Source organism: Eretmochelys imbricata, chromosome 8 (assembly GCF_965152235.1).
Source record: "Eretmochelys imbricata isolate rEreImb1 chromosome 8, rEreImb1.hap1, whole genome shotgun sequence".
Lineage (NCBI taxonomy): Eukaryota > Metazoa > Chordata > Testudines > Cheloniidae > Eretmochelys > Eretmochelys imbricata.
Window position 1 is genome coordinate 23,633,396 of NC_135579.1, and position 144,179 is coordinate 23,777,574.

The 144,179-nt window shown below is 42.5% G+C and overlaps 1 protein-coding gene across 1 annotated transcript; it reads right to left on the reverse strand.

Moving 5' to 3' along the window:
• Window positions 1-13,709: 13,709 nt before the first annotated feature.
• Window positions 13,710-97,374, reverse strand: ATP10B (ATPase phospholipid transporting 10B (putative)). Its single transcript, XM_077823975.1, has 22 exons — window positions 97,100-97,374; window positions 95,943-96,137; window positions 77,281-77,485; window positions 72,212-72,297; window positions 68,620-68,726; window positions 55,791-55,922; window positions 51,935-52,062; window positions 50,082-50,334; window positions 46,689-46,924; window positions 37,737-37,925; window positions 35,718-36,339; window positions 35,092-35,198; window positions 33,745-33,871; window positions 32,020-32,204; window positions 24,938-25,253; window positions 23,165-23,241; window positions 22,476-22,601; window positions 20,902-21,102; window positions 18,989-19,069; window positions 18,761-18,865; window positions 18,020-18,207; window positions 13,710-14,211 (listed from the first exon to the last, which is right to left on the reverse strand). Exons 1-22 carry the CDS (start codon window positions 97,372-97,374, stop codon window positions 13,710-13,712), a joined length of 4,443 nt encoding a protein of 1,480 aa, XP_077680101.1.
• Between the last annotated feature and the right edge of the window lie 46,805 nt (window positions 97,375-144,179).

Here is a 144,179-nt window from a genome sequence, read left to right on the forward strand (position 1 = left end):
GGCTTAGAGAGGGGGAGTTCCCTTCTACAATTTTATCCTGATTCACAATCATACCTTCTTAACTGGAACTACCAGGGAATTCTGATGCACATTTAGTGATGTGCAAGTGAGAAGCAGAATAGTATTCACTTTAATAGTTATCTCAACACTTGGAGAAATCCCCTAGAATTAGCTGCTTGTAAATGTAAATATTTAACAACAATGTTTCAATTACTGTCAGGCTAGTGGATGGCATCCATGCCATTCAGATTCTTTTAAGATTTTCAAATCAATACTTATGAGCCACTAAAGACTCAGATTACACCTGTCTATTAGACTAAATTGACTGGTTTATTGTTTTAACAGTCTTTTGAAGAGTGATAAGCACATCCTTAAACAACTGCTCAGAGAAGATTTCTTGATTATAGCCTTTGAGTGAGTTATGAGAGGAGGCTGACAGCTGTCCTCTCTGGTTTGGAAACAATCACATTAGACTGAATGCTAATGGAAAATACTACTCAAAGGATGAGCCTATAATATGAGATAACAAATGATGCCTTGATGACCTTTTCCGTTTTCTGAAGTGGAAAGAAAAGATTGGCATGAGTAATTAGCAGCAGAGGTAAATGCCTATGTTATTACTTGAAGAACAGTTCAGTATTAAAGGTGGTGTTCTTGTGTGGAAGATGTAACAGCATCCTTGTTTGAAACGATTTTCTCAAGTCCCCTCTTGCAGGGATAAACAAACAGAGAAGTGAGAATATTCAAGTTAATTTTCTGGGCCTGTGCTAGTATAGATGTTTCTTTCCTTTTTTTCAGGGAAAACCTGGGAATAGCCCATTTTTCAGGGAGTAAACAGTGAGTGATAACTTAAAGAACAGTCATATAGTATACTCAATTTCTTTCTCTTCCATGACCACTATGATGGCTGATGGCTTTGGCTAACACTTGAGAACTTGAATGGTAAATTATCAGGAAGAATGCTTTCCATTCTGTCGCCCCCAGACACACAAATATGAATTTACCTAAAAGCCTGGATAGGCAAAGAATTCAAGAGTTCCAGGCAAACCCTTTGTCAATTATTGTGGTAGACAAGTAAAGTGCGCCAGCGGCTTTCTTCATTGCCAGAGAAAGGCTGATGTTATGAATGGATGGATGGATGGATAAGTCTGATGCCCTGAAATAAACTACACAGGCCATTCTAACGGAACTGAGCATTTTCTCTGAGCTCAGATTCAGCACAGTAGGTGGCAAAGAGCCTTTTTAACTGTGCACAGTGCTGGGAGCTTTGAAACACTAAACTTCAGAGGAAAAAATGGTGGGTTGAAAGTGAAAAAGATGGGTCCTAGAGAATGTTGTGTGTACTCACACCATGTATACGCATGGCAGAGAGTGACTACTAAACTTCTCTGCTGTTTGTACATCTAGCTTCTAATTCCTTAGAAAGTTCTTTTTGCTGGGTCCCTAGTCCTTGTGTGGGGAGGTCTCATCTAATTTATTTTTCAGTTGTTATCCTGAGCTACTGCTCTTTCTTTGCCTTCTGATTCTTATGCTTGGATGTTTTCCTTCTGCTTCTTTAGTCTGAAGAAGGTATCCAGACATGAAAGGCAGGAGGGGAACGGTGCCAAGCTAATTAACAGCTGCTTGAAGCTATTGTTTACCATGCACAGTAACATATCTCAAATCATTGGTTATTTTTCTCCTGAAAATTTTGATAGATATCCAGAACAAAGTCTTGAAAACCAATAGCCCCCTCCACAATCCCCTTTGGGGTGTCTTATTTCCTCATTAGCATCCGACAGGTCCCATTAGGGGATTTCCCAAGTCCATACATTTTGACCTGCTGGAAAATTTCTAGGACATGTACCACACCAGTAGGCAGAAACCCCTTGGTCAATTAGCAAACACACAATTTTACATTCTTACTGTTTCAAGAAAGACACAGGGTGTCGGGGTGAGGGTGGGGGAAAAGAAAATTAGGAAATTGTTGTTTGGATTAACTTGTTTCAGAAGACCAGTGAAGAATACAAAGCAATAAGGGAATGCTCCTCCCACCCATCTTCCTTCCTCTATCCTAGTGTAATAGATCCTTTAACACTAGTTATTAGGGCTCCAGTTACCTGGATGCAAGGAGCCAAAATAAAGCAAAATGAAATTTTTGGCACTGATCAATGAACTATATTTGAGAGACCAAACCTTGGTTTAGGCAAGGGCCAGAGACAAAAACCAATGCTAAGGTTAGAGGTCTGGTTTGGATCTGATGGCCCAATAACATCAGCTGTTCTTGCACTATTTATGGAATCTTCAGTGGTGGAAATCTCATGAGGTCATGTCTTTTACGGCCAAAAATCTCATGAGAATAGATGTTTTATGAATTTTTGCATGCAAACAAACCAGAAAAATAGACCACCCCCCCTTCTGATTTTGAATGTGCTGTGGAACAAAAACATTAGGAAGTTTTGGCACGAGGGTGTTGATTCCAAACCTGTCTGAAAATCAATTGGTACGTATTCAGGGCTCCAGTTTTGGCTCTCTTCTAAAATATTTGTATCTGTCGGTACATAGGCAATTTTCTGTCTCTCTGCGTGTGTGCATCTATCTATCTATATACACCACACACACTATTTCTACGGAAGGAAGTAGGGCTCAATCCTGCAAAGGTGCTGCTGTGTAACTTCAGGCATGTTGGTAGTCTCATTGAGGTCAATGACACTAGTCATGTGTCTACATGTGCCACATGTGTAGGGCCTTGTCTACACTGGCAGCAGCATGTGGGGTATGTGTAGTTACCATAGTAAAAAGCAGGTTGCATCCACAGTATGGTGCGTAGCTACTCATGGGAATGAAAAGCTCTGGCAGGGTGAGTGGGCAGACAGCAGGACACTACACTGTGTAGAGGCAGCAGGCCCTGCTTGGGTGTGTAGAGAGTTGCGTGGGGTCTGGCACATCTTTACTCTGCTCACCTAAGCAATGCTATTTATACCTTTGCGGAGGGTGTGTGCAGTGTATGTATGCTATATCCCACCATAACTATGGCAATAATCTAAGTGGCTGCAGGCTCAGGACCTGGGTGAGCTAAAAGCAGGTTTGAGATGATTGACTGCTCTACACACTTCCTCCAGTTGGATGGAATGGGGAGCAAACAGTAAAACTGGAATTTTTCTTTTAATTCACATCTCATAAGTGTATGTCACTTGTATGGCATTGATTTATGCCTGTACATTTCTTACTTTGTTTCTGTCTTCCGTATCTATACAGTGAAAGTCAGGCAAACACTACCACATATAAAATTAACTCCTGACATTTCTTCAGCCACTCACATTTGAATTCTGAAACTCCCCTAATATAGTGCACTGCAATCCAGGGAAAATCCTTAAAGCATGCAGTCATGAAATGCACACTGCTTATTACACTCATTTGTAAAAAGGGAAATGTTAATATAAACCAAACCATTCTTAAGTCAAAACATGGACAAACATGAGGAGTGGTTCTCCTGAGATGATCATCTCTCACTGCTAGCAAGAGGAACACTTTTACCAATATTGTGCTGAGTGTGTATGGTGCTTTACAAAGATTTCTGTATATACGGATATTTTCCTATATGTATGGTTGTAACAGTCCCCTGGTGTTATCTGGACCAGTGATCTGGTAGGTCACTCCAATCCTTGACTTCTGGGAGCCAGCCTTACCCTGCTTTACTGTGAGAACCCCCACTCCTGTGCTGTTCACACACAGCCTCTGGCAGGTAAGCTGCTCCCTGCAAACGAATGACACTAGCCAATATCTCCGGTCCCCAACACAACCCTGGGAACCTCTGTCTTGCAGTGTCCAGTTATGCCTGCTGGACGTTGCAAACTTATATGAGTTCACCAGTTTAACAAAGAAATTGATATGTACCAGGCTTGTTATCCCAAGGGGAGTCTCTGACATGCTTCAAACCAAACACACTACTTCAGGTAGAATAAACAAACAGATTTATTACCTATAAAGACAGATTTTAAGTGATAATAAGTCAAAACATAAGTCAGATTTAGTCAAATGAAATAAAAGCAAAATGCATTCTAAGCTGATCTTAACACTTTCAATACCCTTATAAACTTAGATGCTTCTCACCACAGGCTGGCTGGTTGCCTTCAGACAGGCTCTCCCCTTTGATCAGTGCTTCAGTCCTTGGTGGTGATGGTGTTTGTAGACATAGGTGGAAGAGAGAGAAAGAGCGTGGCAAACGTCTCTCCCTTTTATCATGTTCTTTCTTCCCCCTTGGCTTTGCCCCCCCTCCCCCATTCAGAGTCAGGTGAGCATTACCTCATCACAGTCCCAAATTGACCAAAGGAAGGGAGGTGACTCACTTGAGAGTCCAACAGATCCTTTTGTTGCTGCCTAGGCCAGCATTCTTTGTTCCTGTGAGGCTGGGCTGGGTTTGTCCCATACATGCCTTGATGAGGTGTGAACTGCCCCTCTGCTCTTAGGGAGTTTTTGCTTGGGCTTGCTTTAAGCTATGAGGTTACATTTTCAGCCTCATAACTATATACATGAAATTATAACCTATAATATTACTGTAACAACAATTACTATAACATCACTATAACAACAATGCTCTGTGCATCATGAGCCTTCCGAAGACACCCAACATGACAAACTTTGCATTAGATACCACACAATCATATTATAAGGATAACGTGGGGGTGTAGGGTTTCCCCCACAAGATACAGAACGTCACAGTGGTCCAGGAGATGGGCACAGAAACTAGTGTAAATGAGAAGATTACAGTTTGATTAATTTCATAATGTCAGATTCACTAACATATAATGTAGTACACACCAATAATATCACCAGGGATACTACATGTGTTTGTATATGCTCATGAATATTCATACCTAATTTTTAAATACATGATGTTTATTTTTTCATTTGCTTCCACATGCAAGCGATCAATTAAATGCACAGGCATCGGGGAGAGGAAGAATCAGAGTAAAGACTAGAGAGCTAATAAATGACAACCATATAGGGTAAAACCTTACCTCCCTTTAAAATATATTCCCTTCCAAATTTGCAATCGGATCCTAAATATTTCTTTCTTCTCCCAGAAAATAGTATTTGTCTTTATTCTTTGAGAATCTCCAAAGGAAAGTGCTATAAAGACAGGAAGTTTAGCTGGATATCTGGGGCAGCGGGGCAGGGACTGAATTTAAGATTGACCCTAAATTGCAGGTGCAATTTAGGTCATTCTGATGTCTATGTACTTGTTTGTGCCTGCAAAATTGTGGGTTATGAAGGAGGAGGCCTGGTTAAGGCTGGGCTGAGCACCAGGCCCCCATGTTTTTTTTGGACATCCAACATTTTTGAGAGAGAGAGAGAGAGAGAGAGAGATCACCCTTGACCCTCTTCATCTCCTCTCCTCAAAGCTAAGATGCCAAACAAAGTTATTGCCATCTCTTAAGTGCACAGGGATGCACCTTATGGTCCTTCAAATTTAAGCTGGTATGGAACATGGATGATTGCTTAGGAATGACGTCACAGAGAGCACATTACCTGGGTACTCCATGATGTGCATTGGCCTCTGGATGGAGTTTAGGGATTTGAGCTATAAACCTCTAAATGGCCCTGGCTACCGAACAAAGTGCCCCTCACCTCTTGTGATATTGTGCAGGCTTGATCAAGGTGCCACGCACCTTTACTCATCCCCTCCTGCTCTGCATCAGTGGTACAAAGGACAGAACTGAGGATCTACTCTTTTGGCTCTTCAAGAAATTCAAAATTTAGACTCAAGAAAATGAGATTCTTGCCCCTTGGGTGGCTGGACACAGCAAGGGCGTGCCTGCTCAGATGGCAGGGTATGTTCATGCTGGGAAACCTTCCTGGCAAGCTCCTGTAGAATTAACAGATTAGAGGAACAAGGTGGGCTCTAATAGAGTTACACTGAATTTAACTGCTTTTAATTGAGCCCTATTCACTTGACCTCAGCCTTATTGATTTACATGTGTGCTTATTTGTTTTAAATAAAACCAGTACATGTAAAGGAGTTTGCACCTGGTTTCTTTAGAGCTAAGTAGAATTGAATTAGTTCTACTGGAAAGAAAACCAGCACAAAAATATGAAGCACTGGCTACACTACCACTGACCTAGCCACACAGTCACCTATTTATTTAAAGTTTTTTTTAGGAAATGTTCTGGGATAATGCATGCTCTGCACTTTGGTTCTTTTGGATTGGCCCCAGAGTCAACTGATAGCACATTTAGAATGATGCTCTAAATACATTACAGTATGTGCTAATGCACTACAGATGTCTATGGGACTAGATATCAAGCAATTGCCACCCATGTACCTTAAATCTCATGAGCCCAATTCTGCCTTCAGCTACGTTTCAAACTCCCAGTGGGGTTCCACAGATATAACTGAGGGCTGAATCCTGCCCAATGAGAATTGCAAGCACATAAGACAGAAGACATGAAACACAAGAGAGTGAAATCCTGGCCCCAGTGAAGCTAATGTTAAAGCCCCCATCCACACCAGGAGGGCCAAGATTTCTCCCTGAGAGTTTAGTTTGTCATTATGATAATTTATAGATCACTGTCAACTTACATGGAGTTTAAAACATATAGTCAGACATGCTCCTTGGACTCCAACCCATAAAAAAAGCATCCATTATGTATATATTATTGGCTCTCCTGTAGGCTATTCTAAATTAGGTTCAAGTATCCACCATGCACCCTTTTCCATTATCACAGATTTATAGAAGTAATCCTAAAGACATGCATTGTTTTTCTCCTACCCATTAAACCTTAGCTGTTACCGTGCCTTTTTTATGAGAATAAGAATAGAGAAGTGCCTATCTGACCTAGCAGAGAGGAGATCATTAGTAAGCACAGTTTTCATGAAATATAGAGTGAATGCCAGATTGGAGGGGAAGCAAGGCAGCCTAAGCAGCTAGAGTAGTCAGCATGCTCAAGGATTTTATAGACAAAGGGCAAGAGGTAGGTGGGGTTAAGGAAGGATTTTTCAGCACAGGAAAGATAGGAGCATGCTTTCAGGCACAGGGAAACGAGCCATTAGAGGAAAGAAAGATGCCGCCAATTGGGAGGGGATGGTGTCAAAAGGAACAGGCCAAAGGGTTAGGAACACAAGAGGAGAGAGACCTCAGAATAATGTTGGCATGAAGGCCAATGGGCTTGAACTAGGGATGGGAAAGAGGAAGGATGGAGAGGCAAAGGGAGTTCTCAAAGCGTTAATTCTGTTTCTGGGGAGGAAATGGCACAACCCTGTCTGCAGAAAAGAAATTCAGAGATCAGAGCAAGAACAGTGCTTATTAGAGACCAGATTAGGAGCAATCAAGACACTGCATGGGGGAGATTAAATGGTGGTGGTGAACAGGAGGGCTGGAGATGTAGCAGATTCAGACAAGTTGATGTGGAAAATGAAGCTGTATGGGATAAAGGGTGGGGATTGAGGATGGAGGGAGAGCGAGGCAGGCATTACAGGTAGGGAGTAAGGAGGATGGAAAGCAGGGCCGGGGGTAAACTGAAGTTAGTGGCCAGGCAGAATGGATGTTGAAGCAGATGGAGTGGGATGGGAAGGACAAAGAGGGGGCTGAAAGTGGTAGGAGAGGGCGGGGTGAAACCTAGTGTCAATGCCAAGGCTTTCAGATCTGGGAGCGAGAGCGAAAGGAGACCCACCTAGGGAGAGATGATGTAATAATTGAGATCTAGAAGGCCTACATGAATTGTTAGCCTGACTGATGAAAAGTAGGTAAAGGTTTATGAATCATCACAGTGATCAGTAATATAAAACTGTTTCAGGGAAGAGGTGAGGAGACAGAAAGACTGAATATATTTAAACAGTAAACCACTCAAAACTGGTGCGTCGGATATTAGGCCTAATTGGTGGACAAAACAACAAGAGGATATGTTATCCCACCATTGCCTTTTTGGGGCCCTTAAGAAAAAATGATTATGGGAGCGGGGGGAACATCTCTTACCAACATTGCAGCTGTAGCAGAAGAATTGTTGCCATGACAGCAGTCCTTGATACTCCAATGGGGACACCTGACCCTCATCACGACACCAGCGAGGACCCAAACCTGATACTTATGAGATCTTCTCTTGTGCTTTCCTCTCTCTTCCTCCCCAATTTTCTTGCCCTCTCTGCTTTTCACCTGATCCTGAAATAAACTGTACTGCATGGCACCACATGGTGAGATGAGATGGCCCATTCAGGTCTGCCTGGTCTGAGAAGGACCAGTGAAGGAGACGGACTTGACCAGACCAACCAGCTGATGTCCTTTGGCTGGGGAAGTAAGCCAGGGTCCGGAGCCACACTCGTTGTGGCCAATTTGCTGGCTCAAAGCATCTAACCGTGACCGACCAGCCACGCTGCATTCTGAGAACATCAACAAAAACTATATTTCCCTCCTCTTTACAATCCTATTTCTTCTTTGCCTTCTGTGTCCGTTGGTTTTGTCTAAAGCAGGAAAGTGACTATCATTCCTGATTCAGAATTGCTCAGCAGCATTAACCCTTTCTTCCACACCAGGAAGGACTGTTTGACTGAATAAGGGACTGTAACCAATATTCATGGTCTCCAAAAAGGGAGGTTTTGGTTGTTTTGTATAAACGATTTCAGCTTCAATGCTCTTTAATTCATTTTGATTCTTTTTCTTTTATGTGCTTCAATCAATACATTTCTAACCTTAGGCACGAATTTTATAGTGTATTGGCCATTGTAGTCTGTGGATTGAGGTCTCTATTCTAAACCCTGGACCTTGTTTAACACTGTGTAATGTTGGCCAGTAACTGGGTTATGTAAACAGTTTTAGCCCATATATTCCATCTAAATTAATAGAACAGAAAGCAGAAACAGGTGCTGAGTCAGCAGGGAGAGCCAGGTTCAACCAGCACAAAGAGGCTGAGTCAGGTGGGGATCAAGGAGAGTTGTGTATCAAGCTGAGTTTCTTGGTTGATGGAGCAGAAGTCAGGGTGGCAGCAAGGGAATGGAAACATGGAAGGGTGTATAGGAGGGGTTTGAATTAGCTGGCAAGTGTAGAAGGTGGATTCTTCTTTGTAACTCTATGAGATTAAAACACATTAGACGGTGTCCAGTGAAGGGGCCATTGCTGATATCAAGAGAAGCATTTAGGCCTTAATTCTCAGTTAGACCATCCCTGTCCTCAGCCACGTGCCTCCCATATTTGGGGGTGGGTGCAGCCCCAGGCTACCTGTTGGCCTTAGAGCATTGTGCTATGGGCCACACTCCTGCTTTACTGCACCCTGGCACCTCCTTCCCATCCCCCCCAAATGGAGGAGCTTGGCAAGGGCTTCTCTAGCAGCTCTATGCTCGGGGGGAGCTGCCTTATACAGGAACTAGTTCTTGGGGCTTTAAGGCAACACAGAATCAGCTCCAAGTCATTTTCATTTTGAAAGCATAATAAATTCAATCTCTGTTTTCCATGCCTGGCTTGTCTATGTAACTGACGATAATCAGGTGTAGATTATAATAGTTAGACGACAAGTCCTAGTCACATTTGGTTCATGTACTGATAATTGCTGTGAGTTCCAATCACCAGTTAACGTCAAAAATACTTTATTGATCATCAGTGTTATTTGGTCAGGCCTCTATCTTCCATTCTCTGGGATCATTATCTTCAAGAGTCTCTTATCTTATCATTTACATTTTTAGTCATCAGCACCGGGTGCAAGTATCTAATTCACACCGCATCCTGTCTTCAGTCATCGACCCCCCCCGCCCTCCAAAGCAAACAGCTTTGTACTTCTACAGTGCCTTGTACTGCAATCACACAAATGAATTAAACATTACAGATGTAGCACACAAGTTGCAAAATATATGGCAATCTATCCTTTAGGCAAAACATTCTTTGCTGCGGTTTTACACCCATCTTTCTGTATATAATATTACTGTTATACTTGCGCTGAACAAAAGAGCAAATTGTGTCCTCCCCCCACCTCTTCTTCTTTCGAGCTTTTAATCCGAACAATTACAGCCAATATTTAGTAGGCCAAAGGGCACATTTCCAAAACGTTGCACTAAGAGGTACAAGCACAAATTCAGTTAAAGCATAACAGGGTATGTGCACACCTCCATCCCCATGCACTTAAAAGTCCCCTCCTGTAACACGATGGATGGCTTTTCTCTGATCATTGTAAGCAGCTCGGGGGTAGTTTGCATTACTTTGTGGATAGCCTTGTGTAAGTGAGAGAGCTGGTCACTTACATAAGAGAAGTCACCTTCAGTTTGTCTCATAGGTAACAGTGCCTCCTATATGTGGCTTGAAGCATTGTCGTTTGTGCAATACTTTATTATGATAAAGTGTCACAGACCAAAAGAAGATTACGTGGCAATTTTAATTGAGACTCATTCATTTGTAATATTTTGTGGCCCAACTAAATGAAACAATGAAGTTGATACCAGCAGCAGGCAAATGAAAATGCTAGAGACCCACTCTGCTTTTTGACCGTTCACACTAGAACTGATGGAGTGTGTCCTGAAAAGGACTCATTTAAATAAGCCATGGTGCATTTAGATTCATAAAAATATGCAACCTCTGTCAAGCAAACAAAACAGCCCCATGGGAAATAAATCCACTTTGGGCTTTGATTTGGCTCTGAGCCTAAGGCAGGACAGGTAACAGCGTTGCCACCTTTCTCGCCCCAAGTGGAGAGCTGCCAGAGGACTGCTTTACTCTCCAGCTAGTGTCCTGCTAGGCTTCTGAGTCCCTTGCCTGGTCCCTTGCATTTTGTGGGCTACATCGGTTCACTCTGCCTCTACTCCCCAAATGAGTGGGTTGTTTACACTGTTCTGATGCTACAGAGCTTTCTAGTATTGAAGACCACAGTCGATTCCACAGATAGAGGAGTAAATTGAGCCATTTATTGTAATCATCTACCACTTGATGGCACTAGCAGGTAGCTTGTTGACAAGTAGATTAAAAGGCACACTTGCAAACTTCTACTCATTCCTCTAGGAGTAAATATTTCTGATTGTAAATTCTTTGGGCAGGCACAGTCTCTCTCTCACGCTGTATCATAGGTGGCCCTAAGCATCATGGAACCTCTGGATACATTCAGACAGGTGAGCACATGGCAGGAAATCCTCTTTCTTCCTGTTTAACAGAGAACTGTTATTCCCTGCACTGCATCCTCAAACCAGTTCTGGACACATTCCCCCCCAAATGCTCTTGGCTTCTCAGCTGAGAGGGCAGCCTGTATGGCACAGCAATTTCTCAAGTGGTGAGAAGAAAAATCACACATTGATTCTTGTGGCTTGTAGACAGGGGACTCAATTAAGAGACTCCACTGCAGTCCCCAGGTTTGCTTGAACTGGTCTTGGCTCCCCCCTGTATCCTCTCCATACACCCACATAGACCTACAAGGTATCCATTATTTTGCCCTGAACAAGTTGCCAGTGTGACCTGGTGGATAAAGCTCTAGAATAGGACTCAGGAGATCTTGTCTTGGCCACTGGCTGCTGGGTGACCTTGTATCCTCAGTCTCCCCATCTTTAAAATGGGGATAATGATAACAACCTAAAACACGTTGCGATCTGTTGATTAAAAGCACGAAATAAAAGAGCTTGGTATTATTACTTTTCCCCCCATCAGGTAAGGCTCATCATGAATAACACTCTGAGTCATAAATGTAGCAATTTTATTACAGTGGAAATATTCCACATTTTGTCATCATAAAATACATGAGAAAAAACTGGTATGGCACCTCATTTCCCTGAATTCAGAGAAAATGGACTAGATCACATAAAACCACTGCTTGGAGTGGAAAAGAGTTGATATCAAATATAGTCACCAAAGAATTCGTTCCTAGCCACTGAGCAATCTCACATCCCATTAACAAAAAATCTCAACTACATCTAATTCCCTTCATTCACATATCACACACACAAAATCTCTTTCTCAATGGCCTTCTACTTCCATCAGAGCAGACAATACTGTACTGGTTACAGTTATAAATGAGCTACAGTTTTAGTACAAATCTAAGTGCTTGGCATGATATTCAGTCCTGCCTGACTTGTTTTAAAGTAACCACAACTTGAAGATATTAGTTACAGTAGTCCTCAGAATACACTGAAAGCCAAATGAGTATTTGCTAAATGGGTTATTAAAAAGGGATCACACATTGTGATGTGTCATAATAAATTAGCTAAAATAATACATATATAAAAGGCTAAAAATATTTCTAAAATAGAGAGTCAGTGGTTGAGTCACAGGTGCCAGGCAAGATAGATTTAGTGCATGATTGGGTTCAGTTTAAGCCCCACATTGTGAAGATTTTCCTGTGACATCCTGCAACTTGACACAGTGCTAATAAGTCAGTATTTCTATGAGAAACAATAGAGACATCATTCACTGCATTACAACAGCTAGTAATGTTGGAGTCATTTATGATTATTCTTATTTCTTATTACTTTGAGGTATTGAAAAAGATCTAGAGATGTATTTTTTAAAAGTCTTGAAGACACACACCACATTTTACTCACCACTTGCTATTACGACGATAATGTGATTAGCACCCTTTCATATTGTATATCTCACATTCAAAGTAATTTACTTGCCTGACTCTCAGATCTGGTATAGATTTGTATAGTTCACTATTAAAATATTTTCTCTCTCTTCAGCAACTTTCCTCTCAAAACGATCCCAAGAATATCGATAAACACATAGGGATGTTCACATCCATCATTGACTGCATCCAGTTCTGGGGTAGAACATTATGTGTGTCTGACAGAACACAGCAACACTCCATAATAGTATAGGGCAAGAAGGGAGGAACACTATCTCCAAATGAAAAAGCTAGGAGAATTCTAGTTAGGTTGAATATTTACTTGAATTGAAATTTGGCGGGGGTTAATATATTTCTATTTCACTTTTTGGTTTAAATTAGGTAGTTTTCAAAAGTACAAGTCTTACACCTCCCCTGAAGTTCTCCTGCCAGTTTTTTTTGTAATTTTATATGCACATTTTTCTGTTTATTAAAATCTTTTCTTCACTGCCCTCTACTGCTGTGTAGAAGATCAACCCAGACAAAAAGGGTGAAACAGACTATAAAAGGGAAGCAGTGAAACTGACTATCTACACAGTATTGTTACATGCATAAAGCATACAGACTGAAAAATATACCATTTTTTCTAATTTCTTTCTGTTACAGTCATCTTAGGTATCACTTGTAACAGTAGGAGATAACACATTGTCAGACAGAAGTGTGATTTTTAAGTTGCTGGTGCCCCTTGAAAAAGCAGCAGAGCTTGAAAGGAGCTGGAATGGGATTTGCTGCTTTAAGGAAAGACCTAGAAGATGATTCCCTCTCACTGAACTAAGCATGTAGTTACCATTTAATCAACACATCGACTACCATTATTGTGAAGGGAAAATGTTCCTTGGTGAGCAACATCTTTGGTTTTCATCCAAACTGTGCATTTCACAGTGACTAACTGATGCTCATGTCATATTCCCCTAGTTAATCAAAACCAACCAGCTAGTGACTCCCACCTCCCCAGAAAGATACATGAACATGGGCTATGTAAGTATTACAGATTATGTTACACTGTTCCAGCAGGCTTGTAAATCCGTGTGTCTGTCTATCTAGAAAGCTTCACAGTTGAATATAAATAGAAACGTTATCTCCCACTTCTGTACTCCCCCTCCATGTGGGCCGCACAGCAGCAGCACAATATGTCCCGAGTTCAAACACCTGCCACTGCAAATCTTTTACAGTGTCACTGAGCTCACAGACCTCCGATGGCTTCCAGGGGTAAGTTCTTCAGCGTTATCACTTGTCAGCTGGCTAGCGAACAGCCCAGGAGATGGTATTCTAGTGGGCTCAAGTAGATCTTGCCTAGGACAGGGTCTTGCTAAGAAGTTGGCAGCAGTAGTTTCTTCCCCTGCGCACCTCCTGGTGGAAGAATTACCTTCTCCATTTAGCATCCAGTCCCTGAGGTGATTCATTTCAGGAGTCGAGAGTCCCTGGGTATCGTTATTCCCATGGGGTGTAACTGCTGCTTGGCCCAGAAACTGTGACACACGTAAATTACTGTTGGTTCGGTCAACCTCATCGCTGGGTGATACCACAGATGTGGTTGGGATGCCTTGTTTTCTTGACCTCCACCTCTGGATTTCCCGGTCTCGTTGCTCTTTAGGGAGCTTATCCAGCTGCTGAGCTTTCAGAATCGGAGATACTCTGAAGGTTCCTCGCACGGCCAATACAAGATACCTGGTGAAAGGTGAAGAAGGGTACTGCATTAATAATGGGCTTCACTGGTAATTTGCCACAACATGACAAAAATCTAACTCTGATCTTTCAGCTTCCATTGTTATGCAGGTTTCTGGCAGAGAGGTGTAATATTTCTAATGGAGGCACTTAAATACACACAGTCCTCCTATTGTACAGAGTCATTTACACTTATGATGCTATATAAATTATGATAATACAGGTTGTGCAGTCACTGCATAGGGCAAGGAAGGTCAGACACAGATTAGTTTCACTGAGAGAAGCACTATCAGTCAGGACACTGGGGTTATATTCTCCCATATTCAGAAAGGGGATGGGCAGACAGGATCTTAGTTTAACATCTCGTCTGAGGCTTGGAAGTAAAAACAATCCCAGCTTGAGGGTGGCTCAGGAACCAGCAAAACAGTTGGCTCCCTAGAGAGATGGTGCCTGTCTTTACACTACCAGGTCATATTTGAAAACCAAAGCCACACCGTAAGGACAGTTTCTGAGAAGGGTTTGGAACATGATTTGGCCTTTGTCCACATGGCTGGCCAATATATATCCTAAACCAATTCAGAGGGAGTGCTGTTTGAAACTGTGTTAAGAAAGGACCCAGTTCCCTTCTCTCCCATGCAGGAAGGGATCTTAACTCTGAAGTTCCCCTCACACTGAGATCAGGTGGTGTGTGGAGGCAGAAGTGGGCAGGGAAATAGGGAAAGGTGAAGGGCATGGGGGTTTTCACTCTCCCAGTACAAGGAACAGAGGATTCTGTCCCAAGAATTTGTGGACCGTTGGAAAATTGCAGAGGCTAGGGCCAGTCAGGCAGAGACTCCTTGCTTTTATCCTGCCTCTGCTGCACCCACTCTTCTTCCAGCTCCCTGGCAGTGCCTGAAAGTTGAAGAAAGTTGCATGAAGCTGGGAGCTCACAAGAGCGAGATTCATATTCTATTCTGAACAGGAAAGCATAGTAAAATTCTTTTGGTCGTGTGCATGGGGCATCTCTCAAAGAACTATGCAGAGCTACTACAAAACCCCTGCACACAAGCAAGGGCAAATGGGGACGTCCTTCACCAAACAGTAAATGTCTTAGCAATTCCAACCTATAAAATCAATAAGTACAAGAAGTTGTGGACAAGAGGAGGAATTGAGGCTCAAGAATTTTAACCCTACCTCCTAGAGATAGTGAGGAGTCGGAAAGTTGTAAACTCCAGGTGGGAAACAGGGGAGATAAGGAACAATCAGCATGCCAAGAGGAAGAAAGTCACAGCCAAAAGAAAACTTAATTTGAGTGTGAACCTGTACATCACAGGAAGGAGTGTTTTTGTTATAACTCAGATCTAGGGCGGGACTTCAAGCTGGATTTTGTGTGAACAGAAACTCCTAAAGACAATATTCTGGGGTGCCTACAAGAGGGAACAGCAGTGCTCCACCCCTGTTATCAAGACAAAAATCCTTAAGCTCAGTATCCTGCTGAGGCAGCAATGATCTCAATGAATAAATCCCCAAGATAGAGACATGAATTTTTAACCATGTGTTTGATGTAGCTCTTCCTAGAAAGCTCAGGGTCAAAAATGACAACAGTGAATATGGGCTGATAGGAACACAACCATCATACAGGAACAAAACAGACAGTAAAAGATGCTGTACCCTGAAGACATGGGACTGCACTGAACTATGAGGCACTTCATCTTTACCTTATATAGCACAGCATATAAACAGAAGTAAATCTAAAAACACATGGAAATATAGTACTCATTGGACAGGTATTATTTGAGAAAAAAAAGTTATCTAGTCTTAAATGGTCACCTTTCCGATCATTTAGGCCCATATTTTATAAAGCATTTGAAAAGTGGTTTTACAAAATCCATTATTAAAGGAATTGTTTTCATAACTAGTATTTACAGTTCATGACAACCACAAAAGTGAAACTGACTAGAAACAAAAAGTGAAACAAACTAGTCTTATTTCATTGTCCAAGTTGAATGTAGTGCAAAAAATAAATTAGCACCATAATCTGGGAATAGGAGATTTGTTTTTATAAACTATTTTAGTTCTAATAACCTAAGGTGTTAACAACAACACACATAAGGAAGTGAAAGTATATATTTTAGCCTGTCACCTGTTAAAACAATAACATTATCACTGAATATTTTTCAATACATCCATTATTTGGCATATAGTTGTGACCCTGCGAGACACTCCATACCTGCTGGCAGAGGACACACTATACTGTAACTCACAATAGGCCTGACACACTCACTGCCCTCAACACATCATTGCCATGATATTCATTTAACAGGTGTCTTGTAATATGTCATTTGAAAACTACCACCCTGCTGGTCATTAATATTACCGTGAAATGTATGTAACAATGTTGTTTGTGAAATTACGCATGCCCTCTGATATTGTTTTGTAGTCTGTAAACAGACATAGGAGGCAAAACCGTTTTCTCTCATTTTTTCCTTGTCTCACCAGTTTGATCACAGGCAGAGGACAATGCAGGTACATTTACATATAAGGTAAACCAAGCCAACAAGCAGGGGAGAAGACCACTTAATGATCACAACCACAGACGGAGTCTGTACCCCTCAGAAAGCCTTCCTGGCTCTTGAAACAGAGACAATGAACTTTGGGGTAATATATGTGGGGGCAAAGAGATATTTGAGTCATCCATCTCCTGGGAGAACAAAGAAGCCAATTTGCTGTATCTACAAAAAATGAGTCCTCCTACTAAACTAGTTGGAGAACGCTGACAACTTAGTGTGAGTAAGAAACTGTTAGGCAAAGCTATATCTTGCTAGAATTGAATTTTAGACACTAGAAAGCATATTATATTTCTTTTGTTTGTAACCTTTTGAGATTGCTGTCACTCTCTCTTGAAATCACTTAAAATCTATGATTGTTGTTAATATATGCATTCTTAGTTTACTATAAATCATCCCAGTGCCATTTATTAAGGTTGAGTTTATAGCCCCAGGTTGCATGTACTGGCTCTCAGGAGGCAGTGAACTTGGGGTTACCTCTGTAAGTGTCCAGTAAGAGGGACTGGACACTACAGAGGAGACATTTTTGGGGAGAGCTGGAACCAGAAGGGTGGAACCAGGGTGAGACCACTGGGCTGTGAGCATGCTGCTAGTGTCAGGGCTCTGAGCCAAAGATGCACAGCACAGAGGCAATCAGGGTCCCAGGGCAGGTGGTGAGAGAAGCCCTTTTCGGTCTGAGTGAACCCTCAAAGCATCACAATAGTAAACTAAGATTCTGGCTGTACGAAGACGTTTATATATAAAGAAGATATTATTAGTTATCTGCAGTAATGCATTGCTAAATTTTAAGATGTTAATTATTTAAAGATGTAGTATAATATAGGGACATGATAGAAGTAGATATTTTTCAAGATTTTACTGCATTTGGGGACAATTCAAAACTTAAACCTACCCTTTACCAAACAGTGGTACACTGAATATTGCTGTACCCATAATATTGAACACTTTTATAGCAGCTTTTCACTTGTAAAATCGCAAAGCACTTCACAAAAGAGGGTAAGCATGACAATGTCCATTTTATAGATGAGCAAAAGGAGGAACAGAGGTGTAAAGTGACTTGCCAAAGCTTAGATAATTGTATGAGCCAACAGCTGAACTGAGAATAGAAGCCATGTCTCACATTGGACCAAACATGACTCAGAGAGCTAAGGACAATATCGTTTTTATCTGTACAAGGCATCATTATCATCATCATCATCATCTTACCCTAATGCCCTCAAATCCCAACATTGGGAAGGAAAAAAAAAAAAATCAAACGTTCAAACCTTGGTAAAAGTGCTACGACTGGTGTAATGAAGCACACTAAATAAAAGCTAGGATCTGACAGCTGATCCTCCATAATCCAGTAGGGGCTTGTGGGTTCATTACAAACAATGCAGACAGCATTGTAGATAGTTGAGAAGATGAAGTAAAGCAGAACACTTCCAATCATTGTGATCCAATGGAAGCGTGTCTATGAACAGAAGCAGAGAATACATTAATGGCACCAAACACTGATGCTGGATCCCATGACTTTAGTTTTAGTACAGAGGAACACATAAGGATATTAGAAAGAACATACCTGTATAGATCATGTTATTGAGAACTACTGCATAATGCAATATGTATATATTACAGAATAAAACATGCTCTCCTCCACATAACTCATTCAAAGGACAATAACTTGCAAGTAAGAAAGACTATCTCTAAGAGCATGGCATAAAGTCTCCTATTCTGATGCCTAACTGCAGAATTCTGCATTGTTCTGTCCCAAAGACACTGTATGAATAATCAAAGGTATTCCAGGGAGGCAATTACTCTAGGCAAATCATCCATTTTTGTTGGCTCACTGATGATATCTCACTGCATATAAAGAAACTTATTTCCTTTGTGTGATCCAGAGTTAAAAAATGACTCAAAGACAATTCCATGGCTTTCTGTAGGCCCTATCTACACTACCATATAATCATATTTAAATACACAAAAAGTAAAATTGTCATCTGTACCCATCACGTTTACAGACATACCCAAGTTTTCATTTCTAGAGCTTGGTGCAAGAGAATTGTGAAGAGAGAGATGGTATTGATGGGGGTTCCAAATGTGAAGACATCAGTGTCAGAGTCCTTGTACGTCTAGAAAATAGACAAAAATCAGATATGCATTCTTACTAGTCAAGGTTTAAGAAAACTGTGGTGTTTTGGGGTATTTTTTAAACCTCTTTAAAGAAGTAGTGTTTAAATCCTCTATGTACGTACCAAATAAGGGACAAAGAAGCAGATGAGACTCTGGTAGAAGGCATCCAACACGGCAATAATAAAAGTTGACAGCTTGTAGGTCTGTAGGAAGTGAGGGATAACCATTATCACACTGTTTCTCCTAATTTGTACTGCATCCATTTAAGTCATTGTCTTTAAGAACCTGATCCTGCAGTTCTTATTCAGGCAAAACTCCCATAAGGGCTGAAGGACTGGGTCAAATGTTATTCTTTAAAACTCTTTTCCATGGAACAGTAAGTTTAGGGAAATGTAATGTGATTGCACATGTTGACATTTAGGGCTTTATCATGACTTTTAATGCCACAGTTGCAGTAACAGGTAGGGTCACTATGGGAGTGGCAGGTTGATGAGGCCTTCAGAATGCCAGAGCACCAATGACTATGCCCTTTGAAGACATGAAGAAATACATTCCACTGAGACGAGCCCAACAGCTGGAGTTGGAAGAGGGTGAGACCTCTTCAGAGAGTCTGTTGGCAGTCTGACTACCTTCCACACTTTGCACTCCAAGAGCTGGACTGTCAGAACATCAAAGTGAAACCAATCTGAGTCATGGGTGCTCAGCACCTCTGAAAATCACACCCCAGACTAAAAATGTGGCTGCTGCATAAAATGGAGGAGCCCTGACTCCTTCTGTATTCCACTGTTCTGGGACCTGGAAAGGGCAGGTAAAAAATCTGCCCCCCAAAAAGGTTTTGCTTAGAACAGATTAGAAAAGAACAGTTGAGCCCAAGCTAGGCTAAGGCATTTTAAAATGACAGAAAAAAAGTGTGTGCATTTGTAATAAATAAATAGAAGATCAGCCTGGTTCTCTGAACTTGACAGGGAGGTCTGAGAAAAAGCTTAATATAATTGTTTACACATATTCCCGGATTTTTATCAATTTCGAAGTATTCAAAGGAAAAAATGAAAGCATCCAGGCCTGGAGAAACAGGGACACCAAACTCTTACAGTGGCAAAAGTAGTACTTTGTATATTAAAAGGACTATTTCTAAACATAACAGCAGGAGTGCATACACACAGTCTGACAGCCTTTTGTTGATCTAAAGGCTTAAGTTTACGTGTCACTTTCTACTGTCATCTTCACTTTGAAAGCTTTTCCTTTAGAACTCCTGCTTAGGTTACAAATACTCAGACCCCATCACAATTTAATCATGGGCCATGCTGTTTTTACACTCAGCTGTTACCTTTCAACTCCACTCATTTATTTCTCCTTACACCCTCCAATAATGAAAAACAAAAGTCTTTACAAATTCCTCCACTTCATCTTTCTTCAGGTTAGAGACATTACATCCTTCTGATGTTAAGAGTCTTCAGGGTTGCAATGTTTCGGGTTTGATTTACCAATGCAGCTCTCCACTGACTTCAATGGACTTATGTTGTTTACAGTGTTGTAGCTGTGTTGGCCCCAGGATGTTGGAGACATGAGGTGGGTGAAGTAATATCTTTCATTGGACCAACTTCCATCAAAGAAGAGCTTTGTGGAAGCTCCAAAGCTTGTTTCTTTCACCAGCAGACACTGATCCAATAAAAGGTACTACCTCACCCACCTTATGTCTTCAGTGGACTTACACAGGAGTGAAACTGGAGTGATTCAGTGGCCAATCAGGCCCATGAGATTTGTGACCACACCAATCCTCCGGTTTACACCTTCCAACGCAGCCCCATCATTTTCACCAGAACCCAGCCCAGCTTCCACCACCACCTCCACTCCAAGTCCACTCACAGGTACTTGCCATGACCCCAGTTACACAATCCTTTGGCTGGATGTCAGCAGAAGAGAAAGAATAGGTGGATAGTGGATATCAGGGAGGGGGAGCATGAAAAAAGTTGAGAACCACTGTCTTATCAAACAGATAAGATCTCGTACAGTTACGCCAGCAGCCAAGACCCACCTCTGAATTTTGCCCGCTCTTGTATAGTTCTGGCAAACTTAGGAGTGTTTCTGCAGATATATCTTTATCCAGGATTCCAAAAAGGATGGGGGGAATCGAGGTGAAAAAGAGGTTGAAGAAGATCATTTGCCAGTAATCTATCATAGTGGTCCCTGAGAAGCCACAGAAGAACTGGTACCAGAAGAGCAGGCTGACGTAGCTCTGTGAGAAAAGTGAACAGAAAACACCACGATGCATTATGAATAGACGCAGTCCCAACATTTCGAACTTGCAAGAAAAACTGCTTTTGGTAAGTATAAATTTCATTTTACTTTGGGCTCCAGGAGCCACAAAGTCACAGATCTCCTGTGGCCTCTTCTTTGGACCTTCACCAATTGTGATGGTCTATTTGGGGCTGGTGTGAGTTTCTCATTTTGCAGTACAGAGTTAATCCCAGCCAATAGGTCCACCAATGGGGTTTAAATAGCATGGAGAGCTCGGAGATATCCTTCCACACCACATATCCATTCCACCTTTAGCTACTTAATATTCCACACCACACATTCATTTCACCTAGAGAGATCTTAAACAGATAGCTTTGCATTCCTTCACTTAATCAATGCAGCGTACCTTTAAGGAATATTTTGGTTTTAAATCAATGCATCACAGTGGATGTCCTTTAAGAAAGTACAGCAGAGCAATTCAGTTATTCAGTTCTGAACACCAAGTTTTAAATCTTTTTACAAAATTGGTTGTGACTGTGGAATCAAAAGGTCTCTTCCCACTCCCAAACGGCAGCGGGGAGATAATGAACAACAGCATTCCAGTTGAGAAAACTATTTCATGTCGCAAATAAATATCATTTAAGCTTTGAAAGCATGCCCAGACCAAAAAAGTTTTCCATTACAAATTTTAATATTGATAAGACATGATCCTTATTTAAAATGATGACTTTAAAAAAAATTTAAAACGTGAACACTTTGAATTTTAAGTAAATAGTCTTTCATGCTCAGAATTATTTCAAGTCAAATAGACTTGTTTGCACAGGCTTGCTGAAAGAGTATTACTCTCAAGTTTATCCACTTTACATTATTCTTCAATGCACAGCTTATTTGCATACACATTAAACTTTTAATAAAAATGCTAGATATGACCGCACCAGTGCTTGCAAGCAATTTCTATCAAATTAATAACAAAAATTCACAAGTTTCACAAGAAATTCTTGCCTAATGTAAAGTCATCTTCCATCTTCTAGCACTAATCTACCATTCCTTATGCAAATTTTATTTTGAGGCTCATGAGCGTTACTGGAAAAGTTTTTGAACTAAAAAAAGTCACTAAACTGAGGTATTTCCTCTTCTGGGACAGTACTATTTTCAATTCATACAGTGAAAGATCTAGATGTTACTTTTTCTGAAGTAACTTTAGGTCAGTAGAGTAGTAAGAGTGAATTTGTGAGTAACCATGAACTGTCCAAATGAAGAAAAAGGAATTGCAATTCAATGAACATTAAAGAAACATGGCCTACAAGAACTGGTACTTTAAGTCACCTTGACTGAAGTAAACCAAGGCATCCAGGATCATTTGCATCTTACCACATTTTTGTAGAAGAAGTAAATCACCATCTTTGCCAAACGAGAGTAACACCAATGTCCATGGACCAGAAGCAGCTTCTTGAGATGTTTAAATCGAGATATTGCGAAGTCACTGGCCATCACAGCCTTAAATAAAAAAGTATTGAGATTATTTATTAAAAATTCTATCTATCTCTACCCAACATAACCTGATTTAAGAATGACCAATGAGGCAATCACCCACCATTGTGCTGACACTTTAAGGCTGATTAACTAACCAAAAAACCTACTCTCAATCTTCCCAATATGAACCTGCATCCTTCTGCCTCCATAAAATGCACCACAAAAATGTATTAATGAGTTTAGGATGATGAGAGAGGGGAAATATTTGGAATGAAATTAGGATGAAAAGCAGCCCTGTACCAGTATCTTGGGGAAATTCTACTGAAGAGTTGATCCAGAAAGCAGGTGTTATTCCATTGATGGATATTCATCTGCTGATTTTTCAAGCTTAGGATAAACATACATACATGTTAATTGATGATCTAGTTAGCCCCACAATGATGGAAAGGATAATGTCAGGATAGCAATAATGCCAACTTGTATCTTAATTTCAAGTTGTTACTCAAAATAAAGGTCCCTCTATAAGCCCTTGATGCTACTCAGATCTACTTAATAAAAACAGAAAGGGGGATAAATTGAAGGGATACCTGCATGCCTTCTTGGCCAGAAATTCCAATCCCAACATCAGCTGCTTGAATCATATTCACATCATTTGCACCATCACCTTGAAGAGAAAAAAGAACCGATTTCCAGAAATATGAAAATACAGGATAAAATAATGCTAAGGTTTGGATTGTTCAGTGTTATATGCCTATATCTGAGAGCAACATCTCAAACTATTGCTGAGAGACAAGTATCTTTACAACAACACATTTAGGGTTGCTGGTGCCTTGCCTTGTGGTCAGGTGGATTAGGATTAGGTCAAGCAGTCAAAAAAATTGGGTCTGATAGCTCCGTGCTGTGACCCTTTGGTTCACAAACTCTTGGGGTGAAATTCTGGCCCCATTGAAATCAATGGCAAAACTCCCTCTATAATACTTGCAACCATAAAGTAGTAAGCAGAGTCAGTGATTGAGGTGGCAATACTTAAACTCATGTATTTTAACGATCACATTTGTTCAAATTTCCCAAACTACATGCTATTCTTTATGGACTCTGTACAAAAATAAATTTACTTCATGAGGTTCAGCTTATTTACTCCAACCATCACTAAAACCAAGCCAAACAAAAAAGCCTTTGAGAACAATTTGTTCCCCTTTCCTCCTATGGCAAAAAAGCAATTTTTTCCATCTTATCATTACTCAAAAATGGCTTAAAACTTTTAGATTCAGCCAGGGAAAATGCATGGAAAAATTCAGCCCAAAGGTGCATGTTTTCAAAAGTTCTGAGTGAGAGAAACAGAAGTTACAATAGTTTTACGACAACTTCCTTCTTGCACACTATCTGTATCACCTTATACCAAATATAAAGCATATTAACAATCACTGTTACGTTTTTCCTTTGTGGAACCCAAATTGTCAAAAGCATGCTTTTGTAATAATTCATTTTGTAGATTTCTTTGACTTAAATCAGAAATGATAATGCAAATTATACAGTATAACAAGCCACTTTAAAACGTTTGGTGGCATTTTCAAGATCTTTGACTACAAAGAATATCCCTGTGGCAAGAATATTCAGGTTTGTATGTAAACATGTAGTCTGTGAACAAGGTAAACTAGTGAAGTGGCATAAACAAAATGGAAGTGTGGCAATATATATCTTAAAAAGAAAAGGAGTACTTGTGGCACCTTATATATATATATATATATCTTGTTTTTTACATTTTCCTTTTTAAAACAAAACTGATGCAAATCTATAAATGTAAAAATTTATCAGACCCTTCCCTTCCTGTTCATATTTTGTTTGATCCCCGCAGGCTTTAGTTATGTTGTAAGTTTTAAAGTCAGTTCTGCAAGGATTTTAGTAGAATCACACACAGTGAAACAAGAAACTTGCAGATTTCACATTGACTAGTTTACTTGCAGGTTAAAAGCAAGCCTGTCAGTGTCCAATGCTGCTTTTGGGATATGTCCTGTTTTGACGAATTGGAAAAAATCAAAGAGTAAAAGGGAGATGTTAACACAACAAGCACAGTAACTATTATTATGATTGGTTTTCCTGAACTGAAGAGTTTTAGAGGGAGGCGGGGAGGAAGAATTGCTGATATTGAAAGTTGCTGCGTGCCCTCATCTGATCTTTGATTTTAATGGGGACTGAGGTTGTTCAATGGTAGCAGGCTCTTCAAGAGGAAATTTCACCTGCAAGCGTATGGCTATTGCTAAGGAGAGAATATTTAGCACCATCTTTTCCGCTCATGATGAATATAAAAAGCATAAAACCAAAGTAATTTAGAATGGCAAGAGACTAAGAAAGTTAAGTACCTATTGACAGTGTCATGACCTTTAGTTGTCTCCGCACTAGTTTGACCACCATGCTCTTCTGCAAAGGAGTGGCACGGCAGCACAAAACGGAGCGACAGTACTTTGTCAGCTCCAGAAACTTCTCTTCCAGCTTTCCTTGGAAAATGATGTTCAATGTTTTCCCATCAACTACCAGTCCAATGTCAGGACTGGGGGCCACAGAGGCTGGTAAAGATGACGACAGGCTAATGCCAAAAAATTTCCTTTTTGTTCTTTCAACATTAGAATTCTTCCTTACTTCTTCCAATGTTAAATCCAAGAGGGATTCACAGGTTTCCTGGGGGAAGATGAAATCATTATAGAATCACACTGGAGATGACATCAGTGATGTTCTCAGCTTCTCCACCCATAAAAAGTATGTTGAAAACACTGACCATTTTAACAGCTATTTGCTTCCAATATGACCATTCATTTTAAAAGAAAGTCTACCTTTACAAAGAGAACCTATATTTGTGTATGCAATGCAAAGAATTTAGGGAAAGCAACATGGAATAATTGTTTTTAATAATAAATTGCATTGTTGTAGCCTTTTCCATGCAAGGATCTTACCATGCATTCTGAAGAATAATGTTAGTAATAACAACAAACATCCCTGTGAGGGATAGTGAAGGCATGAATCATATTTCTCTTTCAGACACGCACACATGAAATCTGACAACTCCCATGTGGGGGATGGTGAAGGCATGATTCATCTCTCTCTCTCTCTCTCTCTCTCTCACACACACACACAGAACCTGACAGGTCCAGATTTTTAAAAGTAGCCACAGGTTTTGACAATTAAATAATGCGTTGTGACACATCAAGTGCATGGCATAGCTAGGAACTTAACCCAGGTTGCAACAGCACCTGCTTCTGTGCTTTAGCCACAAAACCATACTTCTTCCATTAGTGCATTTCCCCGTTTTGGACTGAATTCTTCTTTCGGAGGCACACAGTCCCTAGAGTGGCTTAAGTAGGAGCTAGGTACAAAGGTACCCAAGGATGGATAACTTGTTCCAAATTGCCTTCCCTTCCCTAAGATTTCATAAGGGCACAGTAACAGTGTGACATACGGTGTCACCCAAAGTTCATCTTGCTGTTAGTGCTAAAAGTCTTTCTGTGGCATGGCATAGAATACCTGAAGAGGTAATCACTCCCCATTTTTGCCTTCTCTCAGCCTTACTGAGTGATGATTCAGTTCTAAAATGTTATTTTCATGTTATATTGCATAAGGTGCACCCGTAGGATGCTACAAGATTTAAATTACGTTTAAGTGGGAGGTTCTGAAACCAAACGTACCTCTGACACCTAAGATGAAGCTGCATCACTAAAATGTTCTAAAAATGTTCCTGGGGAACAGCACCTTTCCATGTGTAAAGCAGGAAATATATACTGAAAATGTAAAGTATTTTTTAATTAATCCTGAAGAAACTGGCTAATTGCCTAATGCTGGTCACTAGGAATGTATCTAATTTCTAGGGTTTTGGTGAGTCTTTGGGGTAACTGTACCCAGGAGAAGAAACGTCTGAGACCAGTGGGAAGAATGAAGGATTGGGACTCCTTCTTGCAGTATGTCCATCTGGCTTCATTCCCCACTAATTCCTGTCAGGGAACCATAGCCCTTAATGACAGCTGCCTACCACTGCAGCTGGGCCCCACCTCTTCCTCAGCTTGGGAGGAAGTTGAGTGATGCAGAACAGTGACTGAGGGTACAGATGTCCTGGCATGGAGCCAAGGAAGGTTTGATGTCGTAGCCCAAGCTGGGCAGCTTGTAGAGTAGGTAAGAAGAGTAAAGTTCCCTGCCAATTGAAGAGTGGCAGTATCAGTGAATATGGTGGACTAGAGATTTGGGGAGAAGTTTCCCACCTGTGCAGAAATGGGTCATGTAATTTTGGGCTTGGGAGTGGGGTGGAAAACAGTGCACCCCAAGGTGCCTAAAATGGGCATATCTATCTTTAGCACCCCTGTACACATCACTGAGTATGTGTGTTTTTGTCTTTAAGTAAAAGTGACATCACAAATACAGTAAAGGAATTTCCATTTTAACAACCAGAACTTTACTATAGCATATGTGTGCCAATGCCCTCTGCTGAATGGGATCAGAATGCTCAGCTGTGTGTTATGAGTCATATATTGGCAACAGTTAAAGGAGATTTTCCTTTAGTTTAACTGGTTGGGAATTGTGCTTTTGGAACAAGAGGATCTGAGTCATATCCCAACTGCTGCCATGTAATTCTTGGTAGTAATTGTGACAACTATGAAGTCAAAGGTGATCAGGGATTTGTTATATTTACAATTTCACCAGTAATTTTTTTTAACATTAAAAACTTATTTTCGGACTGTTAAATATAATTAAAGTCAGGTGCAAGTTTATTCACTCTCAGTATTGAGCTCACAGAATCACTGGTGCTTTTCAGTATTACACTGAATGCCAAAAGGCCCCCATATACCCATCTGAAATAAAAAACGTCAACTTTATATACAAATGAAAGTTTGCAGGTACTAAGTGTGTATCCCATCAGGTCAACCAGGGCATTGCACTTAGTAAAATACATGCCTCTTTTCTTTAAAGCAGACATGCTTATCAAATCAAATTTACACATTGAAGCAGAGAACATATTCCATGCCAGATTCTGTATCTGCTTTGCATGCTTTCTATTTCCAAAAAGATTATTTATATATATATATATATATATATATATATATATATATATATATATAAAGACATTTGTACAGAATTATGTTCCTGTTTGGGAAGCTGCTAGCCACGGATAAAAGAAGCTACAAAGTAGGCCATTTAACTGCTCTATAAAAGTGTCCATCACAATAAAATATTCAGAACTTAATCATTGCTTTTCACATTCAAAGCATTTTACAAACCACTATTTAGTTAATCTGCACAACAGCTGCATGGAAGTAGGTGTGAAAGTAATGTGGCTCTCACTTGGGCAGATAAATTACATGATCCTGCTATATGCCATCTGAGTTGTATCACAAGCATCACTCTTGATCCCAAGCAAAGCCTAGAGATGACTTCTTGTAGCCCACTTGTGGGCTGGTCCACAATTCTGGTCACGAGTAGGGGTAATGTTCAGGCTGTCTTTTGGTTGGGTTTGGCCTCCCACCACAGCAGAGTATGGGAAATGGTGTTTAAGAATCAACTCACCATCTATGCAGATTAGAGCTGAACTGGCAGGAACAAACAAGTCCTTGTTGCACAATTCAATACTTCTTTGTGCAGTAATTGTGCAGGGGTGGGCTAGGTCTTTGAAATGAGCAGGCCTGTTGGGTGGGTCTTGGGTTTAAGTGGGCTGATTAGTTAGTGGACTGTTAGAATGCTCAGGATGTGAGTAATGAAAAGAGAAGGTGGGTGGCAGCTGCCTCTCCCCCCTTTTAGGGCTGCCAGGGCAGGATGGCTTCTCATGGCATCTTATTTTGTCATCTGAAGTTATGAAAAAGTTGTGGTCACTTGGCCAAACTTGTGTCTATCCTCATTGGCACCTTCCATTTGCAAGAGTTCACCTCACTCTGCTCTGGTTGTTTCAGAAAGTTATAGGTTGCTCCATCGATTGCTTGCTGTGGCTTCCTTTGTGGTGTACTGAAAACTGTTAAAATTAAAAGCTAACTTTGTAAAAGTAAGAGGTTTCCTGGTCCTGCTTGCAAACTAATGGGCTCTAGAAGGAAGCATGCTATCTGGGTTTTGTGCAGCCAAGCCAGTCTAGAGCAAGGTAGGTTGAATTGTGACCCCCTGCTTTAAGGAGCAGCCTGCTTTGTCTCTCTTGGGTTTTCGGTTCACGTGTGTTAGGATTCTGGACTTTAAGAACGAAAGTAGTATTATACTGCAACCTTCCAGAAAGAGTATTTTATGTTTTTATCTAACTTCTATGTGTGTATAATGTGAAAGATAACATCTCTGAGTAGTAGTGGCTCAGAACAATAACCCAGAAAAGTTACAGAGGGGTAGCCGTGTTAGTTTGTATCAGCAAACACAACGAGGAGTCCTTGTGGCACCCTAGAGACTAACAAATTTATTTGGACATAAGCTTTTGTGGGCTATAACCCACTTCATCAGATTCATGGAGTGAAAATTACAATAAGCAGGTATAATATACAGCACATGAAAAGATGGGGATTGCCTTACCAAGTGGGGGGTCAGTGCTAATGAGGCCAATTCAGTTAGGGTGGATGTGGCCCATTCCCAACAGTTGACAAGAAGGGGTGAGTGTCAACAGAGGGAAAATTATTTTTTTAATAGTGACCCAGCCACTCCCAGTCTTTATTCAGGCCTAATTTGACGGTGTCCAGTTTGCAAATTAATTACAGTTCTGCAGTTTCTCGTTGAAGTCTGTTTTTGAAGTTTTGTTGTTGAAGAAACTCCCTGAAGAAGCACAGGAACAAATCTACACAGACACACCCTTAGAGCCCCAACCAGGGGTATTCTATCTGCTACCCAAGATCCATAAACCTGGAAATCCTGGACACCGCATCATCTCCGGCATTGGCACCCTGACAGCAGGACTATCTGGCTAGGTGGACTCTCTCCTCAGGCCCTACGCTACCAGCACTCCCAGCTGTCTTTAAGACACCATTGACTTCCTGAGGAAACTACAATCCATTGGTGATCTTCCAGAAAACACCATCCTAGTCACTATGGATGTAGAAGCTCTCTACACCAACTTTCCACACAAAGATGGACTACAAGCCATCAGGAACAGTATCCCCGATAATGTCATGGCAAACCTGGTGGCTAAGCTTTGTGACTTTGTCCTCACCCACAACTATTTTAGATTTGGAGACGATTTATACCTTCAAATCAACAGCACTGCTATGGGTACCCGCATGGCCCCACTGTATGGCAACATTTTTATGGTTGACTTAGAACAATGCTTCCTCAGCTATTGTCCCCTAGTGCCCCTACTCTACTTGCGCTACATTGATGACATCTTCCTCATCTAGACCCATGGGAAGGAGGCTCTTGAGGAATTCCACCAGGATTTCAACAATTTCCACCCCACCATTGACCTCAGCCTGGACCAGTCCACACAAGAGATCCACTTCCTGGACAAATACAGTGCAAATAAGCAATGGTCACATAAACACAACTCCATACTGGACACCTACCCACGCTATACTTACCTACATGCCTCCAGCTTTCATCCAGATCACATCACATGATCCATTGTCTACAGCCAAGCCCTAAGATACAACCGCATTTGCTCCAATCCCTCAGACAGACACAAACACCTATAGGATCTCCATCAAGTGTTCTTAAAACTACAATACTCACCTGGGGAAGTGAAGAAAGAGATTGAGAGAGCCAGAAGGGTACCCAGAAGTCACCTACTACAGGACAAGCCCAACAAAGAAAGTAACAGTACACCACCAGCCATCACCTACTGCCCCCAACTAAAACCTCTCCACCGCATCATCAAGGATTTACAACCTATCCTGAAGGACGACCCATCACTCTCACAGACCTTGGGAGACAGGCCAGTCCTAGTTTACAGACAGCCCCCCAACCTGAAGCAAATACTCACCAACAACCACACATCACGCAACAAAAACACCAACCCAGGAACCTATCCTTGCAACAAAGCCCGTTGCCAACTCTGTCCACATATCTATTCAGGGGACACCATCATAGGACCTATTCACATCAGCCACATCATCAGGGGCTCGTTCACCTGCACAACTACCTAAGTGATATATGCCATCATGGGCCAGCAGTGTCTCGCTGCCATGTACATTGGCCAAACCGGACAGTCTCTACGCAAAAGAATAAATGGACACAAATCAGATATCAAGAATTGTAACATTCAAAAACCAGTAGGAGGGCACTTCAGTCTCCCTGGACACTCAATAACAGACTTAAAAGTGGCCATTCTTCAACAAAAAAACTTCAAAAACAGACTTCAACAAGAAACTGCAGAACTGTAATTAATATGCAAACTGGACACCATCAAATTAGGCCTGAATAAAGACTGGGAGTGGCTGGGTCACTACAAAAAATAATTATCCCTTTGTTGATATTCACCCCTTCTTGTCAACTGTTGGGAATGGGCCACATCCACCCTAACTGAATTGGCCTCATTAGCGCTGACCCCCCAGTTGGTAAGGCAACTCCCATCTTTTCATGTGCTGTATATTTATACCTGCTTACTGTAATTTTCACTCCATGTATCTGATGAAGTGGGTTATAGCCCACAGAAGCTTATGCCCAAATAAATTTGTTAGTCTCTAAGGTGCCACAAGGACTCCTCATTGTTTTTCCAGAAAAGTTACTTTATCCACTATTTTGCCGAGTATGCCTGTGCTATTCACTGAATGAACCTTTTATTTCCAGTGAATATACAGGTAATATTTGTGCAAATCAATGCTAGACACACCACAGGGAGTACCTAGGAAATGATCTCATTATTTTTACAGGACCATGAGAACTATTATGAGAAGGTTAAATGGAATGGACACTGCTGACCCAGACAAAGAGGCAGTGCTAAATGTTCCCTACTAAATAACTAATTTCTTTTGAAGCCTAACTACTCTAACTCCATTAAGGAGCATGCAGTACACCTTGCTATAAGGTTCTGAAGGGAATGGAATCTACATGTGCACATTTTTTCCAAGCTGACTCATGCAGTACTTTAAAATTGTCCTCCTACAGAAATCGCCTGGAGCAAAATGATCATGGCAAGTGAAAATTCCATTGCAAGGAGCAAAGCCAAACATCAACACTGTTATGCGATCAGGCACTCTAACTGCAAAATTACCTTTTCTCAAAAGCATAATATTCAATGCCCCCTTTTTCTTGGGAAAAAAAAAGATTATTTTCATGTGGAAAATTCATTATATTTTAATCTCATAAAAATAATCTATAAAACCTGCTTGGACTCTGAATCATACAGCATGATGTGTGATCTAAAAAGAGTCAAAGGCCTTTTTCCAACAGGCCTTGAGGGATTTTTTTTTTTGGGCTTTTCATGAAGCATTAATATAAAATGAAGCATTTCCAAACCCCAAATCATTGAAGGAAATGGAATTCACTTCCCACCTTTTTCTGGACGTACCTTATTTTCAGTATTAATGGTAAACACAGTGTCTTTTTGGTCCAGAAGTTTACAAGAATATGCAATATTAACTGCTGTTTCCTGCTTGTCTCCAGTCAGCACCCAGATTTGTATCCCAGCCTCGCGGAGAGCAGCAATAGTATCAGGCACTCCATCTTGCAGCCGATCTTCAATCCCTGTTGCTCCTAGTAAAAGGGGAAGATGAGAAGTGAGCCAATTTATTTCCCTTTGAAAGCTGTGGTGAGATGGCTTTAAAAAAAATATCAGAAATCTTTGATTCTAAATAAAGAAAGATCCTGCATGTACTGATAGCTAAGCCAATGCTACTGTCCAGTGGTTGATATAGACTTCAGATGGCATAAAATTAAACCTGCATTGAGGGGAAAATCTTTATGCAGATTCCCTAAATTTTTGCATGATCTCAAGCCTCACATCAGTCCTGCAGGAAATATATGGATGAATACTGAGTACTTCTAAGTGATTAACACATACAAAAATCTGCATTTAGATTGAGATTTAAAAACAAACAAACCACCAGCAATCAATGACTAGTGACCATTCATTGTACCTAGCACTGTAGTGTCTGATTTAATTTCTTTTGAATATTCCAAAATGACAATGTACTGGCCAAGGAATACACTACGTGCATTTTTTAAGAAGTATGGTAACAGTTCCCATCACAGGAACTAGAAAGGATGCAATTCTACACTGAATCTTGGCTGTTTAATTGAAAGACACTCTACGGCAAGTCAGATGCTTCTTCCATCAAAAGAATGAGATAGGATACATCAAATTTCCTCTTTTGAAACGTGAAAACTTAGGTGAAGAAGCCAATACTTATACTGAAGGTAAATCACCATATGAAAGAGTGATAAACAGTCATCTCTTATCTCTTCCACTAGAGGCCACTTTGAAATTGCTGTAACAGTGATACTGTATATTAAAGATCAGTATTACTTAAAGCAGAAAAGGATACTTCTCTGAGGAAAATTAAGTAGGAGTGCGTACAGAGGGTTTGTAGTTGGCAAAGGTGATAGATTCTGACAGCTACACTAGCTCACCTATAGCACTGTTTACAGTATTTACTGTTATTATCCTAATTTTTTACAAACATCATTGCAGAGATTATGGAGAGCCATAATAACAACAGGCTGAAATTAAATAGATCAGGATGACAAAGTGTTGAACATACAGCACATAGGGAAATAGGTTAAACCTAGGCTCCTTTGAAAAGCCAAGCCTAAAATAGCAAAACATTTGGACTCAAGATAGAGAACATTAAACTACTCTCATTTTTAGAAAATAATGGTGCTTTGGTGCTATAGGGATGGTTGCCGTATAAGTACCTAGATAGATATCTTTTTGCATGATGTACTGTAGTTTTTTCGAAGTGGAGAAAACTAACAGCAGAACACAGATAAATCACAAATCCATTGGTAAGCATGTGCAAATACACAGAAAGAGTGCATATGCACACAAACCTTAGGTACCAATATAAAACACTGTGCACTAACGTTAATGCTCTGGACACAGCTTATGCGTATAAAAATATTTCCCTTGGAAGCTACATCCAGCGCTAATATATTGGTATCAAAGAATTGCAAAGGGCCACAGGAAGACCTTTTAATATAAAATTTGTCTGAGTCATTGTTTCTTTGGTTACCAAAACCATCACTTGAAAGCAAGCAATATTTCACTCAGTAACGAGTCTTTATTTTTAGCTACCTAGCAAGGTGAGTTTGGTCTCCAGATGCTGTGCTGTGTCCATTAGTAGCTCATCTCTGTTGTCAATCGCTGCCTCTGCCTCACGACGAAAATTGGCCCATTTCTGAAAGTCATCTTCACTTAAAACCTGTGCAACAGGGATACAGGTATGCCACATATTCAGATTTAGGTAGAGCAGTTGCTCAAACTGTGTGTAGTCTGTGGCCCAGCGTGGTGCAACACAACCCTTTTCTGGTGGTTCACAGAATGAAACAGAACCAAGAATCAAGCGGTGGGGAAGAATTGGGAAGTGGTACGAGGAAAGGTATCCATGAGAGGAGCACTCTCTCAGCAAAGCAGTATGGATGCAGAATGGAAAGTTTGCATAGGCAGAGTATTGTTGAGGTAGAATACCAAGTAATAGATTTTTTAGAGAATCGTCAGCTACAATTGAAGATGCTTGTGTTTTAAAAATAACTTCATTCTTTGCATTTGAGTCTTATCCTGTAAAGCACAATCTTGCATCTATTACGTCAGTCTACTGGTATAAAATATTTGGATGCAACAGTTTCAGCATTATGTCTTTCCCACTGAATCTAAGAAGAGCTCACCTTGATCTAAACTGGAGAAATAGGGCAGCAATATTTTGGATCCCAGAGTGGTAATTACTACCCCAGAGTCCATTTGCAACATATCACCTCACCTTTAACCTTCCCCAACTGAAAGCTGCATGGACAAGTAGAAATGAGGAAAAACAGACCTGATTTCTCAATTTGCATAAAATGCTATAGACAGCAGCTGTCTCATCTTTAGGAGAGGCATGGCCTGGAAAGACAACTGGTCCCAGTGCTCCTCACCAAGGACCGAGAGCATTGCATGCTGGGACATGTTGTTTCTGAAGGCTGGACTCCAGACCTCCATGGACTGGATTTTACCCATAGGCTGAACTTTCATCACCACTGTATTAAAGCCACCAGGATAAAGCACAACTGCTCCAAATTGAGTACAAGATGTTTGAAAGCCGAATGCCAAATAAAATTTAAAAGAACAGCTAATAAATTGTGATTCTGTTTGATCTTGCCTGGAATCACTAACTAGGAATAGATAGGGTAGTCTTAGGAGACAGATATTGCTGACCAAACCATCTAGATAAAAGATTTTGTCTCTGACAGTGACCAAATACTTCAGAAAAAAAAAGTGTAAGATCAATTTGTTCATAGGAAAAGTTCCCTTCTAATCCTAGGCAGTTAGGATTTGGCTTGTAGCTTTATGCATAAGGGTTTATAATTCTTACATATCTCCAGTCATAAATCTGTTCACATGTACAGGACATCGTTAACAAATAGCATTAGTCCAATTACTTCTTACCTTCTTCGCTATGCACAAGGTTCGCAGGCCAGATTGTGCATACCAGTCCAGGTGTTTCTGTGTTTTAGAATGTATTCTTCTCAGCTTCCTCCCCATATTAATGTCAGCTGTGAAATATAAGCAGTCAGCTACTTATTTCTAGTACAAAGCATTCCAAACCCGACAGCAAAATAAAATAATAAAATAATAATAATAATTAACAGGCAACATAGGAGCTGGTGTACTAACAAAACAGCAATTCCTTGCAAAGCCCATAAATATTAATTTGTGTTCCATAACCCCACAAGCATATGCTCCAGGATGGCATTTCTTGGTCTTCTTTATGTTACTGCTCTATTGCTGCCAAGTTAAAATACAGTGGTCGGGGTTGTATGACAATATTATTGCGAAATACACCATCCAGTTAGGTTAGGCTGCCTGTGAATCTTAATTAGCTTTTTCCATATTCCAAGCACTCTTCAGGTTAAACAAACCCCTCAGTTTTGATCTGCAGCAATAATGCTATAAGGGACTTGTTATTCCTGTATAATCCTAAAGCTTGGATATAATATTGTATTCAGGAAAAAGTACTGTAAACGTAACAGACAATATAGTGATAATAGTTCGCTAGCTGGTGCACTAATTACCTTTGGCAGGGTCTTCCAGTAAATCCATTATGACAGAGTCAGCTCCCTTGGTGTAGACAATTATCTCATTGGTAAAGGGGTGCCTCACCACCACAGACATCCTTTTTCTGACTGAGTCAAAACCCAAGGTGCAAAGTATGTCAAAGGCCAGGAGGGTACCTTGTGGCAACCTCACAGTTACCTGCTCAGGGGTCCTGGACATTAAAGTGAAACTGTAAGCCCGGGCGGCATGGACAAGGGCTGCCTCATCTGGGCTCTCAGCCTCGTAACAAAATTCTGGCTGCAAATGGCCTTGACTAACAGACCCAAACACCTCATCCAGGGAGGCACCACCAATCTCTATGCTGTCTTTCCTGGGCATTGCATCTGCTCTACCATCACCATCGTAGTCACCATCTGCTGAGTTGGAGCAAGTGTGCGTGGAAATGTCATCTTTGTTATAGGAGTCTGTCGCAGCTGGATTCTCTTTACTGTTCTTTGCATTAACACTTGCTCCGAGGTCCGAACTGGACTGAGTCAATGAGAAAGATTGACCAAGGTTTGCTAATTTTAGCCGTTGAAGTAGCTGGTGAATCCTCTCCAGGGAGATCCCTGATGGTTTCATCAGTGGTGGCACTGTAACCTTGAGACATGAGAAGACATTGGGAACATTACACCTGAAATTAAACAAGGTGAGCCACAAGAACATTTACAAATTCCCACTGCAGTGCTGTGAATCAAAGTAATGATTTTTTAAAAAATATGCGGCTGTACTTTTTCTAACTAATTATGTCAAGGGATTTTCAGGACAACAGTTAACTTGGCTTCTAGATTCAATGGTGATCTATGGCAGAGGCAGAGTGGTGCCCTAAAAACCTAACCAACTACCTAAGATAATTAAGCAAGGTTTTACAGTAAGAGAACTTTGTAGCATATTAAAATCAAAATATTTCCTCAAGTACAAGGGAATGCTGCAGACACTGAGGTAGCCATATTGATTTATCTTACTTAAGATTGGCAAGTTCTTAAGGGCCACTGTGGTAGACAGGGAAATATGTAGGTAGGGATGGAGAGGAGTTATTTAATTTAAGAGCCAGTGTGGACAAAAACCAAAGGGATATAACTAGCTATCAACAAGTTTGGGCTTGAACTAAGGCAAAGGTTTCTAACAATCAGAGGAGTGAAGTTCTGAAATAGCCTTCCAAGGGGAGCAGTGCGGGCAAAAAAGTTAACTCACTTCAAGACTGAACTTGATATGTTTATGGAGGGGATGGTATGATGAGGCATGTAGCTGATCTGCGAATGCTAGCAGCAAATATCTCCAATGACTGATGATGGGACACTAGATGGGAAGGCCTCTGAGTTACTACAGAGAATTCTTTCCCAGATGTCTGACTGGTAGGTCTGATCACATGCTGAGGGTCTAATTCAGGGGTCAGCAACCTTTGGCACATGGCCCATCAGGGTAATCTGCCCGTGCTGCTGCCATTGGCTGTGAATGGCAAACCACAGCCACTGGGAGCTGTGTGGGGCCGTGCCTGCGGATGGTCAACACAAACACAATGTCTCTTGGCCCACCAGCCGATTACCTTGATGGGCCGCGTGACGAAGGTTGCCGACCCCTGGTCTAACTGATGGCCATATTTGGGTTGGGAAAGAATTTTCACCTTCCTCTGCAGCATTGGGCCCAGATCACTTTCAGGTTTAAACTAGTGTAAATGGTGGATTCTCTGTAACTTGAAGTCTTTAAACCATGATTTTCAGACTCCAGTAACTCAGGCAGGGTTTAGGAGTCTATTACAGGAGTGGGTGGGTGAGATTCTGTGGCCTGCAATGTGCAAGAGGTCAGACTAGATGTTCATTATGGGCCCTTCTGACCTTAACGGTGGAATAGCAGTCATTGGAGTTATTGCAGACAGAAGATAGAAAACCATACGGCAATTCCAAAACAGTGCTTTTTTACCACTACAGATAGCTTTCAATTTTAGTATACAGATTTTAAGCAAATCAATTCTCCTTATGTATTTAAAGTGAGATTACCCTTTGTCTTGGCTCAGTTGCTGTGGAGACCACAACAGTATTACAGATAGCCAGTGCAAGAAAAAAGTCCATAACGGATGTGGAGGAGTAGGTGTCCTTTGCAGATGGAAATGATGCCGAAGACTCTATCTGGAGTGCAGCATTTCTGACTTTCATCAACAGCCTGTTATCAGGGGTCACATCCTTTTCCTGGAAGAGAAGTTATTCAGTAAGGATCCCCCGCATTTGGGATTGTGTACGACCTGCACCTTAGGAAATGCTTGTACAGAACTATATACTCTATTGTACCCAGCATATAGAAAAAAAGATAGAATTCCCACTGTTGCATAAATAGATGGTCAAGGTCGGGGATAGCTCAGTGGTTTGAGCATTGGCCTGTTAAACCCAGCGGTGAGAGTTCAATCCTTGAGGGGGCCATTTAGGGATCTGGGTCAAAAACTGGGGATTGGTCCTGCTTTGAGCGGGGATTGTACTAGATGATCTCCTAAGGTCCCTTCCAACCCCGATATTCTATTCTATTCTATCATTACTAATTAAATCTTCAAGGATCTTCTGAAGAAGAGAAGATTCTCCATCTTGGAGACTGTGCAATGAGGTGCTCAGATATTATGATGATGGAGGGTAGAATAAGAACCTACATAGAACAAAATAGAAAGGCGGTCACTTCACTGGGTTTGCAAAAAATGCAAGTCAGGCCAGAATCTGAACCTAGATCATTAAAATTTATGTTATAGAAGCTGCACTCTTGCCCTAAACCCAGAAGCAGACCTAAATGGGCAGATCCTTGAAACCGCTGATCACTGAGTTAAATGGAATGCTTAACAGGGATAAGTGACCACCCAATGAATCCGGTTGCAAGTTCAGGGTCTACGTTTAATTTTTGCTCTTCACTCTGTATGGTCAATTTCACTTTTTGTTCTCATGCCCTAATGTCATTTCCAAAAAATGCAAGAAATCAATCGCACCCTTCAAAGTGTTTTCACTCAATTTTTAAAAAAAGATCATTAATTTCTGTGATGTGGTATTGTAATCCCTAGCCCCCACCTGATTTTTAATAAATTTGAATTTAGTTCAGGCCATATTTAATAAGAGCTTCCAGTTTTAAAATAGGAGCTGAGGCTTTTAGATTTCTTCTTTAAACTACTGCCAAAACAATTTAGCTTCCTTCTCAGTTCATCTCTGCCATTGCCCTCTCTTCCTTCAATCTGGCACAATTATTATAAAGTTCCCAAATCTGCAACAACAATAAATCAATAACCTTCAGGGCTGTGTTGTGCTGAGCTGAATGTGTTACATTTTAACTCCCGCTTGCTAAAGTGAATAGAGATTCTAAAATTATCTAATAATTGAAAATAAATCTCTCTCTAATTATACTGGACAGAGCTTGAGTGAGACCCAAAGACAAAATAAGATGATGCATCAAGCTTTCAGCTGCAGGAGACCCTCTTGTGTCTCTGGGGTTGCTGATTTAAACTGACATTCCTTTGAAATAAGTGAAAGATCTAGACATATCAAGTATGTTCAGCAGCAAAGACAGTGCATTTGTGTTTACTGGCTGCTACAGCATCACACAATGGAAAAAAAAACACAACCTGAGGTTCCCTATTATTTGCATGATTTCAATGAAAAAATACAAATTGTACATACAAAATCCCAAAAGTTAAAGCAAATTTTTCCAGGATCCATACACGTTCTAATATAGTAACTGATTACTGAACATCTAGCTATTTATGCTGTATCTGTGCTCTTTTTATCAAATCCCCCAAGGTACTCTCATGCAAGCAGCAAAGCACAATAACATACACCTCTCTCTTGCTCCTGTCCATCATCCAGCCATCCAGTTTCTACTGCATCTATATCATTAGTATCCAGTACTGCAGCACCATGCAGCAGACGAAGAATTATTTAACCACAGGTATGCTACTTGTGCAGAAACTTTCTGTACTATATTTCTCTGCATATTACAGTTATTGAATGTTAAGAGGACACTGTCAGGTTTGAAAAGCTAGATAGTGCACAACTGAAGCTTAGAAGAAAAGTTTTCATTATCTTAAAAAATGAAAACAGATGTTGGCTTGAATTTATATGTTTCCATGTAGCTGGATGGTAATGTATAAGAGACAGATAGCAAAACTGACACATCTATTTTCACTGACCAAGCTGAGTGAAATGCAGAAATTAAACAATCAGCATTAAGAATGAAAAATCAATTAACACTTAAAAATCCTGCTATTGTTAGTAAGCTTGTTCATTATTTATTAAATGGGTAAGACCATTTAAGATTTAAAGGGTAATTTATTAATAGTTTTCATCTGAGTGTCCCTTTAAATGAATACAAAATTAAAAATAAGTTACTGACTTTAAAAGACATTAACTATGAAAACTGCCAGTCTTCAAGCAATGTTTCTAATAATAGTGATATTTATAGGACATGCAATAGCAGACTTATTAAATCTAGATCAAGAGAGCTGTAAGAACCTTAATTTAAAAAGCACAGCAAAGGGAAAATGGACAGTAATAATCTTCTTTCCAACTTCTTCCATAATTTGTTCCTTTTCATATTGTAAGGTTTCTCCTTCCATTCTTCCATAGTACAAGTAAGTCCTCCCCCCAACCCAGGATCTATTTTTTATTTTGTAGCACATGATCTGATGCAGCGTTTTTCGCTCAGAGAAGTTGTTGCAGCAGCAGCAGCAGGAGACAAAATTAATAAAAGAAATTGGCCATCTCTCCACTTGAGACACAAATAGAAACCATGAAGCTGGCCAACATAAGGGAACATTTGTAGGTCCCAGCATGAAATGGGTAATTCTGATTGGGCTGCAGGCTGTTTCTCAGTGAAGCTGGGTTTTGACGGATACAAAAAGAATTAGTTTTCATTTTCATCTGTGGCGTGAAGGAAAGAGAAATTGGATTTCTCACCTATAAACGTCTCAATAAGATTGATCTTTCACCTTCCTCACCCTGCCTCCCCATTTCCTCACTAAAACAGGGACAAATTAATGACACAGAAAACACTCTCTCTGGGGCGTTCTGAAATACAGCTTTTTTACCATTCTTTATTCCTTTCCCACACGTATGATCTTCAGTTATGCAGAGGCAATACAAATTCCCTGGCACTGGTATAAACACTACAAACTTGACAGGTATTCTGAATTTTAAATACTATCTTTCTCTTTCATCTTGGGAATTGATTAGGTAACTCAATTTTTTTGATTTTCAATCTGGCTTTAACTCAATCTCTAATTTTGCAGGGGTAATTGTTAATTGCACCAAAAACAGGTAGCTCGGTATCAAATTGCTGTCATTTATGCTAAAACTTACTATGAGGTGAAAAATGTGGACACAAGTATTTGCAGGAGCACAAATAGAGGACACTACTGTAAAGCAGACTATGCTGGCTCTTGCATCATATCTTTGTAATTTCTATTCCAGAATGGACCACACAGTGCTGCTTATATTTTTCTCCAGGATCAGCAGACTCCATTTTCATTAACTCTATCAAATGCCATGAAAGAACCATCATCATCATGTTTCCTTCTCAGAATTACACTGACATCAACATATTAATTGACGAAACCATCTCATATTTTCAACAAAACAGCAAAACCTGTCAAGCATAGATGGACTCACAAAACATTCAAGCTTGGATAATTTTTGTAGCCACCTAGCTCCATAATCCTAAAACGTCTCAAGATATAGCAATAAAGTGTAAAACCCATACAAGAGGGCATTAGGAGATGTCTGGGAACCCGACTGGGTCTGGGAAGGAGACAGCCAAGCTAATGGCAGTCACCTCCTTGTGGCGGATGTCCACTGCAGGAACTCCATAGGGAAGGTATACAGTGACCAGATAAATGACTTGGGAAAGGACTTAAAAAGAGGTGACAGTAAAGGAGCGAATGGGGGGTGGTTGGATCCCTATGATTGATATGGCAGGGAGCTAACCCCCATTATTATTCCACCTTAACCCTCCTATGAGGCGGCGGGGGCGGGAGGTGGATGGTAAGGTCCCAGCAATGGATTTGCTTGAGTGACCTGGATGGAAAAAGAGGGGGAGCTGGTAAAAAGCCCCCTCGGTAATTATGGCATAAACATAGGGTTACCTGCACTGCACACTTTTATCTGCCAGGTAGTCCCAGACATCTAATAATAAAGTTGTGGCCTGATTAAACCCATGTCAAATATCACCTGTCTTTCTTTCGGTATAGCCAGACAATAGATTACTAACAGTACAAATACACTGTAACTAATGCAGACTGCTTATCACTCATTCATGTAAGACCACTTTCCAGTTGGCTTTGCAATCACAGTATAGTAGATGTAGTTGGGAACTTTTTGACAAAAACACGTTTTGTTGGAAAATGCTGATTCATTACAGAAACGTGTTGGTTTTAATTAAACTTTCATCAGGAAGATTTTTTAGGTCCAGAAAGAACTGCTGATGAGTGAAATAGACACATTTGCCCCAGAATAGCCTATAGTCTGTTGGAGAGTGCTCACAGAAACAGTCTCTCTCTCTCTTTTTCTCTTTCTGAGTCAACAAATATTTAATTATTAAAATTGAGGGAGACTAGCTGTAGAGCCAGATAGTGAGACAAATCACCTGCAATGTGGGAGACCCAGGTTCAAGTCAATGGTACAAATAAAGGCAGATGAGGAATTTGAACCTGGGTCTCCTAATTCCTAGGTGAATACCCCTAACCAGTGGACAATTAGCTATCCAGAGGAAGTGTCTGTTTGTCTCCGTTTTTTTCATGAAACAATTTGAAAGGTCTTTGCTTTGTCTTGCATCAAAATGGAAACAATGTTAAAACCTTGACATTTTCTGCAAAATTGAATTGGTGTTTTCCAGCCAGCCCTACCATACAGAGAACATTGCCTAAACTAAAAAAAAAAAAGGAACTCTTTACACTTCCTTTTGGTTCCACACCTATTTGGCATTTACAGAAGATTCTCTCTTGTTCAACACTATTACTTTCCATTGAAGCTCAGTATATTCCATAGCATACTTATTATATTATCAGCTCTCCTGCTTTAACACTTCTCTTGGCAACAGCCCCAACCATGCAGGTGCTCACAGCAGATGTGGTGCTAACCTGTATCCAAAAAACCCTCTTCTCAGCATTGCCAAGTTCTTCAGTTTTCCTTTTATCTGGGGTTACCAGTTTTCATAGCTGGTACAACACTTGCAAACTTGGCATTTAGAAGCCCGCCCCCCCTGCAAAAGTAGGATCCCAGTTTGTGACCCTTTGGACACTCCTGTCAATTATTATATAAAAAAGATTTTTGTCTTGCATTTTGTCTGTTTGATACAAAGATTCAGGAAAATGTACATGGAAAATACAAATTCTAAAAACATAAGAATGGCCAATGATCCATCTAGCCCAGTATTCTGACTTCTGACAGTGGCCAATGCCAGACGCTTCAGAGGGAATGAACAGAACAGGCAATCATAGAGTGATCTGTCCTGTCATCCACTCCCAGATTCTATGCAGTCAGAGGCTAGGGACACCCAGAGCATGGGGTCGCATCCCTATAATTTTCGTGTATAGCCATTGATAGACCTATCCTCCTTGAATGTATCTAGTTCTTCTTTGAACCACGTTATAGTTTTGGCCTTCACAACATCATCGGGCAATGAGATCCACAGGTTGTGCATTGTTTGAAGAAGTGCTTCCTTATGGCTGTTTTAGACCTGCTGCCTATTAATTTCACTGGGTGACCCCTGGTTCGTGTGTTATGTGAAAGAGTAAATAACATTTTCTTATTCTCTTTCTCCACACCAGTCATGATTTTATAAACCTCTATCAAATCTCCTCTTAGTCACCTCCTTTCTAAGTTGAAAATTCCCAGTCTTTTTAATCTCTCCTCATATGGAAGCTGCTCCATACCCTTAATCATTTTTGTTGCCCTTCTCTGTTCCTTTCCAATTATAATATATCTTTTTTGAGATGGGGTGACCAGAACTGCATGCAGTATTCAAGGTGCGGGCATACCAGGGATTTATATAGTGGCATTATGATATTTTCTGACTTTTTAATCTATCCCTTTCCTAATGGTTCCTAACATTGTTAGCTTTTTTGACTGCCACCCCATTGAGCAGATGTTTTCAGAAAACTATTCACAATCACTTCATGATTGCTTTCTTGAGTGGCAACAGCTAAATTAGACCCCGTCATTTTGCATATGTAGTTGGGATTCTGTTTTCCAGTGCTCACTACTTTGCATTTATCCACACTGAATTTCATCTGTCATTTTGTTGCCCAGTCACCCAGTTTTGTGAGATCCCTTTGTAAGTCTTTGCAGTCAGTTTTGGATTTAACTATCTTGAGTAATTTCGTACCATCTGCACATTTTGCCACCTCACTGTTTACCCCCTTTTCCAGATCATTTATGAATATGTTAAGCAGCATTACTCCCAGTACACATCCGGGGTGACCCTATTATTCACCTCTCTCCATTCTGAAAACTGACCATTTATTCCTACCCATTGTTTTCTATCTTTTAACCAGTTACTGACCCATAAGAGGACCTTCCCTGTTATCCCAGGCTCTTCAGTAAACTAAACAGTCATAAGTGTGACAGAAAGCCTTGTCAAAGGCTTTCTGAAAGTCCACTTATCCACCGGATCACCCTTGTCCTCATGCTTGTTGACTCCCTCAAAGAATTCTAATAGGTTGGTGAGACATGATTTCCCTTTACAAAAGCCGGCTTGACTCTTCCTCAAAATATCATGTTCATCTATGTGTCTGATAATTTTGTTCTTTACTACAGTTTCAACCAATTGACTTGGTATTGAAGTTAGGCTTACTGGCCTGTAATTGCCAGGATCGCCTATGAAGTCTTTTTAAAAAATTGTTGTTACTTCAGTTATCCTCCAGTCATTTGGTACAGAGGCTGATTTAAGTGATAGGTTACATACTACAGTTAGTAGTTCTGTGATTTCATATTTGAGTTTATTCAGAGCTCTTGGGTGAATACTATCTGGTCCTCGTGGCTTATTACTGCTTAATTATTCAATTTGTTCCAAAACCTCCTCTACTATACCTCAGTCTGGGACAGTTCCTCAGATTTGTCACATAAAAAGAGTGGCTCAGGCATGGGAATCTTCCTCACATCCTTTTCAATGAACACCCATGCAAAGAATTCATTTAGCTTCTCTGCAATGGTCTTGTCTTCCCTGAGTGCTCCTTTAGCACTCAGGGAAGTTGATTGCCCATTTGCCCCACTGATTGTTCAGCAGGATTTCTGCTTCTGACGCATTAAAAAAAAATTGCTGTTAGTTTTTGTGTCTTTTGCTAGGTGCTCTTCAAATTCTTTTTTTGGCCTGCCTAATTATATTTTTACACTTGACTTGCCAGAGTTTATGCTCCTTTCTATTTTCCATAGTAGGATTTGACTTCCAATTTTTAAAAGATGCCTTTTTTTTGCCTCTAACATCCTCTTTTACTGTGCTGTTAAGCCATAGTGGCATTTTTTGGTCCCCTACCTGTTTTTTTTTTTAATTTGGGAAATACATTAATTTGACACTTCACTGTGGTGTTTTAAAGTAGTTTTCATTCAGCTATATTCACCTCTTGGACCGGAACCACTTAGGACTAAATCAAAAATTGCCTCTCCACTTGTGGGTTCCAGTGTTAGCTACGCCAAGAAGCAGGAAACCCTAGTTTTAACTGAATTTGCAAAGTGAAGTGAGACATTTTTTAATTCCCACCCTTAAAAAATGCAAAGAAGAATTGGAGAGAGAGGCACAAAGCTATTGATTCTAACTCAATGATTTTACAATAATAGGAAAAGTAGTTGGGGAAAAATTCTCTTGAAGGAGATGTTTTACACACCTGAAATGTCATGATCCATGAAGCAAATAGATACATAGAAGTTCTCAATGTACTATGTGGTAAAATGGGATGGAAGACAACAGACCAGCAAGCAATAAGATTATCATGAAATAAACAGATTCCAGAAGTTAACAGAATACTAACTGATGTCCACTTCTACATAACAGAGATACTGAGTTAGCAAGACAGAAGCTTGTAATAAATACATTCATAAGTCCACATCCCAGAAAGAAAAGTCACTGGGAATCAGCGGGCATAAGATATTGCCATCCGGAGCTTCTTTGCAGAATGAGGGCTTAGGGTTTGACCCCATAAAGTCCTGAGCTCTCTGGCTGAAATCCAGTAAAACACTTGAATATGTGTGTAACAGAGCAGATTGAAAAAGCAACAATATTTGGGAAAATTTTGTTCCTCTATTCAAATTTAAAAAAAAACAAAAACCAAAAAATCCAAATTCTGAATTTTGAAAAATTTCAACCTGCTGTACAACTGGTCACAAAAATAGGACAAAATTTTTGCAAAAATTATAACAGAAAATGTTGACCCATTTTTTCTGTTGAAGTTCTGACAAACTTGTGGTGAAATTCTGGAAGTTTTCGATCAGCACTCGTGTTTAATTTTAAGCATGTGCATAGTCCCACTGGTGTCAATGGGACTACTCGTGTACTTGAAATTAAGGACGTGACTAAGTATTTTGCTGGATTGAGACCAGAGTGCTCAGCGTTTTGTAGGATTACAGTCTTATTTTGGAACTACATTTTATATAAAACTCAAATTTTATAATTTTTAACTTTGTACTAAAAACCATACTATGTTCACTGTATTTTATCTGTAGTGAAGTGTGAGACCTCTCTTCTGACAGAATAACAAAATACTGGTAACTCTCCTGGTGGCTCAATTTGTCATTTTTTCATGATATAGTGTAATAGACTGAAATTCATCTGAGGTGACCATGTAGCATTCTTTGGCAAGTAGCAGGTTACAGTTTCCTTGTTCCCAATCTAGTAAATGAGTGCTATTTCATTGACTCTTTTCAGCTCCCTCCTCCCTTCAAAAAACTGCATAAAGCAGAGATCCCAAAAACATGTTGACCTAATCTGAAGTTACTCACTATGGTACTGCTGAACGCCACTTGAGACTGAAGGCTGTCACAACGCCCCAATGATTTCTTCCTTGCATGTCCCTGAAAACGTGCTCGGGCACTTTGGCACCTCCTCATGGGCTTAGTGTTTTTCTGTTTTAAAGTGTCTGGTTTCTCGATCTTGATAACAGGAAGAGCGAAATGCTGATATCTTGCCCAGTCTTCATCATCTGAGTCCAGTTCCTTATGGGTCTCCAGGCGTTTGGCTGGAAGAGAGAAACCAATATCTTGCCTAGTCTTTTCTTGTTATTAGCAGTATTAATTAGAAGATTTTATTATTATTATTATTATTATTACTACTAAGATAATCTGTGACACTCTGAACCTCAAAATGACACCCTGTACTCACATATTCACCACTGTTATATGTTTTGTACAAAGCATGCCTTGTGAGGTATCAATTGAGAAGTCATAATCTGTGGAACATTACTACCCTGTTGAATTGTATGCATTACCACTGTATGTGAAGTTATGGAGTTTGCTATATGTTTGTTACTGAAATATGTTGTGAGTCTGGGAGACACCCACAGCCTTTCAGTAGCAACAAAAGAGCAACTAACACCTCCAAGCCAGATTTACATTAGGGATAGCTAGCCAGATGTTGATGGCCCATTAAGGAGAATCCATTCTCCCAGAGGGCCTCTCCTGAAGCACATAGACGGAGACCCAGTGTCTCAGCAGGGCATTTAGAACAGGTGACCTCTGACTCCATGTTTGAGACACTATCTTTCCGTGCACATGGATTGGGGGAGTATAAATTGGGGATGGTGACAACAGCCCTGGCCTCTCTCCTCCCCCACCTACTCTGAAGGCAACAAGAACACTGGGAAGACAAAGACTTTGAACTGGGGAAATTGGTCTCAGGCTAAGAAGAAAATTCAGCCTGCGTATTAAGAACTGTAACCTACCTGTAACGTCCAGTGGGGTAAGAAAAACTGATTCAAATCTTGCTTAGTCTGATAAAGTTTAGAATATAGACTGTGATTTTATTTTTATTTCTTATGTAACCAACTTTGATCTCTATGCCTAACTCTTATAATCACTTAAAATCTTTCTGTAGCTAATAAACTTATTTTAATGTTTTATCCTTACCAGTGAGTTTGTCTAGAGTGCGTGGGGAATCTACTCAGATTACAAAGGCTGGTACATGTCCACTATCCTTTGATGAAGTGTTGAACTAATTAACGAGCTTGCATTGTTCAAGAGAAGATCTTGAGCAGGTACATTTCTGGGGTGGAAGCCTGGGGGGATTTGCTGGTGTTTCTCTGTGTATGGTTCATGAGTGGCTTAGAGCAGTGGCTCTCAATCTTTCCAGACTACTGTACCCCTTTCAGGAGTCTGATTTGTCTTGTGTACCCCAAGTTTCAACTCACTTAAAAACTACTTGCTTACAAAATCAGATATAAAAATATAAAAAAGTGCTACAGTGTTACACTATTACTGAAAATGTACTTACTTTCTCATTTTTACCATCTGATATTAAAATAAATTGATTGGAATATAAATATTGTACTTACATTTCAGTTTATAGTATATAAAGCAGTATAAATAAGTCATTGTCTGTATGAAATTTTAGTTTGTACTGACTTCACTAGTGCTTTTTATGTAGTCTGTTGTAAAACCAGGCAAATATCTAGATGAGTTGATGTATCCCCTGGAAGATTTCTGCATACACTCAGGGTACACATACCCCTGGCTGAGAACCACTGGCTTAGAGAGCATTTATTGGATTTAGCTGGGTGCGTCCCTGCATATTGTTGACTGAGTGATCATAACATCTGGAGGGGTTGTGCTGCTTGTCACTGGCAAAACATCTTGAGAGACAGCCCAGGCTAGAGCATTAAGAGGGCACAGCAGTCCCACAGTTCCAGGTTGTACACTGGAGACCCATCACACAATCTTTAAACCATCACCAGAAAAAAACTTCCATGCATAGTTCAGTTTCTTGGCAAGCTTCCCACTGAAATGTTTATCATTACAAACCAAGCCAAACAAAACAAGAAACTGATCACTTTTATGGACTTCTGTTAACTAAAATATCTTTAGCTGCACTTTTTGCAGTTCAGTGGAAGAGAAGAATGAACTATGGTAATTCACAAATTTGGTAATGTTTTCACTCACAGAGCATGAAAATCTATTTGGCAGATGCTGGCCAGCTTAATGACATTCTAAATATAATGTAGAGGTGGAGTAGTTATATGCATAATAAAGTACTTTGGGCCTAATTTTGCATTACCCACACAGGAAAAACTCCCACTGAAGAATACAACATGAAAGGGAGTTGCGATCAAATGGGAATTTTGCCTTAGCAAGGACTGCGGGATTAGACCAATAGTACTGTTATCCTTTTTTGACCCAAGTGGTTTGTGAAAGTTTGCGGCCCTGAGGGGGTTGCAGTTGGGTGTAAAAATTGACGATGAGGTCTAGTGTTTTCTTTGAGACAAACTTATTTATTTAAAAGGAACATACAGAATCCTGCATCTCTGAATGCAGAAGGAACCAAAACAAGACAGATTCTTTGCTTACAGTCCCAAACATCTTTAGCCAGCACCAGACCCAGAAGCCCATTCTCTAGCTTCTTTCAGGGCCATAGACTGTGCTTGACCGGGCTCTCTTAGTATGTCTTGCTTCAGTTTGTCTGTCCGTGTGCTCAGTTTGTCTGTACGTCACCTTCTCTCTCTCTCTCACTCACACACACATTGTGCCCTCCGCCTATATGGTGTGAGTTTATGCCTATTTTTAGGTGGGGCTCCTTAACTATCTCTTACAGCTATCTTAAATGAAGACAGCATTCACACCCATCAGTTTCAGTGAGGTTTTAACAAAATCCATAACAGTATTTATTAATGAAAAAGTAACTATCAGCAAATGGACCTAGCCAAAATACCCAGATTCAAATACCTGCAAACTTTGGGGAACTTCAGATATGGACTTTGTAGTTTAGGCCCGTTTCTAGCAAACGCATAATTGTTCCTACCTTTCACATTACCCAGATGGTTGTATGGTAATTACTTTTGGACCCACTGAGTTTAATTACCACTTATCTCACTTAGTAAGAATCAGGGAAAGGTAGGGGTGGCAGTTACTGCAGCGAGGTGAATTTAAGAGGGTATTTCTTCCTTGCAGTCCTGAATTGTTGATCACAATAGAACAGAGGCTGAGGTGTTTGATGTGGGAATATGAAGATTAGTTGTGTGGCTTCACAATAATTTTTAAAAACTTCCACTCTCTAGTGAACCTTATAATAAGACAAAGAAAACAAAACAAAAAACCCCCAAACAAACCACAAAATGAAACACTAAGCCACTAAGGTACAGTAGGTATAGTAGGCTCATAATACAATAATATTTCTTTGTGTTTTACCATTTTCCTGATGTGAAAACTCATTTCCATCGACAGTACAGCGCCGAAACACCATCTTGTTCTCTGTTAGCGTCCCAGTTTTATCTGAGAAAATGTACTGGATTTGCCCCAGATCTTCAGTGATATTTAGGGCTCGGCACTGTATGGGCAAATCTACATCTTCATCATACAGATCAATGTCACTGTGAATTAAGAAAACTTGGCCCAGCTTGACAAACTCGATGGACACGTAGAGAGAAATGGGGATTAAAATCTGAAAGAAGAATGTTCCACAAGATGTTAGAACCTCAGTGGTGGGTCTTTTTTCTCGCTGTACTTTTCACTATCAGCCAAGACCCACGTCAGTTGCAGTCATGACACTTTATGAAGAAGAAAAAGAACCAGTTCTTTCTGGAGTCTAAGTCTTATTAACTCAGTGGCAGGGAGATTTTCACTGTCCCTGTAATTCACAGGGAATTTATAGGTCACGGTCACCCTCACCGAAGCGCTGTGACCTCCATGATGTAGCATCTTGACCATAAGCACAGAAAATAATGTTCATGCATCTGCTGACTCTCACTAAACATGCATCTATGGGAATGGTATACTACCAGGAAATTCATATTTTAGGACTGAGGCTATGGTGCCAGAAACAGCCATCCAGAAGTGGAATGATGCTGTACACATAATAGCACCCTATGGATAGGTGCGGTGGATGTGGGTCAAGAGGTGCTATATTTGGAACTGCTCAGATGGGATTCACAACACAATCCAAAATGTGTTTCTAGGCCAAGGTGCATCTTTCTCAGATTGCTCCTAAAATAGGATGGACTAGCATATTTTTCAACTCTTAACATAAATACATTTCACAAGTAACTGCTTTGTTTACCACTTTCCCCTCTCCTGTTATACCCCAAAAACCTCTAAATTCCCAAAACGTACAAGTATTCTGTTTCAGAAATAATGCATAACTTCCCTAGGGATTCTACCAACAGCTCAGAAAGTTGTCCTCATATTTTATTCATGTTAAACAAATTCTGTCTGTTTATATCTCAGTGGCTATAATAATAGATATGAAAAATAAATCCCCATTCCATAAAATGTTCTCAGTTAGGCTTAATCAGACTCAGATATATGGTCTCCCAGTTCTAATTTATCTTCTTTTTCCACGCCAACACAGCCTTATCTAGTTATTATTCCCTGTTGGTAAAGTGTACAAAAATTTTTGTTTCACTGTTTCCTTGAGCTACTAAGTAGAATTCTCATTCTGAATCAGGGGAGAAAACACTGACAGTTCTAACATACTGACGGAATTGTCCTCCTTCGTGTGCATGCAATCAATTCTGGAACTAGTTTAATGATATTACCACCGCCTTCATATCAATACACTGGGGAAGGGTCAGAAGAAATAAAAAAAAGACTGTATCTTAAATATATATAATTGTGGCTATATACATACCTACATACCCATACTATAGTGACTATCGTGAATTGACTGTAACTATGTATGGGTTTTCAGATGCTGTAGGACCCTAAAACTTAAGAAGCTTTCAAGATAAAAAGATGCTTCCACCTGATGTATATAGCAACTGGTTCTCTACCATGTGATCTTTATTTACAAATACACAAAAGGCTGTTATCATTTAAGCATTCTACAGTAATGGTCCATAATATTGCACTAACTACTAGTTAACTAACTAACTAACTAACACACACACACTAGTATTTTGGACCATTTCTGTAAAATACTATAGTATCTTTACAAAAGTTTTAAAAATAAATTCAACTATCAAGAGGGTGTAACTTGACATCTGCTTGCCAGCCATTATATCACCATTTCCAAAACTACAGCTTTTTTAAAATTTCTGTTTTACCTGTAATAGGATTATCATTGTCAAGAACATGTAGAAACCAGCAAGAGCTGAGGAAAGGTAGTTGCCATTCATGTCTGGGACTTCGTATGGTGGGCGTTCTGAAAAATTCCCATTCCAAATGCCATGACCTATACAGAATCAACACTATTTTAGTGGAGTAAGCTGAGCAAAACAGTGGTGGGGCAAGAGTTCTGGAATATTCTATTTCTTATACTCTTGTTAAAAAGGAAAAATATTCCACAGCAAAGGCCCCAAGCAATGCTGTAAGTCTACTGTAAACTGCACCATTAATGTAGAACACCATTGCACATTTTTATAAAGGTTAGATTAGTAGTAAATTTGAAGTGTGGGTATCCTTTAGGGAATCCTCTTCCTCCTCCCTTCTCCCACGGTCTGTGGGAGTTTCCCCAGAGCTCTTTCCTTTACCCTTTGCTCTTCTCACTTACATTCTGTCTCTGGGTGATTCCATTTGCTTACACAGATTCAAGTATCAGCTATACTAATGACTCAAGTTAAAGAGGTCAGTGGAGAGAGAGATTTAATGTGGCCAAAACTGAAGTTATTCTCTTCCTTTCTAAACTTCTTCACTTCCCCTTCAACTTCTTTTACTGTTGACACTACCATTCACGCTCCCCATGACTCAGTCCTGCAGTTTGGCATTTATTTTAGATTCCTCCCTCTCCCTTTATTTACTAGTCTTAGGCCACATCCAGAAATGGATGGGTCTTCCTCCTCAGTTTCTCCAAGATCTCTGTCCTTTCCTTTCCATTCCTGAAGACAAATCTCTTGTTCAAGGTTTCATTGCTTCCTGCCATGACTACTGCAAAATCTTTCTTTCTGGCCTCCCAGATATGCATGTTGTTCAAGAAGGCTGTTAGCTTAACAGCACTGGAAACTGAATTTCCATACAGAACTAGTGTAGTTTGATACTGTACAGGCAGTCAGCAGGAACACAAGCTTCCCCTGCACTGTCTGTGGCTCCATACCCATTTCAAAAGGCAAATCCTCTAGTACTTCACTCTTCAGGCCTTTATCTTGGCCTCTTTCCTGACACTCTTGAAGAAGATGCTATTAATGCCAATTGTGGAAGCAGTTTTTGTGATGTGAACATCTGTCCTACTAAGAACTGGATAGAGACTCCCAAATTGTTTTATGCTGGTGTAAGGGGACTGTTGCCCCCTTACTAACATTCAGTGGGGGTGTTTTAGTTGCTAGATCCCAGTACTAAAAGGAGGAAGGGTCGATGGGGATTCAGGACCCTGAGATTGACAGTCCCTAGGAACAATGTGGAGAGGCCAATGCTCCAGGTACCAGCCTGAATGACAGGGCGGGCAGGCTAATCAGGGAGTCAGGAGGCCAGGGAGGTCCCGTCCTCTGTGTGAGCTGGAATTGCCTGGGTCAGACAAAGTGGGGCTGAGCTAAGGAGAAAGCAGGGGCCCAAGCTGAGCTGGGGAGCAGAGCTGTGCCAGATCCAGAGGGACCAGAAAAGCAGCCCAGAGAGAGCAGACCCTGTTCTGGGAGGCGAGCTGCAGCCTCAAAGCCAGAGGCACAGCCCAGAGAGAGCAGACTTGCCCTGGGAGCAGAGCTGCAGCAACCAGAGCCAGAGGGGCCAGAAAAGCAGCCCATGAAGCAGGTCAGTGCTGGGAGCAGAGTCACAGAAGCAGCCTGCAGAGCAGACCCGTCCTGGGAGCAGAGCTGTAGCAACCAGAGCCAGAGGGGCAAGAGAAGCAGCCCAGGGAGCTGGAGGCAGAGTGGAGCTGGAGCTGAGACAGAGTGGAGCTGGGGCTGGGGCTGAAGCAGTCCGGAGCCGGGTGGCGTGAGCTGCTGGGGAGTGCAAGGGGGGACCCTTGGCAGTGGGCCCAGCACAGGAAGACGCCTCAGCCAGGAGGCTCTGCAGGCCAGACTTGGAGGGGGATTGGTAACCCTGATGGGGCGGGGGCAACGCTGGGAAGAAGGGCTATGCCCCCTAGAGCTTGAGAGCGTGTGGCCACCACCAGAGCGAGTGTCCAACCCACAGCATCCCTGCAGCACAACCAGGACCTGAGAAGGAGGCCTGGGACTTACAAGGAACAGGCTGTGAACTACCCTGACATTCCAGAGACGCTGTTTGTGATGTTCCCTGCCACAGAGCAGGTTGATGTGTTTCCTTTAACCTTTCCCATTTTTCCTTATTCTTTTTAAAATTAATTGTTGATTAAATAACTTGCATTTGCTTCAAATTGTATGTAATGATCAGTGGGTCAGAGAAGTGCCCAGTACAGAGAGAGTACCCCAGAGTGGGGACACCCTAGCCCCTAGGTGACCACAGCAGGGTTGGGGGTCGAGCCCTCCAGGAATCCTGGGTCCAGCCTTGTTGGAGTTACGAGGACTCTGCCAGACAGGAGAGTGGAAGGGGAGTCCTCAAGGGCAGGGAGGCCACTGGGTAAAGGAAGTAGGAGCGAGGACTCAGATCCTTTCGCTAGCCCACTTAACCGGGGTAGTACAGAAGCCAGGAAAGTTCCCCACAATAGTGGGACTATTCTCCCGCTTACAGTGGCCATGAAAACACCTGTCAGATAGCAACAGCTTTGGCTGCTAGAGACCTTATCATATTTGAACAAGGATGATTATCCCATTACCACACTCATGAGTTACCTACTCCCCCAAGTTTTGCTAATATTACGTTATCTGCAAGCAAGATACCGATCACTAAATCATCAGTAATATTTTTTTTCTGAAATCCTATATTCAAACAATTTTATCACATAAAACAAACTACTAAACCACTGTTGGCGCTGAAGGTCATTTTAAGAGGATGAAATCTAGTGGATTTATTACTGTTTTATGTGTTTCACTGTATGAACATTTCATGTTTAATTCTTATCTTTTTTAAGATAAGCAGATAAATTGGTTTTTAAATGTTGACTTTTTGCATCTGTGTCCACACATCAAATCGGAACTTAAAGGATTTTGCTACTCAGGGGTCTCTGCACATGACAAATACAAGAGTCTAAATCTAAATGACAGCAGCCCGGGAACAATGAAAATAAAATCTCTCTCATATGCATACAACTCAGCTGTTAAACTGAAATCCCATTTCTAAGCCCAAAAAAAAGCTCATTCCAACATGAAGTGGCAAAACTAAAAAGGGATTTACTCAGTTCTACTGTTCATCTTAAACAGATTCCTCTTTTCTGATGCTCCCTTACTTCTAGAAGTAATAATCTAATGGCTTGCTTGTATGTCTCATTACAGCTCTCATGGGCAGCTACCTGGAAACTTGTTAGGGCTTCAGTATGGTACGATACAACTCTGTGTGTGTGAACTTTTACATCAAAGCTGTAGCACTAGGCAACTTCATGGCTGTGCTGCAGTTTAGTGAAAATGTTTAGAAACCACAAGAAACCTACAGGAGCCTTTGTAACCTCTGTAAAGTCATGGCCCATGGAAAACTCACTGGGCTCCAACTTTGGCCCTTTCTTCATTAGAGTTAAGAAAATGTATTGATCCTGCTCTGACTAGGATAGGATCACAGTCAGTACTGGAATGCAAGCCTGTTCTGCAGCTTTCTGCAATGCAGTGAAGATGACCTCTTCCACGATTAGCATCTAGCAAATCCTACTAGAACTGGAGATGAAAATTCATACCCACAACTGAATTTCCTCCCACATTTGGGATTATTCAGATTTGAGATTTTGATTCAAACCCATTATAAAGATATGCATCAACCCTGAAATTTCAGTTAAGTTCCCCAGAGTAAAGGTGATCACATCTAGGTTTTGGAACATACACACGCCTAATAAGAACAAATCTTAATCACAACAAAGAAAACCAAACATTTCAAATGGAAGAGGAGATTTTCACTGTTGCTCCATACCTAGTGCTCCGATAAGACACATGATGAACAGAAGCCCCACACAAAAGAAAATATCAATGTTCATGCGCCTTTCTATCTTGCTGCGTTTGTAGCGCGGTCCACTGTTATTCAGCATGGCCTTGGTTTCATGACCTTCAAAAACACAAATGGAGAGAGCCTCATTTATTTAGTTTCTTACCTGGGGGAGGGGAGAGAGAAGAGAGACAGACTTAATACACATTTATACCCGACATGCTGGTGCCCACAATGTTCACTTAACTCCAAGCATTTCATGGGGGGGGAAGGGGGTGGCTCAGACGGGAGTGGTGTCAGGGCTGGAGGATCACAGGAGGAGAGGGAGTGTTTCTCTGCCTTCTCCACCTGGTATCATTTACCAAGAAGGCGTGTTCCTGTGCCCTAAGTCACAGCAAAAGCACTGCAGCAGGGCATTTTACCTGTACAGCCTGGTGGGGCCCAAGCTTATCACACACCATCCATGCCACTCTTCCAGGCATTCATATTTATACTAAATTGATGCATTTATGTGGTAAATACAAGGACCCCAAATTCTCACTTACACTAAGGCCCCATAAGAATAGCTGCTTGCAAGAGGTCTCCCTGGCTAGCATAAGGCTCTAGTCCCAGTTTCTGCAATACAGGGGCATGTTAAGGGCTGACTGAGGTTATGGCTGGAGTATAATGTACAATGGCTAATGTCTGCTTTCTGGGGACCACAGGAAGCAGAGCATACATTAGAGCAAAACTGAGTGGACTTAGCTTACACCAGGGCCAGGCAGGTCCTGCCTTCCTCAGAACTCAAAGGCGGCTTAAAAAGCTACTTTTCCTTCCCCCCCTCACTTCCTGTCTAAAACACTTCATTCCTGTATCTGAGAATTGAGGCCAAGAATTTGAATCCTGCTTTAAAGTGAAAATCTGAATGCAACTTTAACTATGGAGTTGCTTCTGACACCTTCATGATATACACACAAATAAATACACACACACTGTAAAACGTATATGTTAACTACAAACAGAAGACAGAGAAACTTTTAAGACGTAGAATTTCTATGAGACAGATGTTAGGGGGAGCATGTTTCACATTAGAGGCAAGCTTTACAAGCATTAGAAGAAAGTAAAGCTTCCAGTTAGGTCTGGAAGGATTCCAAAAAAAACAATTACATTACAGATTTCAGCTGTCACACACATTTCACTCTCACAAGGGCAGCAGAGTCAGCAGGCCCACAAGGCTTGTACCGACATTTGAAGATGTGGGGAAACATGTACGTGCTTCTACTTAACAGCTAAATCTGCTTGATGTGAAAAAGTAAATAAAATAAGATTTGTAAAATATAAAAATCTTATACAATAAGATAATATACATCTTATTTTATTTCCTTTTATAAATAGAAATAAAAACCTTGATTAGGTGGTCTACTGATTTCTAACTACTTTTGAATATCTCAGCAGCTAAACTGGCTTAATTAGAAGCTGCTAGTCACATTTGCCATGTACAAACTTACAGAAAACTCAATACGTCAGATCCAGAAGTGAATAATTTTAATGTTATTTAGCTCTTTCTTATGTGATTGTAAAGCATGAACAACACCGTAGGATAGAAAAAATATTAAACTTATTCAATTTGAATCAAGTTACTACATTTGTAATGCTAATAAGAGACTAGTATAAGAAGTGCTAACATGAAACCTGCATGTAGAACCTGCTTTTTCTATCCTATTAATTTTTCATACTGCACCCCTCATTGTGTTGTCTAAATAATCTCCAGTGGTGTTTTAAATGATGTCATATGTGGTTCCTTCTCCATTTATCTTTCCACAAGATAAACTATGTATAGATTTTTGTTTGCAACTGCGTGGTATATGCGAATGATGGGTTGTTTTTCCTTGTTTTAAGATATGCTAGATGCTTTTATTTGGGAAGACAAGGTCAAAGAAGCACGCCTTGAACATGAAGAGGAAGTGATCAGCAAGTGGTCCAGCAGTTCCATTAATGCTGTTGCTGTTCCACATCGTAGCCCGAATTCATATTGCACAGCATCTATGATTACTCTTTGTTCTTATTTCAGTAGTGCCTACAGGCCCCAATCAAGATGAAGGCCCAAATGTGCTAGGTGTTTTACATATACATAGACACACCTCCCTGACCCCAAAGATAATAAAATCTAAATGAGTATCTCAGCAAGCTCAGAATGAAAATTTGATATCGACATCATCTTGTGACAGGCTAAGACTATGAATTAGAGGTATGAATTACACTGCATTTCTAGGACCTCCCCATAACTCTGAACATGCTGTTTAACTCACCCCCTTGCTTAGCTGCAGGGGGTGGCAGATGAACAATTATGTCTCTCTCACTTTCTAGTTGCTGAATGGACGGAGAAATTTCTCTTAGCTGCAGGATTGAAGTTTCTCTCTTGTCTCCTACCACCTTCATGTCTGGGGTGAGTGCAACTCATGTAGCCCCTCCGCTGTCATGACTGGAAGAGTGCATCACCCTGTGCTGGCTGAAGCTTCAGCGATGAGGCCTGTATGTACTTTTCCCTTAGCACAACTGCCTCACATTTAGCCATCTGCATAGACAGGAAAAGTAAAGTCACACACCAGTGAGACGTGAGCCACACAGGCTAGGCAATCACTCCACAATTCACTGATGTCTCCATTAAAGGTAAGTTAAGAGGTAACAGAATTATACAAGTGGAGAACATGTCATCTGTGATAGACTCAGGCCAGTTGGGTACAGCAGAGTAGCCTTATTGGGATCCAGGAAGTGGGCGGGCGAAGCTAAAGGATCCCCTGCCCCAGCCTAAGCGGGGGGTCCACAGGACCTGGAAAACCAAATAATTACGGGGTACAACTAATGAACAACAGGGACAGGAGTGCGGTCAAAGGGTCAAACGAAGGGAACCGGACGGGGACACCGAGCAGAGAACCCCGGACAGCGCCCACCGCTCCTCAAAGGCGTCAAGGGAGTCAGTGGACGCCGCCCAGAGGAACTCTGCCCGGAGGCGTGAATGAACAGAGGAGCGGAAATAGGCCCCACAGTCGCAGGAGACTCCATCGGCCAACCTCCTCACCCTGGTTTTATAGATGGCCACTTTAGCCAGGGCCAGGAGGAGGTTGACCAGGAGGTCCCGCGACTTAGCAGGGTCACGGACAGGGAGTGCATAGATAAGGAGGTGAGGGGAAAAGTGCAACCAAAATCTTAACAAAATATTCGTGAGGAGCCAGAATAGGGGCTGCAGCCTGGCGCATTCCAGGTAGACGTGCGCCAGGGTTTCCCTCACGCCGCAAAAGGGGCAGGTGTCCGGGATTGGGGTGAACCGCACCAAGTACACGCCCGTGCTCACGGCCCCATGAAGGAGCCACCAACTGATATCCCCAGCGGGCCTCGGGACTAAGGTGGAATATAGGCTGGCCCACCGGGGCTCCTCACCCTCTAGAGGTGGCAGGAGGTCCCGCCACTTTGTGTCAGGGCGGGACGCGAGGGTGAGGACGTGAAGGGTGTGGAGCACGAGCGTGTAGAGATGTTTCCTTGGTGCGGTCTGGAACCAGACTGGCTGCAGCTCGCGTAGCTGGCTCGCGGTGAAGGGGTGGGGTGGGGTGGGGTCGGTCGGGTCCACGGGGCAGGGGCCCGATAAAAAGGTCCGGAGGGCCTGGGGTGGAGGGTGGGCGGGGTGCGCCCTCTCACAGGACCTGGTCGAGGTAAACCCGAGCAGCGGGCAGCAAAGCGGCCCTCACCTCCTGAAGTACGCGCAGGGGAGTACGAGGTCTGGAGAGCCCCATGCGCTGAGCGAGCATCAGGGGATCCAGCCAGTCTCCCCAGTCGTAGTCCAGGAGGTCTCCGACTCTGGTAACTTCTGCCAGGATCAACCTCTGGTGCACCGAGGGGGACTCCGCCACCTGCACACGGAGCTGGGGGTTGTGTAGCAGGGGCTCCGTGAGGAGATCTTCCCCCACAGAGGCCGCCACGGACCTGGTCGCTGTGAACAGTTTCCAGGTCCGGAGGAGGTCCTGGTAGAAGACCAGCAGCCCTGAGAGGTCTCGCGGAAGACACCTCGGATGGAGGTAAAGGAGCTGCCGGTCATATCGGAGCCCTCGGAAGCGGTGCAGGAAGGCATTCACCAGTACACTCCACGCCGGACTACCTGCACCATAAAGGAGCCTCTGCAGGGCCTGGAGGCGGAAGACATGGACCTGAGTGCGGAGACACTTCAGGCCCTGCCCTCCCTCCTCCACGGGTAGATGGAGAACCCGTGCAGAGACCCAGTGCAGTCCTGACCAGAAGAACTCCAGAATCAATGTCCAGAGGTTGGCCGGGACCAGGGTGTTGAGCTGGTACCAGAGCATGGACAGGACTAGTTGATTGGGCACCAGTGCCCGCCCTCGAAGAGACAGACACCGGAGCAGTCCTGTCCATCTCCGGAGCCACTCTACCACCCTGCCCTCTAAACTGTGCCAGTTCTCCGGCGGAGACGGATGCGTGGCAGAAGGTAAACACCCAGATAGAGCAGCGGACCCGCGCTCCACCTGATAGCCTGAAGCGCGGGTGGGAGGGAGCTCGCCTGCCGCCAGTCCCCTATCACCAAGCCAGCTTGACTCAGTTGACCCGGGCTGAGGAGGCTGCCGAGTAGACAGCCTGGCAAGCCTACACCCACGCCAAGTCGTCCGGGTCCTGGACCACGAGGAGCACATCGTCAGCGTATGCCGACAGGACCAGCCGCAGCTCTGGCTCCCATAGCGCCAACCCCCTACGTAGGAGACAGAGGAAGGGCTCGATCGCCAGAGCGTACAGCTGGCCCGAGAGAGGGCACCTCTGCCGTACTCCTCGCCCGAAGCTGACCGGTTTGGTCAGGGTCCAGTTGAGCCTGACCAGACACTCTGCGGAGGCGTACAGCACCTGGAGAAAACCCACAAATTGGGGTCTGAAGCCAAACGCTCGCGGAGTGCTCAGGAGATCCACCCTGTCGAATGCCTTCTCCTGATCCAGGGACAGGAGGGCGAACGACAGACCGTCCCTACACCTGAGTTCCAAGAGGTCCCGGACCAGAGACAGGTTGTTGAATATGGTGCGGCCCAGGACGGTGTAGGTCCGGTCTGGGTGGATCACGTCCGCCAGCATGGACCCTAGCCGCAGCAAGATGGCTTTCGCTACAACCTTGTAGTCCGTGCTGAGCAGCGAGACGGGACGCCAATTTTGTAGATCGCAGAGGTCCCCCTTCTTTGGCAATAAGGCAAGCACGGCTCGCCTGCACGAAAGAGGGAGGACCCCGCTCTGCAAAGACTCGTCCCAGACGGTGACTAGGTCTGGGCCGAGGACGTCCCAGAACATGCGGTAGAACTCCACGGTCAGTCCGTCCATGCCTGGAGATTTATTGGTGGGCATGCGGCGGAGGGCTTCCGAGAACTTGGCCAGAGTGAGAGGCAGCTCAAGCCGGTCTCGGTCGCCCGCACTGACTGTTGGGAGTTCGTCCCAGAGCACTCTGCAAGCGTTAGGATCGGTCGGATCTGGGGAGAAAAGGCCTGCGTAGAAGGCCCTGGCCTCCCGCACATCTCCGCCGGATCCGTGAGGGGGGTGCCATCCTCTGCGAGGAGGCAGATGATGTGCTTCTTGGCCCCCCTCTTTTTCTCCAGGGCGTAGAAGAATCGGGAGCCACGATCCATCTCCCGAAGGAAGCGGATGCGGGATCGAACAAAAGCACCCCGGGCCCGATGGTCCTCGAGGGTCCGGAGCTCCTCCCGCTTCTCCTGGCATGCAGAGGGATGGATCCTCAGGGCTGGCAGCCAGACGCCTCTCCAGCTCTAAGACCACCCGTTCCAACTGCCCTATCGCCGCATCCCTCCGTCGGCTGGTGCTCCGGGTGTAGTCACGGCAGAAGAGCCGGGCGCACACCTTCCCTAGGTCCCACCGCCGCCGCGCCGAGGGAAAGGCACGCCGCTGCTCTCGCCAGGCCAGCCAGAACTCCCGGAAGGACACCACGAAGCCCACATCCTTCAACAAGCTGTTATTAAAATGCCAATAGGCCGGCCCCGGCCTTTCTGCGCAGAGAGAGACCGTCATGGTGGCTAAGTGATGATCAGAAAAAGGGGCCGGCCGGATGCTGGAGGAGTGGGCCTGTGAAAGATGGAAACATGATAAATAGATGCAGTCCAACCAGGAGTGGCGCGACCGATGGGCCTCCACCAGGACACAAGTGAACGTCGAGACGTCGTCCGGGTGGTGGTCGCGCCAGATGTCCACCAGGGAGTGATGGTTGACTGTTTCCCGGAGGACATCCGCGGCGGCCGGGCACTGCTCGGTCCCCGAGCAGTCCTGCTCCTCGAGGGTAGTATTAAAGTCCCTGCCCAGGACCAGGCACTCGCGAGGTTCCAAGGTGCTGAGGAAGGCGGACGCCTGCCGAAAGAAACGCAGCCCCTCCGGGCCCGATGTCGGGGCATAGACGTTGACAAGATTGACCACGAGCCCCTCCATATGGACCTGAAGGTGCAGCAGGCGGCCCGGCACAGCCTTGGCCACCCCCAGCACCTCGGGCCGTAGGTCGGAGGAGAACAGAGTCGCCACTCCAGCCATACGAACTGTGAGATGGCTAAAGTAGACCCTGTCCCCCCATTCCAGCCGCCAGCTATCTTTGGCGGCCGGATCCGTATGGGTCTCCTGCAGGAAAACTACAGAGTACACCCCTCCCGAAGGAAGGAGAGCACCTGGCACCTGCGGAGACCTATCCTACAGCCCCGGGTGTTTAATGTGATGATGGTGAGAGGTGCCATGAGGAGGGCTGAGGGGGATCTTCGCCGGCAGGGACGCTCGCGGTTCCCAATGGGCCGCGCAACAATCCATGACCTACCCCGTAAGTAGGGAGTCACGGAAGAGGTGGACCCGCTGGTAGGCCGCGGCGGCCTGCTTCCCGGTCCTTTTACCCTCCCCCATGAGGGCCCTCACAGCCTGAAGGATTTGATGGAAGTCCCCCCATCGCTGCAGGGCGAGCTGCACCTTGTTACGGGAGCCCCGGACATCCTCAAGGAACTCCCGCAGTTCCTCTCGCACCGTATGGGGTCACTTGCTCCCGGCTTTCCTCCGGAAGGACCACTGACACAGCCCCGTGGCCCACCGAAACGGGCAGGCAAGGGGCAGACCTCTGACGTGGTGCCCGATGGGCTGGCGCCACGCAGCTCCCCTCAAACCCTGCCTTGATTGGGGGCGGCGGAGGGAAGGTAGCAGCCCCTAGTGAGTTGGGACTGGGAAATACAGAAGAAGCTGCTCCCTGGGGGCTATCCTCTAAGAACGCGGAGATGACGGCCTCAGGGGCGGCAATGATATCATGGGAGGTGGAAGGAGCAGGGGCGGGGTTGACATCAGGGGCAGGGCAGGGATCCAGAGTAGGAGCAAGGCAGGGGTTGGGTGCAGAGTCAGGGAGAGGGGCAAAGGCAGGATCCTGGGCCCCAGGAGCCAAGCTGTTGGGAAATGGCCCCTCTCGATCGGGCTCTGGGAGCTGGGGGCGGGGCAGGGGGCCCTCTGTGATGATGGGCTCCGGCACCACGGCCGGCATAGTAGCCACAGCATCTTCAGTGGGGTCCCCACCCGGGAAGGAGGTCGGTCGCCCCACGCCCACAAGGGGCAGCCCGTGGGTCTCGGGTCCCAGCTGCGCGGCACCGGCAGTCGCCTCGGTGGGCTTGGCGGCCAACAGCAGGGTGCCACCCGCGGCTGGATAGATGGAGGAGCCCAGGGAACCCTTGGAGGTGGGAGCAGAAACAGCGGATGGGGAAGGGAACCTGGAGAAGGCGGGGCTGGGGTGAGGTCGCTCCGATCGAGGCCCTCTAGGAGAGGGTCGTCCTCCCCCTGGGTGACTGGGGTCAGACCCAGGGCCTCGATCTCCTCGTAAATGGAGGGGAGCTCTCCTTCCACCATCCCGGAGGTCTCCCTGCCAGTGCCTGAAGCAACGCTCGCCCCGGAGCTCACGGGGGTTCTGGATGGTAACGGGGCAGGTGGGGCTACATCGGGGACCTTGGAGGGAAGGGACTCCAATGGAGGAATGGTACTGCCCTCCCGTGCTGCCAAGTTTTCCCCAGCTGGCACCAGGGGATGGCACACGCCAGCAGGCAAGGCAGAGGGCTCGGCATCGGTGCCCCCCTCTGGTCTTCTGGGGGGCTTCCGCATCGGTGGAAAGGAGCGGAGCTGGAGGCCTCCGCTTGTCCCGCTTCCCCTAGACTAGGGCCCAGCCCTCCATGGCATCATTGGGGGGCCGGCTAACACGGGTCAGGTCAGGGGGCAGGGACGATGGCTCAGGGACCGTGGGAGGCAGTGGTAGGGTGGAATGAGAGAGGGAAGGTTCCCCCTGGGGCGGGCCCTCTCCCACGCTTGGCGGTATCCCTGCCGCACCCTCCTCTAGGGGCCCAGCCGGATTGTAGGCAGCAGAGGTGGGGCTCTCCCGCTAGTCTGGGTGTGCTGGGGGGAGTGTCCCTTGGGCCCGAGCGGGAGCAGTGGTGGACTGAATGGGAGGGGGGGGCGGCTTTGGGCGCCGGGCAGCCAGGGGCGCCGGTGATAACGGGGCCAGCACCCCGCCGGGGCTTGGGGGTCCCGGATGCCTCTCCGTGCCGGGCCAAGGGGCTGTCCCTCCAGACATGCCCCATCGCCCAGCAGAGGTAGCACCGGGCCTCCCCCGTGGAATAATGCACCCGGTAATGGGCCCCTGGTAGGGGATCAAAAAGGACCCCTCAAGCGCCTCTCCGTCCCACGCTGCCGGCGGCAGTTGCAGCTGCACTTGCCAGTGGAACGAGAGGATGTGACGGAGGGCGGGGTCCTTGCAGCCTGGTGAGAGAGGGATCAAAACAGAGATGGGCTTCCCCAGGGTAGAGAGGGCAGGTAACAGGGGGGCACTGGGAAGGAAGGGAGGGATGGAAGTCAGGACAAGGCAGACGCCCAGGTCGCCCAGTGGCTCCAGGGGGACGAACACGCCCCCCACTGCCAGGCCCTTCTCCACCGCCTCCTGGGCGGCGGCCTCCGATACCAGGAAGAAGACCACCTTCCCGTACATTTTGGAGGCTGCCACAATGGCCGTGGGCCCCACCTCCCTCGCCAACACCCGCACGTACGTCTCTACATGGGGCGAGGTGGGCACCAGGAGGCAACGGACGCCGTGCTTCCTGGTCATGGTGGGAAAGGGGCCCCGGCCGCTATAGCTGGTAGCAGAGGCGGTGGGCGGCAGAGATGATGTAGCGGCAGGCGGGGAGGCTGCCGCCACCTGGGCGTATGCCCTGGGGCCAGGGGAGGGACACCCGCAGAGCTGGTGGGGGGTGCAATGGGGTGGGACGCCACAGCCAGTGGCGGGGCTGCGGAAGTGAGGGCAGTCCCTGCCATGGAGGGCCTGGACTTTTTGGCAGGGTCCTTCCCCTTCTTCTTATCCTGGCCCTTCCTGCCGGCTGGGGGGGCTCCCCCAGAATCTGAGGGGGGGAGGGAAGTGGCAGCAATGGAGGTCACCCCGGTGCCCGCCGCTGCCGGCGCCCCGGAGGGGGCGGTGACAGGTGGTTTGGCAGCAGCAGTTGAGGTAGAGGCTGGGGGGGAGGTGATGGAGGGGCAGGTGGGGGAGGGGTATCTAGAGCTGCTGGAGGGGCCCCACACGTCTTGTCCCCCGCCATAATGAGCAGGGAGGGAGGGAAAAGGGGAGGCAGGTCAACCACTCCTCCCCGCTCGGCTGCAGGCAGGGGAGGAGGGCGCCAAAAGGGATGGGCTGGACAGGGGGGCTATCAAGGGCTTGTAGAGGACAGTCACCGACTCAGGGTAGGAATCCAGCTCCTCTAGCTGCACTAGGGGAGGGGGGTCATAACAATGTTTGGGAGTGCAGTGAGATCGGGGCAAACTCAAACAGGGGAAGGGCGCAAGCACATGGGAGGGGGCATGGGCGCACTGAGTAAGGGGCCAATCAGGGCGGGGTATCACGTGGGGAGGGGGGAGAACCAGGCTGGAGGCAGGACAGGGAACCAAGGGGCTGACTTCAGAGGCGGGGCGGGGCAAACAAACAAAGGCTGCAGAGGGAGAAGGGCGGGGCAGGCAAACAAACTGAAGCCAGCGAGGTGCTGGGGTAAAGGGGAGGGTAAAAAGGCTGCAAGGGGCAAAATGGGGCAGGGAGCCAGGGACAAAGCTGGGAGCTTGCTGAAGGGGGTCAATCCAGGATGGGGCGGGAGGGTGGCACATGCACCCACGTGCGCTTGCAAAAGAGTCAGTGCGGGCTGGCTGCTGCTTCAGGCCCAAAAGGTGGTGAAAGGGGGTGGCAAGCCAAGCAAGCAGCGGAGTCCCGGAGGCAGGAGCTTGAGGCAGATGGTAAGTGTCCACTGGGAGTGGTGGAGGGGGCAGCGCCGACGGTGGTGGTGGTGGGGGGACACACAGATGGACTGGGGGGCAGGCTCCACGCCACACCCCCTGTGTCCCCACAAACACAGTCAAAACCCCCACCACAAGAGCACAGTTCAAAAGTTACTCAGCCTTCAGGCCCCCTTCACAGTGGTCTGCAGAGTCCCTGTGCTTCCCCCAGCAGCAGATGGCCTCGTCCCCTCTTCCTTCGGGGTCCAGCAGCTCCCAGGCAGCAAAGGCAGCAGCAGCCCGGTGGCCAGGCAGGCAGAGAGGACCCCTCACAGGTGGTGGTGATAGTGGTGGCCACAGCAGCAGTAGCAATGGCTGGGGCAGGGGTCTCTCACTCCCCCCTCTGTGGAGTGGGCCGGCACCCCCCCCAAGGGGCTGTAGTTGGAGCAGTAGTAGCAGCACCCAAGGGTGGGTTGGGGAGTCCAGCAGCTAGCCAGCAACCAGGTAGCAGAGAAGGAGGGTGGGTGGTGTCCGGCCCAGCCAACGTAGCAGTTGGAGCAGTAGCAAGAGCCCAAGGCCCAGCAGCAGCAGTCTCCCTCCTCCCTCCAGGCCAGTCGGGTTCAGCAGAGGAGCCGAAGGCGAGTCTACTGGCCACTGGATGAACAGGTTTCTGTTCCCTGACTGACCAGAGCAGGGGCTGCTCCAGGCTAATGAGTACACCTGACTCCAATTAACCTGCAAAGAATCAGGTGAGGCCATTAAGCTAATGTGACCACTTGACTCTAGTTAAGGCCCCTCTGATAATATAAAAGGGCTCACTCCAGTCAGGCAGAGAGGAAGTGCAGCTGAAGGGCTGGTTAATGAAGACACCCTCAAGTCATTGGTAAGGTAGCCCTAAGGTAAGGGTGAAGAAGGGAGAAGCAGGAGAGCTGTGGGGAAGTGGTCCAGGGAAATGTAGCAACTCTGGCAGTAAAAGGTTGGCTGCCAATAACTGCTACCATTAGAGTCCCTGGGCCGGAACCCAGAGTAGAGGGTGGGCCTGGGTTCCCCCCAACCCACCACTACAGAAACACTTCCTGGGAGGGGAAAATAGGCCCCTGTCAAGACAGGAGGCTAAAGTGTTTTGGCATGAGGCCATAGGAGCAACAGAGACTGTGGGAATTCTCTCACCAACCTCCATTACTGGCTTATGATGAAAAGGGCTCAATAGACTCTATCCCTGGCCCTAGAGAGAGAAGGGCTACGTGGAGGGTTGCAGTGAGCCTCTGAAGCTAGCACAAACCACCTGGAAACACGGGACCCATGGGGACAAGGTCGGAGCTCTGCCACACATCATATAAATACAACATAAGTGATAATGGAGATTCAGAAAAAGAGGTTACAGATCTTGATTAAAAGTCACAGTATAATCAATGTCAATGAGTCCCAGAAATGAAGCTAGTGCTGGCTCAGGGAACATGCTGTAGGTGAATCTAATTTTAGAAACAAAAAAAGTAAGAATAAACTCTGACATTGATATTAACAAGTGGGTATCAGCTGAAAAAATCATATTGAAGGCATGCTAAGGTCACAGTCACAATGGCTCAAGAATGACTGCGAGACTCCAACCTTCAAAATGAGCAGAGGAAGCAGTGAACAGACACTCAAGTAAAGAGCAGAGATGCAAACCATATTAGGGTCTGTGATCAAAACAACATACCAAAAAATTACTGCACTAGACATGCAAAGAGAGAAGCAGGATTCCTAAAAGGACAAGTGAAGAGAAATGGTCCCAACTTCACCGTGAACAGTTGCCCCAATTTTTTTTATAGTAGCTATTTCAAGGAGGTGAGTGATGGGGCTTGGCAGTCTGTGCTAGAATGGTACAAAGGTTGCCATCATAGAAACAGGTATTTCTGTTAGATGGATATTGTCACAGCATTTGGCATCTAGCCACGGGTGCAAATGAATGACACTCATGGTGAATGTCACTTCACATATCAGCTAGCAAGTGTGCTTGGAGGAATGGCCATTATTCTTCCTCTATAGCCCAACAGTCATCCATGGAAAACATTTCAGCTCAAGCAGCCCGGAAATAGAAGGTCTGACTACAGCTGTGAACCCTGTGATGCTGCTACAGATCTGGGCACTGATGTCTTCATGGCTTGTATATGTATACGTGGTTTCCCTAAGCTCTGTTCCCCGTCACCTATACTGGACACAGTCCTGGGATGTGGAGCAGATCACTTTATGCCTTCTTCACTCTGGCAATTTTTGAGTAGCCACCGCAGGACATCTGAAATCAACTAACAAGCAGGATCATCTGCTATCACTATTAGCCACCAGGCACCGATGGGCGGACACCTTAGCTTCAGATTGGAACCAAACCCTTAGAGATAAACGGCAAGTGCTTTGACTTTATCAACCTATTTTATTCCCATAAACTACTACTTCTTAAAGTAAAATATTATGCCTTAGTATTAGACTATACGTATTCATTGTAAGATATTTCAAGAGCAACTTCATGCTTAACTAAATGAAAGGGTAAAAAGTGAGTTGTTACCTGCATAAATGACAATTCCTATTGCAATCTCAGTATTTCTGATTGTACAGCCACGAAGCAAAAGGCTTTCACTTCCAAAACCAATCCGTTTGTGATCAGGCTGCTCCCTACAAAGAAGAAAATAAAATGATATGATTTCCCTTTGTGTTCTGTTCTATGTATTTTTTTTTCCCTTCAGGTTTGAACCAGTGAATTGTGACGACTGAGAAATGTTTCACTGTATCTGGCTTCAGTCAGGGATCCACACTGGAGGTGTATAGAAGTCTTTGTATCTTATAATACAGAACCTGTCTGTATGGACTAAAGCATCAAAATTTAAATCTGAAGATAAATTATGTGGTTGGAGCCTCTGATTCTGTTCTTTGCCTGGCAGATTTCGTATTTAATAAATGAAGATAAGAGAAACTGTGCAATTTAACCCACAATTCAGAGGGAATTATTAGAGAAATCTTATAGGTGTTCTCTCTCCGAGGTTAATGATTAAAATGAATAGATTTTATAATATTGTAGAAGCACAGTTGTACAGATACCACGTGTATATAAATAATATCCTTTGTCTGCTGTGGTTACCATTCAGGAGCTCATCTCTGTGATGCACCAGCTGGGAGGAGAGATTTTTCAAAAAAGCCTGTGAGTCTTCCCCTTCACTGTATTATTGATTCCAGCATTATTCCTCCTTGAGAGTCCCAGTTTAGGATGCATATTCACAAGACAGACTTCCTTGCCAGCAAGATGGACAGTGGTGGAGGTTTGATTTACACGCTAAGCAAATCACTATGAAGCTATTCCTTCAGGTAAACAATTCATTATCTGCCTCCAGTGACAACAGCAAATGTCTGATGTTTTCAAAGTCTCGATTACACACCAAGCTAGGTTCCTGCTGAGGTTCAAGTTGGGATTTATGATGTGGGTCAGTCCTAATATGGTGGAACTGATATTGCTACTTTAAACATCAGCATTGAACAGGAGGTTCCCAAGTGTTCATGGCTTCCATTTACTTTTTTAAAAATATATGCAGCCTCACTTTTGTTGGTTAAGTATGATATTATTCATAGGTGAGGCCTGATTATACAATACGTCACACCTTGTATAATCACTTACACCTGTGCAAATGAATGCAACGTAAACGAGTGCACTCACAATGTTTTCAAGCCAGTTTGCCCATTTGTAAATGACAACACAAGGTGCAAGGCAATGAAGAATTAGGTCAGAATGTTTATAAACAAACTCCATGACTGTTAGGAATCACTTTATTCTTAAGTTTCATGAGCTAGGCAAAGTAGCACACGCTCCAGTTTGCAATGTAAACCCATGAATCAGTCATGGGAATGAAGGGACAGATTTTCAAAAGCAGCCTGTAATAGGTGCCCAAAGTTTCTCATTTGCTTACAAAAAAGCAATTTGCACATGAACATCAGGCAGTCAGTGATGTAGCAGTGTAAAGTAGTAATGTGTTAGTTAAACTGCATTAATTTAAGTGTCTTCACTAACACACAAAAAACTCCAGCAACCTCTTTTTTTCCTCGTCTAGATAATGCATTGGTAAGATCATTTCCTAAAAGTCTTTGTGTGTCCCTTTGCTCAAATTTCAATCCAGGAAGGGACACTTTTTCAAGCATGTCAGACAGGCATTGTGATTTCAGCAAAGCCAGTTCTTTGGAGTTACTATAGTTTTATAGTGAAGCTAAAGAAAATAACTACAACTTACAAACGATTCTTGGAGGAATCTCAGTGACGCTCAACCTTTCCAGACTACTGTACTCCTTTCAGGAGTCTGATTTCTCTTGCATACCCCTAAATTTCACCTCACTTCAAAACTACTTGCTTATAAAATCAGACATAAAAATACAGAAGTGTCACTGAAAAAATGTTTACTTTCTCATTTTTTACAATATATTTATGAAATACATTAATTGGAATATAAATATTGTACTTACATTTAGTGCATAGTATATAGAGCAGTATAAACAAGTCACTGTCTGTATGAAATTTTAGTTTGTACTGACTTTGCTAGTGCTTTTTACGTAGCCTGTTGTAAAACTAGGCACATATCTAGATGAGTTGATGTACCCCTGGAAGACCTCTGCATACCCCCAGGTGTACACGCACCCCTGGTTGAGAACCACTGTCCTAGAGCAAATTCTTTGCTGAAGACATTGTGTTCATTGTATGCTGGGTCACACTCATTTGTTGGAACATCAACTTTTGTTGGAAAATTCCTTAAAATAATGCTGGTTTCCTTTGACTAGGCTTCTAAATTGTCTTAATCAATAGTAAAACTAGAGGGAAGAACTCAAGCCTCATTGATCATTAAAGGCATTAAACTACAATGAATATATTTTGCTGAAGATTCTTCCTGCTGTCCTTGGACCAACATGATGAGAAACACTGAATCTTAGTCCAGAGTTCCCCAAAATTCAGGTTTCTTTGCCTCCACACCAATTCAGGCATTTGCCTCAGCCCCTCACAATGATAAGGGCTCACCTTGAAGTTCATATCCACTAAGCTCGGGAAGTAGTAAATATTTCTGAAATGGATTTCCCACATAAAACTCCTGCTAGAGTTCCAAAATTTGGGGTCAGATCCTTGGTTCCATCTGATTTGCAGACAGTGCAGTCGGAGTGTGTGCATAGGCGAAATACAGCCCATCCTTGCATTCCCCTTATGCTGGTGCAGCCTCTATGTAGGGCCAGTTGCCCTGTGCAACAGCAGCCTAATTGAGAGGGCTGCCATAATTTACGCTCCAAGCAACTAGTCCCAAGAGGTCAAAACTAGATCAATATTAAATAGGGGTTTCCTAGCTGCACCTCTTGACTCTTCTAAGGTGTCAGATGGGAGAGTAAGTGGAGGATCACCTTACACTGGGTATATCCTCCAGGCCAGATTCATATGGGTTTACACCAATGGAGCAGTACAGTGACTACACACCAACAAAAAAACTGGCCCTTCCTGTATCTTCCAGAAGTTTTAATATTCTCATTGCTCCTCTGAAGAGGCATTAATGTATGCCTCTTACAATCATTTTACAAAAGGTAACAGAAAATAAGAGGCAGATTCTTTCCTCACTTGCACATATTTTACATTAGTATAATCCCATTGACTTCAGTGGATTTACTCTTGATTTCTGCTAGTACAAGAAAATTAGACCACAGTAGGTCATCCCTGGATGCCTTTTATTTCCTGTGAACATACACATAAAGAAACTAGAACCTTGAACCTGAACCACTTTGAATGTTAGGAGAGATTTAGATTTAGACCCTGGCCCAGACAAGTCCCTCTGGTGTAGGTTTCAGGTCAGATTTAAAATTTAAAGGGACCTATATCTGGGTTCAGACATAGCTGAAACCTCATGAGAAGGGGTCATGTGATTCTGGAAACACTGAATCCAAACCCAAGTATTAGCATTGACTTAGTCACAAACTCCAAATCCCATCTACATTGGACCTACAACACAGCTTCCACAGCCCACATTTAGACAATGGTGGAGCTTCTAAACCCATTACTTCCTGTAAAATACTTAGTTTTAAAACGTGATAGTTTAAAGCTCAGAGGTGATTTGACTCATTTATAGAATCAGACAGCAAGTACTTACACGTAACCTTTGAATTTATTGAGATCATTATTTGGCTTTTCACAGACTATGGTGTTTTGGAAAAATTCTGGATCAAATGGAGTGTTCTACAAAAGAAAATACATTGGGAATTAAGTTCAACATATACTTATAAAAATGTAACAATCAGAACATCTCATGGTAGTTGTGACTAGAAAACATGTCTGTGGTTGCTAGCACGGGAAGCCTTTTCTTGGAAGGGTCATATAACATTAGATCGAATGCAACAATCCCTGCAGATCCTCTTCACTACTGCAAAATAAAGATCAATGGGCAAGAGATCCTGAGGGCAAGTTCATGGCTTGCAACATACAGACACATGCAGTTTTTTGTCTCCCATTACTGTATAAAATACGAATTCTGACCTTGGATTTGTATCCAGAGCTTTTATTGAATTCAGTGAGCTGTGGATGCATCCAAAGGCAGAAGTTGGTCAAACGTTGTTGTTAGCTTCTCCAATAATCTTGTTTTGATGAGGTATTTACAATATAACCTTTTTTATGTAAATCAATCCAGGCCTTTTCCTTATGCAATTAACAAAAAGTAAAACTGACCATACTTAGATTTAACTGAGCAGTTTCATCCCATTCAGCATAGTAGACATTTCATTCAATCTTCGGCTTTTCTGGGAGCACTAGCTCCAGTTCTATTGTTTCAACATTTACACAGTACACAAATACCCAGTGACGTGCTCACAACATGATGTGGTGCTGACAACAAACATACAATCAGCAGGAAGAGAAGGGAACAAACTGATTAGTTCATTAAACTCTAACCTCTAACACTACTAGATACCACCACAATCCAAACTGCTTTCCACCAAGCTTACTGAGGTCAACAGTTTATACATGCAAAAACCATACATTAGGGCATGTGGTTTGTTTAGGTAACTTGAAGGTAACAAGATAATAACCAAGCTAAATAATCTGAGTCCAAAGCACATTTAACTCAGAACACAGCTTTACTGAGTTAATAGCTGACAGATTGAGAATGGCCTGCTATTAATGCAGAATGTTGTGTTTTGTTTAACATTCGGGTTGGTCAGTTATAATATAAAAGGTAGGAAATACAAAAGATGTAGTTCATAAGGTACCAGTAACATGGTAATATCACACAAATGTAATATTTTCTATTCTTCTTTTTCCTTGTTAAATATGTAGTTCAATACATTTTGGTTTATGTTGTTAAATCTATACAATAAAATATACAGATTTCAACTATGCTGGGCAGAAAACTTAGTTTCATGAAACATTTTGAAGTTTAAAAATTTGTTTTCATTTCGATGTGAAGGAAAATGAAACTTTTTGAAATTCGGTTGTGAAAAGCAGAGAAAAAGAAACCCCTTTAAATAGCCAATAACCGTGATATAGACCTGGATTTGAACCCAGGTCCCCCATATCCTAAGTGAGTATCCTAACCACTGGGCTATTGGCTATTCTGGAATGGGTTGATTTCCCTCTTGCACCTCCTACCTTCCATCCTGAAGCCAAGACAACTTCCCAGCAAAATTTTTGTTGAAACCAATAAGATTCTGTGAAGCATTTCACTTTTGATGATATAGCATCTTTCAAGAAAAAAAAGTTTCACCAACAATTTTTCAATCAGCTCTAGTTTCAACTCTTCGCACTAAGAAGAGCCTCTCCTACTTATTGTTACAAAGCTTATAGATAGTTTGAGGTTTATGGAACTATAGACTTGATCTAGCAAAGCACTTAAGCACGTGCACAAGATAAATTCCAGCCTAAGTGTGAGGAATGTATAGAATTATGGCACCTGCCTGCAACCAGTGGTGGTGGTGGTTTACCCTCATTTAAAGGACACAACAGGTTCTTCCTGCTTCTTCCCTGTCTGCACCTACATTCAGAGGAGTGAAATCTGAACTGTGAAGGGATAGTATTGCTATTCATATTTAAAAAATATAAAACAAAAAATAAACCACATGTAATGAACTAATAATGTTGTTTGGGAAAATGGAGAGGAAAATGCAGACATTTTCACCATTTTTTCATCAAAAATTTGAAGTGTTCAAAATTTCTTAACCGACTTTATGAACTAATTGCGACAGATATGGCAATTTCCTGCAATATACTTGTAAAACCATATTGAATTAAGTTTAAGTATCTTTGGGGTCCATTGTACTCTATGCAAAGTTTATGTACTATTGTGGGCTGAGACTTTATGTAACCTCTGGGGGTCAGGAGGAAGAGAGATCTGATTTAAGGCCTGGCTGATCAAAGGACTATACTGAAGGACATACCAGATGAGAATGGACTTTTGGGACAACATTTGCAAAGTGGATTTCCTGGGAAATGCCTAAGGGGAGGTAAATGCAAGTTCCCCATCTCCAGTTATGCAAAAACCCTACCTTTTGAAGCTACTCTCTGAGGAGAGGATTTTGGTTTGCTGATTACCTGTTCCTGGATACTAGACATCAAAGCCACAGCTGTATTAAGAAATCGATGAACTGCCCAGCTACTTTCTCTGGTTCCAAATCTGAGACAATTATGAACTAAACCTGAGACCACTGTGGGTTTTGGAAGACTGACACCTACCAGAGTCCAAGTTTGGAGTTGGGGTGACCTCTGGTAGGCTTATTAGCATGTGCATAGGTTCTTTTATAGTTGTTAGTGTTTTCTGTGTAGCGCTTTCATCTTAAGAATAAATGTCCTTGCTTAGAAAAAGTGGTGTAGTAACTTGTGACCGTTGTCCATCACCGCTGTTCATAGCCTTCAGAGAGAAAACACAGTACAGACACTGGCCTGTTTAGGCAGTCTGGCTTGCTGTGGATGTCACAAAATCTAGGCAGGGGACTCCGCAGCCTGAAAAAATCCCAGTCAGAAGGGACATAGACGTGGGTTTCTGCCCAAAAGAGGTGATGGCTGAGGAGCAGGGAGCTTAGAGTGGGTCCCCTTGAGGGACCACAAGGTGGAAATACAGGTGCAGTTGCCCTGAACTGTAACATTAATGACGATGATCTGTTTCATCAGAGGATCAATTGTGCTGAAAGCAGCCTCATGTTTAATGTAATAAAGTAAATATATTCATTTCATTTGCAAAGAGGACTAGCTACAATTTTGGACTGCTGTAATCAATTAAGTAAATAGTCTTAAGAATGCAAACTAACTGTGGCCTGCAATTCTATTAAATGGGAATTTTAATTAGGACCAATTTTTAAACGGTGAAATAAACAGACAAATAAAACTATTAGATTAATAGAAGATTATATTAATTGGAGCATTAGAAGATGAACTGAAAACACAGATCCTCTCATATTGTAAATGGAGTGGAGAATTCAGAACGTGCAGCAGCTAGATAATAGTTACTGCACAATGCAGTTTATTATCCTGTACCTTAATAGCTAGAACAAAAGCTAGTGGGAAGACAAGTGATTTGAAAGAAACAACAGATCAGTGTAATGGCCCATACTGATTTAGGGCCTGATGCTGGGAGGTGCTTATTGCCCTCAACTTCTATTTATCTTCATCAGTCATCTGAAATAATGGAATTTTATTGTTGTTCAAAGTAATAGTATGGGCTCTGAAATCTGAAAAGCACAAAACATAAAACCTACTGAATAAAATTATTTCTTTGTTCTCTCCCCATCCTTTCACAGAAATTTTCATCTAAGTACAACTCCTCTTCATTTAAAAAAAAAAAAAAAAGACCACAATTTGCATTTGATCTTATGAGCATTAACTTCCTTAGACCCTAAAGATCTCTGAGAAATGACTTGTATAACAGCCGTAAGAGTCTCCACTGAATTAAATGAGGTGGGTGGAGTGGGGGATGAACTTGCTGCCAGTTCTACCTAACTACTGAACTGCTGAAGTGAATTAAATATGGGACTGAAAAAAAAAAAAGAAACATTTTTTGTGGTACAAATATCTATTTGGAGATTTCTGCAATAGTTGTTCCTATTTTTGTGCCTTATGTGTATTCTCACTTCCTGCTAACTAAAACATTGATGTTTAATTCCAGGAATTATCTACATGTTCTTTATTTTTGCCCTATTCACAACTATGATTCCAATAGTGCAAATTGTTCCATTCCTCCTGATGTAGCTGATTAAACTTGGTTTGTCTTATCTGACACCTGTCACTAGTATGTTTGAAAAGTCATTCAAGAGTGTGAAGAATACAACTCTTCTAATGTCAAACTGTCTCAATTTTAGGATTTCTCAAAAAGTGGCACCAAATGAATAATTCAATCAGTTGCTTATGAGAAAGGAACAATATGAACTATGCAATAATGTCAACATCAAATATTTAATTTCTCACTGTCCAACATTCAAACTGATGACTAGACAGCCAATCTTCAATTTTAATTCAAATTCACATTTGTCCTAATAGCATACACAATAATATATTGTACTCTCAGGCAGGGCCATTCACAAAGTTATTTTCAGCTTAGTGTGCACTAGAATTGTTTATCCACTAGTTAATATATGCCAAAGTCCTGGTTAGGAACATAACCATAAAAACTCATGGGGCATAAGGGTGGCTGGGAATGCGGTGAAAGCTACACCCCCAAATCTATGCACAAACATGCACCTATTCTTTCTTGCAGAAAGACTGAATTGGAAAGGGTGTAGTGAATTACATTGCTAGTTCTGTGCAGAAGGCAGGTCATCCCTCACCCAACTCTCTTGTTTTTGTCTTGTATCCCATCACAGTCTAAAGGAGATGGAATTCTTTTGACATTGGGAAAAGGCCACTGCAGATTCAGGTGCCCAATGGGAAGCAGAATACCACTTGCAACCCAGAAGGTACTGTCATCTGGTCCTACAAGCAGGAAACACGGTAATATAAGCACTTATTTGTGTCAGATAACATTCATTTATAATTGTGCATGTCTGTAGCACACCTACACAAATCTGTTGCTTACCGTACTATACATTCATGCCCTGAGATGGCATGGATCTGTGGCTGTATGAGACTGAGCAAGTAGTATTCAGCCCTTCAGAACATGCTTATATTGCATTTCATGACACTAGTTGTCATGGAAACAGAGGCAGAATAGCCTGAATATTGTCACATTTCCAACAGGCCTACCTGGTTAGAGAACCCTTTCACAACTTGTCTTTGTTTAAGATTGGTCTCCCCATCGAGGTTTGCAGTCTCCAAGTGACAGATCCCATTCTGATCGGAGGAGTACAGTAACAGGATATCAGCTGGGATGATCTCGTTACATTGCAGCTGCACAAAGTCTCCCACTCGCACATCTTTCCAGCACTTCTCAACATAGTCGCTTTCTTTCCTGTTGTGTTAAAGAAGTGCCACATTTGAATAGCCACATGAGGAGCAAAAGGCTATAAGTACTAGTTCTTTAAGAAAAGAAAACTGGGTTATTCCATAATTTAAGCTTTGGTGCATAGGAAAACATAGAGCACTGATCTGTAGTCTCATAGCATCACTTCGGCACTTTCTGTTGGAAAGTAAGTTGTGTAACATACGCAATAAGCTCTTTAACCGAAGTAAAATGATACCATGGTGATAACTGTCTAAGACACTAGCATCACTCCATGTCATATTTAGTCTCTTACTAAACAATATTAGGTCTTTAAGCCTCTCAATGGTGGGCACTTTTAAAAATATCTCATTTTAAGACTGAAGCCTTAAAGATGCACTGAATAGAACTTCTTTTGTGAGTTTCAGACATTCCACAGAAAATGCTACATTACTTGAGACTGGAAGGCTACTTCCTTGGGGTTTCCCAACAGCAAAATAGAGACACTTGAACAAGTCAGACGAACTTCTCAGCTGCAGTTATTTCAGCTCTCCCTGGTTCATAAATCTTGAAAGGTTACGACAATTCTCAAGCTTAGCCCATATGCATAGTTTCAACACATGAAACAACCGAGAGGTACCACATTAAAAATAAGTAACATACTGTGATTTTTGTTTTTTAAAGGGCAATGAAAATCTTAAGGTGAAGAACATTTACAGGTTTTGAATGAGTGAAAACAGAAAAGAATTATAGCCTCGGGACTTAAGGAAAAGGAATATGGTTTGTTTCAAAGTATAATAAACAAAATAAGAACTACGGAACAGACTTTCCCTCTATGGTTCAAGGAAGGGCAAGCTTTTTTGAGAGTGAGTGCAGACTGCAGCTTTGGGCTTGAGCAGATCTGGGGTCACTGGAACACTGTCTGCTGCTTCAGGCCTCTCTGGCTCTGATACTCAGCTGCCTCCTTTAGTTCTTATTCCACACAGATTCCCTGTGGATGTGTGAAACTCTCTATTATATTGGATTTTTCCCTGAGGCCCGTCTCCAGGCCCTTTTACCAGACCTATCCCCAGGCCAGTCGTGTGTTACAGGAAATAAATGGAAGCACAAGATGGTTGATTTGGCTGCTGCATTTTGGCCTAGCTGTGTCACAGAGCAAAGTATCTGTGGCATATGCAAACATTTTATTAGTGTGCTCTGATGTTGGACACTTTTAGTCCTCTCCTAAAACCAGAGCGCACAGGGCAGGAATTAGCTACAATTCTTCTTATTATGTTTGCTACTAAAATAAAGAAATCTAGGGCATGTTTCATATACAGCATGTGTGGGGTATAGTCTGACTGAAGAGAAGTGACAAAGCCATTTAAAACAGTGTAATTCATTGGTTAGGTCCAGAGGTCAGCTCTCCCCAGTAAGGAGTGCTTGGACTGGACTCTCCTCAGCAGTGGGCTGGAAAGAGGGATCCTCCCACACAACTACACAGCTGCAAATCAGTCCTCCATCCTCATGTCTGCCTCCTGGATACCAGAATCCATGGATTGTCCCCAGCTCCCAGATGATTTAAGTGATCCTGCAACCTTTGCACTAGTCAAAACAGGAAAGCCAGAGAATCTTCCATTGCAGAAATGTATTAAGTAGTTATCTTTCTGCACAATAGAGGAATCTTCTTCACAGCTGTGATATATTTGCTATATTTCCACTCCTCCTGCTTTGCTAGCTTACCACCAAGTTTGTGTTCTTTGCTGACTCCCCAGGTGTATACAATTTTCTTGCTCTGGAGTAGCATGTGTATCCTAACACATCACTCAATTTTCATTTAACAATTATATCCTATTTAACCCTTCGTTTGAACAGTTTATTCATCAAAGCCTTGACCCCTAGATTATCTGTTTCAAACTTCTGAAATACTCATCATTTCCGTATCCAGGCAATAAATACAAGTCACGTTCATTTCTCTGCATAATTTCTTCATTTAGTAATGGGATTTTTCCCCCCTGTCCTCCTCTATGATGCTCAGTTGTCCATCAGCTAGTGTTAGTGGGGAAAACTTATGCAAACTAAAGAATCTTGTAGCATGCCATAAAAATGGTCAATTGAAAGTCTGCGCTGGAAACAGCAGCATAGTTCTTTTAAACCCTTACAAGAGAGAGGTTATTTTTGTAATGTGGTTTGTTGAAGTATCTTACTTCTGAACCTACAATAGGGAAAGATACTAGAATAGATGCTTACTAAATGATTTAAGTGGTGATTCAACACCCCAGTTTCTCTTCGGTGTGTAATTACCAGAAAGGCTATTTATTGCGGGTGTATACTTCTCCACCTGGAGCGTTATCCCTTAATTAATAACTATGTTTTTCCACTGAATGCATCCGATGAAGTGAGCTGTAGCTCACAAAAGCTTATGCTCACATAAATTTGTTAGTCTCTAAGGTGCCTCAAGTCCTCTTTTTCTTTTTATGTCTCATTAGGAAGTTTGGAACAGATCTTTTAATTGTGCAGGTGACTGTCTTTTCAACGTGGTCATGGAAGCTGATCTGATGTGCTCACTGAATTCTCTTCCACACTTTCTGATTATCCAGCTCTGCACCCTGACACACAAAATATGGTCGTGCACTTTTCTGCTGGGTTCTCTCCTGTCTTGGGATATGGGCTTCATTTACCACCCCAGTTAGCCCAGAGGTATATTAACAGCTCTGAATGGTCAATGCTAAACTAATAATGAAGCAGCACATGACTGAAGCATTCCAGACACTGTAACTTGATTAAGCATCCTATAGGTTGAGATCAAAAGCACTCAGCGTTGGCTTAACTCTACTCCTATTGAAATCAAAGGGACTTTTACATTTGACTACAGTGGGAGTAGGCTTAGGTCAATGGTGAGTGCCTTTGAAAAACCCACCCTGGGCAGGCGTTAGACTCGCTGGGGCCCCGGGCAGAAACTAAGGAGTGGGGCCACACCCCGCCTCCCTTACCTGATCACTCACTGGATTTCTGCAACGTTTCTGAAGTCAAAGCCCGAGCCCCACTGCGCACAGTCCCCTGTGGCATGTGGCCCTGGGCAACTGCCCCGCTTGCTACTCACTAACGCTGGCTTTGAACCCACAAACACAGCCTACCAGGCATGAACCTAAGAGTTTCTGCAGCTTTATTCATTTTTAAAGTGCTATAAAAAAAGGCCATGGAGCCATGCCAGATATTTCATTCTGAGGTTCCTTTCATCTTTACATAAATATCTCACCAGTACTCCACTCAAGGCTTTTCCAGAATTTAACTTTCATTTTAATTAAGAGAAGAACTGGTGTCTACACCAGACTTGGAGTCAGGACTCCTAGGATTCTATTCTATAGGTTTACTAGGGCTTACCTCTAACTAGATGATCTCTCGAGTTCCCTTCCAGCCCTATATTTCTTGGATTCTGTGACACCCTAGTTTTAAAAGTCAGCCTATTCCCATAACTGTTGCTTACTCTCTGTAACACTCTCCTCAATTCAACCATGATTTTAACAGCCAGCATGTCTCACGAACCCCAAGAGCTAGAAATAAATGTTTTACATAATCTGAAAAAATCTGAATGCCAAGAGTTCAGACAGGGTAAAGTACTGGCTCTAATACTCTTGACCTACTCAAAATTAGGTCAGAATTCAAGTGGGAGGGGAAAAATGCAACAACAATCAGAAAGACGTGATTGTAATGTCTAATATCCCTCAAGCTATTAGGGCTAGTAGTGAATCCTACATCTGACTAGCGACAAGTATTAACTTATAGCTCTGAGCAGACACAAAATCTCAGGGCATATTAAAAAAACCATGTCCCGGATGTTGAACCAATATAAAGTTTGCTCCACCTACAACACACATAATTACTACTGATTTTCACGAAGAAGAAGATTTATTGTCTCAGAAGATAAATAATTCTGCAGTCCAATAAACCTGCTTACGTACTGACAGATAATTTATATATTATCTACCACTAGGTGTTTAAATACTTGTATCTAAAAAGGAAGAACATAACATATGGCTACCCAGGAACGTCTTGATGCAACACATACCATTTTCTGGTAACATTTTTGAATGCAATACAATTGTGCATCATTTCCTCATTGCATCCACTCCACATTATTGCTTAAAAACCTATCCTGTAAGAATCTTTGCAAACCCCTCTCAGTGAATATACTGGGTGTGAAATGCGTTTAAATATTGCTAAGTATTTATAGCAAAAATCGTTAATGCTTAAATCTTCCCTCATTTCTTCTTTTTCCCCCTTCTACTCCTATGCTCCACACACACTGCTGTTTTTTGTATCCTTCACCCATTTCTGACTTTGTGCTTTCTTTCATGCCATCCTGCATGCCCAGAAAACCTTCTCAACGAATAGATGTCAAGCTCTTTTTCTACTCTCAAAGAAAAAAAAAACTTGCAACTTCTCAGAAAACTTCTAATTCACCCACCACCTTCTCAATCCCTTTGAATAGGAAGGAAACATTAGAGAGGATGTGGTAGTTGTTTTGGGCATTTTTATGATTATTTATTGTGCTTATTACACCCGTGCCTCAAGGCCAGCTGAAAACAGGGCCCCGCTGTGCTAGGCATTGCACAAATATAGAAGAAGAGACATCTGTCATGCTCCCATGAGCTTATACTCCAAATAGACAAGACAGACAAAAGGAGGGGGAAAGGGATAGAACATATAAGCAAAGCAAACAATGCCATGGTGGCAAATGTCATGTCAGTTCTGTAATTTTGTTTTGTTATTTAAAATCCTTTCAGTGGGGCTTTGTTGGGGTGTGTGAGAGGCAGATTAGTTAACTGAAAAGACAAAGGAAGAGAAGAGGTGGGAAAGGTTTGCTACAAGAAGCCAAACAGCACAGAGGAGAGGATGTTCAGAGTGAAAAATGCAGGGATCAGTCCAATGACATCATCAGTGTCCACGGGTCCTTGCTCAAACTGAATCCAGAAAAGCACTGGCAGAAAGTAGTCATTGAGATAGAAAGTGCAGGGGGGAGTCAGCCAAAGGCCACACGGCTTGGGGATGAGGGATGTAGCATAGGTCCTAGTGTTCTCTTGTGTCTATCAGTTTGTCTCTTTTGCTTAGTTCTCGATCCAAGGGATCTTTGGGGGGGGAAGAGGGATTGGGTGCTCTGCTCGGGCCCTATTTTGCCCCCTCTCTCCCTGTGCAGCAGTACTGTTTTAAACTGCTTTCTGAAGCTGCTGTGCTGACTTCAGTGCTGCAGGAAGTGCTGTTTTCTTGAGCAACATTTATTTTTCAGAGTAGCAGCCGTGTTAGTCTGTATCAGCAAAAAGAACAGGAGTACTTGTGGCACCTTAGAGATGAACAAATTTAGTAGAGCATAAGCTTTCGTGGGCTACAGCCCATTTCCTTGGATGCATAGAATGGAACACATAGTAAGAGATTGTGTGTATATATATATACACACACATATATACACACACACACACACACACACATATATACAGGTAAGTTGGAAGTTACCACACAAACTATGAGAGGCTAATTAGTTAAGATGAGCTATTACCAGCAGGAGAAAAAAACTTTTGTAGTGATAATCAAGATGGCCCATTTAGACAGTTGACAAGAAGGTGTGAGGATACTTAAATTAAGGAAATTATGCTCTAATAAATGTGTTAGTCTCTAAGGTGCCACAAGTACTCCTATTTATTTTTTAAGGATTTTGAAGCACGGACAGTCTGATCAGCAGTTGTCTCAGGGATTCCCCATTCACTACAAGGTGAAGGGGTCCATTTTGTATTTGGCAGTACAGATTTCCCTTGCTTGTGACAAACTCTGTTGTGATCACTAATTTCTTCCCTGGCTCCATCTCTTCAGAGTTGGAAAGTCTATTTCAAATTTGCCTAATCATTACCTAGAGCCAAATACTAGTCACATTTAATGAGCTCTGACTGAAAGTAGTATGAGTTGATCGGAGGGCTCTAGAACTGTTCCATAAGTCAAGATTTTGCAGATGCCCAATGACAAAGAAGAGCTCTCACCATCCTGCATAGCTACTGCATAAGTTTGCACTTGAACCCTGAACAAGTCTCATGCCACCAACACTGTAGTTTTCTGTTCTTATGCTTTATCTGGTATAGCACACTGGTGAACAGAGGTGATTTAATGGGATGATGTAAAGGTCATTTATGAAACATCATGTTGTTGATTGTGGACAAGTTATTTAGTGCAATACCAGTTCAGCAATCCACTGGACCCACAGATGGACAGTGCTCTGCCAGTATCCTGAGTGTAAAGCCAAGGGCCTGGAGATCACATGGGGAAAATATCATGGCAGTCAGGAGGACTCTAAACTGCCTTTATAAACAGCTGACTCACTTCTTAAAGGCTTGTGTCTGTAAGGTATTAGTCGGCAATGAAGGTATACAGAGCTGCACTGCCCCAGCAAGACCTCTTGGAGGCATTGTGTTTCCAGGAGCACCTGGGGATCATGCCCACTACTGCCTTCCTTGCAGGGTGTGGCATGTGCCCCATTCACAGCTGGCTAGTTAGGGTAGAGGGGGAATAGGGCTATGAGTACACATTTCCCCCCACTTCATTTGGGGTGGGTAATGGAACTAGCAGCACTAGCCAGGGAACAGTCCTTGACCGTATGCAAGCCAGAGACCTGCAACTGTGGCTAGATCATGCACAGGGAGCAAGTTCTTACACTCTCATCCTCTGCACCCCTATGCACATCCACATAGGAGCCTGACAGAATCTGGCCCTATTTGTTAATTCTGTTAGCACAGCTGTTCTCAGAAATCTCTCCCACCTGTGAAGCTGGTTGCTAAGAAATATTTCCTTGCTTACAGAGCTCTGCAACAATGAGCTGAAAGCCAAACCCTAAAAAGTCAATTCTATTTTAAGTTAAGCTGATGTTCAATGTTATTTATATTTTAAAAAAAAAAAAAAAAGGTTCCATCCCAGCAACTCTGACAAATTGCTGCTTAAAAATATTTAAGCAGCTGAGCATTAAATGCTTCACAAAAGTGGGGACACGTATTAACAGGACACAAATGCTGAGTGACCTTTAACACTAACAGCATCTAACACCTTCCTGGTACAACTTTAGAATCTGTTTGTACAGATCATAAAAACAAAAGGACAGAGGCAACCAACAGTAAGCAGATGACGTGTCATAACCTTTGCGAGACATACCTGGGCACAGAGCTAGAGACTGCTGCAATGCAGACCTGTCGTTCTCTCTCTCCACCTCTTGTTTAATTCCAATATCTACCAAACTCTTTCTTTCCACTAATCTTGCTCACAAAGATCTTTAGAAAAGCCCAGCCCAATTACCTGACATCCAGAAGGGACCAAAGAGCCCAGGTAATTAAAAATAGCCTACTGAAAGAATGAACTTGTTTATGAATTACACAAAATTACAGGAAAGTTGTCTGAATAATAAAATTGTTGAGAGAGTAAACTGTCAGAAACAGCTGGGGATTAGAGCCTGATTAAAGCATTTACAATGCATAATGCCTTTCATCTTCAAGGAGCTTTAGAAACTTTAATTTTACAACACAGAGTATTATTTAACTCATTTTCAGAGAGGAAACTATAAACTGCAGGAATGCCAAGTGATCTGCTCAAGGCCCCAAGGAGAGTCATTTTCAGAGCTGGGATTAGAATTCAGGAGTTCCTGGCTTCCAGGTCTGTTTTCTCACCACTAGACTCTTCCTCTCTTCCCTAGAAAATTAGATCTATTAAATGAATGTATTTGCTTTGTATCAAAAGACTATGTTTCCCAAAAAAACATTTTACAGCACTACCTGTTATACAGTTGTTGCAGTGAAATTAACAAGTTTCTTCAGTACAAAGCATCAGGTATGTTTTAACACTTTGTAGTGCCTTCTCTCTGGATACAAGGAAGGAAGGAGCTCTTTACAAGCAACCCCTCCCACCCCAACCGCCACCACCACCCCAGCTATCAGCTTTGAAACCACATAAGTCCTTTCAAATGAAGCAGTTTCCTCTTAGTGATTCACGTAGACAGGGAGCAATGTCCATTTGCTATTCATGGATTTAAGTGCACAGCACAATCTGAAGCTCCCATTGCTAAATAAACAGTGTCTTTGCAAATCTAGGCAGTTCTGGCAATGAACAAATACAAAGCGAACAATTATGCAATTTTAAAAACAACATGAGATGATTTCTGATAGGTGGGGAACTTAAAACCTGAGCTATTGCTTCCAGAAAGCGGTGTCAGGACATTGGAATCAGGAAAAGCAGCACCTGATTAAATAAATAAGAAAAGATGAGAGATGTCAGTGTGGAGTCTCTGCTCAGAGAGAGAGTTGAGGGGGTGGGGTACAGGAAGAACAGGAGTCTGTAGGCAAAAAAAGTTGAACAAAAAGAACAACCACCAGGCCTGGATTTTTCAAAATTAGGGGTTTTCAACAGAGTCATTCTTGCTCCCACCTCCCGCTGATGGGCCTGCATCGCTCATGCTTTTCTCTTCCTCCCAAGTTGTCCCAAAGGCCCACCCAACAGTCAGCCAACAGCAATCCATTGTGCCCTGGGCCACGGTTACTGTCTGCTGCTCTGACCTCTTTTCCACTGACGCATCCATGGGCATGGATCAAAGGTCAATCCGTATCTGAGAAGAAAGGCTCATAAAAAAATAGAGTGGCTGAAAATTGTTGGATATGGGGACATGAATAAATTATTTACATTGGGTCAACAATGTTCTCTCAGTTTATTTCTTGGATTCAAACAAGACTGGGGGGAGGGATAGCTCAGTGGTTTGAGCTTTGGCCTGCTAAACCCAGGGTTGTGTGTTCAATCCTTGAAGGGGCCATTTGGGATCTGGGGCAAAAATTGGGGATTGGTCCTGCTTTGAGCAGGGGGTTGGACTAGATGACCTCCTGAGGTCCCTTCCAACCGTGGTATTCTATGATTCTATGATTTCCAAACCAAGACTGGGATAGGGAGGAAGATGAAGGGGCGCAAATGGGTATGAAGAAAAAATTACATTAATCTGTCCAAGTGGAGACAAATCAAGCTAGCCACACTGGAGCACTGTAATAGCAAGCCCTTACCTTGAGGGTGCCTCTGTGCCCCTCAATAGGATGTTGCCCCCTCTTGATCACCTCCGCCCACTGGCCAGGTCAAATTTACGTTCAGTCCCCTTTCAGGGTAACAAAGGTCCAACTTTTAAGTTAATAACCACACTAGTAATTCTTATGCTTCTCTTGGGCTACTCAGAAGTTCTCTGCTTTTGCCCCTATTCCTGAGCCCTGCAGAGCTTTTTCTCTGTGCTTCTTCCAATCAGAAGTTTCCCTCACTGCCTCCATTTCCTGGGGACTCTGGCCAATTCCATTAGAGATCTCCCTGTTCCTGACGGGCCCTATTTCAGAGTCCTTTCTACACTAACCTGACCTGCTTTCTGTGCGTCTCCTCCAACCTGACTTCCCCAGGTCATTCCCTGACAAGGTAACTTCTCTTGCTCCACTCTCCTGGGTCTCTTCCTTAGCATGAGTTCACAGCCGTGTTTAAGTACTCTTCTCCCTGATCCCCTGCAACTAGAGACAGTCATAATTAAGACTCCATCACATTCAGCTGTGGGATAGCTGTCTGGTCACAGGCAAGGCTGAGCCTGGATTGCCTTAAAAGGCCAGCCAGTCAGCCACGGGCACAAACAAGAGGATTTATCTGTGACTCCTTCTGAAATAGTCATCTAGTCAATTCCCTGAAAGGAAGAGTCCTCAACTATTCATCATTCCCAACTTCCAAACCATGTGTATTTTGCTTCCCAAAGTCAGCTGCTTTTTTTCTCCTGTGACTGCATCACCCTTGACTCCTTTGTTCCTCCCCTGCAGAATCTTTTGCAGCCTTTTAAAAAGCCTTTTTCCAGACCTCCAGCAAAATGCTGAACGGTACACCTTTTTAAACATTTACTGTGCCACATTTGGACCAAAGCAGACATTTTCATTTATCACATATACATTTGATAACATTCCACATTTTAAAACTATATCAAGAAGCATCATCTGTAGCTTCTGATTGAAATTGTAATCAAGTCTACATTCGTCGATGCTATATAGTCAGTAAACAGAATTACTGCAAAAAGAAAAGGAGTACTTGTGGCACCTTAGAGACTAACCAATTTATTTGAGCATGAGCTTTCGTGAGCTACAGCTCACTTCATCAGATGCATACCGTGGAAACTGCAGCAGACTTTATATATACACAGAGAATATGAAACAATACCTCCTCCCACCCCACTGTCCTGCTGGTAATAGCTTATCTAAAGTAATCATCAGGTTAGGCCATTTCCAGCACAAATCCAGGTTTTCTCACCCTCCACCCCACCACACAAATTCACTCTCCTGTTGGTGATAGCCCATCCAAAGTGACAACTCTTTACACAATGTGCATAATAAAGTTAGGCCATTTCCTGCACAAAACCTGGATTTGTGCAGGAAATGGCCTAACTTCATTATCATGCACATTGTGTAAAGAGTTGTCACTTTGGATGGGCTATCACCAGCAGGAGAGTGAATTTGTGTGGGGGGGTGGAGGGTGAGAAAACCTGGATTTGTGCTGGAAATGGCCTAACCTGATGATTACTTTAGATAAGCTATTACCAGCAGGACAGTGGGGTGGGAGGAGGTATTGTTTCATATTCTCTGTGTATATATAAAGTCTGCTGCAGTTTCCACGGTATGCATCTGATGAAGTGAGCTGTAGCTCACGAAAGCTCATGCTCAAATAAATTGGTTAGTCTCTAAGGTGCCACAAGTACTCCTTTTCTTTTTGCGAATACAGACTAACACGGCTGTTACTCTGAAACCTGTCAGAATTACTGCAGTTGTTTATTCTTGGTAGGTTATCTTTGCAAACAGAGAGGCTAGAAAAAAAATTCAACAAAAGAACAGTCCAGCAAGAAAGTAGCTAGATCTCCATGCTACTTCATTCATTGGCTACTCTCACAACATTGTCACCAGGGTCTCTGTTAGAGTTGCATATAAGTGATTTTTGTGAGGCTGACACATGTCTGCTTGGAAAGAAGAGACCTACTTGTTTCCCAGAGGCGAATTCTGTACCAATCTTTCAGTCACTACATTCTTAGACTGGATTCATACCTGTGACCTAGAGGTGAAAGTTCTGTACATCATTTGCAGTTTGTGCAGCCAGATAAGTCCTATTTTGCAAAGAGAGATGTATGTTCCTTGTAATTGGAAACTCTTAGGATTGGCCTTGAATGATAAGCTAGCAAGATAACAATGAACACCCTTGATATTGCACTGACATGCAATTTTCTAGAAGCTAACGAAGTATGCAGTTAAAATAATCCTACTGTCTGGGGAGTGAATGTTCTTAATGCCACAAAAGGACCCTACGTTCTACTTGATAAAATAATCTATTGCTTCCTACCATGAGCACTATTCTCTCAATGCTAAAAGGTGCCTATATTCTTAACTTATGGACTAAAAATACCAAGTCTGTACTGACTTAAAACAGGTACTAGTCAGGAATACTTTATCATCATATACATATATTTTTTGATTTACCTGATTTGGTCAGAATCCATTTTGAAAACAATGAGCCAGATCAACTTAAATGGATTTATTTATTTTGCAAAAAGCATTTTGACTGCTGTTCAAACTTCACTGTCCAGTAACTTTGAGGTTCATTTTCTTAACGGTGCTTTCATTTGACAGTTTTCTGATTTCACACCTCAATGTTTTTGGTGCCAGGTTTTTTTGTATTAGCACCGAGAGCAGAATGCTGCTGCTAGGATACTGTCTGACAGCAGATGGAGTGAGCACATCATCACTTAAAGCTCAGCTACTTAATGATTGCTAATCAGATTCTGCATTAGCTTCCAGTTGCTCCTATTGACCTGAAAAGCCTTTGGGAAGCTCAGTCCAAACCACCTCTGTCACCTCCTGACACCCCCAAGCACAATTCTGAGGGCACTGGACTGTGGCCTGCTGCTTGTCTCCTAGTAGCATCTCAATAAGCTGTTCACCCATTGTTTCAGCCACTGAGCACCTTCTCTGTGGCATTCCTTGCCATGATGTCAGGGATTCTGCTGTTCATTAAACCAGAAACATAGACTCCCATTTGCCCTTTGCCTTTAGTCATTAGTTTGGTGTTGCAGTCTGCTAAAGTACCACACGTTTTTTTTTTTGGTGAAGCAAAAAATCTGATAGATACAATAATGCGGTAGACCTTGAAGATGTTGTTATTAAAGCCGTGCACAAACAGGTGATGGCATTAATAATGTTATGGCAGGTGTTAATTTAAAGAAACCAAGGATCATGATTACAGTGATGTGCATTGACTGGCAACGAGAATTGCTAACTCACTGCTCCTTGATTTGCACTGCTGTAGCTTGGGCCTAACCAAAGTAAATGTTGATAATCTGAAGTTCTTTTAAGTTTAGTCAGCTGAGCAGGTTAGACATTCCTTTACCACATAGTCAACAGGCTCTCCACGGTATGAATTCAATTTTTAATTTTTCCTTCACAACTTTGATACCATTTGTTTCAATAAGTTGCTTGGCAGCATACAACACAGACCTCATTTATTATGATTCTAGAGCCACCTTCACAACTTGCTAGAAGCCCCCAAAGTGCATGTAGCTTGCATAACAGGGGCACGTTGTGTGCATCCACCCACACCATACAGGTCTGAAAATTCCAAGAGAATCTAAGTTTCACCTAGACAGTTTTTAAAGAATAGTAGAATGGACCTATAGTAGCTAACTAGTATCTCTTTGTTTTTGGTATACCCTTTCAGTATGCAAGATGCTAGATCAGTAATACTCAATCTGAGATTTTAGAGCAGTGTGCAGCTCTTGTAGAATTATGGATTTCTTTTGTGCTTCTCGGGCATATGAGCGGAGCACCAATCACAGGAGTGCTCACCACACTGGCACATCAGGCAAAGTGGTTAGTTCTAAGCAAACAGACAGGATTTGTTAGTATCCCTCCCTGATGCCCTCAGTATCTGGGAAAAAAGGATACAAAGAGGGAGGAGAGAGTAGATATTACATCAAATGGAATAACAGATTCATGAGATAATCATGGAGTGATATTCTGACATGGCACCAATATTTGATGACACTAAGTTGCAATGGGGCATCTTCATGAGATGAGCACTAAAATATGATGTCAGAATTATCTTTCTGCAGTTAATGTAAAATTTCAAATGGATGTATATGCTTTTATTTTATAAACTTCAAATTTTAAGATGATTCATGCTTAAATTATATTTCATGTCCACATGCCTTATGAGCACGATACTAGGCAAAACCCATCATCAGTGTGGCATGCTCATGTGTTGACTGGGATGAGAGGGTAGGAGATCCTGCATGTGGGCAATCTGCGTATATGCCACAACAAGAAAGCCTCACTGGAGTGTAGAAAGCCAGCTGTCTGGTATTGCTCTTGCTATGGCCAACAATGCAAGAATAGTCACCAATATGTGGAAAAGGAAAAGTCAGTGAGAATTTTGCCTGAGTAAGGACTGAGTAAAAACCACATCAGGACTCCAGGATTTGTCCCCTACAATATAACGTTTAAAGCAAACGAAATACTGATTTTCCTTCAAAGCAGCAAATATAGCAAAATTCACATTACAGCAAAGTTTTCCAGTAGCCTGCAGTGTCCTGTTACTTGACTTGATGAAGAAATGAGCTCTACAGCACTTCAGGGTTCACTATCATGGTTGTATGTCCAATGTTTAGTGCAGATGTAGAAATTTTGAAACTTGCTTTTAAAGCTGATGCTAAGTAAATTTGAGAGTCACATAGACAGCTACCCTTTGTTTGTCATAATGCAGTCATTCAGTGAATCAGCAGAGAAACAGCTTGTGGAACCTAGACAGAAATCCCTAGGGATTGAAAGTGACACAACGGCACTCCAGTTTCAGACTCTTTGTGTACACAGCAGGCTCATATGTACTCTATGCAGAGTGTATAACTATGCTTTCCTGGATTATTATAGATCATTGCTCTTACTGGGTGAAAGGATACCACCACCTTTTGCCTAGGACTTTTGCTATTTGAAATTAATTGCTCATCTCCTCCTGCCTCTTTTGTGTGTGTGGGGGGGGAGAGGGGGAGGCGGAGGAGGGTTGGAGATTGAGGGGGTGGAAGAGGATTGAACCATATCATTATTAGTTTGGAATGCCACATTCAGTTCTAGGCCCCTATCTCAGAAAGATGATGACAAACTGGAGGGAGTTCAGGGAAGAGCAACTAAAATGGTGAGGGGCTGGAAGAACTGACCTATGAGAAAAGATGAAATGAGTGAATGCAGCATATCTTTGCCAGGACATAGCTGGGAGTGTGGGGAAGGGACTTTGATCACAAATATTTAAAGGATATAATTAAATACTAAGGATAAAGAAATGAATTAATCAGGCTTATACAAAGGAGTACAGCTAGAAGAAATTGAATGCAATTAACACAGAGAAAATATAAGCTGAGTATCACAGATGACTTCCTGATAATGAAATTTAGAACTAGGCAGAAAATGTATATGTAGGGAGAATCCTGTACTGGCACAGGGAATGGAGGTGACTACAGATAGGTCTGTTCAATCTGCAATTAGATTATTAACTTTTTAATTTATCTGGTGATACAGTTTATAAACAACAATTACTGTGATTTTGTGAACCTGCAGCCTATAGGTGGTAAGCCTCCATAACCAATTACTAAGCCCATAAGCCAACCAACAGAGCCTAAAACACTCTTCAATGACTACTGCCCTCTCTCCTGTTCACAGCTGAGTCTTATTTAAATATGCTACTAGGAAAGGTTATCTCTTACCAGTCCTGACTTGACATGTCAGTTTATCTCAGATAAAAAGGCAAAACGAAAAGGGCCATGTTACAAGATGCTCTATTTAAATTCACTAGCCGCCCCCGTGATCTGGGTAAAGGCAAGATGGGAGATTCCCCCACCAATCTCCAAGCAAGTTTTAGGAAAAGCATCTTTCTATCAGATATGAAAAAAACAGAATTCTGCCCTCATAGTTCCATTAAAACTGGGAACCAGAATTCATTATGTTGAAGTCTGAAACAACAGAGATAACACAGTCTCCAATTCAATTTCTCCTAAGGTAATACTGTAAATCTGATTAACCCTTCACCTTTAGATGGGAGATCAGTTACTGTATTAAAAGACAATGCTTTACTGCAACAAGATTATAATTCAGTTTTACAATGCTTCCAGTGTCTAGAAAAAGAGTTTCACCCATGGTACAAAATAACGTATGACAGATGAGTCACAGGGAAGAAAAGAAAACTAGGAGACACCAAGCTCCTCCGTGAAAGTGCAGCTAACAAGAAGAACAAGAAATGTCAGCTTCCCAAAAAATTAAAGTTATTCATATTAATTACAGCACATAACAAGTCTGATGGTAGTTGTATTATCTACCATTTTTTCCAGGAGAAGGGAACCTCTATTGTCCTGAAGACACCCCACTCCCTCTGGCTTTACACCTCCTTTAAGGCCACAAATATCTGTTGAAAGACAACTGGAAAGGGCTCTTTTCAGAGCCCTCTGACATCACTGCAAACCAAAACAACACAACATATTGGGATAGCCCAATGACTATTTTTAATCTTGACTGACTACGTATCCCATGGCTGGAGAAAAAGTGAGCCAGAGGCATGATGTTCACGTCCACAAAGCATTCACAGGTCTATCTGTAAGTTGACAGACATTTTTCATACACAAAAAAAAGTTAAAAACATATACTGGATCTTTGGGAAAACCACAGGCACAGAATTTTCAAGGAACACAAAGACAGTTCATTGCTGTAATAAGGTTTCTAGGTTCAGAAAGAACATAGAGCAATACAAAATGGCACAAGAGGAAGAGTAAAGAGCAGAAAACAACTTCTGTGCTTTCCCCATTTAGCACTTAGAATTAGCCATCTCTGGTAAATGGTTTTCAGAAGCAATTTATCATGCTTCTTTTATGCAAAAGAGAGATAATTAAGATTTCCTGCACAGACTCAGTCAGCTAATGCCTAGCGTATTTGTTATTTCTCTCTCTCGGTTGTCTTTGTCTGAGCAAATGTAAAATTAAACAAAACAAAAAACACTTTTTATCATTGTCTTACCTATAAAGATGTCAATATTTTTTCATTACCTCTGTTACAATGTGTCATTTTCTTAAGAGTGAAAATACTATCACTGCTACAGTTTGAAGGAAAACAGAAAGCAGCAATTCTGCAGGCAATACGGGAAACTGGGATCATGGACAATTTTGGTGGTGGGAGAGAGAAACTTTTTAGATAAGGTCACACATTTTTATGAACTTCAGAAATTAGTGTTTTCTTAGTCAATCTAGTAGGATGATCATCTTAATTTCCCCTTACAAGGCATTAGTTGTAAAATTTGTTTTGTGGGACCCCTTTATTTTAGCTATCAAATACACAAATTCATTGGTTTCCTCTGTGGAAGACCTTGTTCCCCAGTAGTTATTTTTTTCCCCCAGAGACTCCTTCATTTTTTAAGATGCTTCTGAAAAATATTGAAGCAATTTTTGGTTTACATTGAAAAAAAGTGTACGATTTATTTACCTGCTGTAAACGAGGCAGACCATATTATTGATCTCTTTGTCCAACTGGTATCTCCGAAAGTCCTCCCAGGCATCTTTAACTGCTGTAATAGCCATTATAACACAAATTGGGATCACAGAAACTGCTGGTTGAAAAGCATTTACCACTGGCACAAAGTTCAATGCTGCAATGGCCACAAAATATAAGTTGGCAAAGCGGTGAAACTGTTCAAAGATATTCTTTGGGATGAAGGATAGGCAAGTGTATTTGGTGGTCTTGATTTTATTACAGTCGTAATGTCTGTTTGGGTTCTCTTTCCACTTGCAGCTTGCAAAGGGCAAGTTGGATACGACCACCCATTTATTTTCTTTTTGCTTCTTTCTTTTCTTTCCTTTTCCTCTCTTCTCTGACTCCTCATTTTGTGTCCCAGAATCTGAAGCAGCATGTTGGCAGCAAGCTTTCTTGAAAAAAAGTTTTTCCCTTATGATCTTCATAGAACAGCAGCCTAGAGCATATTTCCTGGACATCTTACCTCCCCTTTAAAAATGTTGTTTCAAGTAATAATAAAGATAAGGTACAGTGGTTTAAATAATCCAGAAGAATGCAAAAGCAGTGGAATGAGGTTTGAGTTTCCCTGAAATGACTGCTGTCTTTCTCTTGATGAAAAGCTACACCTGTTGGAATACAGACGTCACAGGAATAGGTAGTTTCCTCCTAGAAACCAGTTCTGTCACTGTCAGACAGGATGACTCTGGGTCCTAAAGTCTCCCCCGTTGCAAGTCACTGATGACAAAAGCACTGCTGAAATGTGCTGTTGTTTGTGTTACTATACTTCCTGACGCTTGTGCCAGGCAAATCTTCTTTCTGCATATTATTATAGTGGGTGGATAATTTTGAAGTCATGCCCAGTCCTCTTCTTGAGGCTTTTCTAAAACACTCTTTTTAAAGTTGTTAGAAGCTAAAACTATTGCCAGTAAGTTAGTTCAAAGGGGAAGCCCTGATCTCACTGAAGTCAATGGAAGGCTGCAATTGACTTAAAAAGTGCCAGGACTTCATCTCCTAAAACTATCCCGATCTGCCATTTGCTTTTGTCTCTACAGAACCAAGTTGAAGAGAGGAAAAAAAAAACCTCTTGACCAAAGGATCACACAGTGTAATCAACCTCTTTTAATGCAAGTTTACCACCTTGTCATGTAGTCCCATCAGTTGTGGCAAGCTAAGAAGGGTCTAGTCAGGGCACTTAGACAAGAGACTTCTGATGCTGTAAGAAGTATTGCTGGTAATTAAGAAGGTAGTAGAAGCCATTCTCTTCCCTCTGAATCAGTACTGGCAAATGCCCCAGAACAAATGTAAAGGGTATCATACTTCTGGAGGTGCGGTCATTCACATGAAATTTGGAGGGACTGGCCACCTTTGGTTATTGGAGATCTGATGGCAGAGATGAAGTGTTATGTCCTGGTCACATTCCAGTCAACCTATGAAATTTCCCACTCTGGTTTCAGTTGGATAAAATATTCTTCCCTTCCTGTTGCCAATGAGCAGTGTTATGCCATGCTGTTAAGCAGCTGCAATGTTCTGTTCCAGAGTTGGCTGCACTTCAATGGTGGGTGAAGGATCCTCACCAGCCCTAAAGATCCTTTACCTACTGAGAAGGAGTGTTGAGCCTTAATTATTTGGTATTGGTAAAGTGGTTGGAAAACTTTAAGAGAAAAATGCTATAGGTTATTGACATCAGTCTGGGCTAAAATAATTTCCCTAGCTTTTTCCCATTAATATAATTAGGAACGAGTCCCTATATAAAAACCTTTCCAAATTTATTAATTTCACTTATTGTGATCAAATGGGAAAAATATTGCAAAATAATGTGGTTAAATTGCACATATATGTAATGTAAAGTAAAAACTAATGTAATGTAATGTAAAAACAAACAGTCATTGTTTCATTCCACTTACTCATCATATGCTTTGGTTTTAGAGGAGTTTATCGCCTTATCAAATCTGTATCTCCTGCAGTCTTCAGTGCCATCCTTAACCATGATTACTAGCAGCACCACACCCAAAGGTAGCATCGTGATCTCCCTATGGAAAACTTCCACTTGTGGGAACCAGTTTAGGATGACCAGGAAGAAGAAATAGAGATTAGCCAACCTGAGAAGGTCAAAAAAAATGGCAATAGCCAGAAATTAAAGGTGTCCTTTCCTGATTCACATCACTGTTTGTAGGTCAAAACAGCTCTCGCTCTCTCACACACACACAATTCTCCATCTCCCTTCCTTCCCCAGTAAAGGACAGAATATTTTCTGACTACATTGTGATGTCTCCATTCCTTATGAGGATTCTATAGGAGATATATTTTCATAACATTAAAAAGAGTTTCATTTAATTTGTGTATTATACCACTGTTTAAATCCAGAAACCTAAAAACTGTTTACCTCATGACGTTCCTCACATCCAGGTTCCCATATTTGCATTCATTTGTCATTCAAGGATTGCCAACTTTAAAAAGCAACAAAGTATTTAAAACTCATATTCAGAAATGTATGGGGTTGTTTTTACAAGCAACAGACTAGGCCCTCTATGAATTTACAGAATAAGGTAAACAAAAAGATAGGCCAAACCATGGGATGACAGAACCTGGCACCATATTACAGAATGTTTATTTCAAAGTGCAAGATGGATGGGCAAATTTCATCTATTGTGATCAGAATGGCATTTCCCACTGGCTGCCTTTGGCAGGATTCTTCATGCCAAGGTCACTAGTCCTACAACCAGTAGTTAATGGGAAAGACTGAGCCACACAAGCAACTCAGCTCTGATCACCCTTTATGGACAAGTTCTATATAACTTAATATTGATGACATCAATGTGCATATGTAAAAATTAACATAATTTTATAAAATTACTCTAAAATCCTATAGAATCTAAGAGAATAATTTGCTTTCAGCATGCTGTTTTGAGCCCTTTGTGTAATTCTAAATCAGAGATCTTAATTCTCTTATAGGATTATTCAAAAACCTATAGAAACTTTACACATTTTTATCAAAGATCACTTATGATAGGACAGATCTTAAAGCTGATCAATCATTTCCTTAGTTTTGGCAAGTGTATACCTGTGAAACTGTTCAAAGAGGTTTCGAGGCAAAAAGGAGAGCAAGGTGTATTTCGTGGTCTGTATCCCATTTCCAGAATAAAACCTAGAAACCTTCTCCCAATCTTTTTGAAGTCTCTTATTGTTGGGAAACACAATCCTCCATTTGTTCAAGTTGTATCTCAGTCTCTTTCTGACAGAAGACAGCAGAGGTGTTGATTCCGATTGAGTCCAGGCGGAACCTTCGGCAGCCAGCCGCTGACAACGATACAAAGCTGAGTCCACTGACAAAGCCATCCACAGTGGCAAGGTACGGCTGAAAGAGAAATGCATTAAAAGGACTGAAAACCAATTCCATTATGGTAACAAATTCACTTTGTGTCTTGCCAGTGATGGTTTTAAAGCAGCAAACAATACAATTCAGCATATTACCTGTTCAGCTTCATGCTCAGTGCTTTCTGTACAGAAGTTAACTAGTACAACAAAAATATTTAATATGGAAAAAATCCATTTCTAACTCTATGAGAAAAATGCTTTATGAGCTGTGTGTTCTAACTGTGAGTTAATGCAAATAAGGCAGATTCAAGCTGATTGTTCACAATTTAACTTCCAAGTCTATATCATTTCTTTATCTATATCATTTTATCTTTATCCAAGTCTATATCATTTTCTTTAATCAAACTGCCACAACCAAAGCTGTTTGGTAGTTTTTCTTTGACTGCTTCAGACTTTTGCATGATGGTTTTCCTGTTCATGTTCTTTTACAAAGGTGATTGGCTCAGGTGCTGAATCTTAAAGGCACGCACAAAGACTATGATGAGAATGAACTGCATGGTCATTTTAAATTCATCTACATTCACAAAAGGAAAAACATTCTTTAATCTCCATAGAAATCTGATTCAAATGCAGAACTCAACAAGCAACAATGGGCATTTTACTGGTTGGATAGATCTAGCGACTTGATTAGTAAATACTAGTGCTCTTATACAATGTAACAGTACAGCTTGAAACACAATCATACAGTAAGACCCTGATCCTGTTCCCACTAGCACGACCTTCTCCTTGGGCTGCCAACTTGACGTGGTGGAGAAGCTTGCATATACTTAAGACCCTAACAGTGATGCCGTCTGGAGTCCTGTACTCCTGGTAGGGTCACCCATGGCGGTAAGGTTGAAGGTGAGACACCAGACAACATGCAGCCCAGCACAAAGCAACCCAGTATAAGACCTCAACAACAGAACGGGTGGATGAAGCAGGATCACCGCTCAATGGCTGTGAAGGTGGACAAAGGCTGCAACAGAGGAGAAACCCCCAGTTCTTGGACCTCCTTGCCACCGGATATCAGTGCCTCTTCCGCCAAGATTTGTGTGGCTGCTGGTGAGCATCAGCTCCCCCACACTAAACTACTCACGCGCAGGCTTCTTTCACAGGAGAACTTTTTCCTCACCCCTACCCATAGAAGTCCTCTGGCGCTGGGTGAGTCCCACACACACGGGGAGACAGCAGCCCAGGATAGGGATAACTGGTGAAGACTTTTGAGGAAAATCGCTTTGCCCAGATTGCAGAAAAATGCCAGAAAAGAAAGGAAGGACAACTGTCACACAGCAATCACGGCCCAACCCTGTCTTCCAACACCACTTGCAATGTCTGCCAACGATCCTGTGGCTCAAGAATTGGACTCCTCGGTCACCAAAGGACCCATGAAAAATAAAATCTGCGAAAGAGATAGTCAACCTCGAGGGATTGCTGACAAATAGCACAACTCTAACTGACTTCAAAGGTATGGCACTGGGCTCTATACCATTATGCCCAATTCAAACCACAGTAAAATGCATGTGTAGGGGCTGGAGGGAGACACAAAACAAATGGTATGGCACAAACAAGAAAAAGGATAAAGCCTTGCTATATTCAAAGCTGCACTGGTTTAACTTAGTTGTGATTTGAAACCAATTTACTTAAACTAGCAGAACACACAATATGGACAATCTTAATCTTATTTAAATTATTTTAATATTGATTTAGTTTAATTCAGTAAAGAATCTGCTTAAGCAAATTTGATATCAACCTCGTTTAAAGAGGATTAAGAGTATTCACATTATGTTTTGCACCAGTTCAAGTAAATTAGTTTTTATACCAATTTAAAATTTGACCAATGCACATTTAATATAGACAAATTCTCAGTTTCCCTACACTCGCGAAGCTACTGCCTATGCTGCCCCCTTCCAAATCCCCATTCCTTTTAAAAACTGTGAACAGCCACACATTCTTCTCAGGAAGAGCCATATACAAAATATTTATATTTTAAAAATTATTTTCAAAGACATATATGACTGAGTCATAAGGAGGAAAAATAACATACTGTGACAGTTTATGACATGTGTTACACTGATATAGTGCTTATAGGCATGCAGTTACAGTAATGTAATGCAAGTCATACCTATGCGCTACTATTTATTAAATACTTAAAAACGTAGCTAATGAAGAGTTAAGATTGCCCAGTGGTGTCTTGTGCCATTGCGGAATGTGGAGTGGCTAACTTGAATCTCTGAAAACCTACGTATTTCAGTGTGGCTGATCATGGAGTGCGATACTGCTCAACATGAGTGAATATGAAAGAATCGGGCTCTTAGTTATTCACTGATTTTTTTTATATTCTATCTGACTCCAACAAAATTACATATACACTTAGAAAGAGGAAAGGTGTACTCGTGGCACCTTAGAGACTAACCAATTTATTTGAGCATAAGCTTTCGTGAGCTACAGCTCACTTCATCGGATGCATCCCGAGCTGTACCTCATGAAAGCTTACGCTCAAATAAATTGGTTAGTCTCTAAGGTGCCACTATTACGCCTTTTCTTTTTGCGAATACAGACTAACACGGCTGCTACTCTGAAACATATACAGTTAGACTAACCTATCAGAACCCCAAATTATTAATACTCCTAGCTCTCCACCGAGTTAAAATAAAAGTAGGTAAATAAAAGCAGAGTTCATTCACAGAATCAGCTATTTAAAGTAGAAAATATATATTAAAACAGAGCATCTCCTCCAACCAATGCAAGTTTGTTTGCTAGTTCTCTGGTCAGTCTAGCTTTAAAATGTCTAAAATAATGTCTTCCACCATCTCTTTTGGGAGACTATTCCACGGCTTTACAGATCTCACAACTGTGAAGTTTTACTTGACATTCAGGCTGATTTCTTTTCTTATTATCATTCTATTTCATTAAAACAAATTAATGAAAGAATAAACTCACCCTACTTAGTTTGATTCAGTTTAGGAAGCAACTTTCTCATCATGGCTTCCTTTGTACTGAGGTTGTGAATAGTGCTGTATATCTATGAAGAAGGAAACTGACTAGTGCCAACATACTATTAACTGAGTCACAGGAGATGTCAAAATGTCATAATACAAACTCTGCAAAAGGACAACGGCTATACAATGAAAAAATTATATTGATGGATATATAATCAAAGCAGAAGTTAGTGATTTCCTTGTCACAAGGATGAAATTGTTGGAAAAAACAAAGCTGCAGAAAGCAACCAATATATTTTGGGATCATTAATAATAAAGATGAACCTGACCTGGCACCTCAGTTCGAAGATGACTAGGGGAAAGGAAGGAAGATCTCACAAAGACATTATTCTGTAAATTCAGTATCACCTTACATCAGCCAATGGGTATCCAGGATCTCCCAAGTGTACTAATTGCATTTTGGTGTGTCACCTGGGTCACTTTCTGAAGGACAGGGAATTCATTTCAAACATTTACTTCTCAGTAAAAGCATACTAGCAGTTCCCACAGGATTTCTCTCTCTCCTTTAAAAGGCTAAGGTAAAAAGCTAAAAAGAAGCAGAGAATGCCATCTTTGCAAACCCATAAATACAGTGAACACATTATTTATAGCTCTATATTATGCATATATTGGTGGTGGGGGGTGTGTGCTATATGTGATTAAAGTAAAGAGCAGATCTTTTCAACATATGATTACCAGAACAACCGAGCATCTCCCACCTTGAAGGTGATGCTTTTGTACCACCAGAGGCACCCCTAAAGAAAAGGAAGGGAAAATGCAAAGAGAGCGGCGAGTTATTTTTCCAGATGCTGTGATGTCACTTGGGATTTGCCTGCTACATTACTCCAGTGTTAGGGTTACAGCATGTGTCGATTCCTATCCCAATACAAGAAAACAATTGTGCTTTCTCAATGCTCACCACAGTTATCAGAAATTTAAAATATTTGATTGCTGTTAAAAGGCAATCAGCAGGCCTTAGCAGTGCGCTTTAAGGCCAGGTATAGTCATAGTCTGTCTCTGAGCAGGCAGAAGCCAGAAGTGCTGGAGAGGCACATGTTCAGGCATGGGTGCAGGAAATGCCTTCCTCATGTTTGATTAGCCCCCTGGCTAATCAAGAGGTAGAGCAGATGAACTTCACAGGGAAGGCTTTTGGCAGTGCCTCCTCTCAGCTCTCAGACTTGGATTGCTGAGGACAAGTGGCTAATAAAGTGCATGGGGGAGAAATTTGGAAAGAAGTAGAAGTTTGGATGCCAATGCACAATTGTCCTTGTAGAGTACACTTGTCTTAAACTTTCTGTCCAGTCTTTTTAGAAGTCCCAGTTGATGAGGTTTCCACCTCTTCCCTGTGGAGTTCTAGTCTACATCCTAATAAATCTCACAGTCAGGAACCTGAAGTTTCCCCTTATTTCAGTTTATTGTTCCTAGTTGAACCGCCAGATACCTTTCAATGAACCAGACTGTGAACCAGCTCTTACTTATATTGATGAGCAGTTACTACTACACATAGTCTCACTGGAACTAAGTGCTCAGAAATATGAGAAAGAGGTTCAGAAGCTAGCCCAATTCCTCTCCCTCCTTTGTGTTGATACCCTTCAAATATCAAACTGTACCTATATCATTACCGTAATTATCTAGCCAAACTTCACATATTGAGCTCTCAACCTTCCCAGCCCCCCATCATTTTTATTACTCTTTTCAGATCTTCCTTAGGAATTCTTAGGACCCCGCAAAGGGTGTGAATAGCCAGAGGGTGTATAGACAGTTATTTATTCAAATACAGAAGGTCAAGAATTGAAGCTGAGAAGGAGAAGCAATATGGAAGCAATTTATGTAGCATCTGACTACATCAAAGTGAATTGAAATAAAGCACAGAGTGGCATAATCAGAACTAGAAGCCCAGTTGTACAAACTGATTCATTACAAAGCTGATAGGATTTCTGGGAAGGAAAAGGAAAGGGATGCACATAATACACAGTTTTGCAGAATGAGAGGCACTGATGAGAGAGGAATGATGCTAGTTTAGGAGGCCCAGACATTATGGTTATTTCATATGCCTCAGTTACAATCTCTTGTTTTGTGTACACACACACACACACACACACACACACACACACACACAAAATGCTGCCCTCAGATATCTGAAAGATATTTCACTTTCTTTAGGTTTTAGAGTAGCAGCCGTGTTAGTCTGTATCTGCAAAAAGAAAAGGAGGACTTGTGGCACCTTAGAGACTAACAAATTTATTTGAGCATAAGCTTTCGTGAGCTACAGCTCACTTCATCGGATGCATTCAGTGGAAAATACAGTGGGGAGATTTAGACAGCTATGGAAAGATTTACATATGAGAAAATTTACAAGACATACTTTACCTGACAAGACAATGGAATAAGAAGCCAGTCTACAAACAAAAGTGATAAAATTCTCAATCAACAGGAAACGTTTTGAAAAATCTGAACTTCTTTGCAATATAAGGAGAACTAACATCATGCTATTTCTTCAGAGATTGGCAATAAGTTTTGGGGTGCAATTTGATAGCATTTATTTCCGGGCATTTCAGAGTGGCTTCAAGTTTACCTCAAGCATGTCAATGCACAACAAACTATTCAAAGAGAATCACATTAAACAGATTTCTCCTTGCCATTTTCACATAGATTAAACTACTCAACATCTTATTAACTTCAAAAGTGTGTTCCATGCTATTATTGGAAAGGAATAAAATTTTTTGCCTAAAGGTTTTATAATATTACTGTAGAAAATACATTGGTTGTGAAATACTATTGACTATACTGTCACAGACAGGGATTTTACATATGGCTCAAAAACAACAGTAATGTATTTACTGCAATAAGCTGCCATGAAATACAACTCAAAGCCCAACGCTGCCATTCCTGAACTCATTATTTTAAAAGACTCATTTATTTTCCTCTCATTTTATTTGTGAGGAGAACTGTCACCACTGTTAAGACTAACGCTACAGATTCACTATATTTGCCTTGGACATCTCATCCAGAAATGAAATGTGCTCAAGCCCTACACCTTGTTAGCATCTCCTAGATAATCCTCACTGTGTTTTAAGGCATGTGTTCCTAAAAAAACGAAGTAGAATTAACCCACGATCCTTGAGATTCAAGTCCCCCAGTCTGAGAAGGGTTCTGAACACCTTCAGAAACTAAAGAGACCCAAGATTTAGATGTATTCATTTTAGTGGAGGGAACAGGTCAGGTGCCATGATGGAGCAGAAGCTTGCCGGCATGTTGACTAGTCATGGGGTGGAAGGGATGCTGTTCAAATTCTCTAAATAGAGGTTTGGCTCAAATGGTTCAATATATCATATCAATGCATGAGTCACTAGGTGCTTGTCTGTACCAAGCCTTTTAAGGTGCACCCAAGCCTCATCTCTGTATCATGTTCTGTATGTCCAATCCTTCACCTAGGCATTTATTTAAAGCACATAATATAGACTTTCATGGTGACAGCTTAATCTTATGTGAGAAATAAACCATGATTGGGATAGGCCACTAGAATCTGAACAGCATATCCAACAAGTATATCAATAAAATAGGGCATTTATATACTTACCCCACATATCATAGCCTATTTGTCAGAACTGCAAGCACAAACCCTGCGCGGTCCATCTATAGAATACTGCCCTTTATTGTGAAAGGCATGCTACAACTCCCTGATGCCAAATTCTTCCCATTCCCTCCCTCGCCACCCCCAAAATATTGGGGAGATTCTCTCTTGGTTCTTCACTTCTATAGGAATTTACAGTTCCTCATACATGGTCGGTGTGACTACCAGACCGCCTATGATCTTGCAGTTTTCTTCCTACCTGCCACTAATGAGAAACCCCTTCCCAGTCTTCCTTATATTACATAGACAGTTAGCATTAAGAGACCCACGCCTAGTAGGGTTGCCATTCAGGAAGCTATTCAGGGAGATTTCCCCTCCCCCCAACATGACAGAGTCATTTTCTTAAAATATCCCATTAAAATCTCCTGGATTGCTTTCAACAGTCACTGGGAGATGGATGCTGATTCCAGGCCAATCCTGGACCGTTGGCAACCCTAACGCCTACAAGGAACAAGGCCTTATCAAGGAACAAGGCCTTGTTGTGCTAGATGCTGTCCCTGCCTGAGAGATTATAATCCCGGTTTATAACAATATGCAACAGGTGGGTGTAAGGGACAAACGAGGGGAAAGTGGGAAAATGAGGTATCAGTAAAACAAGCATGGTTTTCTATAGTGTCATTTTGCCATCAGCCTAGCCATTGTCAAAGGGCAACATTTAGCAAATGTATTATGCCTTGATTTATATTATACTTTCCCTGGTTTTATATCTTCCTATTGCTGGTGTCTGTGTGACCAAGGGTTTGCAGCATCATGTCCCTGTATTCTGTTCATAAGCGGGATAATAAGCCCAAATTCTGGAAAATATCCTACACACAGATATGTATGTAAAAACAAACAGACACTAGCAATACAAAGGTAAAAAACGAGGGGCAACATTTTCAAAAGTTCCTAAATTACTTAGGAGCCTACACCAATGGGATGCAGGTGCTTTTGAAAATTTTACTCCAGGAAAAAAGCTCAGACAGAATGGAAGTTTTAAATGTAACATTTTAACATGAACAATTGCAGTTAGGACCTTTCAGAGGGATGTGTGCATTAATCAAACGTTACTAAGAAAAAGGTAATTTTTCTTTCCAAACTATTACCTTACATTTCCACACTGAAAGAACCCATAAACCTACCTATAAACTAAGAGCACACACACACACACTCTCCCTGAAACACTTAATTCCAATTTTTTCAAGTTTTCTCTTGCAGTTCCTGACTGAAAACAGCAGCAATTATTTTTTGTGTTGTCTTATATGAAAGATGTGGCACCCATTCAAGTGAATCATTTCCAGGATGCTTTGGTTAGGGAAATAAACATCACTGAGTGAGCAGAGCACTACAGAAGGCTGAACTACACTGGTTTTAATCTGCATGGCAATTATCTGCTAGGAAGCAGCCTGATTTGTTTTTTGCTATGCTATATAAAGCCTCCTATAATCAGGAACCAGTCACACCAATCCTGAAAAAAATATTTGGCTAGTGAAGGCTGATGAATATATTGAATGGGGTGAGAGAGGGAGGCTATTGTAGTTCATTAGCAGCCTATAAAATGCTGTCTGGAATTATGTTACGCTATACTGAAGAAATAATGCATGGGTGGCATCAACAAGAGTTAAAAACAGGTCCTAAAGAAATGATTATCCAAAAATGGTAGCCATTGCAGGCTGCCCTGTCATTCAGTGAACAGAAATGCATTATGGATTAAAATTTATATAATGTTTCTTTTTGCAGGATAAATAGAAAGGAGCTTTACATAAATCTAGTGTGTCATTAGACTACAGTGTATTGCTATTCTATTATTATTCTATGAGATTAACACAGGCTTTTCATGCAGTGACTAGATTTTGTTTCCTTGTGGGAGAAATCTATCCTCAAATCTTGCAACAATGGGTTAATTATAACACTTTTCCCAAGGCAGACAAAAGATTTTAGTGCCTGACAGAATTTTCCTTCAGCTTCAGCAGCATGTTCAGAGAATTTGATTTTGCAAAAGGCTACAGCTGCATTATTAAGACTTGCTCCAAACAGATGTGCTCTGAGCAGATGCCAACACACAGGTCATGAAGACAACTATGATTATCAAATGGCTTTTTCTCAAGTAGGATGCTGTCAGTCTGAATGTAGTAATACTGGATGCTTGGTTTAGCTCATTTTTATGGAAGAAGTCAGATACTGCACAAGGAAAGCATTCTGCCTTGCTGCCATTATTATTTGCTTGTCCATACGCAGAATTACGCAGAAATTAACTATCCTCTTTTAGCCCTTCTTGCACTGTTACTATCAATCTGCCCTTCTCAGATAGAGCAAAGGATAAGTAAATAAATCCTAGCCATACATTTGTTGGTGTAAGAAAATTTTGAGCATAGCCTAACTTTAAAAGAGTTATGTGCTATTTAAACATACATTATTTCTCTAAAATGAACTGTCAACCTGATAGCCAATGGAGTGATCCAGCTCCACTACACCCAATGCTCAGGAAAGCTCCCATGGCATTTTTCACAAGCATAGGGTGTGTTAACCTTGGCATCCTAGCATAACTCCAGTTCTGTAATTACATCTGGCCTACTTACATTTTTCCTGTCATTTCAGCTAAGTAGCAAAACAGGAAGAGAGAATGTAACAGTAGTTCTTCACAGCAATTACAGAGGCAACTGGTTACTAACCTGAGCCTAGAGGTGGCCAGGACCAGAGTTTTCAATGATTGCGGACTACAGGTTGTTTTAGTATCTCACTAATGCATTAGTAGCCTGATTCAACAGTTGGGCAGCTATCTCCAACAGGATATGCTAGAAAATTATTAGGTACATGAATCCCTTGGATTGAGCCAGCAGTCTAATGGGAAAGAGATCCCTGGGCTCAGACTCGTGTAGACGTTAAATTAATCACTATGGAAAACATGAATGTTCTTAGGTTGCCCTCCAAAAGTACATACGAAAAGTATAAATTAAAGCTGGCTGTAGCAACCATAACTGACTTGCATTCCACTGCATACATGTGTACACAAGCCAGGTTCAAGTCTCAGGTTAGCCAATTATTAACTATCCTCACCTATGTATTGTAGGCAAGAGATGAGTACCAGTCAGAGATATATATATATATGTGAATAAGTAACCTGACACACATACATTCCAACTTCCAGGGACCAGTCAACATAAGGTCAAATGTAAACGTATTGTACTAGCCGCCCATTTGATTGGAAATAGCATGCTGGTATGCAGGTCCACCCTAGACTTATTTCATTAGTATCTGTGTGTGCCCATTTGATCATCAGCTAATTACTCCTCTGTATATGAAGAGCATCTGCACTGCTGTTTTTCCCCCTGTTTCCTTATCTGGGTGTTCTCAGTCTATTTCATGTTCTAGCCAAACTGGGTGTCTTGCTGCTCTGCTATTTGTGTTTCATGGATGATCAGTTAAAGTGCGGTATGGAATTCTACTGTCTCACTCATGTCCTTGCATCTTTTTTGTATTATACAGTCGCTGCATGTATATGGTGCCAGTTTTCCTAAGCTGTACTTAGAAGACGATATATCTCATCCTGCCTGTCAAGGTTCCTCCCCCACTCTGAACTCTAGAGTACAGATGTGGGGACCTGCATGAAAACCTCCTAAGCTTACTTTCACCAGCTTAGGTTAAAACTTCCCCAAGGTACAAATTAATTTTATCCTTTGTCCCTGGATCTCCACTGCCACTACCAAACTCTAACTGGGTTTACTGGGAAACGTAGTTTGGACTCGTCTTTCTCCCCAAAATCCGTCCAACCCTTGCACCCCACTTCCTGGGAAAGGTTTGGTAAAAATCCTCACCAATTTGCATAGGTGACCACAGACCGAAACCCTTGGATCTGAGGACAATGAAAAAGCATTCAGTTTTCTTACAAGAAGACTTTTAATAGAAGTAAAGAAATCCCCTCTGTAAAATCAGGATGGTAGATACCTTACAGGGTAATTAGATTCAAAACATAGAGAATCTCTCTAGGCAAAACCTTAAGTTACAAAAAAGGTACACAGACAGGAATAGTCATTCTATTCAGCACAGTTCTTTTCTCAGCCATTTAAAGAAATCATAATCTAACACATACCTAGCTAGATTACTTACTAAAGTTCTAAAACTCCATTCCAGGTCTATCCCCAGCAAAAGCAGCATACAGACAGACACAGACCCTTTGTTTCTCTCCCTCCTCCCAGCTTTTGAAAGTATCTTGTCTCCTCATTGGTCATTTTGGTCAGGTGCCAGCAAGGTTACCTTTAGCTTCTTAACCCTTTACAGGTGAGAGGATTTTTCCTCTGGCCAGGTGGGATTTTAAAGGGGTTTACCCTTCCCTTTATATTTATGACAATGTCACTGTGGAATCTATTTACTTCTTAACTCAGAAAAGAGGACACTGGAATCAAAGCAATCCTTTGCATAATAAACTTCTTTGTTCCACTTAATTTTCAAAATCAAAGTAGAGTGGCCTTTAAAAGACAATCTAATATTTATAGCATGTACGAGTATAAAGCTCTTGTGATCAAGATTATTATGTTGCAGATGTACAACACTGCTTAGTTCCCATATGAACAAGTCCAGAAGGAAGCAGAAAGCTTGAAAATAAATTGGGAACTTACCAGAAGATCCTCTGTGTGTAAAAACCTTTTATGCAAGGATTTTTGTAAGAACGTGTTGATTTGTTTTGATCTCAATTCCCCATATCTATATAGTAAACTAAAATGCCCCAGAGAGAACAGTTATTTATTTATATTAAACCGAAAGAGAAAACAATGAGTCTAAAAACACTACCAAATTATATAAAGCACAGTTCCACAAAACACTTAATCAGCTTGGAAAAATCTCAAGGAGAAATCAATCACACAATCATGTGAAAGGAATGTCTATTAGACACCCGGGACAGTGAACTGACTGCTTGTATTTAATAAATATGTTTAAATCCTTGACCTTATTAAAGACCACTGCACTGTCCCCTGTCTACTCTACCACAGAATACTGCTCACTCATCTGGACACATAGCTCCCACACATCAATTGCCAACTCTCAATTTAATACTGCCATGCGAATCATTACAAGGACAGTAAAATCAACGCCACAACCATGGCTTCCCATGCTGGCACACATCCATCCACCCCGAATTTGCCATGACATGAGAATCCTTGGAGAGTCCCATCATTTTAGAGCAGGGGTGGGCAAACTTTTTGGCCTGAGGGCCACATCGGGGTGCGCAACTGTGTGGAGGGCCGGGTAGGGAAGGCTGTGCCCCCCAAACAGCCTGGCCCCCACCCCCATTCCCGTCCCCTGACTACCCCTTCCTGGGACCCCCCCGCCCTAAACCACCCCCCCCAGATCCCAGCCCCCCGCTCCCTGTACCTTGACTGCCCCAACCCTAGCCACACCCCCGCCCCCTGACAGGCCCCCCAGGACTCCCATCCAACCCTCCCTGTTCCCTGACCTCCCCAGAACCTCCGCCCCATCCAACCGCCCCCTGCTCCCTGTCCCCTGACTGCACCCCGGGACCCGCTACCCAACCCCTCCACTGACGAGTGCGCACCACCACTGCCCCCTTACCATACCACTCAGAGCAGCAGGAGCTCGCAGCCCCACTGCCCGTATGGCAGCATAAATATGTGGGAGGGGGAGGGGCCGTAGGCGAGCCTCCCAGGCCAGGAGCTCAGGGGCCAGGCAGGATGGTCCTGCGGGCTGGATGTGGCCCGCGGGCCAGAGTTTGCCCACCTCTGTTTTGGAGGAATACAATACATGAAGACCCAAACAACACACCAAGATTTTGACTAAAATTCAGAAAATCTTTTTGGCTTGTAGTGCAAGAGCTCGAAGACTTAGGGTTCTTCCCTGAAAATCAATAGCGAGCAAAGTGGAAGGACACCAGCATCCTTAACAAACACCTCATCAAGGACCCAACTGAAGAACCCAATGGCTTTTCACTCCCATGGAAAATATGGCCCACTCTGAACTGCAACCGCAGATCATGTGACAGATGTGCCTACTTTTCCCATAAATGGGGACTGAGACACAATCCTATTTGTTACTGTGGAAAAGGACTTCAAACTATGAAATTCCTCATCAACTAATGTCCCAAACAATTACATCCAAGTGGTAACCCACCCATCCACTCTATGACACCCGAAGCAATTAACTGGAATACAAACCTAGACATGGACATCTACGTTGCTAGTTTTAAGACACAATAAAGATGAAGAATATGATGAAAGGCAATAGTCTGGGACTTGGGAGACCCATGTTCAATTCCCTGTTTAGCCATAGACTCCCTGTGTGACCTCAGGCAAGTCATATAACCTCTCTGTGTCTCAGTTCCCCATTTGTAAAATGTGGACAGTACCACTGCCCTACCTCACAGGGGTGTTGTGAAGATAACTATGTGAAAGATTGTGAGTCCCTCAAATACTATGGTAATGAGTGGCATGTAAGTACCTGACATGGAGATTTAATAATTTTATTAAGATGTTAAAATAAAAAAAAATTGTACAGAGTTTAAGCGTAGAAGTTTCTGGTTATCAGGGAATAAGGTACAGATTATCAAGGGGTGCGAAGTTTAGTTTAGGATCGGGTGGTGTAAGGAATACATAATCTGCAATATCCCTGATTGGGGGTAAAAGGTTAACGGGTCAAAGTACAGACATTGAGACATGAGGGTATGTTGTTCATATAATGACTATGTTCAGGTGTGGAGTATAATGAGTGGATACGATGATGAGGATGGATTTACCCTCATTTGGTGAGATTTAATGTTTGGTGAGTTTATGGTTCCAGTTCATATGGTCCAATGGAAAAAGTCTCTCGGTCCCTTTCTCATAGTTGATGCACGATGTTATACCGGCTCACACCTCCAGATGTCATACCGGCTCACACCTCCAGATGTCATGGTACTGTCAGTGGCCGGTGATGTGTTCGATGTAGATGTCCCTGGACCATCGGATGGTGTCCGAGACCACGAGGTGCCACATGAGCCATGCATAGCGTCGACCGATCCCACAGGTCTGCAGCACAGCGGCTGATCTCATTTGCATACCCATCCTGCCTAGATGGTCACTTTGACTGCTGTGGGATCCCCAGTTTCTCTGTTATTGGGGCAGGAAGAATAAAGTGTTGTTATCCTGATTATGTGAATCAAGGACCGTGGAACTGTACTTGGCTTTTTGTTATGATGGAGGGACTCGCCATCAACAAAGTAGCACTCGTTAGGCAAGGGACACGAGTGCCAAAACTCAGTGAAGGGAGAGAGGCTGGGGACAGACATTTGTACCTTGTGGTATGGGCCCCTTCTGAGGGCCCTAAATGCCCACTGCACCTCCTTCTCCTCTCTCCACTGTGTAATAGCAAAGCTAATTTTGATTCTACTAGGAGTCTGGTTACAGATTGCAGAGCTGAATTCGCTTTGGGCCAATGGTGCACCAGCACTAGGGCTCCCCTACTATGAGTTGAAATCACTGAGTACTGTGTTAAGTAATAGGGGGCCTGAAGATATAATGGTGAGTGGCACACAGGATGGCTACTGGAGAGGAGCAGCTGGCAGAGCGGCTCACAGGACAGTTAACGGAGAGGAGCAGTTGGCAGTGAACGCTGCAGCAGAAGCCCATGGAGAGGCGGGGCAGTCGGCCATCGGAGCACGTAAGGTGCCCCTTTACTTCCCCCCACCCCATTTCCACACAGGCTGGTGGGGCTAAAACTCTGCAGATGAACTTTTGAACTCTGGGCTCACCAAGGACAGAGATGTTTGGGTTGCTGGACTTTGGGGTTGTTGGACTTTTGGTGACTTTTGGGTTGCTGGACTCAAGAACCAAAGGGAAAGGACACGGCCCAGTTTGCTTGGGGTGGGTTTTTGCTCATGGTTTGTGTTATGAATCTTGGTGGTGGTGTTTCCCCAACATAATGCCACATTGTTTCTCTCTGTTATTAAAAGGCTTTTGCTACACTCAGACTCTGTGCTTGCGAGAGGGGAAGTATTGCCTCTTAGAGGCGCCCAGGGGGGTGGTGGTATATATTTGTCCCAGGTCACTGAGTGGGGGCTTGAGCCAGTTTTGCATCGTGTTATTGGAACAGAACCCCTAGATACTGAACCCGACCCTTGTTACTGCCAACTCTGACAGGCAGAAGAGTTACATTTTGGGGGGCTCGTCCAGGATCCCTGGGTCAGTACCCCTCGCAAGCACCTGTTGAGTGATCCACCACATTGGGAAACAATTGTGTTTATATTTTGAGAAAATTACTGTTTGTATAATGGCTAATATGTCAGGTTTGTTGGGCCCCAGCTCAGTAGCTTCATGCTCAGAGGTTGCAGCCTCTGCCGATGATTGGACAAAAGCACTGGGGCAAACAATGGAAAAGATTGTGCTGTCCCATGCTACATCAAACTCTTGTCATAAGTTAAGGTTATTTGCTGGGGAGGAGGAGTTTGAACCCTGGATAGAGCATACAACTGAAATGCTGCAAGCGTAGGCCGTACTAGATGCAGAAAAGCGAAGATGCCTCATAGAGAGCCTTGGCAGCCCAGCATTAGATGTGATGCACACTCTGAAGCTCATTGACCCTGGGGTCAGCGTGAAGGACTGACTAGAAGCCCTAGATCACACCTTTGGGAGCGTAGAGGGCCCTGAAGACAGCTGCAAGTTCCTTAATTCCTGACAGCAATGGGGTGAGAGGGCTTCAGCCTACATACAGAGTCTGGAGAGACTGCTTCAGAGAGCTGTCAGGAGGGGAGCAGTGGCTGCTGAGCAGATGGATTGGACTAGACTGGCTCAAATCATGAGAGGAACTCAGTATCAGAACCTGATTCTACTTCATCTCTGGCTAAAAGAATGACAAGAACATCCCCCAAGTTACTCCAAGCTGATAAAAGAGGTTAGAGAGGAGGAAGAAAGGCAGGCTGCCAGCGAGTTTTGCGAAGGCCAAACATCGGAGCCAGCCAGCACAACACCACTGCAAAAGGCCAGTGTACTGATGATGAGCACCAGAGAGGAACTTGCGTAACAAATGCAGGTCCTGACGGAACGGACAGCTGAGCTGCAAAGCACCATTGACCGAGCTAAGAGTTCCAGGAATAAGGAGCCTCAAACTGCAGCAATGGAGAAGCCAGCACTTAGAGCCACCATCCCACCCAGGCAAAGGGGGAAAGGGCAATTCTTCTGATACCGATGTGGTCAGGATGGACACGGGGCTGCCAAGTGCCGTAATGAAGAGAATCCCTCCTTAGTGTATGGAAAACTGAGGATCAGCTGGGAGAGATCCAGTAACTGCCAACAGGTCTGGGGACAGGGACCACCCAGGCCTGCAGGATTTGAAGATTCCCTCATAAAAGACTGTCCATCCAGGATCCCCACAGGACTGATAGGGCCTCGAGCAGAGGTCACGGTGGGGATTGAAGGGGCGGAGCCAGTTTTGCATCGTGTTATTGGAACGGAACCCCTAGATACTGAACCTGGCCCTTGTTGCTGCCAACTCTGACGGGCAGAAGGGTTACACTCCGTTTTACGTTTTTGTCGCAGACCAGGATATAGATGATCAGAATGGTCAGAGCAGGCGTCAGAGACTGAGTCAGTCATCAAGCCAGATTCAGTCCGGAATCAAGCCAAGCATGTCAGAGGTGGTGTCAGAGGAGAAGAGATCAGGAACCAGGACAGGAAGGCAGGAATCAGGAAGAAGGCAGGGCTCAGGAGGAAGTGAGAAGGGAGGGTCTAATGTAGTAGCCAGACAGGGATTCACCTAATTACTCTGACAACTCCCTGTTTCTCCTTCGGGCTTAAATAATGAGTCTGAGTCAAGTGGTGAGGCTGGATGTCTCCTTCAATTAGGAGCTTTATAGGCAGTACCTCTGGTGAGCTAGGATCCACCAGCCCACATAATGTGCTGGTATCAGCAAGCTGCTGGCTGAAGTCTGAGGTTTGCCTATAGACCCACAGACCTTGGTTCAAGATCTGCAATCCCTCACAATTTTTCCTGTCACAGAACTCATTTATTCAACTTGGGATTTTTTTAAAGAAGGAAAAAACACACACATACACACCACAGCTCCTCAATCAGCTCAACAAAGGCCCCATTTAATTTAGTGGTTTTGGCAACAGCTAATTTAAATGGGGGCCTTTGCAAATAAAACCAACCTCCAGGGACTGTTGTAAGAGTCCAAAACTGCTTAACATGTTCTAGCACCAACTATCTGAAGTGAGGGAAAATCTATTGAAAATGGTTCAAAAGCTAGGGTGATTTGTGGATGGCTAATGAAGTCCATTCACTCAATTAACTATTCAGTAATACAGCTGTGTTTCTCCCTCTGCTGGAACAAAAGTCCAAAGTAGAGGAAAAGACAGCTTTGGGGTTTTCTTGGGAGAGGGAATACAGTAACTGTCTCCATTGCATAGAATCCTACTTAAATTCTAAGCCTCAATATTTTGTGGCAATGAGTTTTACAGATTAATTATGCAACATTTAAAAAAGTATTATATAGTAAGTTTATTGCTTTATATTTGTTGCCTTTCAATTTAGATGAATGACATCTGGTTCTTGTATTATGAGAAAGGGTAAAAAAGATCAGGTCAATTTATTGGTTCTATGCTGTTTGTCATTTTGCACTCATGAAATTGTACCAGCAGATACCTTGATAACTGTAAGTCCCTAGGGTCCTGTGAAAGTGTTGAAAATTCTTCCAGCTACCTTTCCTACCATACTTTGACTTATTTCTTAATTTCACTCTGGCTAATTTGGGATGCTTTGTCCTTTGAATCTGCAGAGAGTACAATATGTGAGGTTCTGTCAGGTTCAGATGTACCACGCTAACTGGTGCGAGACCACTACAGAAGGAGGAAAAAGCAAGAGTATTCTGGTGTTCCCATTGAAGATCTAAAGTCCCATGACCAGAAGCAGAGCTGGTGAGAAAAGAATGCTATAGAGCTCTAAATTAAAAATCCCACGTCTGCTCTTTCTGGAATCTAATTGCTGATTTCTATTTTCTATTACTTTTAAACCAAACTGCTTGTTTTTCATTGAATATGATTTAATACACATTTCTAAAAGGTTTTCACTTTGTCCACTTGCTAACGTTGTAACGACAAAAGATTTAACAATCTGGACCTAAAATACATAGTGACCCAAATACCACTGAAAAGACCCATGTTTTACTTACCACAGACGTTCTAAACGCTGCTAAAGGTTTTCATTCTGCTTTAGGGATGAGATAAGGATATTCAGGATATTTTAATGCATATTTGTATATTTATTTAAAATAATCATGTGGAGTAGGAGGGATGAGAACTGCATAATGAAGAAAAACCCATGTTAAAAGAACACAAGAAAAGGATTTGCACAGAAGTTCATTTGTTATACACCGTTTGTTAAGATCCCTGCATTAATAAAATCTTTAGAAGGACCAAAATGTATTGTCAGTCAAGACCAGCTGTGTAAGAGGTCTCTAATACTATATTCCATTTAAAATTCACATCCTCCATGACCTTTCCTTTCCCTGCTTCTGCCAGTGCACAGTGACAAAGCATTAATCTTGGGAATTACACCATTACCCACCAAAAACCAACAACAATAACAAAAACCAACACAAAAAGCAAAAACTTTTTATAGGCCAGCAGTTTTGCCCTGTATTGTCGTGACACTAGGAAGGGTGTAAACACTGCAGCACTCAGATTATTTGCAAATTGCTGCACGTGCCTGAAATTAATTACACGTATTGGACTCTCTTTTAAAACCAGGAATTCATGACATGATAGCTTTTCAGGCAACATTCCACAGAGAAGAAGGTGGGAAATAATCAGGTTGTGAAATGACACAAGCTAGGGCAAGTCGAATAAGTTATACTGTGAGCTAGTGTGAGCAGAGATTAAGAGATATAGAATAATTAGTTTTACACATTTATTTAGGGAGTACAAAGATAGAAAAAGTGATTACATTTAAGCGCGATGGAAATGTAAAATATAAATTTAAAGCAAAAGGGGCCGACTCTGTCCTATTTCTGCGCCCTCCCCCCCGATTCCCCTTTATACCACTCCCATGGTAGAAAGAGGCCATGAAGCAGTCAGGCTGGCACTGTGGGAATACCATTTTTGTTAATAGGTGTATGTCATAAATATAAAGGGAAGGGTAAACCCCTTTGAAATCCCTCCTGGCCAGGGGAAAGCTCCTCTCACCTGTAAAGGGTTAAGAAGCTAAAGGTAACCTCGCTGGCACCTGACCAAAATGACCAATGAGGAGACAAGATACTTTCAAAAGCTGGGAAGAGGGAGAGAAACAAAGGGTCTGTGTGTCTGTCTATATGCTGTTTCTGCCGGGAACAGACCAGGAATGGAGTCTTAGAACTTTTAGTAAGTAATCTAGCTAGGTACCTGTTAGATTATGATTTCTTTAAATGGCTGAGAAAAGAATTGTGCTGAATAGAATAACTATTTCTGTCTGTGTATCTTTTTTGTAACTTAAGGTTTTGCCTAGAGGGGTTCTCTATGTTTTGAATCTAATTACCCTGTATGGTATCTACCATCCTGATTTTTACAGGGGGGATTTCTTTATTTCTATTTACTTCTATTTCTATTAAAAGTCTTCTTGTAAGAAAACTGAATGCTTTTTCATTGTTCTCAGATCCAAGGGTTTGGGTCTGTGGTCACCTATGCAAATTGGTGAGGCTTTTTATCCAACATTTCCCAGGAAAGGGGGGGTGCAAGTGTTGGGAGGATTGTTCACTGTTCTTAAAATCCAAGGGTCTCGGTCTGTAGTCACCTAGGCAAATTGGTGAGGCTTTTTACCAAACCTTGTCCAGGAAGTGGGGTGCAAGGTTTTGGGAAGTATTTTGGGGGGAAAGACGTTTCCAAACAGCTCTTCCCCAGTAACCAGTATTAGTTTGGTGGTGGTAGCGGCCAATCCAAGGACAAAGGGTGTACCTTGGGGAAGTTTTGACCTAAGCTGGTAAAGATAAGCTTAGGAGGTTTTTCATGCAGGTCCCCACATCTGTACCCTAGCGTTCAGAGTGGGGAAGGAACCTTGACAGTGTATCTGATGGGTATAGAGCTGGCGGAGCAGCTCTATATTACTCTACAGTGCAGCTCTGATGTAGAGGCCTGGAGAAGACTTGTCCAGGAGGAAGTTGTTCGTGAGAAGGACAGTGTATGGCTGAAGCACACTGTGCTCGGGCTATTCTGGGGCACACAGTGATATACAGACTGAGATAACAGAGAGCATCCCCATGAGCTTCTCTAAATAGTGTCACAGGCCCTAGCCGGATTTACTCATAATTTGGAAAACACACAGATGATATAAAGCCACCTTGTTTGCCCTTTTCCCCCAAGCTGTGTCTCCCTGCAAGGCACAGCAAAAGAATATGCCCCCAAGGAACCAGAAATAAACTACAAAAATAAGAATTTGCTCGTTTTAAATCTTAAAAGTTTTACATTTAAAAAAAAAAAACAACCTTTGTGCCCGCCTGACACTGTCCTGAACTAACTTTATGGAATTAAGATTAAATTCAGTGAAATTAAATAAACCTTACTGAATTAGGGTTAATACCTCTGGGGTAAACTGTATTAAAAATGAAATTGTGTACGTATGGCACTGTATGTACCTTCGCTGGTAGGGAGGAGTTAGGGTTGCCAACTTTCTAACTGCAGAAACTCAAACACCCTTGCGCCCACCCCGCCCCTTTTCCGAGGCCTGTCCCCCGCTAACTCAATCCCCCCACTCCATCAGTCGCTCTTCCCCAACACTCACTCACTTTCACTGGGTTGAGGCAGGGGTTTGGGGGTGCAGGAGGGGGTGAGGGCTCTGGCTGGGGTGCAGATCTGGGGTGGAGCCTGGGGTGCAGGAGGGGGCTCCAGGCTGGGGCTGAGGGGTTTGGAGTGTGAGAAGTGGCTCAAGGCTGGAGGAGTATAGACTCTGGGAGGGGGTTCCAACCTGGGGCAGGGGGTTGGGGTGCAGGAGGGGGTGAAAAGGTGGGAGGGGGCGCGGACCTGGAAGGGGGCTTCTATGGGTTGATAACAGAGAAAGTATATTAGCATTGCTCCTCCTAGGGTTGGCTTCAAACTGGATTCTTCAGGGACCAACAGACAAAGAAAGGGTTTTTGGATAAATGGACTGGTTTTAAACAGGCTCAGGGCCTTCTTCCTGATCCAGCAAATGGACAGGACCCTTGGTCCATGGAGGGCTCACAAGACACAAAAATGATTAGGGGGCTGCAGCATATGATTTATGAGGAGAGGCTGGGATTATTTAGTCTGCAGAAGAGAAGAATGAGGGGGGATTTGATAGCTGCTTTCAACTACCTGAAAGGGGGTTCCAAAGAGGATGGATCTAGACTGTTCTCAGAGGTACCATATGACAGAACAAGGAGTGATGGTCTCAAGTTGCAGTGGAGGAGATTTAGGTTGGATATTAGGAAAAACTTTTTTACTCTGAGTGTGGTGAAGTACTGGAATGGATTACCTAGGGAGGTGGTGGAATATCCTTCCTTACGGGTTTTTAAGGTCAGGCTTGACAAAGCCCTGGCTGGGATGATTTAGCTGGGGATTAGTCCTGCTTTGAGCAGGGGGTTAGACTAAATGACCTCCTGCGGTCCCTTCCAACCCTGATATTCTATTATTCTATGAGGGCTAGTTCTGAGCTGAGTCTGTGATGAACTTGTAGCCACAAGAAACACATTAGGGTTGGGGTGAACTCTGGTAAGCATATTAGCATATGTGTAGGCTCTTTTATGGTTTTTAATTTGTTTTCTCTGTAATGCTTTTTTATCTGAAGAATAAAGTAGGCTTTGTTGCCCAATATATGCTAGGCTAATTATCTACAGATAGATCACATTATCACTATGTACCATTGATACCACATATATTAATATGCATTATGCACGCAATATCAATATAACATTATATCGTATACATTTATTTCTAGCAGTTTCTTGGCCTGAATGGGCCTATATTTTTTTATAATCCTGTTCATTTATGCCATGCTGAAGTAAGCATTGGCAGAAGAAAATAAGAAACTTGTCAAAGACCAAATACATCAGTGTTCTGTCCCAATATAAGCTGGGGAGATACCGTTACAGACCAACACCTGGAATACTAGTATCCAAAAGAAAGATAAGGAAAGGGGCAGAACACATTAAGGAAGTAGGATGAACTGGTGGGCTGGACTTTAGTGGCACACACAGAGTTTAGTAATCTGTAAAACCATGCTATAAATACTTCTGGCTGAAACTTCTAACTTTGGGAGCACACTTTCTGTGTAAGCACAATTTAACAATACTTCCCAAGATGGCTTCCCAGAAGCTGTTATCATATTGAGGATTTCTTCCTGTATTATAGACTCTACGTGCTATTGATTATTTGGTCTCAAACATATGTCACAACAAACCAAAGTCTGGTCAAACAGTTGGCTATTCAATTCATCAACAGCTTGCATAGGAAGTGCTGTGTGGTAGCCTAAAACTGTCGCAATTATACCTGGTTTCAGAGTAGCGGCTGTGTTAGTCTGTATCGGCTTGAACAGCACAAGAGGCAAAACTCACTATAAATAGTTTAAGAAGAACAAGTGTAAAGAGGAAAACCTCGAGGGGATTTAAGAAAACGAATTCCAAAGCAGAGCTAGGCTCTTAATAAAATTATCAGCTTGCAACTGGTTACAGGCCTCTGAGACATTAACAAAACTTGTCTGGTTACTTACCTAGCCAACAGAGATAAGGAACCTTGAACTCTAGGACATTGTCAAGTCAGAGGAGCTCAAAATCAACTGTTAAGAAGGCCTCTTTCCAAAAAAAGAAGGCGGGGGTAGGGGGGAGAAAGAAAGAAAAGAAAAGGGAAGAGGAGAGGAGATAGCTGAGGGGAAAAAAAGTAAACTCACCACCACTATCCTTAGAGGTTTGCAGACTGTAAAGTACCCTTGAGGCAAAAGTGATGATACAAAAGATATTTCAGAAAGGACAGCTTTAAAAGGTTAATTTAAAAAGTTTTTTTAATTAAAATTATTTTAGATCTCAGAGTCTAATGTTTATGAAAGAGTTTTTAGGATAGATTCACCACACAATCTATATGCTTTTGGCATACACTATTAACAATATTACAGTAACACAAGCATAGGAGCATAATGTGAGCTGACAAAACAAACCATGCAGCTATAAAATGGAATAGTAAGTCTGTAGCTACTCGTATAATCAGTAACTAATGTCGTTTTCAACAGAAGATGGAAATACATTTTTCATTGCCTGTATAGTATGGCTGCTTCCAGAGGCGGATTAAAGTTTCCTGGGGCCCTGGGCCAGAGCAAGTGGGGGGCCCTCCCGCCCCTTCTGACTGCAGCCCCACTCATGGCCCCACCCCTTTCTGCTCTTTTCCTGGGGCCCCGCCCCTGTTCCACCCAGTGTCCCTTCCATTCCACCCCTCCCGCAACCCATTTGTTCCTTTCTGCCCCGCTACTGCAGACCCAAGACCAGAGAAGCTCTGTCCCCATGCCGGGGCCGCAGCAGAGAGTGAGAGCTCCTCCAGTCCCAGGGCCACAGCGGGATTGGGGTGCTGGGGCTTTTCCTGCCACCTCCTGCACTTCTGCAGGGGACCAGGGTCTGGGCATTGGGGCTTCCCCTGACGTCCTGCATCTTCTGCTGGGAATGGGGTCAGGGATTGCTGGGGCTCCCCCACCCTGCCCAGTGCTGCTGTAAGGGAGCAAGTTTGGGGAGTGAGGGCTTTCCCCGCTCCACCCGCCCAGAAGCTGGTGCTCTGAGCTTCTGCCGCCCAGAGGTGGATTTTTTTCCAAGGGCCTTCTAGTTGGCTGGAGCCCTGTTGGCTCAGTGGCTAATCCATGACTGGCTGCTTCAATTTACTCTGGAAATCAGCAGAATGCTTATTTCACAGTGCTACACTCCATTATAATCCAAAATGGCCTGCTTTCAAGGACAAATACCACAAACCAAGGTCATTACTTAAAGATGAGTTCTGTGTGGAATTGATGTATAGTTTCATTGCTAGGCTTCCTTTTTAAAGGAAGATAATGCAATGTTAAATGTGTACCAATATGCATGCCTGCTCCTGAAGCAAAAGGTGGAAAATACAAGCTACTCACCCCCTTTTGCTTACCCCTTGAACTAAAATTTCTAATCTTGGATTTCCTAAACTTTCCAAGCACTGGGACTTGATAAACTTCCTTGCAAAACACCTACAGAGTGCATGAAACATGCTTCTCAAATTCTCAAATGCCATGTTTTCATCAAAGCAGCCAACTTGCATTTTACAGTGATGATTTTATTGCGACTTCTACAGATTTTAAAAGCATATGGCTAAGATTTTCACTCGTGTACAGCAGCTGATTGCACCTTGCCCATAAATTCAGTGCCTGATTCAGTCTTCTTACCTAATTATTAAATGAGCCACATTTAGCTACGAGTCTTTTGTGGATCACAAAAATTATGGCTGTTTAACAGCTTTGTTGTGAACAGGGAATACTGCTTGCCAAATGTAAATATAACACTTTAACTTGCCTGTATTCTGCTAATTTACAGGTTATTTTTTGTAGGTTCCAGCTGGGTTCTCACTGAAGTCAATGGGAATTTCCTCACTGAATTCAAAGGGACAGGATCAAGCCACTAATTTGTATTCCTTTTTCTCTGCTATTCCTTAAATATCCCCTCTAATTTGAGTCCCAGATTTGCTACACACCCAGTGGTGGATTTAGAGTTAGTGGAGCCCTGTGCTCAGCTTCATTTTTGGAGACCCCTTGGGACCCAGCCAAGAAAAAGAACATTCTCTTATCTCCCCCCGCCCCTGTTTTTCATTCTTTTTTTCTTTATCCTCCTCCAATAAGTAATAGGAAGTTGTCAAGGTTCCTTCCCCACTCTGAACTCTAGGGTACAGATGTGGGGACCTGCATGAAAGAACCCCTAAGCTTATTCTTACCAGCTTAGGTTAAAACTTCCCCAAGGTACAAACTATTTTACCTTTTGTCCCTGGACCTTACTGCTGCCACCACCAAGCATCTAACAAAAATAACAGGGAAAGAGCCAGCTTGGAAACGTCTTTCCCCCAAAATCCCCCCAAGCCCTATACTCCCTTTTCTGGGGAAGGTTGATAAAAATCCTCACCAATTTGTGTAGGTGAACACAGACCCAAACCCTTGGATCTTAACAACAATGAAAAAGCAATCAGGATCTTAAAAGAAGAATTTTAATTAAAGAAAAAGTAAAAGAATTATCTATGTAAAATCAGGATGGTAAATACCTTACAGGGTAATTAGATTCAAATCACAGAGAATCCCTCTAGGCAAAACCTTAAGTTACAAAAAGACACAAAACCAGGAATATACATTCCATTCAGCACAGCTTATTTACCAGCCATTTAAACAAAAGGAAATCTAATGCATTTCTAGCTAATACTCCATTCCTGTTCTGTTCCCAGCAAAAGCATCACACAGACAGACAGACCCTTTGTTCCCACCCCCTCCAGCTTTGAAAGTATCTTGTCCCCTCATTGGTCATTTTGGGTCAGGTGCCAGCGAGGTTACCTTAGCTTCTTAACCCTTTACAGGTGAAAGAGTTTTGCCTCTGGCCAGGAGGGATTTTATAGCACTGTATACAGAAAGGTGATTACCCTTCCCTTTATGTTTATGACAGAAGTAAATGAAAATAAAGTGAGGTACCTTGATTTTTTTTGTAGTCAAACTTATTTTGACTACCACAGACCACTTGAAAATCGCTGAGGATCTTGGCCGACCACTTAATGATCTTTCCAAATATTGTTTGTACTGTTAGCTAACGATTGTACAGCGCTTGGGATCATAGTGCTTTATTTAAAAAAATGTAAAAAACGTTGGGGTGTGGGGTCTGGCCAGGACTTAGGGTGCGGGACGGGGCTCAGGGCTACGGGTGCAGGGTCTGGGAGTGAGTTAGGGTGCGGGAGGGGGTTCAGGGCTGGGGGTGCAGGGTCTGGGAGGGAGTTAGGGTGTGGGAGGGAGCTGGGGGTTCGTGAGGGGAGGGCAGGGTCTGGGAAGGAGTCGGGTGCAGGAGCAGGCTGGGGGTTGGGGTGGAGGGTCTGGCCAGGAGTTAGGGCACGGGAGGGGGCTCAGGGCTGGGGCAGAAGGTTGGGGTGTGGAACGCTTACCTGGGGCAGCTCCCATTTGGTGCAAGGGGTTCAGGTGGGAATCTGTGGGGGTGTGTGCAGGAGCTCCCGTTTGGTGCTCAAGGTGGGGATGGGTTGTGGGGGATTGCAGGAGTCAGAGCACAGGGTGTGTTGGGGCTGGGTATGTGTTGGGGGTGCAGGAGTCAGGGAGGGTAGGGGGCTGGGCGTGTGTGACAGGGCTGCAGGAATCAGGGCAGGGGGCTGTAGTCGTGGGGGTGCTTCCAGCCCCCCTGCCCTGAGCGGCTCACGAGAGGGGAGGCTGGCGGGAGGGTAGGTGTAGCTGGAGGGCGGGGGCCCCGCCTCTGCTCCGCCCTGCCCCCATCCCACCCCACCCCACCCCCTTCTCCAAGGCTCCACCCCCACCTCTTTCCCGCCTCCTCCCCCGAGCGTGCTGCGGCCCTGCTTCTCTCCCTCCCTCCTGGGGCACCGGCAAACAGCTGTTCGGCGGGGGAGCAGCACGGGGCGGGGCGGGAACGGGGCACACTAGGGGGAGGTCAAGGGAGAGCTTGGCTGCCTGTGGGTGCGGAGCCTGCAGCAGGAGCCAGCAGGACCAAAAACTTTTGCCCCTGCAGCTTCCTGGTCCTAAGGCCCCCATTGTTGGGGGGCCTCGTGCCAGGGCACCCCGTGTTTTACAATAAATCCACTTCTGTACACGCCCCGTGTTTTACAGTAAATCCGCTTCTGTACACTCCCCTTCTTGCTACACCAAGGAATATGATGATTACACACACCAAAGACTGATATGTGTCATATATTTCCTGTAATAAAGGTAGGATTAACAAAGGAGTGTTTGTAAGAGACTGGATTTTATATCCTGGCCCCAGTCACTTTACATGGGTCCAGATTACATAATTCACCACTGCAGGAAGAAGATAGTGTTACACTGGTTCACTTTCGATAGAGACAAAAGCTGCTCTCTTACCATGCTTGCAAAGCAGTTAGACGGCAATTCCTTCCTCCACAAGTTTGGTAGTTTGCCTTTCTGAAGTTACCGTACCTATCTCCATAAAGCAGATTCTCCCTGTTTTTCCTTCTTTTTGTTAGATATTTTATGATCATATCAAGGATTTTCTAAAACAATATGTTTTGTTATATTACATAAATACATTACAAATGTGAGCTCCTATGTAGTCACCAGTCAATCTCTTCATCACTTCAAATCCCTAGGGCTGGTGACCTCAGTAAATCATTAGTTGTTCATGCTGCTCATTATCACAGCATGATGCATGTGACATAGAGAGCTATGATCACATGTTAATTCTATAACAATGAAAATGAGGTAAGGTCTGAGTAGAGGTGACACGTAACTGTAGATAGTGGGGTGGGGCACAACTGAAAGGTTCTGGGGGGGGCACATGGCCACCACACATGTTGCCTCTGCCTTCATCCCTGAAACTTGATATGTACGTAGACAACATAAAAACGGGCATACTGGGTCAGATCAAAGGTCCAACTAGCCCAGTATCCTGTCTTCTAACAGTAGCCAATGCCAGGCGCCCCAGAGGGAATGAACAGAACAGGTAATCATCAAGTGATCCATCTCCTGTTGCTCATTCCCAGCATTTGGCAAACAGAGGCTAGGGACACCATCCTGGCCCATTCTGGCTAATAGCCATTGGTGGACCGATCCTCCATGAATTTATCTAGTTCTCTTTTGAACCCTGTTATAGTCTTGGCCTTCACAATATACATTAGCAATTACCACCTCCTCCTCCTGCTGTTCTGTCCTGTGACTGCCCAGCCCCTTGAAAAGCTTGCAGGAGTCCCTCCCTGCCTGAATTATCCTCAATCAATTTAGCAAGTGTCCAGAACAAGACCAAGAAAAGGGGAAACACAGTTGGGATGCAGAGCCCCCATGCACCATCAGGGTGGGTGGCACCAGGGTGGGATGGTGCTTTGGGCTGGATCATCTCAGTTAACAAGAAGTTGGAACTTCTTGTTGGGGGGGGGGGGGGAATATGACGCTCCCAAATTGTCTTCTTCTGATAGGCATATTGGAGGCTGCTGCTGTTTCAATGCATCCCCAGTAGCAGCCCCTTCCCACTGTCCTCTGCCCAGCCTGCTCCCTTCACTTGCCCTCAGGACCCTCAAGCTGGAGGGGGGCTCTACCTGAGCTGCCTGGCACTAAGCACCACGCTGCAGCTCCTCTTCCCGATCTCGAAGATGACCTCCTGACTCACCTCAATGGGCAGTCTGCAAAGCAGGCAATGGGAAGCACTGGGACTCCAGCAGCAGGGAAGAAGCAGCAAACCCATGTAGCGGAGGACGGGGAGAGAGGGAGCTCAGGCCTCAGCCAGCTGCATTGCTGCTTCCTCCCTCTCAGCTTGGCATGGACACACAGTGAGTGCTAGCACCAGGGAGTGCTGCTGCCTCCTTGCTGCTGGGCATCCTAGTGAGAGGTGGCTTGAAAAGTTGTGTGTGGGGGGGAATGCATGTGCCCCCACATGCAACCCCCCACACCTTGCCTCTAGATCTAATTTAAAAAAATACTCAGATGAGTTAGATGTCTTCAAGTTGCCAGAGCCTGATGAAATACATCCTAGAATACTCAAGGAGTTGACTGAGGAGATATCTGAGCCATTAGTGATTATCTTCAAAAAGTCATGGGCAACGGGGGAGATTCCAGAGGACTGGAAAAGGACAAATACAGTATCCATCTATAAAAAGATGATTAAAAAGTCAGGTTTGTTTGACACAATTTGTTCTTGACAAATTGGTGCTTTCTTGACCCTTGTGGATCGAGGGGAAGTGGTAGATGTGGTATATCTTGATTTTAGTAAGGCCTTTGATACTGTCTCGCATGACCTTCTCATCAACAAACTACGGAAATACAACCTAGATGGAGCTCCTATAAGTCTTATCAGTGGCTCTCAGTCAAGTTGGAAGAGCATATCAGGGGAGGGGGTTCCCACAGGGATTGGTCCTGGGTACGGTTCTGTTCAATATTTTCATCAATGGTTTAGATCATGGTATAGAGAGTATACTTATAAAGTTTGCAGATGATACCAAGCTGTGAGGAGTTGCAAGTGCTTTTGGAAGATAGGATTAATATTCAAAATCATCTGGACTAACTGGAGAAAGGGCCTGAAGTAAATAGGATGAAATTCAAGAAAGAGAAATGCAGAGTACTCCGATTAGGAAAGAACAATCAGTTGCACACATACAAAATGGGAAATGACTGCTGAAGAAGGAGTACTGCAGAAAGGGATCTGGGGGTCATAGCAGATCACAAGCTAAATGTAAGTCAACAGTGTAACTCTGTTACAAAAAAGTGATCATCATTCTGGAGTGTTGTAAGCAAAACATGAAAAGTAATTCTTCCACTCTACTCCACACTGATAAGGCCTCAGATGGAGTATTGTGTCCAGTTCTGGGTGCCATATTTTAGTAAAGATGTGGACAAATTGGAGAAAGTTGAGAGAAGAGCAACAAAAATGATTAAATGTCTAGAAAACATGACCTATTAAGAAAGATTGAAAGAATTGGGTTTGTTTAGTCTGGAGAAGAGAAGGCTGAGGAGGGACATAACAGTTTTTAAGTACATAAAAAACTTAAAAGTTACAAGGAGGAAGGGAAAAATGTTTTCATTAACCTCTGAGGATAGGACAAGAAACAGTGGGCTAAAATTGCAGCAAGGGAGGTTTAGGTTGGACATTAGGAAAAACTTCCTGTCAGGTTAGTTAAGCACTGGAATAAATTGCCTAGAGAGACTAATGTATTTCAACAAACAAATTTTTCTGCTTTATTGCCCTTATGGGAAAATCTTATAGCCTTGAATGGAGAAATATGCATCTCTCTCTGTCAGCTTGGGTTCTGATCCCAAGCCATGGAAATCAATAGAAGCCTTTAACTGAATTTAACGACATTAGGATAGTTCAACATGGTGCCAGTCCATAGACATTTACAGAGAATTACGAATCCCTTATCAGGGAATTTGTAGATACCTCAGACTTTTCCTTTACCAGTTCACCAGCTGATCAGTCTAGAAAAGCCATATGTTATACAGTGATGTACACTATAAAGAGGTAACAGAGTATCAGGCATATAGTGTGCAGCAGTGCACATCTACATACGGCTACAAACTTCAGAGCAGGAGATGAAGTAACCGAGGAGAAAGCTCACAAATGATTTTCTACTAAAGTTTCAGCCTCTATCAGACAGTGAGTAAGAAGGTCTAAACAGCACAAAGACAACTCCTTAAGTAACTATATTTATTTTACAACCTAAATATCCTGCCTGCCAGTTCTCACTGTTGAGCACTTTCCTACACAAACAGCTCTCCTGAAAGCAGTTACATTTATGAACTCTTTGCGTGCTGTTCACATTGCCAGCTGTCAGCAGCTGAACAATCATTCACTCTGAGGAAAAGGAAACACGGTGAAGAAAAATGTCTCTTATGGAAAGTCCTCATAAATTCAGACAGAGAAATAACTGCACAACACTACCCATAACCTTTGTTTTATTAATGACTCCAAGGCTTTGTTTAAATCTTCTTAGTTTCACCTAGTAAGCAAAAATTTAAGATGCACTGTTTCATCCCCTTTTGCTACCCCAACGATTACAAAGCCTGCAAAAATTCCCTGGGTTTGGTTTGTGGGACTGCCCTACTAACAGCAGTATACTGTTACAGAACTAATAATTACAGTACAATACAAATAATCACAGAAGGCTGAGCAGAGATCCCAAACAGGAATCAGAAGTCTAGTCCAATGGCCCTGACGAGGACAGCTCAAGTGTTTGAACAGGAAAGCCAATGGGCATAACTAACTGAAGTCTCTATGAAATAAACTAACAGATTATAATAGGAAGGAAGCAGTGTGACCTAGTGGATAGCGAACTGGACTGGGACTCAGCCACTTGATTCTATTCCCATCTCTGCCGCTGGCCAGCTGGGTGACCTTGGACAAGTCATTTCACTTCTGTGCCTCAGTTTCCCCATCTGTAAAATGGGGATGATACCACTTGGTAGAGTGCTTTTACATCTACTAATGAAAAACATGCTAGGTATTAGAGCCACATGAAGCCAATTCTTGCTTTTCTTCCTCTTCTTCACAGCAGTAGTCCAATTGAGTTCAATGGAACTACTTACTTCCTCATTAAGGTTAATTAATTTAGTCTACTGTATTTATTTAATAATAAATTACTCAATACTTTTCCTGCACCTTCTAACTATGGATCTCACAGGGTTGTACAAAACATTAATGAATTAAGATTCTGCAGCTAATGTGAGGTATTATTATACACATTTTGCAGATACAGATATCCAAGTGAAGAATGCTGCACAAGATTACTCAGGAAATCTGTCTAGAGTCAGCAATAAACCTTAGGTCTGTGCTTCAGCCTACAGCCATTCTGTGTCTTTTTTGAAGAATAACACAAATAATGGAGAGTGGACCGGATTCAACCTGATGTTGCAACATGCTTGAGGAAGGAGTTAAAGTCTTTCAGAATTTATAAAAAGTTTAGGTTTATACCACATATAAACTCTTTCATACTTAGAAATAAGAGTGGATTCAGCAACATAACTATACATATCCAATGCCATGTATCTTTCCAATTTTTCGTTATTTGTTAACATGCCATGACATGTTTTATTTTTAGACTTATCTCCTCAGACCAAATTGCATTCTAATAGAGCAGAGAGAGACAGAGAACAGTTCAAGGGGTCCCCAATAAAATGGAGTAAACAAAAACTGTGACCCAGTTCAAACACTCACAGATTACACGGCAGTGAATTCTGTTCATTATTACAAAGTTCACAGAGCATAGACTCCATGAGGATGTTACCAAGTTTTCTTGAATAGCAGCAATGTTACATATTCAAATCTACAGATCTTTTAGCGGGATGGTCATTATTGTGTTGTTTTCAGCTGCTGAAAACAAGTTTGCAACTCTCCACTGTACTCTGTAACCTTTATTCCTCTTTTTTCTTCTTCTTTCTTGCCACTTGTGAACAGAACAGCAAAAGTCAAGACTTTTTTTTCAGGTCTCCCATATAATTAAGTTAGTTTACAATTTTCTGGAAAATAAGTACTTAGTCTATATTGAATAATTGAAAGGGTTTTTTTTTATAGCTTCATGCATATGTATAACTGGAGAGGGAGAGAGGTAAAGTTACAACATCGAATTTACTGAATGTTCACAAGCACAAAAACAAACAGATACAGAATTGCCTGCTAAATGCACTTAAGTGTAGGAGAATTTGTATAACTTCTTCCTTCAGTATAAGCACCCTGCAGTATTCATTTTAGAGAGCTGAATGATAAAACACAGTGAGAGAGAGTTTTTGGGGCCATGTGAACAGAAGAGATCCACAATGTGTGCCTGAGTGTACCCAGTAACCAGACAAACTCCTACCTTGTAATTGAAGGCATTGATATTCAACTATAAAGACCCATTAGAGAGATAAAGTGGGTGCCATAATATATTTTTTATTGGACCTTCTATTGGTGAGAGAGAGAAGCTTTCAGGCTTACACAGAGTTCTTCTTCAGGTCTTCTTCTTCAAAGTCCTATGGCATACGGTTTGCATCCTAGCTACCTTCGAGATGGCATACATCTCTGTGCATTACTTTGCCAATTCTGCTTATCTGATGTACACTCCCTCATAGACCTTAGATTTCAAGTTCAGAGGCAGGGCATTTTCAACAGAGGGCCCTCAGCTCTGGAACCTGCTTTCTCTGCTGGTCAAACAAGGCTTGAGTTTTTTTAAAATTCAGGACACATTACTCACATTAGCCATCATGGACACTAATGGTTAACATGCTATTAACGAAGCCCTACACATTCAATAAAGAGAAAAAAAACACTGAAAAGAGAAACTGATGGAGAACTACTGATAAATTATCCAGAAGTAATTAAATGTCAGGTAAAAATTAAATATTCTTGTAAACAGAATTAGATTTTCCAAAAAAATTGGCAGTAGAACTTTAGCACAAATAAATCAGTAGGCAGAGGGCAGGAGTCGAGACGTGCATTTTGAAAACAATATATCACATGGCTTTACAGTTTATTACATGGACATCACCACAACACAGACACCGGGTCATTTCACTTGCCACTGAGATGCAACTGCCTAGGGTTGAATACGGTAGCCATTAAGAGCATATAGCCACACTGTAAAACAGCTTTTAGTGAGTGATTTCAAGAAAGTACAAGGGAAAATTTAGGCAGGCAGGATCTAATTACCCATTTGGAATTTGGCCAGGACACACACAACTCACTGAACTCTGCAGATGCTGCCAATCTGAGTTAACTCCGCATTCCACAACTTTTCAATGGTACTATAGCCAGACCAGATCACAGATTAAGTACTGGTCATCTGATAAGCATTTTGGACCGTCGGCTACAGTGAATCCTGGGGTCTGAATTACAAAAAAAATTGAACATCACACGGAATGATAATTCTCAACATCTCTTATTTTAAAGTCAAAGGCAAACCCTTTCACATTTAAAGATGTAAAAAGTTATTTGGCACATCAACCTCCACACAAGCAGCTACTGCCATCTGGCTTCCCTCCTACACAATCTCCTTTATTTAAATGGCCCTTGGGAACCTCACACATTTCTGACAACTCCAGCAGGCTGACAGGGTACATTCCTCTCAAACTTCTTATAAACCTACATATTAGTGCTTTGGCTAACAGTTGGATTTCTGCTTCCAAATACATTGGTGAAGCTGGAAATGTGTGCCAGGAAGCTAGATTCTATGCATTTAACAGGCCATCTAAAATCCTCTAGGCATATGTTCAATATTTTCCTGCAGCTATCAGATTTTCCCCGTCATGCTATCCATTTCAGGTGACAAGCATATTAGCAACTAACAACATCGCAACACTCTGGGATGGAAATTCAGCCCATCCAGATCACTCCACATAGTTAGCATTGGATGGAAGAAACATCATGAGGTATAAGTGCCTGGTTTACTCCTTTTTGAACAGCATAGCACAGTATAGAAAATTGGCACCTGATTCTTGATTTCTATAGCCAGCTCTCCCTCTGATTCATTATAATGATCTTGGTCAATTCTGCTGACCTCTCAGTTCTAAGCCGATGTGTCAGCAGTGTTAAGAGCTTTGTTAAAAGTAGTAAAACAGAACTGTGTAAATAACAGATTTTTCAGCTGGCCAGCAGTTCTGATCAAAACCAAAATTGTTTCAGGTCAACCTGAAACCATTTAATAAAAAAATTCAGTGAAAGTAAAATTCTGGAAAAAAAATTCAATTTTTGGCATTTTTAACCTTTTAAAAATAAACACAAAGGAAATTTGGTAACAAAGGGCAAGATCCATGAGGTTGCCCTCTCTCCCCCAGGTTAGGGCACTCACAACCAGTGTGTCGAGTTATTCCATTGCAAACCGCAAATCGCGGCCAGTGGGAGCTGCGATCAGCCAAACCTGCTGACGTGGCAGGTAAACGAACCGGCCCAGCCTGCCAGGGAGCTTACCTTGGCTGGCCGCGTGCCAAACATTGCCAATCCCTGGGTTTGACCGTGGTTCTCAGCCAGCAGTTTGTGTGCCCCTGGTGGTAAGCAGAGGTCTTCCTAGAGTACATCAACTCATCTAGATATTTGCCTAGTTTTACAACAGGCTACATAAAAAGCATCAGTGAAGTCAGTACAAACTAAAATTTCATACAGACAATGACTTGTTTATACTGCTCTATAGACTATCCACTGAAATATAAGTACAATATTTATATTCCACTTGATGGTAAAAAAGAGAAAGTAAACAACTGTTCAGTAACAGTGTGTTGTGACACTTTCGCATTTTTAAGTTGTTTTTAACTGAGGTGAAACTTGGGGAATTCAAGACAAATCAGACTCCTGAAAGTGATACATTAGTCTTGAAAGGTTGAGAGCGACTAGGTTAGAACACTTACCTGGGAAGGGGAGAGAAGTGAGAGAAAGGGTACCTCTTCCTTCTCAGTTTTTTGAAAGGAGCCTAAGTCGTCTTGTAAATCTAGCCTGAAAAATCAAAATGCTTAGTTTGGAAAGCTTGTAACCAACCATTTCAACACTTCTGATTTTTTTTGACTGAACCAATTTGTCAAAATAGACATGAATTTATTAAATGTTTCAGCTGACGCTAATATGTATTTTTCAGTGAAAAAAGTTTCAGCCTAACAAATTCATCCAGCTCTAGTAAATTACTGAGATGTTTAGAAGAAAGGAGCAAATTAATACTTTTATTACAATAGTGTCCAGAAGTCCCGATCGGGTAGTTTTTAAATATATAATAAATGCTCATGCTTCAGGGCATAATCCAGGAGGAAACTTTCCCCATGATCAGATTATTCCATTATAAACTGTCTGTTACAAGGATTCTTGCTCCTTCCTCTAAAGCAGTGTGAGATAGATGAACCACTGGCCTGACGTAGTATAACAATTCTTGTTTCTATTAGTACTAGCTATGGCAGTATTCTCATTAGCAGAAAAAAGCTCAGGGAAACCCAGCATTGCTATTCTGCAACCTCAAATGAACCACACGTAATAGACATCAGTCATGTTGCTTAATGCGCTACTCGTAGGTGCTCAATTTCTACAGCAAGGAGGGCGGTGCAAAAATCTATTGAGAATAGAAATACCTGCCAAATTCCAGGTGTTGCTTTCAGTGCTGGTGAGTAGGACTCTTGTCAATTTCATATGGCCCAACATCACTTACAACAAAGCAGCAAGTAGGTTTAAGAGAAGGATAGTGCAACAAAGTGTGCAATATTTATTAGATTTTGGAAAAACATCAAGGGAAATTACTGGAAGCTCCAACACTTAACAGTGAACAAAATAATAGAAAATAGACTGTAGGGGAAAAATTCTGCACTAGCAGGGGATAAGCTAGCTGACTTAATATTTCTTTGCTTCTGTAATTTATAGGATTCTAAAATGCCCAGGATAGGCATCACTGATGGGTCAAACATTTTAGCAATGAAAGAATTTAACATGACTGTAGCCTTTATTATGGAAAGGCTGACTACTACTTTTATTAGGGGGACACACATTTTGGGCTTGTCTACCTTCACAACTTTCCTTTAATTAGCTACTATATCAGAAAAGGGACATGTACTTTATTTCCAACATGAAATAGTTTAAATGATAGCAGAAACCATTCTGTGCAATTTCATTTGCGGTCAAAAAACACATACTTCTCAATATATGAAATTTGCTTTCATCCAGAAACTAGCTGCAACAATCACTTCAATTAAGGTAGTCTGTCAATTAAGTGTCCATCACACTTAACTAGGGACTGCCTGTGTTATTAATTATTTTTAAAACAGACTGCTAACTTTTTAATACTGGGCTTAATGGTTAGTCCAGCCAATGGATACATCCAATCTTGGTCTGAAATTGACTATGATGCTCAGAATAATAAATCAATATTATTTTAAACTAATGGTCTTATTAACAAAAGACTATCAGTAAAATTAGACTCAACTTTTCCATTTTACCAAAGCTTTAGAGGCTGAATCCATTTCTATTACAATCCATCCCTAGGGTGCTCTGTGGAGCATCATTCTGGGATTGATGGGTTACCCTAGGTCTGATGTGTAACGATTACAGGAGTTCTAGTCTACAGAGATTATTTCCGCTTTGCCTTTGGCTAAGAGCGTATTAAACATTGCAACACAGAAGTTTGCACTGATTCATCTGCTGGTTGGACACAAGTTTCGTATTAGAGATGAGCTGTTCTTACAAAGTGCTAAAGAGGACAGAAGGGTAAGGAGAGAATCCAAAAGTAAGTACAGCAGCACGTTTTCCAAATAACTATTGCTTGGCTGACATTGAGCAGGGATCAGACCTGTTCTGCAGGCATTTCTGGATGAATTATTCAAACTGCAGCAGCACACTGACAGTTTGCTGGCAGAAACCTTTTCCCCCTAGTCCTTGGTAAATCCCCACCTAGTAATTTACCTGCCAGGTACCACTGTTTCCAAGTCTTCAGCATTCTACTTCCTATGCTCATGGCATCTTCACTTGAAACACATCATTTTAAAAAGAGAAGCCATGTTTAAAAAGGTGTTGTTAGAACGGTGAAAGCAAAGCCAGGTAAGGAGCAGACAGCAAGAGCCCATAATACAATTTTCTGGCTTTGTTTACTCAGAAGCACTGCAAGTGAGTTGGCTAAAAAAGAGGCCATGGTACTGGGTGAACCAGTAAACCTATAAACATCCCACTGCAGAGTTTTCAATTTCAGTCATGTCAGCTGCTATTTATTATCGGATTTTGTTTAGGGTTTGCATGCAGGCTTTGAACATGTGCGACTTATATTTTCACTCACAGGAGCACGACTTGCAAAACAGCTCAGTTTGCTACCACAGCAGCCAAGAGTGTCATAACAAATAAGATGCTACAATCCTTCAAGATTCTCTGTGGACTTCTTGATGAGGGAAGCAACAGGCAAGCCATGGATTTAAACAGTCTATCCAATGGCAGGGCCAAGAACAGGTTGTTTAGAATAAAGAACTGACCCTTGCAAATGGTGTTCTGTTAAAGCTCCTGGAAAAAACAATACCATACTGGGTTTTCATCTCTGGAGGTCCAGGGGTCAAATCATGTTTAGGTCACAAAGGAAAATGAGAGCTGGGCAGTGTCTCAGGAGTACTTGTTCTGGTCATAAAATGGCAGCACTATTTGGCATGACTGGCACTCTTTGCTGGGGACAAACTCCCGCCAGGTGTCCCCCAGTGTCACAGATTCAGGAGTAGAGCTGTCTGGGGAAGCTTGCAGTATGCCTGGGGACACAGCTCCCATCTCTAATTATTGTGTTAAATCACACGGGATTAAATATTCAAGAGTTTACAAGTGCTCAGGTACCCACAATTGAGGCCACATTTTCAAACGTGCACAGCATCCATTGGCTTCCTTTGTGATGCTCCTGGCTCCTGCTCAGCACAACACATACTGAGTGCTTCTGAAAATCTGGCCACTTACTTTGGCATCTAAAAGGGGGGCAAGATCTGAAATTCAATCCTTACTCACTACGACTTTCCCTGGGGCAGCACAAACGTGCCTAGAGGAAATTGAAGGAGGTAGAGCCTCTGGAATATATTTAGCTAGGATTGCACAGAAAGTCAGAAAGCTGTCAAACAGTGAATTCTGAATAAAAAGGCAAAGATAGCAGATTTCATGACGCTGCTCTGTTCTTGTAGCAGCTTAAACTTCTGGTACGTCTTCCCTGAGTTCTCAGTCTAGATGAGGAGAAATTGAGGAAACAATTGCAGCTACCAGGGAAAATAATAGGTGAGCAGGCTGATGGAGTCCTCAAGCAAGCTAAGGAAGGGGGATTTACTAAGTGAGAAGAAAGGGGTGAAATCCTCACTCCGAACCTGGAAACAAGGATTGCATTAGAAATTGCTGGGGTGGGGCGGAAGGGAAGGGAAAGAGATCTGCTGCTCTTTATTTATGCAGGTTTGTGACTACGTGGATCTGTATCATGTGTGGACGGATTGGTCACATTCCTGGTGTTGGTGTTTCTTCTGTCAATGTCACCATGCCTCAAGCTTTCAGCTTGAAACTTGGACCCTTAAGACTTCCTCCAAAAAGTTTCCAGGTTTTGGAGGTACAGTTACAAAGTGGTGCTAAATAGAAAACAGGAATAGCACCAAGATTGTCCTGCCCAGGCAGGCTGCAAAGAAGGCAGAGATCCACAATTGTCTAGACTTGCCTGGAAAATGGAATATCATTTTTTATTTATTTATTTAATTTTGAAACGTCAAATGATAGAGAGAAATCTGAAAGCCAAGAGGGAAATTTCAGGCTTTTCAATCCATTCCATGATTTTGTAGTCTTTGATTTATGGAGACCCTTTGGCTAGTCAGCCAGGAAGATAAAAGCCCAGAAGGAACGGAAGGGTATCTACCTCTGTACACCAGCCAATGAGCCTGTGTACACAGGGAAGTTGACCAGGATAGCTAGAGTGGAATGAACTATTCTGAAACAACTCCCTGTGGGCCATTATTCATGTCAATTTCTCCATGCAAACAAGGTCTAAGTAAAGGTTTACCTCTGCATTCCTTACAATGAGGAGTCCTTGTGGCACTTTAGAGACTAACAAATGTATTTGGGCATAAGCTTTTGTGGGCTAGAACCCACTTCATCAGATGCATGGAGTGGTACAATGGCTCTCTGTTTTCTCAGACCCCTAGAAACACTGCAGTTGGCTGAGAGTTGCAGAGATCCCCTGAGGTTCAGAGTTTATTTACATTCATAAAATGCTCTCCTTAAGGCTTTAGTCACATGTAAAAACTATTTTCAATAAAGTAAATTTCAATGTTGCAAACTGGATCAGTATATCAAGAAAAACATTTTCCCCATCTAACCCAGCCGAACAGAACTGATCAGTCTTTCACCTTTAAGCCATCCCTCTTCACAAAAGCCCAGTGAAATGGGCCTTGCAGTATGCCCTGAAGATCAGGCAAACTTGGGCTCTGCTGATCTCAATTGCTGCAGTATCATGCAAAGAGAGATCTGGTCTCCAAGGGCAGGACCTTGAAAGCCCTTTAGGACTTTAACCCCTTGAAATGTGCATAGCCAGATGTTGGAAGATCTGATGTGTTCCCTGCAGGAAATAACATTAAGAAAGCAGATACACATAGTCCCTACCAACTCAAATTTCGGAATGCTCTTCAGATACAGCCCCACATAGTAATTTAGTCTGGAGACAACAAAAACATAGATCCCTGTAGTGCAGTCTGCACCCAAAATAAATGTTTACAATCTTGACTAGCTCAGACGGAAAAACTACACTGCCACTTATCACGTGGACAGCCAGAAGCAGCTGGGAATCCAATCAGAGCCTCAGTTCACATGTGATGGGCAGTAGTTGTAAACCTTATGGTGGAATTTGCAATTTTAAGAAACAAAATGCTGGGCAAAGCTCTTTGAATTGCATGTATACACAGTGTCTCCTCATGTAAGCTCTCAGTTGCTTGATCCCTCTTCTCGTCCCTGTGCCCATGCAGCAGACAGATTTTAATCTGCTTTTGGCCCTTACCTCCTCCATAAGATGCCTTACAACTGGACTGGATCCAGACAGGGAAATTAGTGTGTGTTCTTCCACTTGTAACAGAATGAAGCAGGTAAGCTGCTGATCCCTGGTACCCAGGCAACTGTGAAGAGTACAGCCTGTTCCCTCGCATTATAAAATTATAAAAAAATATCTGTTTTCTTCAAAGTCCTGGTTTCTGCTGTGCTCCAAGTAATTATATTCATAAGACATATATATTCTGTAGCAGCATAACGTTTAAAGTTTTCCACTGATTAAATTAACCATGAAAAGTGACCAGTTTCAGAAATGTAATTAGCAAATTCATTTGCAAGTTGATTTGGCAAAGCCCTCGGTCATTGGTACCGTGACCTGGGTCTACTGGGGGTTCGGTAGCCTGAGGCATTATAAGAGAAATCTAAGAATCTTGGGAGCTGTCAAGGTTCCTCCCCCACTCTGAACTCTAGGGTACAGATGTGGGGACCTGCATGAAAAACCTCCTAAGCTTATCTTTACCAGCTTAGGTCAAAACTTCCCCAAGGTACAAAATATTCCACCCGTCGTCCTTGGACTGGCCGCTACCACCACCAAACTAATACTGGTTACTGGGGAAGAGCTGTTTGGACGCGTCTTTCCCCCCAAAATACTTCCCAAAACCTTGCACCCCACTTCCTGGACAAGGTTTGGTAAAAAGCTTCACCAATTTGCATAGGTGACCACAGACCCAAACCCTTGGATCTGAGAACAATGAAAAAGCATTCAGTTTTCTTACAAGAAGACTTTTAATAAAAATAAAAGTAAATAGAAATAAAGAAATCCCCCCTGTAAAATCAGGATGATAGATATCTTACAGGGTAATTAGATTAAAAAAACATAGAGAACCCCTCTAGGCAAAACCTTAAGTTACAAAAAAGATAGACAGAAATAGTTATTCTATTCAGCACAATTCTTTTCTCAGCCATTTAAAGAAATCATAATCTAACACATACCTAGCTAGATTACTTACTAAAAGTTCTAAGACTCCATTCCTGGTCTATCCCCGGCAGAAACCAGTATAAGACAGACACACAGACCCTTTGTTTCTCTCCCTCCTCCCAGCTTTTGAAAGTATCTTGTCTCCTCATTGGTCATTTTGGTCAGGTGCCAGCGAGGTTACCTTTAGCTTCTTAACCCTTTACAGGTGAGAGGAGCTTTCCCCTGGCCAGGAGGGATTTCAAAGGGGTTTACCCTTCCCTTTATATTTATGACAAGAGCAGAAACCAGAGAGCGTAGAAGGGGTAGGGGATGCCTCTCTTTTAGCTTTGTCTTTGTTGAACTACCATTTTAAATATTCAGCAAAAGCTCAGCAGCATTTTTTGCCTATTAGGATGAGGGAGGATGGGAGGCAAACCTAGAGCCAAACCAGTGCTGCTCGTTCAGGGCGGCAGTGAGTTTTCACAGACATGCAGTAATTCAGCTGCACTGACTTACCCTTCTGACAGAGCCTGCGGTGACTTGGCCTTCAAAGCATGCAACAGCAGCCTGTCCCCTAGCAGAGCCTGGCTCTGATGATCCCCCCGCCCCCTCAGGCTCAGGTATTTCCCCAACCCCACAGAAACGGCAGATCAAAAACTGTGCAACAGCATTATCTGGTGAGGAACTGCCTTGAAGTGTAACACATCCTCCAGACTCCCAGACTGCTCTTGATCTTGTTCCTGCCCCAGTCTTGCTCAAGCCCTGTTCTAGTCTTGTCCTTACCCTACTCTGACCTCACTCCAGCCCTGCCTCTGCCTCCTGACCCTCCCTGGACCCCCAGACTCCGACTTCTCGGCTTTGATCTTTGGCCTATATCTAGGCTCTGGCTACGGTATTAATTCTGGCATGGCTATGGACGCTGATCTCAGTTCTGATCCTGGCCTGTTCTCGGATTTCAGTTCCAGCGCTACCCTCAGCCCAGCCCCAACCCCACCTCTGTCTTTGATCTCTGCTCCAACTGCTAGGCCGACTACCGGGAGGCAGCACCCGACAGAAGGATCATTTCTCCATCATAGACAGTGATACTATGTATATATATATTTTATATATATACACACCTCCTCAACTAGGGCTGAAACAATTAGTCAAATGATCTAGAAAACACAGGACACATTATATTTTAAGGAAGGAAATCTGTAATGCAAGATTGTCCAGTTTGTGGCTCCTGTTACTCTAAACTGCAGATCCAAAATCCACTGTGTTAAAGAAACTGGATTTGATAATGTATAGAAAATGTGCTTCCTGGGCCACACCCTGAGACATTTAAAACTGATGGATTTGAAAGAGCCCTTTAACCAGGGGGAAGAGGTAGCAAGCACTGCTGCCCCAACTCCCTTGACCACTTTGCCCGCAGCCCTGGGAACAGCTGACAGGAGCCATGAATACTCTGAGGAGCTGCCAACCCTTTCCTGCAGCAGCAGCTCAGTAGCACCCGCAATGACTGCCCATTACTGTGCAGGGGAAGGAGTGTAACTAGAGGTGCTCCACTGCCGGCTTCCTTGCCAGGCTATAGGAAATCCAGGGACAGTACAGTAGCTGCTCAAGTGACTCTGCCTTAGCCCCAGGGAGCACCCTTCCACACATGTCAGGAGCAGAGTGAGGGAGAGGCATGGAAAGCTTAGCGCCAGCTCAGCTCCCCAGTTCCCTGCCCCAGCCCCAGAGCAGTTTAGAACAACTGGAGGATAGCTCGAACTTGAGACAGCTGAGTGTGTGTGATGAACTACAGACCAGCTGAGGATGGCTGGCACACCATGCTTGCAAACCAAACCCCTTCCCCTCTCCCAGCATGTCCTTCTCCACTCCTGATATGTCCTTGCACCGGGACCTGTGAGGGATAGAAGCATAGATCCCACCTACCTTGACTCTAAGCCTGCTGGGGACTCTTGCCACCTCAGGGTAATCCCCACTAGAGTTGATGGGTGGTTTCCATTTATTTTGAACCCCTATAGAATGAAGTTGAATGGCTATAAGAGATCCTTATAGCCATAAGAGATCCTTAACCAAAGCAACACCAACCATTACTCTGCTTCTTGTCTATCATGGTTGCAAATTATTCTCACAAAAGCAGATGATAACCATCATCCCCGATACAGACTCTCCCACCTCAAGAGATTTATTGAAGTGGACATTTTTATTAGATGTCTTCAGAAATGTAACAGCAAAGTTAGTATTTTTCTTAAATGGATGGTAATTTGACAGGGATCTTTCGAAGTGCCTGACAATCTCATCGACATGACCCACAGTAGCTGCAAAATCTTTAATGTAACATTTAACTGTCAAAAACAGAAAATGTATAAAATTACATTGTTTGGTAGAAAGAATAGGCCTTTTTTGTCAAATGTTATCATTTTGTAATTTAATTTTTTTGCCTTTCACATAACAAATGCTCGGGGGAGGGATGGGGATAAATAAATAAATAAAATGCAAAAATACGACGGCAGGTCAAAAAATGCCTCATCAATAGATGCTCAGGAAATGTACCAAAAGCTGTTCTAATACTCGAAGAAACCAGAAGTTTGTAAATGTAAGTCCATGCTTATGATCCTGGAAAAGGGGGGTCCCACGTAACCCACCATAGCTGGAGAAGATTCTCTTTAAATGAAGGTATTAACACACACAAATAAGAAATCATTGTTCTCTTACTTTCTACATGGATATTAACATTTATGAAAGAATGGCTGTAATTGCTTCCCTTGTTTGGTTAACAATTACACTCATCCTATTATTTTGTTATCCCCTCTTCCCCAGCCTCTCTATCCAGCCCTGGTTGATTTTCTCATCCATTTGTTATGGATTTCAGATTGTAGGCTCTAAGGCAACAGCTCTTACTTACTATATGTTTGTGCAGTACCTAGCACAATATAGCTCTTGTGGAGAACTGGGAAACTCACTGTTTATATAATGGAAAAGTGTGACAGTTTCCCTTCTCACCTTATACTGATACCTGTGAGGTTTGAAGGGGTTTATTTGTTTCTTGGAACAGGACAAGTAATGCAGAGATTGGGGGGAGGGAGGGAAAGTCACCTCACACAAGTGAACTATCAGGAACTGAAATCACTGGGAGGAGGGGGGTGATTAATGCAAGTCCCTAAACCTGAATCCTACAAAAAGACTGAGGTGCTGGAACTGGCCTGGCCAATCCATTTTTTGCCAAAGGCCCTGCCCCTGCCCCTCCTCTTTCCCCTGGGGCCCCACCCCCTGGTCAGGCCAGCAGCTGGAGCCCGGCTAGGGAGCCAGGGCAGCTGTGCGAAGCCATGGACTCTTCACCAACCAGAGTTAAGGCGGGGCTGAAAGCAGCCCCGGCCCATTTCCCTTCCCCTGGGGCCTCACCCAGGGCAGATGGAGGGTCCGTAGCTCCCCACAGCTGCCTGGGCTGCTCTTACTATGGCCCAGCTGTGGCTCTTCGACCCCTGAGGCCCAGCCCCCAGGTGGAGCTGGGTCGGGGTAAGAGCCTCATGGGCAGCTATAGGGAGCTGCAGACCCTCCACCAGCCCTGGGCAAGGAGCCCGGGTTTGGCCAGGTGTGGGGGCGAGGCCACAGAGGCCTCTGGCCCCACCACTTTTGGGAAGGCTCCACTATCCCTGCAAAAAGTTGAAACATGATGAGTACAAAACAATAACACAAGCGTGTAAGGACAGAATCAGAAAGGCACAAAATGAGTCACACCAGCAAGGACCATGAAGGGCCACAAGAAGAGGTTAAGTACATTAGAAGCAATAGAAAAAACAATGGAAGTGTAACTCCTCTACTTAGCTGGGAAGAAAAGCTAATAAGGGATGACATTAATAAGATATTTAAATGCCCATTTTCCTTCTATCTTCACTATAAACATTCATGACGACCAGATACTCAATGCAATTAATATTAACGACATGGGGGAAGGAATGCAAGCCAAAATAGGGTAAGATCAGATTAAAGACTATTTGGATAACTTAGGTGTATTTAAGTTGGTAGGGCCTGATGAAATTCACCCCAGGAATTTACAGAAGTAGTTGAAGCAAACTCAGAATTGTTGGTAATTATCTTCAAGAACTTATGGAGAATGGGTGAAGTCCCAAAGAACTGGGGAAGAGCAAAGGGTACCTATCTTTAAAAAGGAGTGTGGAGGGGAGGAGGGGAAGAGGACCCAGGGAATTTTTGACCAGTCAACCTACTTGCAAAGATATGGGGACAAATAATTAAACAATCGATTAGTAAACATCTCAAGCATAATAGGATGATAAGTAATAGCCAGCATGGATTTGTCAAGAACAAATCATGCCAAACAAACCTAATTTCCTTCTTTGACAGGGTTGCTGCCTTAGTAAATAGGGGGGGAAGTTGTAGATGTTAGTCAGGCTTCTGACACAGTTCCATAAAATAGTCTCATAAGCAAACTAGGGAAATGTGGTCTAGACTAAATTATTATAAAGTGGGTGAAAATTGGTTGATTTACCATACTCAAAGAGAGGTCATCAATGGTTCACTGTCAAACTGTATCTAGTGGGAGTTTGCAGGAGTCAGTCCTAGATCTGGTACTACTCAATATTTTCAATAATGACTTGGATAAGGAAGTGGAAAGTGTGCTTATATAATTTGTGGATGACACCAAACTGGAAGGGGTTACAAACACTTGGGAGGACAGGAATATAAAATGAGCTTGACAATTTGGAGAACCGGTCTGAAACCAACAAGATAAAATTCAAAAAAGACAAGTACTTCAATTAGGAAAGAAAAATCAAATGTACAGCTAACAAATGAGGAATTGAATGGCTATGCAGTAGTACTCCTGAAAAAGATCTAGGGGTTTAGTGGATCACAAATTGAATATTAGTCAACAATGTGATGCAATTGCAAGAAAGACTATTATTATTCTGGGGTGTATTAACAGGAGTACCCTACATAAGACATGGGAGGTAATTGTCCAGATCCACTTGGCGCTGATGAGGCCTCACCTGGAGTATGGTATCCAGTTCTGGGTGCCACACTTTAAGAAAGATGTGGATAAATTGGAGAGAGTGTCCAGAAGATAGCAACAAAAAAGATAAAAGGTTTAGAAAACATGACCTGTCAGGAAATGTAAAAAAATCTGAGCATATTTAGTCTCAAGAAAAGACGACTCTGGTAAGGACCTGAAAACAGTTTTCAAATATGTTGAGGGTTGTTATAAAGAAGATGGTGATCAATTGTTTCTCCATGTCCACTGAAGGCAGGACAAGTAGCAATCAGCTTAATCTGCAGCAAGGGAGATTTCAGTCATATATTAAAGACAGTTTTTCTAACTATAAGGATAGTTAACCACTGGAACACATTACCATGAGAGTTTGTGGAATCCCCACCATTGGAAGTTTTTAAGAACAGGTTAAACAAACACCTGCCTGGGATGGTCTGGGTTTACTTGGTTCTGACTCAGTTCAGGGGGCCGGACAAGATGACCTATCGAGGTCCCTTCTAGCTTTACCTTTCTATGAAACAGATAAACAAGTTTGCAGAAGTACCACCTACTGGGGGAAATTGCATACTGGTCTGACTGAGTTAAAGTAACCCAGAAAATAGAGAATTGTATGAAATAACTAGCCTGATATAGAAGAGGGGTCATTCTCACCCAATCCAAGAACAGATAAGAGGCTGTGACAGGAGGGACAGACCCAGCAGAAATGGTTCGAAGGACTTTGAAACCTATAAAGGTCTTCAGGAGGAAAATGGGTGGCACCTGGTAAGACTGGCATCCATGCAAGTTGCTTATTGTTTTCAAGAAGCATTTTGTCTATCATACTTTTGCTGTATGAAGGCTGGATGATCACTGGCTAATCCTGTCATAACCCCTTGGAAAGAACTGGACAACAGGTGTTGAACTAAACTCAGACTTACTAAGTTGATCACAGACAGTGAGTTTCAGGAGGAAATTGCTGCTTGAATGCCTGGCCTAGAGAGACATGTTTCCACCCAAACAGGTGATGTCTAGAAGCCCAATACCTGAGGGGTTCTCAAGAAGGCCATGAAGGGTTCAGAGGTGCAGTTACCTCAGCAACTTAACAGCCCTGGTCTAGGTGACCTTTAGGTACTACCTAAACAATGAACGCGTCATGTACTAAAATTACAAGAACAAGAGGC

What these genes read in the sequence shown, in the direction of transcription:
- ATP10B (XM_077823975.1), bottom strand. Translation starts at nt 97,374, where the DNA reads ATGGCTTTGTCAGTGGACTCAGCTTTGTATCGTTGTCAGCGGCTGGCT. An exon ending in CAATGATAATCCTATTACAG is followed by an intron (nt 50,335 to 51,934) that starts GTAAAACAGAAA and finishes TTCTTCTTTCAG; the next exon opens with ATTTTAATCCCCATTTCTCT. An exon ending in CTGGCCAAGAAGGCATGCAG is followed by an intron (nt 22,602 to 23,164) that starts GTATCCCTTCAA and finishes TTTTTATTTAAG; the next exon opens with GCTGTGATGGCCAGTGACTT.